At 45.4% G+C, this 120685-nt stretch overlaps 1 protein-coding gene across 1 annotated transcript; it reads left to right on the top strand.

Annotated features, from left to right (window-relative positions):
* Positions 1-247: 247 nt before the first annotated feature.
* Positions 248-51949, top strand: wdr11 (WD repeat domain 11). The gene is made up of 29 exons (XM_076019046.1): positions 248-439; positions 1459-1570; positions 2477-2630; positions 2852-3025; positions 3493-3694; positions 9931-10096; positions 13197-13299; positions 14006-14204; positions 15099-15199; positions 18098-18274; positions 25171-25255; positions 27893-27999; positions 33144-33219; positions 34836-34944; positions 35542-35663; positions 36624-36771; positions 38425-38531; positions 38685-38799; positions 39832-40003; positions 40167-40275; positions 41473-41535; positions 41817-41882; positions 43469-43661; positions 46220-46315; positions 47806-47971; positions 48807-48904; positions 49514-49659; positions 50286-50368; positions 50930-51949. Exons 1-29 carry the CDS (start codon positions 348-350, stop codon positions 51130-51132), a joined length of 3744 nt encoding a protein of 1247 aa, XP_075875161.1. The 5' UTR covers positions 248-347; the 3' UTR covers positions 51133-51949.
* Positions 51950-120685: the final 68736 nt, after the last annotated feature.

Genomic DNA, 120685 nt, shown 5'->3' with positions numbered 1-120685 from the left:
GACAAGTGTTTACATATCCCCCCTTGTGTGTAATTTCCCAGGCCATCAAATCAAACTACATTACCAATACATTTGTAAGTGTTAATAATCTAATCCACACCAGCTAAACACTATTTTTATTCGTTTACTTCTGTTTTATTTTTTTTTAAATCCATTACCGCTATCGAAAAACATCTGTCACAGTGAATCCCCCCTCCCCGCCTCCCCCCACCGAGGCGGAACCTTGTTGCGCTGGAACTTGTTTCTACACGGCGACACTTCCTGTTCTCAAGACAGCCAAACATCGAAGCTAATCAAGGGTCGAAGCTGTCGTTCAACAAATGTCCATCTATCACTAATATTGATCCATGACAATGATTCCGTACACTGTCAACATCAAACTCGCGGCTCGGACGTTGACTGGCACCCTCCATTTGCAGAATAAAGCCGCTGTAGATTGGTAAGTACGGCATCTTCGCCGCTAGCATTATTATTTTTTTCGTTTGACAGGATCATTTGGCCGAGATTAGCTATATACAAGTTATGTTTTTCCCAGCTGTCGGATACATATTTAATTTCCCCCCCGATTGAAATCGTTGTTGCTGTATAATAGCGCATCGTTAAACAGCCGACATAATGGATACAGTGATAATGAGCTAGGTTGTTGTCAAACAGAAGGACGTGGAACGGATCTTGTATCATGTGATCTAATGTGAGGTGATTTCTTTCTTGAGCCAGATGTGTTTTCATCTTATTTTCCTATTAAGTACGATATTATTGCACACACTGTGATTGCAGCATTATTTTTGCCCGAGTGGTTTTAATGATTTGTGTTGACATTGAAGTTTGATGTTGTATCAGCAAAAATGTCATTGATTCTAGCCTAACACGTAGAAACTAAGTATTGCCTGGAGAACTTATCACTGAGAACTCCTTTTTGATATTCACACAAATGCCTTTAGGCACTGAATGAATTTAGTATGACATTGTCACATTAATAATCCTTAGAAAAGGATAATAATGTCACTGATGGTGGCTGCTATTATTTCTATATTGATATTTCTCAGTTCATATTTCAATTCTGACAGTGTCTCAGATGTGACCAGCATGTCACACCAGCACCCGAGAGTTTATCTTAAATTGTTGGCTCAAACTTTGTTCTGAGTATTGATCGAGGTGGCGTCTGGTGGCCACAACTGCCTATGCATGCAGACATTGTTTTCACCCTGGTAGGTGAATACCAAATAGGTATGGAGTTAAAACCCAGGCAATTGCAATGCTTTCCAAATAAATCTGTACTCGTAATAGAATTTATTAAACTTGTACAAGTTTCAGCCAAAACTAACTGTGTAGTAGTCTTTCAGAATCTCTCAGTTTTCAGTGCCTCTTATTTTGACGAGGATGAGAATTTCAGATGCCATTCACGTTTTTACTCATGTCTTATTCTCCCCTTTCTGTCATCCTATCTGTTTACCGAAGGGGTTGGCAGGGCCTGATAGCTCAGGGATGTCACTCCAGTATCCTCATCATCGATCCAAAGACGTCACAGACCATCCAGGTGCTGGAGAAGCACAAAGCTAATGTGGTCAAGGTGAGTTGGTCCCAACAAACTTTTTGAAAGACGTCTTTCATGTCAATGGCATTGTTAACTTTGCACAGAACCTGAGTCTACTTCCTGTTTAATTTTTTTTTTATTTAACCATAATAATAATCTATGATCTGCTTTGGCGACCCTCTGGCGATTCCAGAAATGAGGTGCATAAAAAAAGACGATATTAAATGAAAAAAACACTACTTACTACATGCTAATTATGTGGCTATGTGGAAGAGAGATGTTTTTCGTTGTTACTCATCAAACAAATTGCTATGCACAAATTAGGGTTTGAAATATATTGATGAAAAGCCGTATGGTGTGATTGTGTGATTGTGTGTGTGTGTGTGTGTGTGTGTGTGTGTGTGTGTGTGTGTGTGTGTGTGTGTGTGTGTGTGTGTGTGTTTGAAGGTTAAAGAATGGATGATAAATTCTGCTCTGATTATTCATGATGGGTCCCCATCCGAGGCCTTTATTTCTCACTTTGTACAAAATTTTAATCTTGGAAAGCATCGCATCCATAATCATCGGGAGGTTTTTCCAGCAGGGATCGACTGATGTGAGGTCGTTAATGAAAATGAAAGCCAGGTTGCAGCCACTGCGAATGCCTCCTTAGAGTGACAAGATCAATTATTAAAACATCGAGTTGCTCCAAAAAACCATTTTTCATTTAATCGCACAGCTTTTATTACTCTCGTTCTTTTTTTCCCTCTGACAGTCTGTGCCCCTTTTTTCAAGTATTTTGGTTCCAGTCTAAATTTAAATGGACACGTTTGAATTAAAAAGTTCGAAGTCCAATTTTAGCAAGAGTTATTCCTGATTTTTCAGTTGTTGTTTTCACTTCTTGTCCATGTTCCCTCACTTTTTAGGCTGTAAGTGTGCACACCTGTGTTCTGTTTTTGGTAGGTGAAATGGTCCAAAGAAAACTATTACCACAACTTGAGCTCTCCCTACTGCCTGCGCCTGGCGTCTGGCGATGCGTCAGGGAAGATCATCGTGTGGGATGTGGTCAGTGGCACCGCCCACTGTGAGATCCAGGAGCACTCCAAACCAATCCAAGGTAAGGGATGCTTTAAAAAGCCCCGCTGGCTCTCATTGCTGAACTGGATTGATTGGTCGTCCACAAAGGCTGTGCAGAAAATGGATATTTATATGCACACTGAAGTGTTGCTGGCCATTTGTTTTCATTTAGACACACTTGCCATCAGTCTTTGTCCTTCCCTTGGCGGCCCCCACGACTCTGTCCTGCTCATTCCCACATTCTCCCTCTGTCTCTGCCAGATTTGGAGTGGCTGTGGAATCAGGATGCCTCGCGTGACCTGCTGCTGGCCGTCCACCCTCCCAACTACATTGTCCTGTGGAATGGAGACACGGGCACCAAGCTGTGGAAGAAGAGCTATGCTGAGAACATCCTCTCCTTTTCCTTTGACCCCTTCGACTCCTCCAACATGGCGTGTGGGTGTTCAGCAGATGACCTTTCACCTGGATCCATATCTCAGCCTGTAGTTTGGTGTTGATGTCACTCTGCTCTCAAAAGTACAACTTTATACTGTGGTCCATATGCTCACAACTTGGCGTTTTACTTGAGAGGCGTTTTGTCAGACATTCATGCTCAGTTGGTCAGAAGTCAGTTAGTTTTTAGTTTTTCCATTATTTTTCTTCCTATAAGTGGGTGGCAGTAAAAGCCTTATAGGAAATGTATAATGTCTGAATTGCCTCTTCAGACGATGAAAAAGCATTCGCAGCTTGGCAAAAACAGCCTTTGTGCTGACAAATTTCTGTTTGTACCCTGTGAAATGCAATGCCTGCAAAAACGAATCTAAACACCCTGTAACCAGAAATCTTTCTGTGCGGCTCTTTGTGTAACACATTTTTTTATTGCCTCATGTCTTTCTTTTTTTTTTAACCATCTTTCTCTGCAGTACTGACAAGCGAAGGGATAGTCTTCATCACAGACTTTACCCACTCCAAGCCTCCTGGCAGTGCTGGGAAAAAGGTCTACATCGCCAGTCCCCATGCAAGCCCTGCCCACACAAAGCCTGCCCCCGCTTCTGCCCCAGCTCCCACCGGTGCCAAGAAAGCCCTCAACAAGGTCAAAGTGCTAATCACCAACGAAAAACCAACGTAAGTTACGCAGACTGAAACTCGATTCGTTAATGCATTTGCCAATCTTTTGTTGGCGTTCAGGTTTTTTTTGGATGCACGGACGTCTGTTTAGTTTTTTCTTTTCTTTTTCTACAAATGGATCTTGGAATTGATTTGAACAAAACGCTGTGATGCCAGTCACTCCCCAGAGGCTGCTGTGCCAGATGTTACTGTGATTGTGACTTTTGAGCCAATGAGAAAGTACATTCGGTGCTAATGCAGCTCAATATTGCTGCAGTGCAGAAGCATGAAAAGAGGACCCTTTGCTCTCAGCAGGCTGATAACCTCGTTTGCTATGAATTTCATTTTTTTTCAAGATGATGGAGCAAATCGAGGGAAGCCTGATTGAACAACTACTTAAACAAATACAGCTGCATGCCTCTTGCCATAAATCTTTGCTGACCTCTGCTATTATAGAAGACACCGCTTGATAGGGATGTCCCGATCCAAAAATGATTGGATCGGCTGATCTGCGTTGAAAATCCCCGATCCCATCTTGAAATATATCAATAACGTTATGCATTTATAGTTCGCAATGTATAGATAAGAGGCTCATTTCTGCCCTCTACTAGTCATCACTGCCATGCTCCGAACGGATGTGACGTATTGAGATTGAAGGTTTTCGTCCGGTCGCAGGTCTCCATATTTGTATGAACAACAAAACAACTATGTCGGCCGTGTGGCGATTCTACGACCCGGAAGACGAATGCAGACCCGCAGCGAGTCTGCAAGCGAATGGTTTCACATGGTGGCAGCAACAGAGCTTCCTATAGCACAACTAGTTTATTTTGGCATCTCAAGAAACACAAAGCAGAATATAAGGAGTACAGCGCTGTGACTGAATCAAGCTGGTTTGAAGCAGCACATGCTGCTCGCTAGTTTAAGAAAAGAGAAGTTAGCCGCGTTAGCTGTGAGCTGCTACACTGAGCTGCTACACTGATTTAAGTTTATTTTGCTTTGGTGGTTTACTGAAACTGAAGTTACTGATCAATTTTATTTACTGAGCAAAGAGTTCAGTCATCACCAAGTTCTGAAGACCCTTGATAAGTTACATTTACATAATGATTATTTTTTATTTTATTTATATGTTTTATATAGTATGCTCACATTGTTCTTCAATTTGTAAAATAAACAAAACGGTGAGGAAAAGCAACGCATATATTGATCATTGAAGCAAACAATGCAATTTATTTTGCAATACACCAAGAGAAAAGTCAGAATCCAATGGGTTCAGTTTATTCAAGATAAGAACAAAGATTGGATTGGGAAAAAAATCGGGACCCGCAATTACTCATCATTATTAAAAAAAAGATTGGGACATCCCTACTGCTTGATTCTAGCTTTTTGCTGCTAATTCAACCTGTGGGAAGTTATACCCTGCCACCAACCCCGCATAACTTAAATTTGCAGGATGGTAAGAATTTTGAATTCAGGTCAGTGTGCGCACAGCATGAACAAATGTGTACACTGTTCAGTGTGGGAAGACTGAAGCTGTAGGATACTGACCAAACTCGGCAACGTCAACAACAACACGCCTCTCGTGCTTCTAATTGTAGTACAATATGTCTGTCAGCAGCTGGACTATCATGTCAAAACCAGTGGGAAACTAAAAATGCTCACTACTGCCGGCGTTATTCATGTAATCTTGGGCCTTGGGCTCTGTGTAGATTGTATGCAAAAATCAGCCTCAACTCTGCTGCTGTGTACAGGAAGAGACACCGAGTACTTTCAGTTTCTCCTTTCGCACCGTAACTACTGCTCCTTTTTTCTTTTTCTTTTTTCAACAATTCCTAGCCGTTGTGTTTTTTGGTGTGCCGTTGTGTTCCTTTGCCGTTTCTGACACCGCTTTGTGGTTTGACATTGACTGAAATTGCGGCAGTCAAGTCGAAGCTCTCGAGGAATTAAAGGTGTCATTTCAATTGTGTGACAGAAACGACTTGTCACAGCGTCTCAGAAATGGAGGGTCGTCGTTTGCCTTGAGAACACAGAGAGATCTGATCACTTGCCAGTTTCAACGCCGAGGAGGTGCCCAACCTAATAAATGTAGAACTTGTACGATTGGGTTTTTGCGCTTTCTTGAGTGGAGAGAGAGAGAAAAAAAAAAAAATACAAATCAGAAGCCAAAGTGTTGTGTGATGCCGTTGCTGCTTCCTGTTGGGGCGGCTGTGACCGTCAAACTGTCTTATTTATAGCTGCAGCTCCCCAGCAATGTGGTCCACCCACCCTGCTGGCGGTAATGACAAACACTCATTAATCTTACTCCTCTTTATTCTATATCTCACCTCCCTTGCCTCTCCAGGCTCGCTTCTTTTATTCGTAATTGCCACCTTTTCCCCCCTTCAGCTCTCACGCCGGTTGTAAGTACAGGATTCCCCCCCGTCTGCCGGGTCTGTGTAGCGTTTTGGAGTATTTACCTCGGCTGGTCTCACAGTGCCCTTTCTCTGCTTCGATGTCTGCCTCTGAGTGATAGATTGGAGTTGGAAAAGTAGTCTTTTTTCTCAGAATGTAATCAGGAGATACTTAAATACTCAACGGTATAACATAGATTGCCATATAACAAATCAGTCCACAAAGCCTCCTCCTGATTTATTTGATCTTTGCTCACATACTGGCATGTTTCACAACTTGTTGAGAATTTAGACATTTTATTTATTACCTCTCAACAACAACAAAAACAAAACCCAACAAGATTTAAATTCCTGACATCACTGTTTGCAGACATCATGTCCTGAATGTTTTTAGGATTACCTGATAATAACCAGTAATATTTTTTGTGAGTGTAGAACCTCCACTGACCAAACAAAAGTAATAAAAATGCAATGCAACCATCACCATGCGGGTGAGAATGTGTACATGCAAGAGTGGAAAAAAAGTTTTCGGACACCCTTAGAATTTTACTTATTTCCAATTCTTGTCATTAAATGTTTGCCGTAGGATTTCTTTGTGTGTTTCAAAATGTTTGGCTGCCTCAGCGACACACAAACAAATTGAAATCATTTTGTTGTTATTGTGAAAAAGACGAAATAAGAAAACCAAATTCTTGTACTCTTGTGCACTGGGTGTGTCGCGAGGGATCTTCGCTGCTCATCTCTGCTGAAACATCCAGTTCTGAGCTGGAGGAAACAGTGCACATGCAGCATGTGGATAAATGTTGTTGATGCGCAATACATTGTATTACAAGTGCAGGAGGTTTCCAAAAACCTTTTTCCACTGCTGTACTTGCATAATGTTGCTATTCAGAGGAAGTCCCTCTTGTTATTTCCTTGGTGCTGTTTTATATTCCTGTCATTACAGGTTGGGCTACTATTTATAGTAGGCTGTGTACTACCAGTGGCATCAAGCCGTGTGCATTTGCTGCTATTTGTATTTCACTGACACAGTGGCGAGAGAGTGGAGACCTACACAGTGCACATGTCAGCAGCTGGAATGTGCTGCTGCCTTGTCTGTAAAGGTGGAGCTGGAGAGCAAAAATGATGAGCGTGATGGTAATTTCCACTGTCGACGGCACTGCCAGCTTTGCACATACAGTAGCACAGTGTACTTTTCCTGAAGCCGAACAAGCTGAATATTGCATGAAGCTCATTTAAACATATGAAATTCACAGAGGTCACCTAATTGAGCCATAAGTAGGTCTGCTTTGCCCTGTAGTATAAATACGGTCCCTCCAGTGCTAAGCTAAGCTCTTCCCCAGGACTGCTTTTGAATTAAGCCTTCCTGCTGCTTTTAATATGGAGAAGCTGCAGGACTTCCTGTTTGCATCCACGGTGTTTATATAGCTCTAACTTCAGGTACAAAAAAAAAAAAAAAAAAAAAAACGACAAATAAGTTTCATTAAATCAACTTGTTTGCCAGCAGATCCTTTTGCAGTTTCAGTTCAGTGTAATGCTCTTGGCCTCTCCTTCTAGTAAACAGATATTTTAAATGCTGTGTTAACAGGACACCAAGGGGACGCAGAGATGTTAAAGTAATCAAGGATGAGCTATTTAAAGTTCAAGCACACCAGCCGCAGCGGGCCCGATGCATCATGGAGAAGCATCTTTTGTTGTTGCTTGTCAGGTGGTTTAAAATTTAATTGTTTTTTGGTTTTGTTTTTTTACCGGCCTCATTTTCCAGGCTGCTGGTTGGAAAATCTGGCCAAGATGCCCATACAGAGAGAATCCTACACACACACACACACACACACACACACACACACACACACACACACACAAACACACACATATTAATGCAATAATTTGTGTGCAAATCAAAGCCAAAGCTCAGGTTTTTTTTGCACATTATGTCGTCTGTATTTAGCTGCATCTGAGGTCGAGAGACTTTATTGCACAACGGCCCGACCTCGGAGGCTCTTTAGTGACAACACAATGCATAATTAATGGTGCTAAACGGCGCTTTGTAGCTTTAATATCCTCGGGGATATTCGTGTTTATTGGGGATGATCACAAGAGAGTGAGAGAGTTTGTTTGACATTTGATTTTTTCATAAGTTGCACTCCGTCGTGTGTGTGCATGCACGTGCTGTCCGTGTGCGCGTCTCGGTAGCATGTGGGTGCAGCTGCTGCGGCCTTCGTTCACATGCGCAGATAAAAGAGGCAGAGAGACGTAAATGATTTTCTTTTGTTTTTGTTGTTTGTTGTGGAAGCTTTGACATTGCAGCCTCCATTTCTGCCTCGGCCTTTGATACGCTTCTCCCAGTGCGACGCCTCAGAGTTCTCCCTGTTGAACCCGTGATGATAATGATCCGGATGGGGATATGGAGCTTGTCTCGCCTTAATTTCACCCTGTGGCGACCGCAAGGAGCAAAAACACAGGCACGAGTTAGGGCCACTAACCTGTTCGCACTCCTTTCGAGTATTGTCATCTGATCTGATTTAGCCCCGCCTCTGTCATGACAACGCTATTTATTAATCATTTAAACCAGCATGGAAACGCCCGAGAGGTGCCGACTTTTTCAGGGTTTTTAGTGCTTGATTTTCTTTTTCCTCAGCCTGCAATCGTTAAAGAAAATGTAAATCCTCCCTCATTTATCTGCGTTATCGCAGCCGTAGAGGCTGAGCCCCCTGAATGGGAACTCGTGGATAAAGATCAAGTTGATTCTTAGAAATAAAACTTTCTCATTAAACTTCTTTTTATAGCCTCTGGCAACTCAAATCCAGTACTCAAGAGGCATTGCCATCAGGGTTCTTATGTGCTTTATATGAACGATCACGACGGATTAGGACTTTTCCCAATTCTAAATAGTCTTGTCATTTCATTTTTAAAGTCTTTTTAACTGGGTTGGAGTTTGGCTATGTGGTGATAATTGTCACATGATTAATTCCTTGAGCCAGTCGCGTACATGCATCCATCATCACAGTTGCTAAGTTATTTTACGTTCCGCTGCACAGATCGGTCCGGCGGCGGCGAGTAAGAAAGTACGGCAAAGGTAATTAGAATAAAAACAATAATATGACGCTAGCTGTGGCTACCGAGCCATCAACAAACACAGCACAGCACAACACAGCACAGCACAGCACTGGCACATTAACGTGCGCCGTGCGCACTGGGACGAGAGCCTTGCACTTTCGTGGCACGAGCAATTCCTCTTAGGAGCGACCTGAATAACAAGTCTCTCACAATTCTGTTGGAGGCTGAGGAATCTCCAGGCGCACCACTTCTTTGTTTCCTGCTCTGGAAGGCAGCTCGCGCTAGTATTCCTCCACTGTGCCATTGTTGTCTTCTCGGTCAGGAATGATTGGCAGCCAGGGAATACGTCAGTCAAAGTGTGATCCGCCATGCCCACACAGTCTTGGGAGGTGGTTGAAAACATAAAACTGGCTCTTTGAATAACTTTTTTTGTATACAGTAAAGAGTGTGTACTTTCCATATGGTTATTGTGGGTGCTTTTAAAAGGCACTCGTCTTTGATATCGGGTATATTTTCTGAAATTCTCTTTTTTTCCATTAGATTCCAAGCTGCCACAGATTCACATACTGTCTGCAGGCTGATGTGCTTTTACATATTGCATATGCATGGGTTGCTCGATGTAATTCAGATTTGGAGTGGCAGCAAATCCTGTTACCCACGGCTCAGTTTAAAACCTGCTTCTGAGTGCGCAGAGTTTAAAACGAGTGGCAAAATTCAGGAAGAAAATTTTAATTGCCAACAAAAAAATAAAAAAGTGTATTTGTTTTAGCCATGATACCAACATTGCCTCATCTCTGTTGCTGCCTGCAGTGCCGAGGCGGTGACGCTGAACGACTGCCTCCAGCTGTCGTACCTGCCGTCTAAGAGGAACCACATGCTGCTGCTGTATCCTCGGGAGATCCTCATCCTGGACCTGGAGCTCAGCCAGACGGTGGGCGTGGTGGCCATCGAGCGCTCAGGGGTGCCCTTCACCCAGGTAAAGTGGCGGCGCAGCTCGGTGCGTGCCGGGGCCCAAGGCGAAGCCCGCTGAAATCGAGTCATTTAGAAACTCATTTGCTTATTGTTTTAATTATTTTCAAGGTCAAAAAGCTGTCGGGCTCTTGCCGTCGGTGATCTAATCAGTCGAGTCTGGCCGAGAGGCCTTTGTCGCCGCACTTTCACAAAGTTAAATGCAAAGACAGCCGGTGCGATGTGAAACCCTGACATGTCTATCGATAAAAGTGCCGAGAAGGTCCCGTCTGGCTTAGAGAACCTTCCTGCATCCCCACCTTTCCCTCCGCTGAAAGGAAATGGCAGCACATTTTCTATTTGTTCCATTACCAGAAAGCCTCGACCAAAATTGTCTCTCTTTTTAATGGACGATTCTCCCAGGAAGCCAATTTCCCCTGCCATGGCTGATAAAATTTCCCACTTTTCTCACTCTGTCAGCGCTCACCTCATCAAGGTTCGATGACTGCGCAGCAGGGCAGCTCAGTCCTATGGCGCCAACTGAAAAAAATCCTCACCAAATATCCACTGTCCCACTCTTTGCTGTGTCTGTGTACCGAGTTCTGCTGCACCGTTGACCTTTTGGTGTCAGTTGCCTTCTTGGGAGTTTGGATTCCTAATGGAAAAATGCTGAAAGTTGTGGTGGTGCAGAGTATTGGTGGTGCCACGGTCCACGGAGCCTGTAATTGAAGAAAAACTGATTCTTAATGTCACTTTCATTCATTGCCAACACTGTCTGTCTGTCTGTGAAGGCGCTCCCTTTTCATGGTGACTTTACTTCACCTGGTAAATCTCACAAGTCAAACCGTGACAGCTATGATGTTGCTGTTTCAAAAGTCAAAGTGAAAAGTAAAAAAATATATATTTGTTTCTATTTGTGTATATATATATATATATATATATATATATATATATATACATATATATATACATATATATGTATACGTATACATACATATATGTGTATATATATATGTATATATATATATCTATATATGTATGTATGCATACATATACATACATATATGTGTATATATATGTATGTATACATATACATACATATATATATGTATACATATACATATATATGTATATATATATATATATATATATATATATATATATGTATATATATATATATATATATATACATATACATATATATATGTATACGTATACATACATATATAAATCAATGTAGTGTTGATCTTTTAATCCCTTTGCTGATTTAATGTTCTTTTTTGTTCTGGTTTTGTGCGACATGTAGTCAAGTATTTATTGCACTGACTTTAAACGAGCACAGCTTTAACGATAACCAAATTCTGAAACAACCTTTAGCAAACTTTCCCTCCCATGACAATATATTGTTTTGATAGCCTCTGTTTTAAAAGCGTCATTGTTTATCGTTCACTGTTAAAAAAGAAAAAAAAAAAGAAAATCAAATCCAGCTATCGATTTGTATCCAGCAGCACAATTTAAATAAACTACAAATCACAGTTAGCTAAATACCGTCTGCTGTTGGCCGAAAGAGCAAAAACATTTAACATGGTGAATACCAACTGACAGACATTTAGGCGATACATTGGTGGGTCTTAAGTGCTTCTTCTTGAGCTGCATGCTCGTTCTTTGTCCGCTCTCACTGGATTATTCTTTTTCCTCTTTCTCGAGTTAGAATCGTGCTTCGCTCTACATTTCATTGTGCTCACATAAATCACACTTCCACGGTCTTGTCACTAATCTCGCCTCGATAAATGTGTCTGCAGTTAAGCGGCACAAAGGTGAAGAGGGAGAAGAAGCCCGTGCAGTCGGGGAGTAAGTCGTAAGCGGCGTCGCGGGGGCCGAGGAGAATCACTCAGCTGTCCGGCCTCTGTCCGGCCAGCGCCTTCCCTCTCTAAGTGTTATTAAGTGCTCGTCTCTCGGACAATTTGCATGACTGATGACGGCGCTACGGTACAAATCTAGATTCGGGTGTGAGAAAGCACAAAGGGGGAACATGGAGCGCGTCACATCCACGCTGCACTCCGTCGGTGTTCAGTTCATGCAAATGCTCGTGCAGATTTTAAGGTGCATTTACTTTTGAAATCTGTCACATCTATCTGGCACAAGCGGCGGGCATGCAAAAATGTAATGATAGAAAAAAAAAAGCTATACATTTAAACAGATACCTTTATAATGAAAATGCAATATTATCACTAAAAGATCCCACAATGTCAAACCACCCTCTAAAATTATGGGCCGAAGGTTTTCCTAATGTTGCTTTGTATAATCACCTTTTCAAGTCTTGCTCCTATTTTTTTTCTTCACATCGTGTTTGAGCTCTTTGCAAATGTGCGTAAAAATCATCCACTCTGACTGCAGCGTGGCACTATGTCATTGTCAAAGATGGAAAAACAAGCAGTTGTGGAGTCGTTTCAACCTTATCATAAAGGATTTTACACAACGGCGACTATCGATCGGGCCCCTTTCTCCAAAGGTTGTCTGTGTTCTTTTCCCCCTCGCTGCAAAACAGAGACAGAGCCGACACTTAAGGATGCACTGACACATAAACATAAACCACAGGGCACCAGGGCTCGGTTGCTGCCGCAACGGGTCTCCCATTGTCAGAATGACATTTGCACTGACACCTACGTTTCTGCAGCAACCTACTGGTATTTTCCAACAAATAACATGCGTCTCTGGCCTGTCAGTCAAATCCTCAGAAAGCTCATCCATCAGCTAGGAATTTTCTATCACTGCCCCCGGAGGCGCAGGGGTTGCTGCACTCCTACTCAGTCCTACGGCCAACTCGCAGCTCCCAGTTCGCTTCACGTGCATTTACTTGTTACGTAAAATCCGCTCATCATGTAATTGCATTCGAGGGATTTAATTACTGAAAGGTCGATGAACTTTATTTCTGCCTGGTCAGAAATCCCCTTTTCTGACCTTTCCTTAGATTTACTTTCCATTGCGTTGCGCTCGCCCCGACGCTAAGCAAAACCAACTCTTATCCGCTTCCTGAAAGCCAATTAGCGCAGAGGTTGACGCACTCTCGTTCCAAAGTCGTTGCAGCACTTCACTGACGCACTTGTCCCGTTGACCCCCCCACTCAGGTGATCCCCTGCGCCCAGAGGGACGCCCTCTACTGCCTCCACGAGAACGGCTGCATCACTCTGCGAGTGTGCCGCTCCACCACCACCCCGGAGGAGGGAGCAGGTACAGAGCCACTCGGCGGAGACGCATAAATAGAAAGCAAACTGTTGGAGGCGTGCTGCAGGAGCACTCCAGCTCCCAGGCCACTGTCGGGGCCCGCAGTCTCTCCCTCTCTCTCTCCCTCTCCCTCCCTCTCGTTCTCTCCCTCTCTCCATGCTCCAGTGGGCATTTAGCCTCTCACCATCTCATTTATCTCTGGCTTTGTGTTATCGGCCAGTGGGAGTCTATTGTCGCCCCTGATCTCCTTCACTTACGCTTCCAGCTATCGGTTCCATTGTAATCACTTCTCTCTTATTTCACCCCCCCCCTCGACTTTTTCCCTTTGTGACTCTCGCGCGCTGATTTATTATTCTAGAATTTCCATCACATTTTCTTAGATGCCTCCTCGTATCTCTAGTTGCTCCTCTCTCCTCTCACACCTCGAGAAACTTCTCTCCGCCGGCCAAACTCAAACTCCCATCCACTTCTATTTTGTCTCAGTTTCATATATTATTAACCCGCTCATTATCCAATCTCTGGCTGTTTCCCTCCCTTTGTTTATGTCTTCTCCGTTCATGCCTTTCATGGTGAGCGTCCCAGATCCATCCAATTCATTTTCTCCAATCATTCCCACACCCTTTACTGCAGTTTTGCGCTTGCCTTTTTTTGCCACTCCTGTCAATCCTGTATCTTTTTTTCTCCCCTCTCCATGCCTCCTCACTTCCCTCAGACCCCGATCAGAACAGCCACGAGCTCGTGTACGACCTGCGTTCTCAGTGCGACGCCATCCGGGTCACCAAGACGGTCCGTCCGTACCGGATGGTCATCTGCCCCGTCAACGAAAACAACGCAGCGCTGACGGTCAGCGACGGCCGAGTCATGCTGTGGGAGCTCAAATCCCACCCTGGCAAGGCCACCACCAATCCGAGGTACGGTTCCACACACACCGGCATAAAGAAAGGGAAAAGGGGAAAAAAGCGTCAGAGGTGCAATGCAGTTTTGTAACAAGTAAACTCATTGAGATGCAGCGATTTGCCGCCGTTCTGAGCTGAGGTAAACTGACATCGTGCTTCTTAATCCTCGGAGCTAAATTTAGTCTTTGTAGTGACTAGTTGAGGGGGCGCGGTGTAGTGTAGCTATCGCTGATGAGCCCTGCTTCCCTTTGATGGAGAGCTCCCCTGGTGCGGTTGAGGAGACAGCTTTGTGTTTCACTCTAAAGTTGGATTCCTTTGTGCGGCAGAGTGAAGTTTGTCTGCCTGTGGGCAAACTGAGGAAACTGTTTTGGATGAATCTGACGGCACCGAATTGGAATCGAGGCAACCGTGCAGCCGCTTTCCAATGACGCGTCTGTTTTTGGTGCTACGGCATGTTTGGACATGTAAAATCTCTCAATTTTTGGTTGGAGTTAATTGGTGTTAATTCTGTTTTTTTTGTTATATATATGGATATATATATACATATATATAACAAATATACATATATATATTCTGTTTCTGTTTCATAATTCAAGATGACACATTTTGTCAGGATAACTTATTCCACCTCACTTGTACAACTTCAAGGTCCAACCTTGATCCTGCATGTTCACTGCGGTTGTGAAAATATTTCCTGGCAGAATCGTCCCTGTTTCTGTAGCAGCAGCCGATCAATAGAGCAATACGAGGGGACTGCACACTTGTCATTTTATGCAATTGCCGCGTGGTTATGTCATTTTTCCATAAAGCGAATCGTATTATTTGAATCGTCTTCCACCGTCTTTGAATAATTGATATTGGTCATGCTTTCACATGCTATTCATTGGTTTCCCTTCTTGTTTCTATCAGTTCGGGCTTGTCGCCTCTCTACTCCCCCGTGTCATTTTGTGGGGCTCCGCTGGGTCCGAACCAGAAAAGGATTCAGGATCTCTCTCTCAACAGCATGATTGGTACATGCACACACACACACACACACACACACACACACACACACACACACACACACACACACACGCATGCGCATTGTCCATGTGATTTAACATACTCAAGACCCACTGGTTTCTCCAGCTTCAGCTTTAGTCTTTCCAAGGCAAAAGAAAAGATTATTAGATTAGACTTTAATATTGAGAGATCATACAGTTGTGGGTCTGTATTTGCAAAGACTTGCTATTATATAAACATCTCAAGCATATTAATTTTACTTTGGAGAAAAGACAGTGCTATATTTGATGAGGCATGAGGAGTAAAGATGAGAACACTCTTGAATACTGATCTGACTTTTTGCAGCTGTCGTACCTAAATAGAAAAATACAGAAGGCTGCCTTGTCAAATTGTGCAGCTTAAATGTAAACTCAATGTGGGATTTTCCCAAAGGATGCACTAGCAAGACATTTTTTCATATTTTGTCATCCATCATGCCATGAAATATTGTGATGGTCACAAAGCCCCAACACTCTCAGGTCAATAAATTTTCAGCACGCCCTCAGGATAGTGGTCATGGAATGGACCGAGGACCTTGGTAAGATCAGCGATGACTTTTAAATTCCTCTAAGGGACTGTCTCCTCTCTGCACAATGTCATTGGCACGTTTTAGGTATTGATCGGTTTTGGGTTTAAAATGAGCTATCAATGCCAGAACATGATTAAACAATACAGGCGGCTGGTTCCTTAAATAAACACCAGAGTAAGATGTACCCTGGCCCCAGCCTGAAAATGCAGCTCACAATCGGCCATGACGGTGGCACAGTGCCCTTTTTTTTTTTTTATTAATATACACAGGGAATAAATCCAAAGTTAATTTTATGACATTGTGCAAACACAGCAAGAGTATGCAGTGCCATCCTGTGTTTAAATTATACTTCTGAAAGAGATCAGTTATCAGTTCGAACTGCTGCAAAAAGAAAATCTAACATTGATCATTGCTACAGTAGATATTGTTTTTGGCATATGGTTAATGTCAGATTAAGAGAGTCATGCAAGTAATTGTTAAACTGGTGTGATTCTTCCTTCTCTTATTATTCTGATTTGTGAAAATCATCTGCAGCTTTTGTCTGATCATGCCGTCGTTTTCTCCGAGCTCTTTTATGACGATCCATAGCAGAGCAAGCCGGCAATATGGTTATAGAAAGATAATAAAACTGCCGCCGCTTTGTTCTTGACATGCCCCACATGCTCATGGCCATGTGCTACAGCCGTAGCTGACGGTACTTCAGCCTTCAGCGCAGTCCTTTTTCCTGGGAGATTTCCTAGCCTGAGGGCTACTGTTATTCCTGCACATCCCTGCATTCTTGAAATCAAATCATAATTGACTGACATAAGAAACACATCAGATAAATGTACGCCAATCATTGTCCCAGAAACCACTTTGGCTTCGGGTTGCCATATTTAATTTTGATTGGCATGGAAATCAGAAGCAATCGTGGTTTGTTCTTTTATTGACATATTACTTTGCTTGGAATTATGTCCTCATCTCATTTTATTGTAGCCCCGGTGTCCCCCGTTCTTCTGGAGAGAGACACTGCATTTCCAATGCAAAAGAAGGTTATTATGGGGCATGAAATGAAAACCAAATGGATGTTTGGAACCGCGGCAATTACAACCGCGAAGGTTGCTACACCCTCGGCAGATGTCCTCGAGTGTCGTAGCAAAACACACAAAGCGCAAATGATTGGCCATTACGCTATTAAAATGCTGCTTTTATGCGCCATTACTGTCAGAATCCATGCTGAGGTGAGAGCAGGCTGCCTGGACTGTATGTGCGTCCTCGAAAGTGAAATGTTAATGAAGACTGACAGCTATCAGAGCAGTTAATGAAATCAGCAAATGGGATTTAATTAGAGCAGCGGCTTCATGACTCAGATCTCCTCTTCATGCTTTAAGATCATTAAATTTTTGCCACTAAGATAACCGAGGCAACCACCAGCACGGGTTTGTTGCACGGTGTTTTTATAAAATAAATAAATATGTAAAGATTTTCTGTTGTACAACTGTGAAATAAATTTGCCAAAAAAACAAAAACTCTGACACATTAAAGAACAACATCTCCTCACGCTGAAAAATATTGAACTTCTCTGTCAATCCCATTACTTCATGAAGTTAACTTTGAGTGTGAGGTGCCACACATCGCCACTTGCATGAAATTAGGACACCGTGGCAGTCTCATGCATATGCAACCTCATCAGTGTTTATGTCAGCAGCTGATTATGGTTGCCACATTAATCGTTCATACTGTTTCCATGCTAATGTTAACAACACTCTGCTTTTGTCTCCACTTTCACTCCATTTAATTATGTTTTGCTACTCTGGTCGAGATACTTCAAGCACACGGAGAGAGAGTTGCCAGAAACGTCAGATCATAAAATATGACCGCTCACATTTATTAGGTTTTGTTGTGGCCAAGAGCCAGGTCATGACCCTCATCAGTCCAGTCATTGAATTAAAATACTATTTATTAGGTCATTACAAAAAAAAACAACTTTTCTTTCTATGCAAGCAAGTATTTTTCCCTCGTACTGCTGAATTTCTTTTATCAGCTGCCTGAAAATAATCTAATTAGACCAGTGTGACTATTTTTGATGGCTGTTGGATCAGGGACAAACAACTTGTCAGAACATTTTTAATTGCTGCTTCAGTCATATTGATGGATTCTAGTTGATTTATTTAAAAGATGTAAACATTTTTATGCACGTCGTAAACCATTCCGTCAAGATGGCAGAATTGATATCACCGGAGGATTAAATTGGCACTTATTTTGTTTAAACGGTGCTTTACTTCCCCCTTTTTCATTGTGTAAAGCACATAAAATTGCTCAATTAATTGACTGAAAATTGCTGTATTTGCACCTTCAGGTCAGACCTTGATCGCCGGAGAAGCTCCTCTTCCATCGTCGAACCAGCAGGAGATCCAGCTGAAGTTCCTGCTGACCGGCCTGCTGTCGGGTTTGCCGCTCCCACCGTTCGCCATTCGCATGTGCCCACCTCTGACCACCAAAAACATTGGCCACTACCAACCACTGCTGGCTGCCGGTATGTAACATTTACGGATGTTAACAACAAACACAGTAGTTAATATCTTTATAACAGTGTAGTGGCAGGAAACAGCAATTTGCCTGTAGATACTGTGATTGTCATAATAAACCTAGAACAAGTTACTTGTAAAGTTACTTTTCAACAACTTTTTAGAATAAATGTTGAAATGTGACCCATTAGAAGTCAACTTAAAGTCACAGTATAAATGTTTAGGGTTTTTTACTGTTCTCTAATGTAAAAATGGGTCACATTGGACCCTTAACATTATTTAAGGGTTAAATGATGTGTTCCTTACACAGTTTTCATTGTCAAATTTAGGTTCTCAGGAAAAATCGCCACTTATCAATTAATCGTTAATACATCGATAAGGTCAGTCAACTAACAATTAATAAATTAATCGATAATTTGCATCTTGTAGCAATGCATTATGCTGATACAGGCAAACTAAGCTCTCATGACGTTCCGGAAAACAATGTCGGTGTCCAGCACTCTAAAACATATAACATATCTGTCATAACCCAATACAGTGTTCAGCTGTAGAAGAAATTACATACAATCAAAATGCATCAAAGTGTGAGGCCTTATTTGTGGGGATTCATCTGTTATGTCAGTATTGGTGGCTTTGGTAAAGCTATCAGAATTTCTACTTGGATAAAAGTCACAATATGTAACTTTTTGTCCTTTCCACAGTTTTATAGTCAGGAAGGTTAGTACACACTTGAATGTTAGCCAATGTAACAAATATATGATTCTTTAGATTTTTACAGAATTGCAGAAAAAGAGAAATCTCTCCACAATATTTTGGAGGTTTTTTGTTTTTTTTTTTTTTGATGGAAGTGCCGTTTGTATTGCTGAGTTTTGTAAGATATTTAGATTTGCGCCCAATTTGTTGAGATATACCCTCGGGAGTTTCCAGTTGCCAACACATTTGGTCATTAGAAAAGAGCTTCTCTGGTTCGATCAATACAAAATATAGCTGTCCAGCCGTGCGAGCACAACACGTTCAGTGAGAAAGAGAGCTAGATGCATGCAGTTGCACATTTTAATCAACTGCACGTCGGCCCCCTTAGCAATATGAGTTCCTGAGTGGGTCCAAAAAACATAATTCATTATAATAAGCACCAGTAATGAATCGCAGCAGAGCAAGACCTCAAACATTGTCAAACAGGAAATTAACATCTACTGATATGAAAGAAGGCATTTAATATCTACCTCAAAACATCAGCAATCCATTACTATTTATTTTAGCGCAGCTACCAACATTTACCCACATGTTGCACGTGTGCTGTTCTGTTCAGCGCAGAAATGGCGAGATAACGTACGTCGCAACACATCCAGAATACAAGAGTACATTTTGTCTTCTTAACAATAAATAACTCAATAATTTCCATTTGTTTGTGTGATAATGATGCAGCCCAAACTTTTGAAACACCACAAAAAAAATGTCTTTGGCAAACATTAAGTGACGATAATTGGTATTGTTGTCATTGATTGTCTGAAAACTTTTTTCCACTAATGTCATCTTAGCCATATCCAGATTGCATGTGCAATGGTTAGATAGAGTGGTTTATAAATTAAGGTACAACTCAGTTGTCAGATAAGTCTGACAATCATATTTAAATTTTATTTATATGCATCCAGCAAGCAGAATGAGGAACGCTGAGAAATTCATTCATCCATCCTCCTATTTTTCTCCACTTGCTTTCTTCACTCTCGCATACCTACAGATAGTTTAGAGTTGCCAATTAGCCCACTGTCTAGTGTGGGTGGAAGCAGGACTGGCAGGAGACACGAGAAGAACATGCAAATGCACACAGTGACACCCCAGAAGCCTGTAATGCCAGTGGTGATCAAAACATCACCGTTTGAACTCTAAACCGAGCACAGTTAACCAAGCTGTACTAAATGACATAAACAGAAAATAACCTTAAGAAAAAGAACTCGCTTATTAAAATTTATGGACGGAAAGTCGAGGGAAAATGTAAATACGAACAGCTACTGTTTGGCAAGAAAGGGCAGTAATGTGCAGCTTCTCAGACGGCGTCAAAGGCCTCAGGAAAGAGGTGGATTTACGCAGTGATTTAAACACAGACAGCGTCCAAAGGTCTTAAGGCAACTCGATTCTTAGTCTCACAGCCTGATCCCTTCTGACCCTCAGTCTCGTTTTTTGGCACAGCTGGGAGCTGCTGACCAACAGAACTGGGAGATCAGAGAGGTTAACACAGATTGGGGTGGGACGGCATGGCAGAGCGGAGAGAAAACATGCAGAGAGTCATGTGTGAAGAGTGAAGTTTTGAAGTTGATTCTGAGATGCATTTTGGAAACCATCGTCGCCATTGTTAACTGACACTCTACTCTAGACATTAGCTTACATTTTATGCTGTAGTGCTAATAGCGCTTTTGTGAGCTACAGTGTGACAAACCCATCAGATTCAGGCGCGTCATTTTAAAACTCATAGTTCTATTTCATATTCAAAACCTTTTACCACATTTTCACTTGTAAATGTTTATTATGGTTAAACCAAACATGTGGTCCGCTTAATTCTCAGGAAGCTTGACTATGTTTAGTTTTTTTCTGTGAAATTATTGTGAACTTCTGAGGCTATTTTATTAACATTTTTGTTTTGTGTGGGTGTGTGTGAGTGTATTGCACTTTGTTAACTCCCTCGACATAGTGAAAATCCTTACTTCCTTAAGGAGCCTGTAATTTTGCAAATGAAAAGGCGCAGTCTCAGAAGATGGTGCAAAGTGTGCTGGTCAATGTGAAATATTAGCATTAGTTGGGATTCCAAAGAAATTCCATGCAAAGCGAGGGAGAGAGATTCTGTGCGAATTTTTCATTGTTTCAGATCACATGTGTGTTTTGAGGGAAATAAATGCAAAATAATTATAGCGTTTTCCTATAACCGTCTGTAGCTGCGCGTGTGTCATGTGCACCAAATTTCATTTCGCTATTTTGGTGCGCAGCTGCTCTCTTTCTAATACGGCAAGCCTTCGGTTTAGTTGTCAAAGTGAAAAATAGGCTGCCCTCAGTCCCCTGACATAGCTGCCATAATTTAATCACACCTGAAAGATGCATTGACTCCCTCAGATGAACAGACAAGTGGATGAATAATCACACGTGAACCTGTTGGCTGTCTCTGTCACCAACATGTGAGCGACGGTCACAGTGCAGGAGCTCGAAGATGTCTTAAGTTCACCATGTTCAGCTGCTCAATACGTGCAGTCATTTATAAAAGGCTGTAAGGGATGAACGCAGTATGTTGTCCATCTGTTGTTTAAAGGATTTTTTTTTTTCTGTCCTTAAATTCTACTCATCTCCATATAATAACCAACAAATAAATATTCCAAACACTGACCTTTTGCTTTTTTACAACATCTTTTACAAATTCTGAAGCAGTTGTTAACCGCGGAAGCCCGTAGCACCACAGATGCCGTGAGGTTGTCTCTGCACATCTGGCCCCCTAAAGCGTTCTGAATTTCAAACTAGAGTAAGGCAATTGAGTTTTCTGTGCACACCATTTGTCCAGTCCCCACGGTCATCCAGTAGAGTCAAGTAGCTCAGCAGTCTGTCGCTGCATTATTGAAATGTGCCCTTAGTTCCGCCTCCAATGAACAGGCCTGATTAGGGAACTAACATTTAGGGGATTGGGTGCTGATGAATGCTAGAGGTGATCTGTGATTGATTTCAAAACTGCTTGCGGTTGTTGGATTTCTTTTTAAATCATGTATATTTCATATACAGAAGACACACCAAATGGAACAGAATTGAAGGTTCTGCGACCCAAATCTTTTGGATGTATTCCACACATCCAGCTGGCCGTCCCAATGAATGATAACAAGAAATGAAACATTCTAAAAAGTTCACTGGCTGAATCCCATCCCTTCTGGTCCAGTCAATTTTTGTTTTTTTGTTTTTTTTTTCTTTTTACTGCCAGTGTGGCTAGTTAGCAACACCCTAATGGCTTCTATTGGTGTTTGGGGAAGCACGTAGCGCGTGCCACCGCCCTGACTTAGGCCAAAGTTGTCTGCAATGCACAGTGGTGGACAAATAGTTTTTGGACAGCCCATGCATTTTGCATTACGAATCACTTTTATGTCCCCAAGTGGAATTTGTTTCAGGACAGTCGGACACAACCCGCGTGCTGCCTTCTGCATGTGCGAGTCAAAACTGGGTGCTTCAGCGAGTGAATGTCACATTAAAAAAAGTCACATTTGAGCTGAGTTGAGTGGTCTCCATTTGATGCTGCCACACCTTGAAACACAAAAAGATTGACCTGACCGTATTTGTAAAATTAAAATATGAAATTAAACCTTAAATTCAAATTTGCCACTTTAAACGCAATGTAGCTTCGAATAAGGCGAAAACTTGAAAAATGCCATTACTGCAGCATTTACACTCGTGTAAGCAGCTGATGCACTTGCTTCTGTAGTTCCAAAGGGATCTTACATGTCACTTCCTGCTTTCGTGCAACTAAATGGACACTGATTGGTAACAATGCTGCAACATCTTTGACTAGATCTCGGTAGGACCCCTCTCCAATCCACCCAAATTCCAAGGTTGTCCTCCTCAGATGTCATTTCTTAAATCAGTTTCAAATGTCGGAGTTCCTGGGGTAGCAAGGCAGGAAATAAGGTTGCTTTACTACAGAATGTGCTGTCCAGACTGCACCTGCAGTTGCCGCTTCTGCAGTCGTACCCACATTGGTGATATGACAGGTTCTCTGGCAAGGTTGACACCTCATACCCTACCAAAACTCCAGAAATACACCTGATCGCTGCGTGCTTGGCTGACTCATCTCAGTAGTGTACTTGGGGTTTGTCCTAACCTCTTACAGAATATACTCCTTGTAACATCAGTTGATTGATAAAGGAACATTGTATTTTCTCCATTAGGTTCAAATGCAGCACCATAGATGAGCTCTTTCTCATGACACTGATGAACGGGATATGGCTTATTGTGCTATCTGTGGATTAATCACCTTTGAAAAGAAGGCAGAAATCTTCTCCCCGGCCCCCCCACAGCCTCTCTTACACTTTGCCTCGGAAGGGCAGATTAAGCTGTGCAGCCAACCAAGCACCCCAGGAGCAACGCGTCTTGGGCTGCTGTCTCCAACAGTGTAATCTGTGTGAGAATGACAGCTTCATAACAGACAGGAAGCAGCCTCGGTATTATCCTTTTCGGCGACACAGACATAAAAAAAAAAAACCGCCGACAAGTTGACATCGGTTCCCGTTCGCAATCACTTTGCGACGGCGTGTCTGAATTATTTATCTGCACTCTCCCCACTCCCCGCTAGTTTTTTGCTGCATTCTGGAGAGCCTCAAACAAAACAAGCATTAAGGGCTGAATCAAGTGGAAACAAAAGAATGGCGTAGATTTTAGATGACAGTATTATCATAGAGTCTGACATGTTTTGTTTTGATCACAGGAAACATTTTGAGAAGGAAAACAACAAATGCCCACACTTTGTTTTCAAAGCAACAATGACACAAAACTTCAATAGTCTATGAGTGTCAAACACTACGCTGCATCAGTGAGGATGTTTACTGTGATTCTTGGTGATTCTCATGTTCTTTCATGTGCCTTAATGGGTGATTTTTTTTTTTTTTTTTACATATAGTCATCATACCCAATAATAATCATAAACAAACGTACCTGTAATACAACTCATGTTGATATCTAATCAACTGATATTAATACTAATAAACACAATTAGCAACTTAACCTTCTTTTATACTTCATTTCACAGGTTGCACAGTTGCTAAAGCAGTCATTGTGCGTCAGTTACTTATGATCATCATCTAGTTCAGTTCATCATTCATTCATTCATTAATCATCTGTTATTTCTATCATGAGCGCTCGGAACAGGACCTACAAGTGTGCGTATCCCACTTTAAAACCCGCCATTGTGTTTTGCTCTAAACAAGATGGAAGGGAGAAGGTTTCTTTGTTTTGGCAGGTGTCTCAGCCCTCAAGTCTTTCTTCAAGGCCCGAACTGGTAGTGTCATCGTATAATCCTGTTGTGTGAGCTATACTTGTCACACAGTCACCTCGGGCACATCGACTTGTCACCGCTGTGACTCTTCTTATGGTTTCAGGGGTGCAGCGCTTGTAATAAGCGCAGCTGGTGAACACACAAATTTCCCACGGCACCTCCCCGTTCACATCCTCGCCACCTGCGCACATAAATTGTCTCGAGTCCTGAGGTGAACCGCGGTCCCCACGCCGCCATTAAAATCTCCGTCCCTGTGGCCCTTGTCCCCGACCGTGCAGGCCTGAGGATGAGAGGATGATCCACGTCTGCACTTTTCCAAGAGGATTCAAGGATTTTTCTTAAAAAAGGAAATTGTTGCGCTGTTCTCTGCTTCTCTGCCGTTCAGTACTTTTTTCCTTTTGCACACATCAGCTCTTGTGCACGCTTCGACTTCACAGCTTGGAGAAGGCGCGGCGTCTTATTAAACAGACACCATGGAGCTGAAAGGCAACTTTTAGTGAGAGGGTTTTGGGTGTAAAAAAAAAACAACTTTGCAAAACTGCCACAGAATCCCTGATCACAGTGTGAAATGTCACCTGCAGTATTTAATGAGGCAAAGTTTTAGGGGCAGGGGAGGGTGCCGCTGCGTCACCTCACCCCAGTGCCTCCGTGTGTTTCAGCGCTGTCGGCTTAGTGAGGGCGCCTTTTGATGCGCGGCCTCTGTCACACTTAGCACAGTGACAGGGCACACACAGGGCTGTCACCCTGACGCCTTCACTCTGATCCCGCTGGACGGCGGATGTTGCTGAGTTAAGGAACTCCCTGCCCTGCAACCTCTCGACGCAACCTCCTCCCCCACGTTGGTTTTTGTTCTCATGTATTTATTTTTTTTTTCTCTCTGTCTCGTGTCCTCAGGCACCGGCAACGGCTCTATCCTGGTCTACAACCTGACCAGCGGCCTCCTGCACAAAGAACTCAGCGTCCATTCCTGCGAAGTCCGGTAAGGTTCCCCTCTGCCCCTGCTCGAACACTTCCAAAGTCAGCAGCCGGTGGGCGGTGGGCGCGAGGGGAATTGATTTACCATTGATTGTTTTCAGGCTCATTGGACTTTGTCGCATGATTGGAATGCAACGTCAGCCCCTGTTTGCGTGAATCTATTTCTCGGGTTCCCTGTTAGCGATTGTTTGGGCCACTCGATGGAATTCTCTTTACTGTATGGGCGAGCAAGCGAAATTGCTGCCACAAGACCAGGGGTACGGATGTTTTGAGGGCCTTACCCATAATCAATGAGGAGATAGAGATGGTTTGAGCCAGTGTGTACTTGACCATCATGGTGTAAAAACACCTGAGCTGCAGGGAAAGAACGCTCTTGAGCTGCCCATGAATGGAAATTACAGAAAGGATAAGGTTGCAGATACAAGACACTAGAAATGAGGGTTGAGGTACTCAGATGTCCAGATGGAGCTCGTAGCTGCTTGACTTTTAAAAGCACGTCCATCTGGGCAACTCCAAGACTTCTTGGAAGGATTAAATATCTAGCTGGAGGGGGAACACGTTGGGGGTCCCCCAGGAGAAGCTGAAAAGCACTGCTGGTGGGAAGGAGGCCTGGAACACCCCGATAAGCCTGCTGCCGCTGTATTCACATCCTGGATAAGCAGCAAAATGAATGAGTTGATGTGAATATATGAAGGGTGTTTTAGTACAGCCCGACGTGCTTAAGGAATTTAACACCGCAGCAAACCAAGTAAGGAATCTAAAGGAGACTTGAGAGTAAGAGTGTTGCAAAACGAGCCACAGAATCGTCTGTTTCATTGCTGCTGTTTGCAAATAAAATCCATGTGGATTTCTTATATGACCATATGGTTCTCTCAGCCAGCGACACTCTTTAGAAACGAAATGCAAGCAAACAGATATTTTCCCAGTCTCAAGAGAAAATATCACACCCTGTGCAAGCAAGTGATTTTGTCTTTGTTTCCTGTGACGGTGAGCACAGAGGAAGCTGCATGACACGTGAAGAATTGCTGACTCAGTCCTTCACAACGCCCAAATAAACAGCAACTCAATCCCAATTTCTCGACGTGATGAAAAGAGATTATAATAATTAGACCTAATTCACACGGCTGCTGTTTTGGCTGTTTTTGCTATAGTGTTGTAGATCAGTTGTTTATGAAATAAACTTCCAATGCATATTACTGTTAAAAACATTAATGTTAGTTATGTGGGGTCTTTAATGCGGTTAGATACCACAAATCAACCTGTTCAGACACCACAAGTTCTGTTTAAGAAATCTTTGAAGCGTCACCTTGGAATAAATTTCCTTATTTAATCATTTCCTTTTTTTAAAAAATTCATGCCCTGGTTTCTGGTGTCCCTTCTTGATGTCATTAGAAAATGCACTCAGGAAGATATTGAAGCCTCATGAGTTTTCCAGCAGAACTTTGAGACCCACACTTTATGATTAGTTATCACACCGTGAGCGACACATTTTAGGCAGAACTACTAAATTCTGAAGCATTAATTTGAAAAGGTTATTTTAGTTGTTTTTTTTAAAATTGTAATTGCTCCCATGTCAAGACTAATGATGTCGGTGCCTTTAAAGCTGTGTTGAGTTTATTTTGGTCTTTTTTTGGAACTCTGCCATCCTGCCGTGCTCGCTGTTTTTGATGCGGGGCGCATTTAAACTTTTTTTTTTTTTTTCTGTTTTCCATTTTCAGAGAAAAGCTCTGAAATGTCACTGCGCCACACTGCACGACGGCTAAACGTCAACAGAGAGCGGGCTGCACTTCATTAGTTACTATTCCCTAATGAGTGCCAAAACTATTTCACCAGGATTAATTAAGCACGAGATTGAATCAATTAATGCCGTTCAGAGATTGATTGGGAGCAAGCGCCATCCGTTGGAGCGCGGCTCTCTAATGAGAGAAGTTAGCGCGCAAAGATGCCAAACTCTGGGAAACTTTAATGAGCTGTGCACCGTGAGCTTACATTTAAGGAAATCTCTGCAGTGACCCTCCCCATTTTGCGTGTGCAGATGGGGATGGAGGGTGGCTGCGGTGGCTCTTGTCTGACTGTTTTGCGATGTCAGTTTGAGTTTCCTCTCCGCTCGGCAGCTGTCTCGTTACGCACTCGTCATCTGTCGCTCGCACGCTAATCTACCTGCGCGCTCACTCGCGGCGCACTGCCTCTGCGCTTTGCGAGGATTTACGCGCCCTTTCGCCGCTGCGGTGTCAACGGCTCTTCAGCTTTAGCAAAAGGAACACAAAAGTCGTCGTAGAGAGACGTTCAGAAATGAGAAACTGCGTCTGGTTGACTTCGGCAAATGATGGCCTTATAAAAGAGTCCCCAGGGTTGACGGGGGGGACTGATGTGTGGAGCATCGGGAACATGAAGCTGGATGTTTTCTGCGCTGGTGTGAGGAGAAGTGCGTCATGCAAATGAGCCGGCAGCCTTCACCCCACCGCAGCCATGCCAGTGGAGGCCCGGCTGATTAGCATGTCATTTACATTTACTGGAGGGAAATGACTAATTAATCATGTGGCTATTTACCATCTTATTACAGTGGACTCTGGGACTTGTCTACGCGTCTTCACCCCACATCTGTGTTCATGTGCGTTAATTTTTTTTTTTTTTTTCACAGAGGGATTGAATGGGTGAGCCTCACCAGCTTCCTGTCTTTTGCCACGTCTGCCCCCAACAACATGGGTCTGGTGCGAAATGAGCTGCAGCACGTCGACTTGCCCACTGGTAAGAGGCCTTTAAAGTCACACTACAGTGTTATTAATGCTATTCTGACCAGAATAACCAGTGTCCTAACTGCCCCTAAACCCCACAGTAGAGTTCGTTCTCATGGTCTCTGTGTTGGCCAGGTTTCGGTGCAGACTTTGCAATAAAGAAAACAGGCTGTGTTTCAAAATAATGATTTTTGGGCCTGAGGTAGTGGAATTATTGCATCTGTATATTTCTAAAGCCTTCATAAAGGGACAGTGTTTTCACTGTCTGTTTATGAGAATTGTGTCATACGCCTCAAACGCATGTTTTCGGACTGTGGGAGGAAATCGGAATAGCTGTAGAGAATCCATGCAGACACAGGGAGAACATGCAAACTTTGCACAGAAAGGCCCCAGGCCTTGGGATCGAACTCCCCAACCTTCTTAGTGTAAGGTGCTAGAAATACATTTATAAAAAGCTTATATTTAAATATTCTTATCTTTATGTATTATATAATATTATATAATATAATATAATATTATATTATAGTGTTTTCAATGTTACCACTCATACTTAAAAAATATTTGATTTAATGACATTAAACTTAATGTTTAGAATGGCTTGAATGAAAGAAATCTGCAAGGGGGACTCAAGTTGGTGAGGCACAAATCTTAATGAGTACGCCTGCAGTGAGAATTTTTAAAGTTAACTGTCCATGCAAGTTCTAGTTCTAACTGGAAACCACGATGCACTGAGCTAATTGTTTTTACCAGTCATTTCAGGTGACGCAGATCCTTTAAAGTATCTTTGATTAGAATGCGGCAGGAAAGACATACAAAAATGTGTTGTGTGGTTTGTTTGTTTTTTAGCATAGAGAAAAAATGTGTTTGTATTTGTTTTTTTCTGTCTGATGCTACCATATCGTTTCAAATTCAAAAGAGATATTGATGATAATATAATTAAAGAGTAACATTTGAGGTTCTATGATGAAAGCACAGGTAAGGGCTAACTGCAGGGCGTTTCCGCCTGACGCACCTCCAATGGTGCCAATGGGGTAGTTGCAGGGTCATTAGTCGGGAGCAACGGCAGGTTGAGCTGCTGATCCAGGTTCACTCTTAAGTTCCAGTCACCTCCAGGTGTTAACGGTGATCTTCTTTGACTCTGGGTGATGTTCTGAGCCCCTGCCCCTTGTCCAACAACATGGATCAGCTTCATCGCTGTTGAAGGATGGTCTTTGGTGGAGGCCTTCGTGCCTCTAGGACCTTCGCCTTTTCAATCCAAAATTGGTGGTCATGTTGTTTTCTGAAATTTGCAAAATAAGGAAGACCAGTTGTTCCCAATCATGCCCCATTCATCAAGCTTTCGTGCAAATACATTGTTCTGTACCTGCCACCAGGTGAGCTGTTTCTCATCACATGGTCCATTCTGACTGAAATCTGGTGTGGCTGTTATACTTGAAATTACCTTCTTACTCACAAGCACCTTGTAGAACCCTGCTTCAACTGCACTAATATTCACATAAGCACCAATGCTAACTAACATACTTAAAGTATTGCCCTCTCCTCCACAGTTAGCCCACAAATTTATTAAATTAAAAAAGAAAAGTCCACAGCAGTGTATAGGCTAAGTGTTGCTGGGTAACGATACTAAAAGATAATTTCCCCATAGAGCACTGCATTAATATGTCTCAAGTAGGGTTGTGCATCTCTGGTCTGTGGCCGATACGATACATATCTCGATACACTACCAACGATTCGATACATTAAAGATGCAATACGATTCGTATATTATATTTCCGATACGATACAATTCGTATATTTAAGATACGATACGATACGATTCCCCCAACACGATGCAGTGCGATTCAGCACAGTTTGATCCAACACAATGTGATTTGATTTGAGACTCCGATGCAAAGGAATGATGCTATGCAATTCAATGAGTTTGATTATTTATTCACCAAAATACAAACAGTCTGTATTTGTCAATTTAAATTTAAAGGTATTTTGTGAACAACGGGTTCACAATTAACAATAACAAGGCAAGTGCAATGAAAAATAAATAAACCTTTCCTTATTGCTTACAAATGGAATAAATGTAAACTCTTCTTGCTGTTGCTGTAAACAGACACCAGCCTAACTGTCATAATAAAACAGTCACGACAGTGAAATAGCTTGGCAGTAATGAGAAATTGAAGACAGAAAAAGATTCAAATACTAAAAAAAAAAAAAAAGTAATCCCAGATAGCCATTACATCTGGCCCGGATCTGTTTTAAGGTCCTTGCCTCCGTTTCTAGCTCCGATATGTTTTCTGACTGTGGACCGGATCCGTGCCAGATAGAGGTTTCAGCTTCTAGAGTCAGTGTCATTTTTATATCGTTTTACAGATCTGGCCCAGATCACTTTTCCAGGAGGTAACCTAAAGACATTTGGCTTGTCTGACACTTATTCGGTCCAGATCCGCAATACTGATCAGAGCCGACACTACTTGCGTGAGCCGGAGCTGGGCCAGCTCTGGCTTTGCCGTACTGCGGATGCGGGCCAGTTCCGTTCCAGTGTATGTTGGCTATCTGGGATGTCATGGTTCCTTGAACTCAATCAAAATTAGTACGCAATGCAACTACTCATTGGTGTGTGACTTTCAGTCCATACTGTATTATTCAACCGACATGTTACACTCTAAGGTTTTTCTTTCGGGATATCAGTTGATCCACATGATTGGGGTGAAGCAAACTGCGCTGTGCACTGCGCTGTGCTGTAACTTGGAGTCCGGCGGTGACCAGTGTTCTTTGTTGTTGGGCACTTGGCTGTAGAATCGTTCCACGAATAGCCGCCGAACCATGGTGTCGTTCACGCCAGACTTGAAGCGGCACGTGTCCGGCTCGCGCAGCGATCGTTTCGGCGTTTTGTTTTTTTTAACTGCGCTGTGCTATAAGTTCCAGCACTGCGCTGTGCATCGCTGTATCGGTCTGTGACAGACGTAAAAACCGATGTATCTAGATTTAATCCCAAAATTGCATCGATTCACGGCTGCTCTACCGATGCACTCGCATTGTGCCCGCGCCTGTCCGTGTATCGATACGTATCGGTTAATCTTCCCATCCCTAGTCTCAAGGCTATTGCTCTTTCTTCTCATTGTGGTAATTGTCATTGGTAAAGTTTTACTGCTGGAGGTGAACAGAAATTGTTTTTCTTTTACGTTGTCACTGTTTCCAAGCAACCCCAAACCATGTCCTCACAACACAGATTGTTTTGTTCTCCCATCATCTAATTTGATTGGGCAGTAGATAAAACAGACCATGGGCACATCGTGCATTAGCAGTTTTAACAAACATTTTTTTTTTAGAAAATAAGAAAAAAAAAAAAACCTTCTGCAGAGAATAAAGCCTGATCAGGGCTTATTGTGCGTGTGTTTGTGTGGCTTTGTCTCCTCCTAGATAAGGTTTATATCGATAAATGGATCTTTGTGTCCTTGGTATAAAGATACAATGGCTTTTCTGAGAGGTGTTCAGCAGAATGTTCCATCAAGGCAGAAAGGAAGCAATTAGAAACTGGTTTGCGCACCTTTCCGCAATCAGGTTTTGAGTTTGAAAGGACAAGTGAGATCTGTTTTTTTGTCTTGATATCGGGCTCCGGTGAGGCCTGCCTTGGTAGTCGTTTAGAAAAAGCTTGTATCCTTGCAGGATGGGTGAATAATGCCGCTGCGATTTCACAGCGTGGCACGCCGTCATCCTCAAAATCATACTGACAAGGCTTTTGGATTTATATTGAAGAAAATTTGTGAGAACATTTGGGTCAAAACCCTGATCACGGCGCCAAATAAAAGGTAGAGGAGAAAATTGCAACTGAAAAGACAAATGGATTGGAACTGTCGCAGTTTACTTTTAATTTATAGTGCAGTGAAAAGGGAATCAGATAGGGAATATCATTATTATTATTAGAAAACAATATATGAAACAAGCAATTTCCTTCGATTGTTACCTAGTGATTCTCTAGTGAGCCAAAAACCTCTTGGCAAGTTCAAGACAGAAGGAATAACCTTTAAACAACTTAATGACCTTGTTCAATATACTATAATGAAGTAAATATATAATCTTCACTAGCAACACCTCCCATCCCCTGCCTAATTATTCCAACCAAAGTTTAAATTGGAGAAACATGGATGATTTGGACCATATCCAGTTAGACAGCTGGCAGATTTGCACAAATTAGTTTTTTGGCTACGTCATTCATATCTGCTCAGGAAATGTGAGCTTGCTTTTTGCCCAAACAGAAGAAAAAAATAAATGAATACTTAAAAGCAGATGTGCGAGTTCTCTATGTGTTGAGTCACTGATAGACACTTTGTCCGCCTCTGCTGCTTTCTGAAAGGGCCTGCGAATCTCTTCTCTCTGCTTACTCACTTGGTGTAAAACCCGGTTTCTATGGCAGTTGCTCTGAATGGAAGCATCCTTTATCTGGGATTTTTTTTTTTTTTTTGCTTGTGCAAGTGCGGCAGCGACTGAACACTGAACTTGCTTTGCTTTTCTTCACAGACAACCCCCTCATAATTATGTATCCCATGAAAAAAACAAAAAAAACAACTAATATTGTGATTGCATGATCATACATACATGCGGAATCTTGGCAGGTGTCATCTGCTCATTTCTTAAAGGCATTTTCCCAACGCTCAACAGCACTGGTTTGTCTCGGTAAATGCGCGTTTAACATCCATCATCAGAGGCTGCGGGCTGTCAATGTGCAGCTCGAGGCACTGACGCTTTGCCCTGCCGCGCCGCTTGATTTCACCAAAGCACATTTTTTTCAGCAGCATTTTGTCCGCCTGGGCGCCTCCTCTTTTCGCCGCAGAACAACGCAGGCTTCTCATTTTGAAACAGCCGACCTCCCTGAATGCCCTCCGCAGAATCAGATTAACATGTCCCTGAAGCGGCTGTGATCATGTGCACCCGAAGGGCATTCTTGTTTATACTTGAAGGGTTGATGGAAAGTGGATCCTATATTTTCTTGTTTCTTCCTCCGTTTCGTCGGTCTCTCGCCGGCAGAGCGGACGGAAGCAGGGCACCCCGGCCCCAACGTGGAAATGAGATGAATCACTCTCCCCGCATCCTGTTGTCTGCCTTCTTCCTCCGTGGCCTCCTCTCACTCTCCCTCCTCCTCCTCCCTCTGCTTTTGTCTTGCAGGCAGGTGCTTTGCATTCAGGGGCGAGCGGGGGAACGACGAGCCGCCCATCGAGATGATTAAAGTGTCGCATCTCAAGTGAGTTTTCAGCGCGGGCAGACGAAATCCTCAGTGCTGGCGTCATTAGCACACGTGAACGCCAGCTATGCACATACCGTTAACACAAACACAAACGCATACATGGCACTCGACCTTGTCTGCCTCGAGTCTGCATCCCTAAGACTCTGCTTTGAAACTTCATCTATGTTTTTAATATTTAATAACATCTTTCTACAAGCGATACAACACTTCTTCTTTCTATAGCCAAGGTCTTGCAGCACCCAGACTTAATTCCAAAGGATTCAGAAAACATCTTGCCCGTTGCTCTCTAATTTTTCGACCCTGGGAAAGAAAAAAAACGGTAACGTTCCCGTGTGGACAGGGCCTAAAACTTTTGAGAAACGTCACATTTTGCTCAAGACTTTCCTGAAGTTTAGATTTTTCTTAGTTTCTGCATCTTTTTGTGTTATGGATAGAGGTTAAAAATGGGTTAGGGTTAAAACAATTTTTTTTTAATGTATGTACCCAAGGTGGAAACTGTCTGTTTTATTCTCCAAGGTGAATAACTGTAGGTTACCGGAGGCAGTAAATAGAGAACATAGAATAGAGTGCAGCGCAATAATTAAAGGTCAGTGTTCAAGTCGTCGTCATGAAAACATGCTGGATGGAAACACAAAGAAAGCTGCTGAAAGCCTTGCAGATAATAAACGTATCGGCCGGATCGCTGGAATAGTTGCACCTGAGCTGTTTTCAATTTCAATTTCACACTAAATTAAATTCTTCTCGACTTTTTACTGCTTTCCCTGCTTCTCACATGTGAAGCGGTACGGCTCGAAATGCATCAGCATGCAGGGTTTTTTTTTCTTACGGCTGACATTTCGTTATCTCTCTGCTTTATTATGAAAATATTATACTTGTGTAAAACCTCAACAGAAAGCGGAATTCAAAAGTGTGGTCCATCTTGAAACATAGCAATTAACATAACAGTTTTAAGTCATAAAGCCACAGCTCAAATGACTTTAAAATTGCTTCTGGCATTGAATTGAATATTCTATTAATACTGCTGCTCTTCTACAGTTTAAAAGGGGACAAAAATATCCCCCCCAATTTGTAATTGCGTGGACACAGATGTTTACATGCTTTCTGTTTTCAAGAAAAGCTTCCAGAGGAGTTGTCAATTGCTGCAGTGTTTCCACTGCAGTGCTTCCAAAAGGATTTCTTTATACTGTTGTGTGTGGCCCCGGAGCTTCTCGGAGCAGCTTGCTTAACAGCTTTCTTTACACTGAGTGCACATATGGCTGCATCAACATTCGTCCGCATCACAACCTCTTGAGCGGTGTTGCCGTAACAACTTGACTGGTTTGACACATTTGGCAGTATGGCCTGAAACGTTTTTATTTCTTCTTTTTTCATTTGTGATTACCCGGTGTCTATTTTTTCCTCCAGTTTCCTCGTTGGAAAAAAAAAAAGTAGCGATAGTTATTGCTTCTAATTTACCTCGTTGGAAAAAAAAAAGTAGCGATAGTTATTGCTTCTAATTTAGTGTTTTACTGCTATTCACATCATTCCCCACATTCTGTATAATGAACCTCATGGTCACGAAGTAGATTGTTTTTGTGAGCGGCTAAGTGTGTCCTTGTCATGTTCGTCCTCAGACAGTACCTTGTGGTGGTGTTCAGAGACAAACCCCTGGAGCTGTGGGACGTCAGGACGGGAACCCTTCTCCGGGAGATGGCGAGAAACTTTCCCACTGTCACTGCACTGGTAAACGCCAAACTTTTCCCAAAAGAACAGTGTGTTAACCAATCACCATTGCTCAAATTTTGCTCCTATAAACAGCAAGTAACAAGGCTGCGCTGTAACATGTGGTTTAAAACACACATGCTAATGTATTACATGTGTAAACCTCTCAATTTTATATTCTGTAAACACACACACACACGCACACGGCCTGCTGTTGACTCCTCCACTATTTTGTCCTACTCTCCAACTGTGTTTCTCTTCTTTTTTTTTTTTATGAGCCACTTTTTCCAGAAATTAGAATATTTTACACATGACTCAGCAAAGAATGTCAACCTTTGTCAGGCCAGAGGAATCCTCATAAATGAGGAGTTATGCTGGATAAACTTTACAGGTCATAAAATCTTCCACTGTGCGAATAAAAAGCTTAATAGCACATTCCGGCCCTTCAAGCCCCAACCTGCTGTTAAATTTCCATATTGATTACAATCCTAGAGCAGGACCACACTGTGCTGTTGCTGATGCTGCTGCTGATGCTACTGCAGGCAGACTCGATGTCTGCTGTAATGTTCTGGAGGTGTAGGTTTGCTCATATATATGCATATGTTTGTGTTCAACCAGGAGTGGTCACCATCGCACAACCTGAAGAGCCTGAAGAAGAAGCAGATTGCAGCGAGGGAGGCCATTGCTCGGCAGACGGTGTCAGACGCTGAGCAGAGCAGCGTGGAATCCTCAGTCATCAGGTCCGAGCCATAAAGTTCCCAATGCTGTTCTTGGAGGCCTTTTTACTCAGATGTAAAAACGTTTGGGTTTTTTTTTCCCCCTTCAGAACATGATGGGTGCAACTCTGATGCATACAATGCATTTTTTTGGTTTGTTTGGATCTAACTTCTGTATTATGTATGAACACATTGTTATTATGTCATGTTTATAAATTAGAAATGTCTCATGCAAAATACTTTTCAACTGTGTTTACTTGTAATAACATACTCACAACATATTAACATTTTTTTTACCTTACAAATGACACTTTTTACAAAGTGTGTCTTTCTAGAAATGCTGCCTGTGCTAACACCTTTCTAAAGAGGGCTATGCAATTACAGCAAAAAAGATGTTAAGATATTAACTATATTAGGATAAATGTTAAAACATCCTTAACATTTTTTACAATATTAAATACTAACATGTTGCAGCAAAAAAATTGTGTTTCCAATAGTATGGCTGAATCTGACATACATACAAACGATCACATTTTTTTATTTTCTGTAGAAAGAAAAACAAAATGTACTTTAACTCGTCCCAAGTGCGTGTCCAGCGGAATTCACTTACTGAAACATCCAATTTTGATCTGGACAGACGGGTGTACAAGCAGAAGAGAACTTTTGAGCTGTGGGTGACTGTACTAAAAGAACTTGGAGACTACATAGTGATTCTTAAATGCACTATGTCACAAGTGCATTGAGTGTTCAAAATCTTTTTCCCACTACTGTATTTGCCCTTTTCTCAAGATTTATGAGTTTTTATATTATTTGTAGGAGTGTTATAGTTATTTTTTGCATGATTAACTGTGAAAGCCCACACGACTGGAGTCTGGCATGAAAAGATCTGAAAATGCTAATAATATGGGGCTTTTAATTTTGCATAATTTCTACACTGAGTGACCTGGTTGCACCCAGACGTTAACCCTCTTTCCGCCTCCGCAGTCTCCTGCAGGATGCAGAAAGCAGGTCAGAGACGAGCCAGGCCATCTCAGCCAGGGAGCATTTTGTTTTCACCGACACAGACGGACAGGTCTACCACATCACCGTCGAGGGCAACACGGTCAAAGACGGCGCTCGGATCCCCCCCGATGTGAGTGCGCAACAAGGTCGTCCGCGCCAAACTGTACACGCAGCTTTTTTCCCCTGCACGACTCCCATCTCTCCCTCTGTATTAACATGCACGCTGTGCTAATCCACTCTGCACACAGAGATCTTAATCTTTTGTTTCCCTGTTTGCTTTTTTGCTGACTGCGCTTGTCATGTATCTCATCATCATATTTCCACCTCTCCTCGTGTCCTCTCCCGTCTTTGGAAACATACCAATCTGTGCCATCTGCCGAACGTGTTCAACGATACTTTTCTGTTAGTGCTCAAACAAGATTACAGGATATACTAGAAGTACGATTGCGGGGCGGGGTTGTTGTTTTTTTTTTACGAGATGTAGTAAAACTTTCGTCTGGAATGACTTGCTGCCGGCCTGCACACTGAACACAGGATTATTGGTGAGAAGCGAAATCCATCTGTCCATCCTTTCCGTCTTTTGTCCTTCAAACATTTGCAGTTCTTATTTAAGAGGAAATGGAAATGTTAGCTTGGTAACAAAAGCTGGTAGACTAAAGCACATCTATCCATCTATCCATCTATATCTATCTATCTATCTATCTAAAAAGTTAAGCTAATTTTAATTTGGTTTGGTAACACGATGCACAACGGTAAGAAGCTCTTGGAATTTTCTTATTCCATTTATCCGCGTGAAACAGTCCTGATATTCACTGTGCTTTTGGTTTGTTTTGTAGTTTATCTTTGTGTCTTAAGTGGGGAAAAAAATGCTTGTCCTTATTAACAACACATTCTCAGGTCCATTCCTGGGCAGCAGGTTGAATCTTAAGACAGTCTGTGTTTGGCTTGCTCACCGACTGCCTGTTTACACAGTGTACAGACAGACAGCTGAGCTTTACCTGGGGATTAAGTCAGATTTTCTTTTTTTTATGCCTGCACATTCTCACAGATTGCAAATTCCAAAAGGTTCTTTCACCCTGAAGAGTCTCCTTGCCAAGATGAGAGAAGTTCTCTGTGTTCCTTTGAACCGAGTGACAGTTTTATCCAATCATCCCCCGACTGCATCCTCAAGGAGAACCGATGCTGACTGCAATGCTTCTTAAAAAATGTTTACCTCAAGGACAGAGCTGAAACAAGTAGACACAGTTTGATTTGAACCTGCACCCAGATCCTCCTTTCGATTCGATTGAACTTCACCCAGGACCAAAAGTCTTCCAGTATTTGATTTCCTTGATGGGTAAATATTGTCTTTCGCCATCAGGGATGCTTAAATGTGTTCAAACAGTAATAAGTTCCTCTACTCTGTGATCTGTGTCAACGTTACTGCTAGGGCAAAAAGTTCTATAAATCAGACTTGGTGATGGCACAAACTGGCACTGGTAGTCATGAAAATACCCACTACCAGGAGTTTGTTACTCTCTCTGTGATAGCTGCCATTTTAATCACGAGGAAAGTCCAACAAGCATCATTAGCATGAAGCTAATACTTCTTACCTTACACAGCTGTGCTCTGGAGATCTATAGAATTTTTTGGGGACATTTTTTCATGCACTGTTACCAGACTTTACGAAAACGTGTTTGCCTGGCTCTCTAAACACTCTTTTTACACTTTTGTAGACATTATTATAATAAGTTTTCCAGTTTGTACAACTAACTCTGTGTGGGTATCTTCTTCTGTCACACAGGGCAGCATGGGTAGTATTGCATGCATCGCCTGGAAAGGCGACACCCTCGTCCTCGGGGACGTGGACGGCAACCTCAACTTCTGGGACCTTAAAGCACGTTTGTCCAGGTAACAGGTTAATTCAGGTTAACAGTCAGTCATGGGCTGCACACTTTAGGCCCTTTCTAATCATTCTAATTGTATATCATCTACATATGACATACATTTTTTTCCTGTGGGAAAGAATGAATCCAGAGAGACCATCCTTTGTGGTGCTTTCAGGGGAATCCCGACACATCGTGGCTGGGTGAAAAAAATCCGCTTTGCTCCAGGGAAGGGCAACCAAAAGCTTCTGGTCATGTACACAGATGGAGCCGAAGTCTGGGACACCAAAGAAGTGAGTAATCTATAGGACATGTCATTGTAAGAAATATTACTCTATCGGGGTGCTGCAGAATTAACGTGTTGGCGTTGCAGAGTTATCACAGGGGCACAGAGATATTGCGGTGTGGTGTTTTTGTTCACCCCTGTATTATCTATCATCTGTCAGACTAATGCACCAGTTAAAGCTTATATGCTGTCATCATCCAGTTTTTGTTTGGTTTTTATCTCAAAGTATTACACAGTTTAAATACAAAAAAACAGTCATTACAGCCTCAACTGTTGCACGATGGATTTACCCAATTTCTTGCGTCTCCCTGTTCTCCACTTACTTGAACCAGTTTGTCCAAATCATAATCATTTACGTAGCCCCCCAGCCCTCCTTCACAGTCTGTATTCCACCTCCTCTGCGGTCCCTCCCGCTTCATTGGTGCTTCACTTAATCGTTTTATCTAATGTTTGTTGTCTGTGTCCACGCTGCGGTGTCGCCTGGCTTGCCCAGGAGCGCTGTGTTTAAAAAGGAAAAAAAAAAATAACGCTGATAAATGTGGACACAGAGCGATGTTCTGGTGTGTTGAGCAGCTAGAGGGCGAGTTGAGGAAGAGGGTCCCGCCGGAGCGCCATTGTCTGGGTGTGTTTTCTTGGGGCGAGACAAGATAAGACGACGTTCCCGGCGCTCAGTCACAAAATCCAGGCGGCCTCCGCGGATCAAGGCTGCAGGAGGGCAAACAAACGAGCGACAGCTATGTGTGTTTGTGTGAAACGGGGAGTAAGGAGGAGAGTGAGAAAAGCCATTTCGCAGGGGGGGGGGGAACTCCACAATTCCATGCAAGCAGCGTAAAATCGAGACGATAAGATTTTTGGATAACACCTACATCAGAAGTTTGCCTTCTAATTCTTCTGCAAAGTTGCCCCCTCGTGCTCATTGTAAATGCATTGCATTGACCACCAGGGTGGCTTTGGACGCCTTTTAACAAAACTTTCCTCGACTTCCGTTGACAGTTTAAGCTCAGCGACCTTGGTCTCTCTCCCGCCATTCCTCCCTCAGGTCCAGATGGTCAGCAGCATGCGCATCGGCCGCAACGTGAATTACCGCATTCTCGACATCGACTGGTGCACGTCAGACAAGGTCGTGCTGGCGTCCGACGACGGCTGCGTCAGGGTGCTGGAGATGGCCATGAAGTCGGCCAGTTACCGCATGGATGAGCAGGACCTGACCGGTGAGACGGGGAATCAAAAAGTGGGGGAGCGGTGTGATTGGACGAGGGCTTGGTTCTCAGACGGACTCGGCTCATTTTGAAAACACCTCTGAGGCTGTGCGATGATGTTAACAGGCGTGGCCTCGTCATTTATTCTCTCTGATGTGCGCGCTTGCACCCTTAGATCCTGTGTGGTGTCCGTACCTGCTGGTGCCCAGAGCTGCCCTCACTCTCAAGGCCTTCCTCCTGCTGCAGCCCTGGTCCGGGACCTTCACCATGGACATCACTCAAGTGTGAGTCTGATTGTGTTGCAGCATGTGTTGTCAGGGGGCTTAGCTTGTCAGAATTCAGTCGGCATGAATGAAAATGAAAACTCCAGCGACTTGAATTCTAAGATCAATCCACACGCAGGTGTATTTCAGTTCTGGTGTTTTTTTTCCTGTTTTTTTTCCTGTTTTTTTCTTTTTAACCGGTGTTGAGGGGATGTCACAGGGCTTTTTATTTATTCCCTTGGAAAAAGAAACTTGTTTGAAAGTCATGTGTATTGGGTATTGGGTGGCGCACCTCATTTGCCATTTTGTCACGCAGGCATTATGCTCGGTTCCTTTTTTTTTTTTTTTTTAGCTGAAAAGGAACAAATGCTACGTGCCTGGTGCCAAGCTACTGCAAGCAAGTCAGCTCAGCAGCACATTGATAGCGGCCAAGACCGTCAATTATTAATGAGCTAACAGCTAGCATTTTGGATGAAGTAGAGCGCCTCTGGGTTAAAGTGTGTTTGAACTTGTGCACCGCACGGTGCTGAGCTGGAGAAGGTAGACAGACTCCCGATGGCCGTTAAAGTTGCAAAAGCCAGTCTGAAAGTCTGCTAAAACCACATCATTTCCTTTTGTTTAAGTACCCGATTCATAAGTAATGGAATCTACTCCTCACAACGGCCCTACATTTATTCATGAATATATATATATATTTTTTATTTAATTAAATTTCACATTTTAAAGTTTAGCCCGGTAAATGCTGATGCAAATGAGACTGCGTGTTTGGAATGTTGATTTGTTCACGGGTCCACCGCGATCGGCCGACATCAACGCATGATTACCTGACCGCCACCTGCAGCTGCAAATTAACGTCCTTGGATAAATACAGCATTTAAAAGTAACAAACCTGTTTTGGGAAGCGGCTTCCCCAAGAGGCATTTGCGGATTTACTGTGACTAGCCGCATTGGTTTTTGCGACGTAATTAGACCTCAAACGGCGTGAGCCCTCAGCGCCACATGGCTCTCCTAAACCCGCGCAGCTGCCTTATCATAAAAGCCAGGCGGCTATATTAACAGCGCTCTGGGAGAAGCTTCCTGACCTCAGCGTTTATCTTACGCGCCTCGCGCCCGCCGACTGTCTGGCCCGAGTTTTCCCTTTCGACATCCAGTCCAGTTGTTTTACACGAGCGAGACTTGAGCGGCGCTGTCTGACAGGATGTAATCCCTCTGTTGCAGAGACTACAGCGAGAAGGATGAGATTAAAGGGCTGATCCAGGAGCAGCTCAACTCCTTGTCAAAGTGAGTTCTCACCCTTGATAATCACACGCTGTGGTGATGCTTTTTTTTTTTTTTCCTTTTTTGGCTGACACAGCATGCCAGGTGTCCGTTTATGCTATTTCTCTTGAGGCACCTAAGTCCTCGGGTCCTCTGCGACGGGACAGCGGGACTGTGAAGTCTGCCGCTTGGCAGATAAGAGGAACCTCCCCCTTGACGGCGGCGCAAGGGGCCCGCCGCTGCTTTCGCAGTAGTGTATTGGTCTGCTGTGATGTGATTGTGTGTATCTCTGATTGGCTCCCCAGCGACACGAAGAGCGTGCTGCAAGACCCAGAGCTGAGCCTGCTGCAGCGCTGCCTCCTGGTCACACGGTGAGGTCAAACCCGGGACAAATGCAAGCACTCACCGTCCACACTGGCACTTTTCTAACGTCGTGGAGGGTTTAGCGGCACGACGGAAAGATTATTTCGTTTACATGCAAACGGTACACATACTGTATGTCACTCTAGGGCCTGTTAAACAAAGCAGAGCTTGTATGACAAGGTGCGCGGCAGGTGCGCGGCGTCACCAGCCCGACGCTAGCTAATTATGCAATGATTGAGCGGCATGATTATACATATAACGGGCTTCTTGTTTTGCTTGCCATCAACTTAGTGCGTCTCCCCCTCACCCTTCTCTGAAACTTATGCAGTTGATAAACAGGCAGCAACACCTGCTGTTTTTTTTACAATTACCTTGAGCAAAAGTAGAGCGACAATCAGGCTAGCTGTTAGCTCGTTATTACTGACTGATTGCTCAGGATGTAATTCAGGCAAACGGGATGTGATGCTAATGGATCAGAACTCTTCATTTAATAGACGTTAGTGGAGTTTTGGTAGTTATATTATGGAAGTGTTTCAGTGCTGCAACATCGGAATGAAAATCATCAATAGACAAAGTGCCTCATATTATGCTTTACCCTGACACAAGGGGTATATATATATATGTCAGAACTTAACATGCTACACTGTCACGCTGCAACGTGTTTCATTTGGGATGCAGCTTTTATCCGCAAAGCCTTCAGACGCCCCGCAGCTGATCAATGGGAACCGAGGGTTCCCTCAGAGGTCCGGACTCATTCTCCCATTCCATCTCATGCGTTTTAATGGTCTGTCTCACTACATGCACGCTGCGGATCATATCCCCCACTGTGTTTAATTACTGCAGAATCTCGCCACGTCTCTACCCGACCACGAAGTAGAACCTAATGAAGCCGTGGAAATGCACCGTATGATCACACTTTTCAACTGTATTCAAACTCGAGCGCTGTCACGTTTTTAATTTCTGCGCTGTGGCAGCGATACGTCTCTAGTCAGCGCTACGTTTCACTTAAACTAGTTCTTCAATCAGTCCCTCTGTCTGCTGCCTGAGCTGCTGCGTTGTGCCTCCGCGTTCGGCAAACAGCAGAGGCGTGACACCGGCGCTGGTGTCAGCAACTCTTGATTTTTGTCTCTGCCCCACTTCTCATTTCCCTCGAGCGACTGACTGGAATCTGGAACAGCCAGTCGGTGTGCGAAATGCAATATTTCTCAACACCTCCCCGTCTTCGTTCCACGCTCGCTTATTAAAAAGCGCAATTTGCCGGGAGAGTCCCGGCGACTGCGGGGTGCGGGGGTGCCAAATCTTGCGGCCTTGCGCTCTCGCAAAAGGGAGCCGGTGTGTCCGAGTTTTTCATACAGTTGACGACGTGGAAGGGGTAACCTAGCAACAGCTATATGCCTCGGCCGACTTGTGAAGAGAAGGCAAAGAGGATGCAGAGAGGATAAAGCAGAGCCGAGTGTGGGCTGAAAGATGCGGGAGATCAGGCCATCAGTCAGCCAACAGCTGCGCTGGAACAGTAATGCGGGCCCAGAGGGAATGTCATCCTCTCGGGCAGGGGGGGGCCCCCAACTGACCGGTCGCTGTGCTCAACCCGCAGGCTGTTCGGCGACGAGTCCGACCTCCACTTCTGGACGGTGGCGTCCCACTACCTTCAGTCGTTCGCCCAGGCCCGCCAGCTGAGCGCGTCCACGGCGGATGGGCAGGCCCAGGGTGAAGCCGCCCAGCCGTCGGCAGCTCACAACCACCTGGACATCTGCAACGACGTCCTGTGTGAGAGCTCCTACTTCCAGGTCGGTGGATGGAGATGGTGGCCCAATTCTGTTTGTCTCTTTACCTCTTCTTACCTTCACCTCCTTTATCTGACAGCACAAGGTGGATAATGCGGCTTAAAACTGGTTTGTCATATGCAAATCTGTTTTAGAACTGGTTGCAACGTCACCTTTCAAGCATCAACGTTACTTGTGTTGTTTTGGAAGACTTTTAATATGAAAATGTCCATTTAAAGTCATTTTAAACTACATTCAAAGGTAATAATACAAAGATTTGTGTCATTTTGGAAGTGACTGTTTTAGAAAAAGTTACAATTACAGTTTGTTGAGCTTTATTTAAAAGCAAGACTGTACCAAATGAAGGGTGGCAGAACTTGGGGGTGAAATATAGGACCAACTTGTATTTTCTGTGTTCAAAGGTGAGGTTCAGATTTGGTTTCTCCCCCCCCCCGAACACCACAAACACCACAAAAGGTCTCTGCTCTGTGTTATGCACATTTTTAGATCCTTGTTTTTTTCAACCCAGATTCCAGTGGCGCGGCTTTAAACAATTAACCGTCCCTGTAAAAACAATGTGGGTCTCCTGAAAACAGGTTGTTCACCCGTCTGTTTACAACCTCCTGCAGACCTGCTCAGCACTGCGCTGTTAAACTTTGATTGAGAGTTGGGTAAGAGACGAAAAGCAGAAAAAAGTTTGAGCAGGGGATGTTCGAAAATGGTGTCAGTACTTTGTGACATCACAAAAGGGCAGATTCCCCGAACTTGGCGTTTTAGCACGCACTTTCTGAAAAGTGAAGCAAGCAGAAGTTGTAAATGGTGAACTTTCGTCATATCTGCAAAGTTCACTGACAACCTGGAGGGTCAATTTACCGGTCCAAAATGTTGGTAATGGTATTGGAACCCCCTGATTGTGGAGAATTGACTTCGCCAAGGTTTAACAAGGAGCTGAATCTGCTGTTTTGCGGAGATCTATGGAGTTGCTGAATAATTGATGGAACGCGACTGCTCACCTGGAGCCCAGCACGGCCGGCAAATGGTCACGCACTCCATTCCGCCGTTATTAAAACCATCTTCTCTGAGTCCCAGCCTCCTCAGTGTCACATGCTGCCTCCAGTCGTTTGGGACAAACCAAAATGTCTTTGCGCCTTAATTGTATTGAATTCCCCCAACATTTCCTCGCGGCAATTCTCCGCCGCGCCTTGATTGCCAAACCAATCCCCCTCTTGTTTACGCCACGTCGCAATCAATGCGCCTCAGTGGGTAATGCCGTTAAGTCAGCGCGCAAGGTCCAGACTCTCCCATATTCCTTACCTTTAATTATCGGCCCGGTTCGCTCCTCAGAGTCTGGGGAAAGTCACTGCAGACCAGGGTTGATTGGCGCTGCTCTGCCGCGTGTGTCCCTGCTGGGAGGACCTGCAGCCGCACGGCCTATTGAACAACAGACGCCCACCTTTGTTGCCTGTCGCCTTTAATGGGGGCTGCTTTGTTATAGGTGCCTCCGTTTATTTTATCTTTTTTTTTCTGTCTGGCTTTGTAGCTGTTATGTGCCGCTGAGTCCACGGCCGCAGAAAAATGCTTTTCGAAATGTCAACCAGATCGTAGATAGAAACAGCTCAGCCCGTAGAGATTCTGCTGCCGAAAACACATTTTTTTTTCCTTCTGTTCCCCGTCTCTTATTTATTCCGATTTATCTTGGATCCATCCTGCGATAATCTGTTTTTGTTTGAAAAATTCATTAATTAAAAAATATCCCTGCTGCTTCTTATCGAGGGTTCACGGCGTGATCACCAAGTGATATGAAGCCTTTCCAACACTTTCTGCAGACTGTCGGTAGCTGCATTTGGCTCTCATCGCCATAAAACAGCTCCAGTGGCACCGGGTCTGAGTGTAATTGCGAATTTCCCTGCCGCCGGTGCTGAGCGTGCACTTGCTAAACTCATTCGGTATCTCTTGCGAGGACCGTTGCCCGCGGCCGCGAGTCGCCGAAAGATTCATCACAATAAAGTGCGCGACGAGTAAATCTTTGCAACGAATGCGCAGCCGCAGCCGAGCAACTAATTGTTTCATCGCGCCGTTGTGTGTTTTTCATTCTGACGTTGTACCCTGCTCTCTCTCTGTCTCTCTCTCTCACTCTCTTTCTCTCTCTCTCTTTCTCTCTCACTCTCTCTCTCTCTCTCTCTGTCACTCTCTCTCTGCTAGAAAGAAATAAAAAAATAATCGTCAAAAAAATAAATAATCTATGGAAAAACCCACAAGTGATGAAAGGCATTATGGGAGGCGCTGGCCCTCGACTTCTTTAAAAAAAAAAAAAAAGGCTCGGAATATTTTAACAGCATTATTATTCCATTCTCAGCACCCTGCAATCTGAATTTCAGTCTTTTATTGCTTTTTGACGCATTCTTGCTTATTATTCTTCTTTTGCTGTCCCCAGTGTGCAATACCCGTGCATCCACTTGTTTTTGTCTTTCCGCCCTACACACACACACACACATACGCGCTGCAGGACTTAATGTAGCGGTGTAAGAAATAAAAGCATGTGAAACGCTTCCTCGTGTCTCACTTGTTCCTTCGCTCTGCAGAAGTTCCAGCTGGACCGGGTTCACCTGCAGGAGGTGAAGCGCTCCAGTTATGATCACACCAAGAAATGCGCAGACCAGCTCCTCCTTCTGGGTCAGGTGAGTATTACAACCCTGTGCTCCGCTCACAAACTGACGTAGCTGCGTAGATGTAGTAGGTGTTGCTTTGTAATGAGTTGGGAAGCGTTAATAATTGTCCATCCTGGCCTCACCACACAACACAAACGTTTCAAAGGTCTTCACATTATTAACACATGTAATGTAATGTGTATATCCATATATCAGTTGAGCGCATTTAGACAATTAATTGTCAAAAAAAACAACACACACTATAGCTCCATAAAAACACACTATATTTTGCCCTTTATGAAGCCTCCCTCTGCAGAATGTTTAACTTTTTCTCTTTCTTAAAACTGAGCTTTTTTCCACCTTTGAAAGGAGGCAAAAACAAGACAACTGCATGGCGGTTTGACAGGACAGAACTCCTCAGTAGGGGTGTTACAGTTTTTATACTTGGAGAATACAAAAAACTATACAATATTCATATACACAATATATGAACTTATACGCCGTGGTGAAAAAGTTTGGACATCGCATGCATTTTTGATGTACTGTATTGCACTATGAATCAGCCTTAAGTCTCCAAGCGCAGTTTTCCCGAAGTGGAGTGAGTGAGATGTCGTCACTGAAACACATCCACAGTACAAGAATACGAGTATAATACAAGTATGAGAACTGCAAAAATGAAGTTTTCTTATTTTGTCTTATCAACAACAAAATAATTTTAATTTGTTTGTGTGCTTCTGATGAAGCTAAACCCCAAAAATGAGTCTGGTAAATATTTACTGACAATAATTAGAGATTTTATTCAGCTACAAGCTGCGTTGTAAGGACTGAGCAAACCCCCCCGCCAACACCTGCCGACGTAGTTTTTGAATTTCGACAAACAGGAAGTGACTTATTTCCACTTGTTTGAACACTTGTCAAAATCAACGTTTGGGGACTACTGGGTCTTTCCTTGCTGCTTATGAAAACACAGTGGTTCTGACTTCTTACAAAAGACATTTTCAACAACCTCAGAACCTCAGCACGCCAACAATTTGAGATTTTATTCAAAATTCAAAATTTAAGGGTGTCTGAAAAAAATTTTCCCTACTGAACATTAAATCCATCTTTTTCTCACTCACCCGTACGATGCCCCACATCTCTGCCTCACACACAAACGCACTCGCACAGCCGGGCGGATAAAACGCCTGCATGGCAAAATGGGTCACACCGGCGCCTAATCAAGCAAGATGGACCACAAGTGGCTCCTGTGTGTGTGAGGTTGTGGGCCTCAGCCGGCCAAGACTGGCGTGACCTCCCTCCCTCAAAGTCACAGCTCTCGGCAATCATGGTCTCCAATCAGCGGCTTGTTTGCTGGAGGTGCACTCGTCCCGCCAAACAGCCCCGAGCTGACCGCCGTCCCCGAACCCTCTTTGGCGTATGAGGTTGAAAGCCAGATAATGAAGATAATTCCACCCCAGCTGCCCCGTCGCTCTGCTTTGTCGCGCTCCGCTCTGTCATGACGCTCTGCCTGCCTCCTGCAGACGGACAGGGCGGTGCAGCTGCTGCTGGAGACGAGCGCCGACAACCCCAGCTACTACTGCGACTCGCTCAAGGCCTGCCTGGTGACCACCATCACCTCCTCGGGACCCTCGCAGTCCACAATCAAGCTGGTGGCCACCAACATGATCGCCAACGGCAAGCTGGCAGGTACGCGTGGCATCGCGGTCGGCCAATTTCTCTGCCGCAGCAGTTCATCGTCTGCAGGCTTGGAAGTCCAGAGGATTGAACCACTGATATCAGGCTCCAGTGTGTAAAATGTGGCCTGATTGATAGAATAGAATAGAATAGAAGTTTATTAATCTCCAGGGGGAAATTCTAATTGTTACAGCAGCATGATTAGAGGAAAAAAATAAAAATAAAACATCCAACAATAAATACATAAATAGTACTGAGGGAATTTCTGAAGTACTAGGACAAGTGTAGGACAAGTGTGTGCTTTGTGTGTGTACTTGGGGATTCTCAGGCACTATTGTATTATAAATACATTAATAAGAGTGTATACTCACAGTACAATAAAAGTAATTTCGTTTTCCTACCTTTAGAACAATTTTCATATACTGTATATAAGAATATACATGAAAAAAGGGTCTTGCTGATAGTTGCACTACTAGATGCACTGTCAGGCAGGCTTCCTTCAAGATTTCGCACACTGGACCTTTAAATAATGAATGTGCTTCAAGGCCTTTAAATGAACAAGCCTTTAGTGGCAGTGCTTCACTGCTCCTAAAATGTTGACGCGCAGAGATGATCTTGACTCTTAAGTAACCGCTCAGATATATTTAAACCCACCAGGTCCAAAACTTTGCTGACTTTTTATTTGTAATTTCTGATTCTGAATTTTGGAGATTTTTTGCTTCGGTCTGAACTCGTGCACTCTGAGGAGTGAATTATTCTCGGAGCGTTTTTGAGAAGAGTGAGTCCAGCGCGGTTCAGCCGACTCCTCGTCTGACCTGCCGGTACAAATTCTCTTCTTGTTCTTCAGAGGGAGTCCAGCTGCTGTGTTTGATTGACAAGGCAGCGGATGCCTGTCGCTACCTGCAGACCTACGGGGAGTGGAACCGCGCCGCATGGCTGGCCAAGGTAACCCGGCGTGGCGCCATCCGTCAATGGGAGGCGGCCAAAAAGTGCCTCACGTTGGGATAGCTTGTGGTTGTGTCGTCGCTGGGAGTCGTGCACGCCATGTGTATCTCTTGGTTTGATGTGGGAACGTGACCTGGAAATCCAATGATGTCATTTTTGAGGGCGATCCCATTTTATACAATAATTAGAGTAAAACAATCAGCTAATAAAACAGGAAAAATTATACTTTAGAAAACTTATAGTGTCTGAAGACAAAGTTTAACCAGAAAGATTATCATAAAAATGATTTTATGTTAAACCTAAAAACAAACAAAAAAAAAAGTTCACAGCTTCTTGAAGTGATCATATTGTAAAATACAGAACTACAGAGATTGATTATTTTTGATAAATATGCACACAAGAGGTTTTTTTTGCTTTCTCTCCTACAGGTGTCCAATTTCAAGTTTTCTAGTTAGTTTCCCCATTAGTGGTATTGACGAAAGACATATTTAAGCATTTGAAGAATTTTAACAACCGTAAACTTTTTCTCATTTTTATGATGTCTTTCCAAAGGTCCACTAGAGACTTTGTGCTTTCACATCCTTGCACATCACATGCATCTTTCCCCAGGTGCGGCTGAGCCCGGCAGAGGGCTCCGATGTGCTGAAGCGCTGGGCCGAGCACCTCTGCTCCCCGCAGGTCAACCAAAAGTCCAAAGCCATTCTGGTGCTGCTTTCCCTCGGCTGCTTCTACAAAGTGGGAGAGATGCTCCACAGGTACAGTGAAAACACATCCGGCTGTGTCGCAGGCTGGTTTATTTATCCAGGTGTTAGGATTGAAAAGAGCATCAGCAGGTCAGCTCATGGCAGGGCCACATACAGAGACTAATGACCGTTTGAGAATCCAAACATCTTCCTGTGAGGCGGCTTACTACTCCACCACCATATGGGCCACTGTAACCTTGAGTTTTATCTAAAAAACAAAAAAACGTTTGTTTTAACAACAATATGCTATAAAGAATATTCCATATTCCGGATATTAGCTTGTGCGACCCATCTTCACAGTGAACCCTGTGACTTTAAAAGGCTTGACCTTCCGTCTCTCATCTGCACTCATCAATCCTTCTCCCCGCTGAAGTGTCCTTCAGCTCACGTCTGATTGGCGCGGCCGGGTGGTGATCAAGGAGTGAGGGGAGGGTTAGAGGGAAGGAATGGCGGGGGGGGCAGGGGGCGCCCGCTCATCATCGGCAGCCTGGGTTCAGACGGAAGTTATGTGCGGCGCAGAATTAGAGCAGCATCAGGACAGCGGAGCTGATTTGTGCTTCGGGCTTGCCGACGTCAGACAAAAGTGCTCGTTCCTCATCCCCCGAGTCATCTTCTCCCAACTTCTATCTCCCGAACAGCATGAGGCAGTTTGACCGCACCGCCCTCTTCATCGAAGCCTGCCTCAAATATGGAGTTATGGAAGCCAACGACAGCTCCAATATCCTTTTTGTGGGAATTGTGCTCTGTTCCCTCGCAGCCACCCTCACCCAAACACTAGAGGTACAAACTCAGCAGGAGGGTGTCTTTTCTTTTTTTAAAGCTGATCCAGGTGCTGTGCGGAGAGAGTCCCCCGCTGCGGCCGCCTCACACTGCATCCTTAGTGTACCTTCATAACCTCCTTGTCTGTCATACAACGCACTGCGCTCATTGGTGGAATCTTTCAAACTATTTTGCTGGAATAAGCAGCGCAGGTCTGCTCCTCTTCCCCTGAGTGAAGCTATTAAGATTTTATATTCTTTTACATTCTGCCGCTCATTGCATTGTGAGAGAGACAGCAAGTTAGCCCTGTAAGGTGAGCAAGCCCAGCAAGTGAAGGCCAAAATGGAAATATTCTGTCTAAAAACATTGAAATGAGTTGGCTATGCCTCCTTTTATACATTTCATACAAAATACATTTATGGTAATTTAATACGACTCACTCTGCAACAAGCAGTGATCGTCCTTTTCAGACGGTGCACGTTCCCCTCGCCCTCGAGTTCTCCTTGACCCACGTTCGCACATAAACTCATCGAGGCCGCCTTCCTGGACTACGCGCGGCTGCTGCGCACGCTGGGGCTGAGGGAAGGCGCCGCCCTGTGGGCGTCCAGGGCCGGCACCGCCGGGGAGCAGCTGATGGAGGAGCTCTTCCAGGGAGAGGGAGGCGGCGGCACCGAGAACATCTTGGGAAAAGATGAGGAGGAGCCGAGCCTGAAGAGCACAGAGTGACCTCGGCGCGCGCCGAAAAGGGCGCCCGCCTGCTGCGCAAAAAATCAAGGCCTCGTCACCGCAGTCGGTCGGTAACGAGGACGTTCATTGTGAATCGAATCTGCACATCGGGGAAGCTTGTGCGTGCGTGCGTGCGTGCGTGCGTGCGTGCGTGCGTGCGTGCGTGCGTGCGTGCGTGCGTGTCATTCATCTTCATGTCGAGAGGGGAAGACGAGACGCGGGGCGTTTATTTCTGTTGTAAAGTTGTGAGTCTGTCACTGGAGTCTGTGGTCGTGATGACATTTCTTGATGTGTTACGCTATGATCACTGTGTGCTTGTGCGCATGTGCGCATGCATGTAAAAGCCCCAAAAGAAACATATTTTTGTCGTAATTCCCCAAATAAGTGAGGTAATAGACTTTGGTGGTATTGCTCTATCATTTTTTTTTGTTTGTTTGTTTGTTTATATGTGAATTAAGTCGATTTTTTTTTTATTGTTATAATTGCTCATCAAGCTTTATTTTTGTGTGCCTCTATGATTAACAAACATAAGTAGTGCAGTGCTGCTGCGGCTCTGCACATTTAATTTGCCTTTTTTTTTTGTTGTGGCCGAGATCACATGCGGCAGATTTCATTTACAGTCGCGCTCTTCATTTCTTTTTGTCCCGTTTAGACTGACTCCTTGATTGTGTTGTTTGCACTTTTATTTTTATTCAACCAAAAACACTTTTATTATTTGAACGATTCCATTGAAGCAGAAATGCGGCTGCGCTGGCGCCCCATGTCTCCAGCAGGGGGCGCCAGTGACGTCGGGCGGCAATAAAATCATCCAGCCGAACCACTTCGCGCATATTATACTGTCATCATTATCTCGTCAATAATGCTGTAACTGCACTCAGAGAGGGGGGAGACGGCACTGACCGCAGCTTCCTTGAGAGATAATACTCTCTTAAGCTTGTGTGTCACAGTTTAGGCCCCGTTTGATCCACTTTAATTCCATTCCGCAAGATCTTAAAATTTCAGAATCTCTTCTCCCGCGAAGTCCTCGAGAGGAAACGTGGCTCTCCGTTCTCTGTCCTTTTTGGTGTTTGCCTTGTAAATCTCAGATTCGTGTGCGGGCAAGAAGAGCTGTCGAAGTGAGTCACTTGTGATCGGACGACCGACGGATCATTTTACATTCAATAATCTGCTGCCGCTTCCCGCTGCTGCTCTTCAACACCACGCATCTTGACGAGAGAGACCTTGAGGGATTTCATCGATGATGACCTCCCCGCTTCGTCTTTACATAACAAATATGTACTGGTTAAATGCTTGGAGCAATGTAAAGACTTCAGTGATTTGGGCACCGTCCGCAGTCTGCAACTTCTTCAGTGACTTTTCCACGAGCACGTCAGTCAGCGTTCTTCCGCGTGGCGCTTCAGGCAGCGTCACCATCGCAACCCGGGCTTGTTTGGGATGGCTCCACCTAGCGGCCATACTCTCCCTGGACTTTGCTTCCCTCGCCGTTTCTGCACCTAGAAGTCCACACACCTCGCAGACAATCAGTTGTGTGTTTCACCTGTTCTCCCGCGTGCCACTTGTGTCGTGAAGCAACATTGTCGTGTGTGTTGCCTCATTGTTGTGGTGATCCGGACACCACCTTTCCTTTGTACTGACCAAACAAAGTTGATCCTTTTTTTTTCATTGTTCATTGTTTACAAAGTAACCAGACGGCTCCAGATTAGAAGAATATGTATAACTAGATGAGTAAATTATATGTATGTATGAGTGGCAATAAAATAAATAAAAAAAAACACTGTTACTAACTTAACTTTTTGAATGTCCTGTTGTTTGACGCAAGAGGGCGCCCTCGTCCCTCTGGAAGTGAGGCATAGTGCCGTGCTTTTACCCTAGTTTAATTTCAGTCCAGGTAAATCGACTTTGAATGTGCGTCCATTTGTCAAACTGTCCTGAAGGCAAAGTGATCCCAGCGTGAGTCGCTTCCGCAAATTAATTGCTTCTTTCTCAAGTCACGCCGAGGGCCAGCAGCTGGACGCCGCTCCGTGCCCAAGATTCTCTCCTTTTTTCACTCTCTCTTTTTGTTCCACTCGTTGATTCACTGATGTGCATTGTGTTTCTTGACTGTGGTGCAAAGAAGAAAAAAAAAAAGGGGGGGGGGGGACCAGAAAGAGTCCGTAACAGGCCCACACACAAATGACTTGATTGTGTCCCTTCAATGGCTCCATGAGTAACTGCCAGGGGGACTGATCAGGCCGTTACAGCCACGCCATCAGTATGCTGGGCCTCCCCACTGCAGTTCCACTCTGTCCCATAACTTTTGCTTACTGCTTCCAAGCAGCTCGCCAAATGGCTCAGATCATTCCCATCCAACTCCTACTTGTGATTTACCCCCTTTTCATCCCATTTTCTTCCTCCCTTTTATCGCGCTCCTATTTCTCCCCCTCTCCGAGGGAACCCTGAGAGATCAGAAGCTGCTTCAGAAATACGAGATTAGGTGGGGACCCACACCCGTGAGGTGCACATATGGTGAGAATAAAGGGTCGGCTCGAACTGGTTGTAAACCAAGTTGCGGTGTCTTCTCTTTATGTTTTCTCATCTGTTTAAATAGCCATTGGAGCGGAGCCCCAGAGCTATGTGTGTAAAGATAGTGAAAGAATTAATGGCAGGCATTTTAAATAGCCTTATTTGGCATGTTATTCAACTTCTTTTAATGATTCTGGAGTATTCACATCCAAAAATGTGCCAAAATGATATTGTTTTCAGCTTTAGACTGGAATGTGCTGAACTGTTGATTGAAAACCACCAAGGGAACCATTCGTTCGGCATTTTCATACTTTTGCTGTTACAGCAGCATCCTATATTTCTAGGATTTAGTGAGACTAACCTTATATTCAGTAATATGCAATGTAACATTACGCTTTTCCATAAGGACTAAGCTGCAGTAGCTGTAGTTCAGACTGGGCATTGTTGTCTCGCCAAGTGTTACACGCTGGCTTTTTGTTGGAAGCTACATTCTGCTAAATGTAAAATGATATCGTCATGTCAGGAATAGGAACATGACATTTGAATGATTGTTGTGATTAAGGCCAAACAATGATGTCACATCTTCAGCCTCATTTACCTTTGTAGCTGATGGGTCCCTGGCCCATCAGTCCTGTCCTGCTCTTTGGAGTTACTGCTCATTCTTCCAATGGTTCACTTATCATCTCGCCTTCTTTTGTTTACTCAATTCTCTCCCCAGACATATCAGGACATCCTTTAGTCAGCTCATAAGCAAGGTAGCAGAATTACCTCTGTGAAGTGGAGGCCTGACTTTATGAGGGTAATAATTTATCCCGGTGATCATGTCCACTTTAAATTGAAATCCCCTGGCTGGGGTGAATGCAGATAGCCTGAACCTGAGAGAGCCTTCAGTTAATTCAATGGCAAGAAGAGGAATAGCCTGAAATCCTAAGACACGTTGATAACAACCTACTTCTGGGTGCATGTAAAAGGTCCTATATGATACAAAAATCACCTCAGCAATGTGTTTCTAAAAAATATTGCTGCTTTTTAGCCTGTCAATGAAATGCCTAGAAAATAGAAAGTTTGGCTTTTGTCTAATCTGATTTAATCTGAGTTTTTCAGAAATGCGTAATGACTAATGTAGTTGTGGAAATCTGCTCTTTGTGATGTCATAAAAGGGTGCTTACAATCTCACATTTGTTATAGCACAGCCTGCATTTTTTTTTTTTTACCCTTGGCCAATGCAGCACCAGTAAAACAAACACATACAAAGTACAAATACAACAAAGCAGCAGTATTAACCGGAGGCAAAAACAGATCCTTTTTTGTGTGCGACTGTAAACAGAGGGCTAAATATGTTGTTTCGTATAGATCTGTTGAGTTTTTGGATCTTGCAAGCTTGTCGTCAAGGATTAAAAAAACAACAACAATTAAACTGGATATGCAGCTGCATAGGATCTTCTTGTGACATTCAGGTGAGGGAAAGGTCGGTCCAAGGCAGACTTTTGACCGCTTATTTAGTTGCTGACAGTAGATGAAGTTTGGCGCTGGAGCACAGGACTGAAGCCAGGTGAGGAGCAAAAGCAGGTCAACTTGCCTGGCTGAGTTCAATGAAATTCCCTCACCAATCCATGGCCTACAATGAAGGAGCGTGGGATCCAGGAACGCTCCTCGGGGCCATAACCTTCCCAATCCACCAGGTGCTGGAGCCCCTGCCCCCGGCGGCGCACATCCAGGAGCCGTCACACTGTGATAGTAGAATGACCATGCACAAGTCGGGGTGGGTGGAGGGGGATTGGCCAGAGGGCACAAAGCACTGTGCCTGACCGGCTTCAACTGTGAGACATGGAAAACTAGGTGCACTTTGAGAGAACCAGGGAGTTTGACAGCTGCAGGGTGAATGATGGCAGTAACCTCAAGAGGGCCCAATAATCGGGGAGAAAGTTTCCTGGAGTTAGTTTTCAGAGGAATATTTTTGGCTAGTAAGCAGACCTTCTGACCAGGACTGTGAGGGGAGCAGGGGTGCGATGACGGTCAGCCAGGCGACGGTTCCTTGCAGCAGAACGGAGCAGGACAGAACGTTCACGTCTTTAGACCCCGCGGCAGCGGTGGAGATGATGTTGCACCGAAGGAACTGCGATCTCATCCTCTTGTGCCGGAAACAAAGGGGGAAGGCGTCCCAGAGCACACTCAAAAGGTGTCATACTTGTGGCTGAACTGGAGGGGGAATCGTGTGCATACTCTATCCATCTATTTTTAAGGCAAAGAATTGGAATGTCAGGCAATGGCCAAGTCAGTCACGTGACCTGAATAAGATTGAGCATGCATTTCACTTGCTGAAGACAAAACTGAGCGGGAAATGCCCCAAGAACAAGCAGGAAGTGAAGACAGTTGCAGTCGAGGCCTGGCAGAGCATCACCAGGGATGAAACTCAGCGTCTGGTGATGTCTATGTGTTCCAGACTGTAATTGATTGCAAAGTATTTGCAACCCCGTATGAAAAGTTGAAAGTTTGATTTATGATTGTTCATTTGTCCCATTACTTTTGGTCCCTTAAAAAATGGGAGGCACATATACAAACTGTTGTAATTCCTCCACCGTTCACCTGATTTGGATGTCAATACGCTCAACGTCTGCAGTTGAAGCACAACTTATTTGTTTCATTTCAAATCCATTGATGTGGTGTTTAGAGCCAAAAAGATGAGAATTTTGTCGACGTCCCAATATTTATGGGCCTGACTGTATATGATTGAAAGCATGGCACTTTGCTACCACAGGAAATCCTGGTCAGACCCACTTAGGAAAGAGATAAAAACATACCTCTGGAAAAAAGAAAAGTCAAAGATAAAAGCAACTTGCAACTTGAGACCTGCATGGCCGTTTGCGCTGTATTGGGAGACATTAAGGTGGGTGTAGCTTCAAAACTACCTTCAGATGTAACAGTGGGCTCTTTTTCTCCGTGCCTACCTCCCTAATTTACACCTCTTTATATTTCCTCCAGCGGGGCCTTCGCCCCCCCACGTGCACTCTGCAGGGAACCCGATCTACACGTGTAGAGGTCACATCCGTTCCTCTGACCCGCTCACTCTCCCACCTCGTCCACATCTGGAGGTATCAGCGCTCTCATCTCATCTGATATGTGAAGTCAGCCCCTCCCCCTGGATTGGTCGGAGACGAATCTCCTCCCTCCTCTCCTCATTCCCCCCTCCTGCTGTCTTTTTTGTTTCCTTTTTCAGACAGACAGGGCTGGGGTTGGCTCACCAGCAGCGCCAGGAGGCCCCCGTCTGAGGCCCCCAGGTGATGTTTACGTTAAAGGCATTCGGGCCCCCGGCTTTATCTGATTCCATTTAGATGAATGTCACAGTGTTCGGCAGACCGTGTCCTCACCTCCCTGCGACGCCACACTGCTCCCATTTAGTCAGGCGTATATGCGAGAAGGAGTAAAGTGTGCGTGCGTCTGGGCGTGTGCGTGTGTGGGTTGCACGAGGTGCCAGTCAGGGCCAGCGTGGAACAGCAGGATCTCTGGAACATTACCGCATAATGACAAACTGTTATCGAGCCCCGGTAATGACTTTGCGGACAGCATAATCCCTTTAAAAGGCTCCTGCTATCTCGGTAACAGCTCTTTTGTGGCTTCCACGTGTGCATGTTGCGGTCGGGGCCTGTTGCATACACACATGAGGAGCAAAGGGGGATGAATGAAGGCATTGTGTCGGCAGGGTGAGGGGTTGGGGGGGGGGTTAGGCCTCTGCTAGCGGCGCGGCGCAGTCTCAGGCTCCGACTTGACTCCTAATTGCTTCTCCTCGGAGGACGATCAGGGTTATTTGTGCGAGCGGGAGGCAGGTGGGGGCGGGGGGGGGACTCCGCTAACAAAGTTAAAGGCTTGTCGAGTCGGGGTTTAATTCGATTGACACGTCTGCTTTGCTAACTTGGCGTGAGAGCTTCATCTGATGGTTATTATTCGTCGCACAACAGGAAATCCTCGCGGTTGTGTCAACAACACGTCTAAAAAGGCGCGGCAGAGAGATCTCTTCCCCGACCGTCGTTGACGAAGCTTGAATTTGGCGTCCAGACTTGGTGGGATTTGATGTGTAAACCAAGCGCGCTGAGCAAATACTCTGAGCTGAGAAGCGCGCATGCTAGCATGTTAGAGCGGAGCCGCAGTTATTACGCACGGACAAAGTGGAAGTCGCGAGGACGGATTCCGCTTGATCCCGAAAATGTGTGAGTGTGTGGGTGTGTGTGTGTGTGTGTGTATGTGTGTGAGTGAGTGAGTGTTTCAATGGCAGGTAGTGAGCGAATGGTACGGAGATGCCCCAGAAGCCCACCACCACCACCACCACAATTGCGAGGCCCTCTCCTGGCTAATTGCTACTGGGAAATTAGAGCAGTGGGAAAGCGGGGACGATTATGAAGGAAATGGCCTCTTATAAGCTGCTGTCCGTTCAGCCCGCAAGGCCCCCAGGGCTATAAGGACAGGGGGAGGTATTGACTTTCATCGGGGGGGGGGGGGACAGTAGGAGCCAGTGGAGGATGTAAAGTATACCTGCACCACAGCTGACCCACTTCCTGTATTGACGGTCGGGAATAAGTGCGCGTATGTGCGTTTCTCCCGGGCTGGAAGCTGCGCTCGGTGTCTGAGAGTGCAGAGCGATCCTGGTGCGGGAGCCCCGGCCCCTTTTCCTGTGAACGCGCGGAGACTGTCCCGCTGTGTTCGGGCCTCTCCTTCGAAGAAAAAAAAAGACGTGTTTTTGTTTCTAGTGGAGCGGAGAACGTGTGTTTCCTCTCTGAGTAGTCTGACCGGACACAGTGGGCCTGTGTGTGTGTGTGTGTGTGAGAGAGAGAGAGAGAGAGAGAGAGAGCAGCCGGTGGGGGCCCAGGAGCAGTGGACTGTTTTGCCACGGCCCCGTGCAGGCCTTCACTCATGGGGATAAGCACGTGCTACGCTGCCAAGAGCGAAGCGGTTCCAGGCCGACTCGTTCTGCTGTTGTTTTCACAAAGACATCTGCTAAATTGTGAGATCCGATGGCGATTAATCACTGCAAAGCGGTTTCTTTTACAAGGGCTATGGGATACCCCATTGCCACTTTTCTTCACGCACTGTGCATCAAGACTGCTAACAATGCTGGATAAAAGAGAAGAGAACTTGAAGTGACTTTATACAGTGCAACATCGTCTTCTTCTGGGCCGTTCCCTTCAGGTGGGGCCACAGCCAATCATCTGCCTCTATCTAACCCAAACCTCAGGATTTACTAACTTGAGGTCCTCTCAGCTGCCATTTTTCTCCAGGGCATCTAACACCTGCAGTGCCTCTGATCACTGAACGTCGTCGATAGGTTCGCATATTCAAATTGGGTTTCATGGATTTTACCGCAGACGTCCTTCCAGACACGACACCGCATTTATCTGTGCACATTGAAGACGTTGGTTTTCGCCCCCGTCAATGCTGTAGCACCACACAGGTTAATAATCATTTTTAGGAATTGCAGGAAGCGGTTATGAGAAGACACAAAACGAATTGGGCCAAACATTCTCATGAAAAGACAGTTCTCTCACATTGTCACTCCAAGGTTTGTCACATCTGTGACATTGTCAGTGAAAAAAAATCCCGGATAAGAGGTAAGTACAAATCACCCGCCCGCAGTCAACGCCGGGGCGTCGTTGAAATAATGTTGTTCTAAGCCTATGCCACTAGGGGGAGGCAGAGGCCTGGGAAGAAAATGTTTGGAGCTGAGTTGTGGTCTCCTGAATCCCGGTTCTTCATTTTGAAGTTGAAAATCAAATCATTTTTCCATGATTCGAACTAAAAGATGACAGATGTACTGTAAATGAAAATACCTTTTTTCAGTCATCGCTGTCGATGGTGGAAATAAACCAGTAATTACATTCCAAGTAGTTCAGTGTCCCAGTTTATTGCTCGAAAGTGCAACTGAATAACTTTGACTCAAATCTCAACGTTTCTTCTCACTTTGGCAGAGGTGTACTGCCAGCCCTCACGGCCCACGTCTCTGAATGCTTTCAAAACCTGTTTCTTTCCAGCCTGCGGGCTGCGCGCTGCTCCGCCGCCTCCAGTGTGTGTTAGTGTGTCACGGCAGGAAAGGCGGCCGAGCCAGAGTCGCGGGGCCGTTTCATAACAGGCCGCTGTGTTTGTGCATGACGGCGCCACGTTGGAACTCAGACTATCTCAGAGACAATCTGACACCGGCGCTACTGCGTGTCGCCTAATCTGAGGGAATCAGCTGCACGCGGCAGCTCCTCCTTCGAGGCCCCGACTCGCGGCATCTGCTCAGTTGTGTCGAGCAAGCGTCTTTCAAAGGGGGGGGGGGGGTTTCACAAAAAGGTCAGCTTTCACGAGCGCCGATCTGTATTTGATGCAACACAGCTGGAAGCGGGGATGCTTGCACGTTGGGACGAAGCGAGATCGCGCTGGAGATGGAGGCGGGCGGACAAGGAGCCCTGGAAGTGATGAGCAGCCAGAGTTGGGACGAAGCGGGGTGGGGAAAAAGCTGGCCGGCTGGCCGGCTGAGGGCCGCTCGGAGTGTTTGCCGGGATTTATGTAGATGTAATCCCTGCGGCGGGCTGGACAAGCTGTCTCCCCGACGCCGAGCGTGAGCGGGAACATGCAGATGCACATTAACACACACCACACACACACACACACACACACACACACACACGGGGATATGTGCGCTTTTCTGTGAGCAAGCTGTTGTGCATTGAGACCCTTGTTGCAGGGATCTGGCAGGCCTCATGAAAAGGGTTCACAAAGGGTAGATTTTCCCTTTCTTGAAGCGGCGAGGGCCGGCCAGCGGAGGAAAGAGAGATGGATCTTCTCCAAATGCCACCGTGGGTGCACTAATGCCACCTTTGTCCGCCGCCGTAATTCCATTATGGTAATGGAGAATGAATTCCTGCTTTCTTCCCCCCTGATGCTCCAAACAGGTCCTAACACACACACACACACACACACACACACACACACACACACACACACACACACACTTCCGGCACAAGAGCATAACAGTTAAATTACTCCTTAGGCCTCTGAGTGATTTGATGCAAAGTCTGAGCCCTGTGTTGCATCAATGTGATTGCAATTTTTTAATCTCCAACAGTTGCTTACAATCTCAATGTGTAAAAGTATTGCATAACTCAATTTCAACCCAATTTCTACGCATTTCTTCCACCAGTGTAGCGGCTTCACACGTTTAATTATCCAAACAAACTACAGTTTTCCAGATGCATGGTCTTCGCTCAACATTGGAAATCAAGCAGTTTTGAAGGTCTCACGTTATCCACACCCAAATTTTTCATCTGGTTGAGCAGGATACACAGTTCATTTGTGAGGGGACAAAAACAAATGTGTCAATATCTGTGAAACAATCAACTTAGCCCTCTTTTTTTTTTTTTTTTTTTAAATCTCCCTGCATTGTTTTTCAGCCTCTCTTGTTAAACTGATGCTTCTGCTCCATGATGATAGATGTCAGTGTCCTTTGTGAGGTCACAAAGGGTGGATTTCCAGAATTGTATACTCATGCACACACTTGAGAAATGAGTAAAAGGAAGTAAGGGTTGGACTTTTCACATTTTGGGGGGAAGCGCACTGACAGGATGAAGACAGTTTTTACTGTCGGGGAAACATTTTTATGTTAAACGTTTGCAGAATATTGGAGCATCGGAGCCTTGTAAACTGGGCTTTTACTCCGGCAATTAATGGACCACAGCAGACGAGATGATAAACAGTTTCAGCAAAAAAGAGATTTTGAATTTTTCAAATGGCCATTTTCCGGCATTTCTGGGACGCACGCGGTGGATTCGTGTGCCTGCGCACTGGCTTGGTAAATGTCCAGTAATGTTCCACCCTCTGGGATTGGTCCGTCTCTCTGCCGGACAACACTTCACCACTTTACCCAGCGGGCCCCGAGAGAGCCCCTAATCCCTCCAGCCTGGGAACTGCTCCAACTTGCAGCCTCCTTAATAGGTCTTTTTTTTTTTTTTTTGGGGGGGGGGGGGATTTTTTTTTTCTTTGCATTATTAGATGCTGTGACTTACACTTGTGAGCATATGGAGGGAATAGATGGTAACTGGCAAACATGACAGTGATAAATCTTAAATAATGAAAGAGGGGCTTTAAGTGAAACCAGGAGGTCCTTGCTGTCCAGAGTCGGGGGCGAGGGTGCGGGGTGGTGGTGGGGGGGGTAACTCGATAGGCCTGCAGAGCTCCTGGAGGCGGGGCCGCCTGTAAAGCCCAGCTGGACCTGCGGTACCTAAACCATCGGTGCAGCGCCGAGATCATTGGAGCCGTGGGAGTTCCGAGGTGGGTCACATTCCTGACCTGCGGGCCGACCCCGCGGAGACGGACCATCGGTTGTAAGGCAAGACAAGGTGTTGCTGAAAGCAAAAGTTCTGGCACGATTCTTCGCTCGCCGTCGACCTATCGGGACGCCGCGCAAAACCCCGGGGTGTAGAAATTGCGACCGGACTTCATAAGTTATGATTCTGTGATGGATAAATCACCCAGGTGTCCGGACGCCACATTTCCCACGTCAGACTTTTAACTGATTCATGACAAACAAACAGAAAGCTCCTGTTTTTCGGGGACCTAAATCAGAGCTGCGCCGTGTTCCGTGCCTTTAAATGGATCCCGGAAGCCGGTCTATATACGAGGGGCCCCCACTACTGTGCAGCCATTATGGCCAGCCTGTGCACATGAGTGATGATGCCCTCTCTCCCAGTCTGAGGCAGAGTTGCTTTTTCACTCTGAAGGCGATATAAATTCCTGGCCAGCAATAACATGTATGAGTCAGTTGCTGTGTGTGTGCGTGCCTGTGTGTGTAAGTGCAGCCGCATATAAAGGAGAAAAGAGGGCATATGCTGTGTGTGTGTGTGTGTGTGTGTGTGTGTGTGTGTGTGTGTGTGTGTGTGTGTGTGTGTGTGTGTGTCAGAGAGAAAGTCTGGAACAGGGGCAGAAAATGAGAAGTAGTTGCACAGACAGGGCAGCTAATAAAGTGGCTGGTCGAGAGGAGGCGGGTCTAAAAAAGAATGAGCCTCTTTTTTTTTTCCACAGCCAGTTGTCATCGAGGCTGAAATTAGTCTTAGGCCTCAGCTGAATGCAAAAAAAGAAAGAAAAAAAAAAAGCCATACATCGACCCACCCCCAACTCCCAAACAAACCACCTCCTTCACCTCCTCGCCCGCCCGGCCGGACGCTGGAAATCACATTGGCTCCGCTTGGAGGACACATGCGGCTCCAGTTTCGTGGCCTTTTGAAAATTTTCATCGTCGATAAATTGCCAGATCGGACGGATTAGCGAAGTGTATTTTGGCTTCTTTTCACAGCCGGTCAGCTTTGAGCGCAGAGTGTGCCCGTATCGCTAGCGTGTTTGTGCATGTGCGAGCGATGGTTCTTGGACTTGGGGCTGTCGGATTTTTCTCGGCGCGGCCGTGACCCTCGAGGCCTCCCAGACTGAACACGGCGAACGGCGCTGAGACGCAGGTCGAACGTGCGTTTCATTTCTTTTTTCTCCCTCCATAACGCTCCTCATTGCGTGTACGGGGGGAGGGGGGGGGGGGGGGAGGTGGGACGTCAGGGGCTCCCTCACGTGTTTCGTCTCCCCGAACGTCACATTTGCCGCCGTCCGAAGACGTACCTGTCATCAGGTGGATGAGCGCGGGCGTCGGGGCTACTGTTAAAAACCCACTAATGTCATATTTAATGAGCGCAATCCATCACCTTTAAAACAACCTCCTGTGACGGATCCGGACAGCTCGGCCTTGTTTCGCTGTGACAACTTTGACGGACTGCAAAACGCGGCTGGGGCTTTATTCAAACCAGGCCTCCTGCAGCCTCCTTCACCGCTTTCCCAGAGACCTCTCGCTGGAGGAGGGCGGGGGGCGGGGGGGAGGAAGAGGAAGAGGAAGAGGAGGAGAAAAGGAAAGTGTTCAGGGTCGCTCACTGCTCTCCGTCATCCTGACTCTGCTAACAGTGTCAGTGCGGGGTGTCTGGACAGCGCTCGGTCAGCGGCCCCTCCCTCCCTCCTCCTCCTCCTCCCGGCGAAGGGCGACCGAGAGAAGGGCAACGGGGGGGGTTCAGCGGGGGTGATAAAGAGTGAATGAGCCTCGGGCGTTATCTCCCGCGGCTCTCTCCGTCTCTGAAAAAATCGTTCCCCCCTCGCCGGGCGATATCAGCTGTGCCTCGGCGCCGACGCCTTATCAGGCTCCGCAGAGGCCAAATAGGCCTTTAGCACATTCGGGTTATCATAAATGTACATTACAACATACCTGCTGCATGAGTCCACAGATAAGGCAGCGCCGAGCGCCAACGATTCGATCGTGGGTCTTCCCACCCGCAGTTTTTGACAGATCGGACTTTTGAATTCCTGCTCAGCCCAAAGGAATCTGGGTCGCTGTAGCTGCAGACGCACACACGCGGAGCTGCTCCTATACACATATACATTTCTCGAAGGGGCGCTAACAGGCGAGGCCTCCCGTCGAGGCTCCGCCGCCACGCAAATAAACACCAGGCCGGATCGGCAGACGTGGGGAGAAACACCATCTGTCACCGCGGCTGCAGACGTGGAGGAGTGAGGACGCCGAGAGAGGGAGCGATGGAGGGAAGTGTGAGCTTTAATAGAATCCAGGCACAGCCACATGACAGATAAGGGCTTTCACAATGGGACTGAGGCCATTCCGTCGAGCGAGAGGGGTGGGTTTAGCGTTCCACAGGGTCGCCGCCACCGCCGCCGGATCCGGAGTGATGACCGGAGTTCTTCAGTGCGTCCCGCCCCCTTCCGCAGCGTGCTGGGGCAGGCCACGCCCCTCCCGTGAAGCGACGCCGCACCTGGAGGTTCATTCTTTTACCCTATGGTAACGCGTGGTGTGTCAGCAGAAATGTTTTATAGCAATGCCGAAGTGATCTAAGAGTGTCTGTGCTGAGGCAGGTGAGCTCAGCCCCGATGGCGAAACACCAGTGTGGGAATCCTGAGGGTTCCCATGCTGGGATTGAGCAAGCAGAGAGGTCTGTTTGTTGTGCCAATGTCAATGAAATCACTTTTTACAGATGTCTGTCTGGTCTGTTTTTGAGGATTCGCGGGGAAAAAAAGTATGGAAAAGAACTGCACAATAAAAATAGTCGTAAATATCCCCTGGCCTGGTTTTATATGATTACTAGTTCGTTTTATTTTTATTGCTGCGACAAATCACTGTTGTGTTAATTTCGGGGGAACGTGTCAAAATGACAGTGTGTCCCTTCTTGTGGAAAAAAATAAATAAAATGTGTGTGGTTAGCATGTTTTCATGTTAGCTTTGACAAATGGAGAAACGCCAGGTTTTTAAACGTCCAGTGTTCTGTGTCGTACAAAGTCTGTTGGATCTGTTGCTCCCAGCATTCCAGATGGGAGGAATCCATCAAGAAAAGAGCCCGTATCAAGCATTCAAAGCTTCAGCGGTGAATGGACAATCATTCAGTCACATTCAGGCACAACTGTTAGATATCTTTTCTTTTTTTGTGGCAACAGCTTGAGGCTTTCTGTCGGTGCACCGCTTACACAACTGGGCACGTTGTTGCATCACAGCGAGCAGTGTTTGACTAAATTTGCCAAAGTCGGTCAGGAGTAAAGTTGAAACTCGTTATCCGCGAAGGGCTGTTATTTATCCTTTCGTTTTTTAACAACTTCATCCTGTGCGGAGAAACCAGCCGGTACTGCAGCATCCACTGCAGCATATTCAGCAGCTGTTCGGCACAAACATCTTCCCTTTATTTCATCAAATTATTTAGGTACATCTGGGACTTTTCACGGTGGCTTGCAGTCGTTATTTCCTCGTTAAGTTAGCCAAAAGAAATCTGATTGACGACGGAATCCAAGGCGATCCTGTGACCCCCTGAAAAATGTTTTGCCAAGATGGATGAGCCAGAGTTGAAAATAGATTCCCCCCCCCCGCCCCGCCTGTGCGTACCAAATTCATTTCATTCACTCGCCCCATGTGCATTATTTTGTTATATCCGAAATGAAAGTAAAAGAAGGACTATAAAAGGCCTTTAAAAACAGCGGGGCCCTAAACACTGCGCGGTAAATCAGCTCTTCTGATGGCGGCTGCACACAGGCTACAGCGGAGCGGTGAAGGCTCCGTCTCCATATCTCAATCAATGTGTGGCTCCCATTACGAACGCGCCCCGGCTATTAATCAGAGGGAACGTAAATAGTTTGTGACGGCGGAACTGTAATGGCTTGCTGGCACTGCTTCTGAGAGTCCGATATAAACAAGATAAGGGGAGGCCGACCAGACGGGGGCCGCCCCAGACGTGGCTGCTTCTCAGGGATGCAGAACCGCCAAACGTCTCCTGCCTGAACCCTGCTCACGCTTTCTTTTTTCTTTTTTTTCTTTCCACAGGGCCGGTTAGCACTCCGTGCCATTTGAAATCCCCATCGTGCCAAGGCGGCGCAGACACACAAAGATTGATGGGCTCTTACGTTTGCCACCCCCCTCTCCGACGCCCTTGAAAGCGTTTTTGTTAGAAGTCGGCCAGTCGGCGTGTGTGTTTTTGAAAACCCACACCAGTGAGAACTGACTGAGCGATGTGGTCCAGGGATTGGATAAATATTTGATATTCCGGCACCAGACGGCATTAAAAAGCACGGTTGGAGGATGGCAGCGAAACAGTAAATTGCACACACAGAGTCCAAATGAAGGTAACACGTCGGAGATTATTTTGTCGAGGCTCCCCCCAGTTTATTTCTTCTGCCTGCGCTCGGCCCCCTTTGTCAGCTTCAAAGTTTTGGCCTCCGGGGGGGAAAGGAGCCTGCAGGCGCTAGGGATGAGATTAAGCCATGCGCTCTGGCCTTTTCACACACTTTTGGCTATTTAACTTAAAGGCGTTGCATTGGGTTGGGTTAGGACTCGAGTCTTTTAAGTCCCGGACACTTGTTAGCTCTTGCCCCATCGTTTGCCTTTCTTCTCGCTGGCTTCACTTCCTGGAGGTTTGAAGCCAGCGACGCCCTGACGGAGGGAACAAAAACACACCTTTCGCTCTTTAGAACCCTCGTCTCGACCCTAAAGCCAGTGCGAATGTCATTGATTACCATTCATGATATTGAACTGTTTGTATTGTGAACTGGTGTTTTGTGCTCCCACCCCCCACTTGCGCGCACATGACCTCCAAATGTGCTTTCTGTGCTATTGTGTAATGTGCATCCTGCCAGACGCGAGCATCTATCAGCAGGCACATGTTTAATCTGGAGGCCTTCACAGATTTGTTCATGTGTTTTTTTTTTATTTGCTTTTCTTGATGTGAGTGTGTCTGTGTGTGCCTGCTGCAGCCTGTCTGTCTGTCTGTCTGTCTGTCTGTCTGTCCGTCACAGCTTGGGAATCAGCACATGCTTCCAATCAGGACATCTCTGCTGCTGCCAGAGACGCTGCTCCCTCTCCCTCCTCCTCTTTTCCCCGCTGGTCCTCCCCTCCTGCTTCTCTGCCACATGCCGATGCAGGGAAAAAAAAACGTCTCACTGGCTCCGCACAGTGGTGGAGTTGCAGACTCATGCAAGCCCTGGTGACAAAAAAAGGTGTTTTTGTAAATGTCTTGTTTATAAAAAAGGACCGTACAAATCCACGATTGCTCTGTTTTCTCACTCAACATATTTTAATGACTGTAATCACTGCTCAGATCCCCCAAATAAATTATACTGCTGTTCCTAATGAATTCTTGCCTGAGACACTCTGTGTTTGATTTGTTATTGCATCATTGTTGTTATTTGTGGCACAAGGAGGCATGACTTCAGTTTGCTCGTAGGCTACATCTTGGAAAACAGAAACCATTTTCACACAGAATTTGCCATTTAGAATTTCCCACTCTTCCAACCTAACAATACATACATACTTATATGTATATTGTATATACATGTATACATTAGTCTGAAAATGGGACAACAGCATTGAAATGCAATATCCGTTCTTATTTATGAAAATCACACTTAATCACAGATAAATGCAATTGTAGAAATATTTGACAAATTTGAGTTATTCACTCACTCACACTAAGCAATATAGTAGTATTTGAACCATCTATCTAATTGTATCATTTTGTGACTGGGCTCACTTTGATACCGACACACGCCACTGGCAGTGAGTGAGAGAGCACGACTCTCTCACTCAGTCCAGGTTCGAACAGTGGCCGTTTGATAAACTGTAATGTTAGCCAGGAGGAACAAAATGTCAAGTTGCTAACGCCTTGCCAGCAACACAAAGAGTCACCTGTGATTCCGTGCAGCAAAAATAACTGTTGGTGTGTTTGGCAGAAGGAAAGAAATTTTTTTTGCATACATACAATGCATGCGTGTGCGTGCGTGTGCGTGCGTGTGCCCGTGTGCTGACCTTTCTTAAAAGTGGGAACATTTTTCCTCACCTGCTTTTCACACAACTTTTTTTTTTTTTTTTTACATTTTAAGGTGAAAGCTGAGTTTGGAGGCAGGTACGGACTGAGGTGAAGTTCAGGTGAGAGTTTGGTTCAGTTTCGGGTTGCGGTAAGTGTTCGGGGTAATGCTGTAGATGAATGGAAGTCGATGCGAAGTCCTCACAAAGATAAGTTTACAAATGTGCATGTTTTTGACTTGACAATAATTTGTTTAAAAACATAAAAATGATTTTCTTATCACTGCAAATTCCACCTGGGTGCTCTTCCCTGGATCTCTGCCCTGCTCCTCCTCATCATCGCCTCTTCGCTTTAATTCGCACTTCTCCCCCGACGACGGGCCTTTATTTTTCTCCCTTTCAGTTCCTGGCGGCTTCGCCTCCTCGTTCCTCGCCTGCCGCCGTGTCTCTCAGGTGCGGCTAAGTGACAGTCGGAGTGACAGCCTCATTAGAGCGTCATTACATGGCTGCTTGGACAGGGGGAGGGGGAGAGAGAGAGAAAGAGAGGGGAGCCATAAAGCAGGACGGGCCGGCTGGACGAACCCGGCGGGCCGCGCGCGCGCTTCAGGTTCACTGTCGGCCCACCTGGGGCCGAGTGTTGCGACAGGCAGAGCCGCGGGTTTGCGTTTGCTAAGAGAGCGTGGGCGGATTCCTCACATTCAGCCCAGGAGGAAACCCTGAGGCATGTCTTAATACACACACACACACACACACACACACACACACACACACACACACACACTCTGTCTGCCACGGGTGTGACAAGTGTAGACTTCCACGAGTCTAGTCGACCAAAAGAAAACAGGGCAAACAATGAAACTGCTCTCGCCCCACCACCTCCACCCCCAGCTGGATTAATGAGAATTAGCACAGACGCAAGTCAGGACAGGAGTTTGTCTCATTAGACCCATCGGGCTGCTCCTCATTGAACCGAACCGCGCTGTCAATCGTCAAGACTGGGGGCCGGCTGTTGCGGATTGGATCCAAGTTTAGAATTCCTGGCAGCCAATATCAGCAGCTTTGTTTTCTGTAGCACTGGAAATAAGCGTTCAAGGCGCCGAGGAGCCATTAAGCTGTTCAATTAAGCGACGGAATGGAAGCCAGATTTCAAAGGGTTCAGCGGCGCGACTCCGAGTACTTTGTCAAATTGCGTTTACACGTGATGTAAAATGTTTGGAGTTTTAGATGGAGGGAAGGAAGTACAGCAGCATGATAGCTAGAACTGTTTTCCACTCCTTTTCTTTCCTCGTCGTACTCAAACAAAGGTTCCTGTAAACACGCTTTAGCTAGCAGCCGTATCAGAATCAGCGTCCAAAGTAAAGGGAGACGTCTGCAGTGGGTTTGAGGCCCTCGGTCGACTTCTTCCACTTCCTTAATGGGTAGAAGTGAGCCGTTTCGAGTCGGTTGGGGTCCCTTATTGAAACAGGCTGCACTCAGAAGTCTGCGCCAGGGAAATACATCTTAATGAAGGAAATGTGGCTTCAGCGAGAGCTGTGGCCGCCACATGGATGCAAGGGCGCCCTGTTTCATGTCACTTGACTGCGTGGAAGAGTTTGAAGTAGGGAGGGGAGGGCGTCAGATGTTGCGTCAGCGACGTGTCTGTGCTGCGTGGAATGAATGCAGTTGTAGATCACAACAAGGGCACACAACACAACTGTGTACACCACAAAGCAGCCTGGCAATTGTTACAGGCAAATGTTGATTGATTGATTTTGGTTTTGCTTCATACACACACAGCATCCCAGTGGGTTTTACTAGTCACTACAGCTCCTGATGTGTGTGACTAATAACTGATGACATTTGCATCTATTACAAAAAAAATTTACAGATTGTGGCGTAGCTCATTTTCAACAACAACAACAACAGTAAGAAAATCTTCCCTCGATTCAAGTGAGGAAATTCCCTCCAAAGGAACTCTCCTTGCTGAAGCAACACTCAGGCTTTTCATGCTCATTCAACTAAAAACAGGAGCTTTGATGATTGAAATGTAAGTAAAGTACTTACCACAGGACTTTACAGACAGTACAACAAAGCAGACAGGAACCTGTTTTTTTTTCTATTACCTTCTGTAGGTCACACAACCAAAAAGACTTTGCTAAGAAACTCATGATGCGCCTCAGCAAAGAAAAACAAATACAGAACAGGATAAAGTAGAAGAAACATTCATTATTCACCTGACCAGGAGTTATTTAGCTGCACAAATCAGGATGTGAAATTAAATAAAGGAACTGAAAATATGAAAAGTCTTACTGCTCTGATTTGTTGCATTTATTCCGTTTGTGGTACCATTTTGTAAAAAAAAATACAACCGACGCGCTCCACAACCCCAGAACACTGCACATTAAAGACAGACGGAGAGGTTTTTCTACCTCTGCCATCTGCTTCAAGTTGAGGCTCATCTTTTCTATAGAAGACCTTATGTAAATACCCCCATATCAAATCATCAGAGAAAACATTCTTACAGCAAATGGTAAAAGTTAGAAAAGAGTTTATATCCTGTCCTTTAAAACTCAGACCCAAACTAGACCCACGGAGGTGCGTGACTTTGTGAAGGTCCGCCTTAATGAATCCTATTAGGCTGTTTCCTCCTCATAATCTGTATATCTTGAGTAAGAAATCTTTTATTTCCTTGAGTAATGCTATTTCAACCTGCCATTGTGCAAAAACAATTTTGTTCTATTATTATAACGCAATAACTAACTCTTGCACGAACACTGTGGACCGTACCAAAAAATGAGGGTGCAGATGCTATCTAATAACCAGGTGATGTGAGAATTGATTTCTAACCTTCCACAGGTGCTGGATTAGATTTCAGAATCGGAAATATCCTTTTCTTGCCAGCGTCTGTAGTTATCAGTCAGTGTTTGGACACTGTACCCAGTCAGTATTGGCTGCTCGCTGCCCTTAAAAATCACCGAAGAAGATGGAAACGAAATACAGGAAGTGACTGTGAGCCTAGCTGCTATCAAATAAATTAGTATGGATGCTGCAGTAATGGTAATGTTATCTCCCCTGAATGGCATTTTTACATTAAAAAAAAAAAAAAAAAGGGAAAGAAAATGCTGTACTGGCTTGATTGCAAGCAAATTTCTGTTTTACTCCCAACTGGTTGTGTGAAGAATTTAGTTAAACACCGCAGAGCCTCGCTTTTATTTGCACCAATCCTTCAGCTGTTGCTACGTGATTCAACTGGTAGTACAAAATATGACAGCTCTGCTTGAATGTGATCGATAGGAAGTTCACCCCAACGAAATTCCAAATGAAGCTTGTTTTCCCTTTTTACCAGATTCACAAACAATTGAAGAAATGGTCCTTCTCGTCGACTAGTTTTGATGAAGGGCGTGAAAGATGGCGGTTGCTTGATGCGAATTCATATTCTCCAACAAGGGTTCTGCTTTGAACCCGGCAACTATGCCTGGGTTTGCACATTCTCAGTTGAATCTCAATCTGAGGTCTCTGAATAAATGTTTGAACTGGAAGGTCAGTTGTTTTAAAGAATTTAGCGTCACTTTGCTCAGATTACTGGCCAAACACAGGAGTGAAATAACATCTTATTCAGCGTCTAACCTTAAACTTCCATTCCCTTCCCTTCTAACCGCTGTTTTGTTCTGCCTGTGAACTTGACCGACCTCAGTCTGTTTGTCTCCATCTCCCTGACTGACTGTGGTGGGCTCCTGACCTTCACTGTGCACCAACATGAGCTCTCACTCGCACCAGCTTTCGCCAGGGCCGCAGAGTCGGGAGGCCGATCTGTCCACCTTTAGGTTAAGAACCCACATCCCCGACAATCACCGCGGCCGAGGGAGCGAGACCGACTGGATGGAGATGAAGGAGTGAGTCTGAACGCTGCCTTGGCAGGACAAAAACTTTCAGCGACTCCTCTTTCTCCCTTCCTTGGGAGACCGACAGACGCCTCATGTCTTCCCTCTCATCTCTCTCGCTCTTTCCTTCATTCATCTTGGGTTCCCCCCCACCCCTCCCGCTCCCTTTTTATTGGCTGGCTGCGGTCACGCAGCCAGTGACATGCACTTTTTTTTTTCCCTGCATCCAGAATGAAACAAAAATCAAAAGCAGACTCCCAAAGCAGGATTGAATTGAGGCTCTCGGCCAGGCATTCGATACCGCAGCCGCCGCATCAGTACACATTATTGATCTCTTTGGCGAAATGATAATTATTATAATTGTAAAATGAGCTGGCGGTGTGGGGTTGAAATAATCCCCCTCCCCACAACAGGAACTACTGGGATCTCTGCGCCAGTTGGCCAAAACCACAGAGCTTACGCAGCCCTGGAGATGACAAGACGCGCAGAAAGGAGGGAAGAAAAGAAAGAAAGCAAAAAAAAAAAAAAGAGAGAGAGAAAGAATGAGGCACACTATAGGGTCCGGTAAAGACTTTCATATGTATCCCTTCCCTGCTTGTTTGATTTCCAGTGACTGTGGCGTGGTTTGGCTGCTTTTCAAGGCAATCCAAGAATAAATTCCGAGAGCCCAGGAATGTATCTGTGACTCCACAGAAGTCATATGTGTCTCATTGATTCAGTGTTCCAGTGAAAGGCTCAGCACAATGGCTGTGATCAATACAGCATGCCATCAAGCGAAACCATTCTGCCCACAAAACATCTGAGCATTTTTTTTTTTTTTTTTTTTGCTATGAAATGCAAAGAACAAAGTCTGAGTTATTTGCAAGGAAAATGCTCAGATTTTTCTTTCTTTTCCACCAAAAGTTTGGTACTACTCTCTAGATTTTAGATTGATTTTCTTTATCATGCAGAAAGCTGTCTTGAAGCAGATTTACCTCACTTGGCCAATATTTTGTTCCCGAAAGAAAATATTTAATTATAATGACGACGTCTTGTTTTATCTCTGCAACATCATGGAACTTCTCACGATAACCACGTCTATTGTCATGTTCTCCTTGCAAAGTCATAGATCCATGCTCTTAATGACCTGTCAATCATCGTCCTCTCGAGTCCTGGTTTAGCTTTTAATTAGCGCTTCATTAGAAGGTGTGATAATGAGGACACTTTGCCCAAACGTCTGCCTCCAATAAAACACTGGTAGCGTTGTCTTCGTTTCCTGCCTTTATGCATCTCTATTTTATTCCACTCAGGTCTGAATTTCCTCAACACATGTTTTGAAGCTTTTGCTGGCACACAGCTGTGCCCTTGTTATAGTGAAAGGATGAGTTTTGTGCTAATGCTTCCAAGACTATGTTAGCCAGATCCGGCATACATTTGCTTAGAATTGGGTTGCAGATACAGCTCAAGTCAGACTGAAATCCTGCCTTTCAATCTGAGAATTTATGATGTGTCCAAAATAACATATTAGCGTTAGCACGCAAACGTCTGCTTCACTGAGGATAAAAATGCACATTGCAAAAGACTGCATTAGTTTGCAAGGCACATATATGATGCAACTGCATCTGCTAACATTATTACTTTACAAACAATTGTGTTGTTAAATGATCTTTAAAGGTTAGGAATATTTCAAGTATATCAATCTAAAGGTCAATTAGTTTACATATAAATATGGGCTATGACCAAATGTTGTGTAACTGCTCATCTTTGATTCAAAGATCAGATTTACTGACCTTATAATGGGTTTACCTTTGCAGTTGGTGCCTCAATTTTGAATTGTGAATAAAGATGACCATCACGTGTTCAGGTCTGACACTCTCAGGTGAGAAGTACACTTGTCTGTCACTGGACAAGCAACAGTTTCCTCAGCAGTCAATTCTGAAAAATCTCTTTCTCTCTCTTCTCCAATTTTCGTGAAATACTAGTCAGCATAGCCCAATGCTGACTAGTATTTCACGAGTATGTGTGTGTGTGTGTGTGTGTGTGTACAGGGTTCTCAGGCACTGAAGCTGGAGTGCAACATATAGCTTTAACGGGAAAAAACTTGTTCACTGGAAAAGAGAAAAATCTGGAAGTTCAACAGTTTATCCATCCAGCCAGCATTTTCAGCCACAGCATTAAGGTGCCAGATTCCGTCTTTAACCGCATGTCCTCATACAGCACAGTGATACTATGCAAGCTGTTACATGAGCCACTTTGAGAATTAACTTTACAAATGGTTTCCTGGCAGCCATTTCTTCGACTGTAAGACTGCTCTTTCCCTTCCGTTCAGGATTAGCGCGAATTCAGCCAGCCGTCCTCAACCGAAAACTAGTCCAAGGCACCATTTACCTTTTTACGTTGCGAGATTCGAGTGCTCTGAATATTGTGACCGGGGGAATATATTCCAGTCTCTCGAACGTGTTCTAGCGCACATCCCTCGCGCACACGTGGACACACTGTTGCATAATGTTCCGTCTCCTCCGTGCCCCTCGTCGTGTCCAGCGTCCCGGACGTGTTCCTGGCAATCGTCCCGTGTTTCCAGAGCTGTCCGTTAGCGCCGCGAGCTGTCACGGGTGCGACGCTGCGCAGCTCTGCAACAGCGGCGGCGAAGAAAGCTTGAAGTGAGACGAATCTCCCTCTCTTTTTCTCGTCATCGTCCTCTCTGGGATATGTGATGTGATGTGTGATGACACGTATTGCCTCTACGTGCAGACAGTTCTGCTTGACTTCGTGCACCTCAGGTATCCAGTTTATTGTCGCATCTGGTTAGTTCGCTAACGCATTGGTTGTGTCAGCAGACTGCAGTGTGAAACATTCCATATTTTGCCCTTGACTTATTTTTTCATTAAGGGCTTTTAATCCAAACAGAGAACAGCATTTAGGCACCGTGTTTACAAAAATGTTTCCTGCTTAAAATGTTGCTTTGTTGTACCTTTCACTTGTTTGGGTGGAACCAAAAACAAAACAAAAAAGAAGAAGAAAAAAAACACCTGACTGGTGGTATTGTCGCAACATTTGTCGCATCACAAAGGGCTGATTTCTAGCCCTGCCCGTTGTGGCGCACGCTTTCTTTAATGCAAGGACAGAAAAGGTTGCAAAGGATGGACTTGTTATTATGCACTTATTTACTGAGGTACAGAGGTATGAAATCTCTGGTGAAGTACCTTTCCAAAACACGGTGTCTGCAAAGGTTAAACATTTATTCTAACAAAGCAACAACAGCCCCCATTCCACCAACCGGTGCCACTTACTTTCACAGGTTTGCCTCAGCAGCACATTCTCACGTCAGGACGAGGCACCGTGACGGCTTGACAGAGGCTCCAGGCCCGCCGGCTTCAAAAGATTGATTTCTGTTTTCCGCGTCTAATTTTGGGTTTCAGGCGGCCTCTGCGTGGACAGTGTGCGCATGTTGCCAGGTTTGTGTCAACATTTCCAGTGCTGCTGCGGCGTTAATGGCTGGCCTGTGAATTGTCTCCACAGTAATGGTCAAACATGGCCAGGCGAGTGACGTCCGCCCCTGGATCTGTCCAAAAGAAACAGCAAATGCGCTTGCGATCGGGTGCGTGCGTGTGTGTGTGTGTGTTCTGAGGTGTGTTTAAAGTCCTCTTTCCCCTCAGCTTTCTGGTTTTCTGACGAGCCAGGCAGCCATGTGAATGGATGGCGAGTGCCAGATTCTGCTTTCTTCATCTACGTCGGCGGTCTCGCGGTGGTTCGGGCCTTGGCACGAGAGCAGCTCAGGATCCTGCTTTCTGTCAGTCTCACTGGCACGGCCCTGTTTAACGGGGCTGACCCTCCCCCCCCTCCCCCCCCCCGAGGGCCACGGGAGACCTTAATTCAATGACTGTGTGACTGGTGGCGTCACAGTCGGTGTAATGTTGTCGAGGCAGGGTGGCCTGCCGCACGGTCCGGTCCAAGCTGGAGTCACTTTACTTCTCTCTCTTTTTCTTTTTTCTTTTTTTTTTGCCTTTGTCACCAAGCTTTGCAGCAAATTAAAACCAACCATCCATGAATAAGTCCCGTCCCATCGGCATTTGCTCTATTTTTGTCAAAACGCTGTCGCCTAAGATTTGCTCTGTCACAGAACCTCCTCCTCTTCTTTCCCCCCCAAAAAAAAGACACATGTGGGAATTGACATCCTGTGGTGTTTGCAGAAAAAGGAACATAACAAAGTACAAATACTTTGTTACTGTACTGTACTTTTTACTCTCTACTTCTTACATTGAACTATTACTGATTGCATTTTGGTTGTGCTGAAAAAGACCTGATCTGATCAAGATCTGACCTCAGGTCAGTTTGGTCCAGATTATTCTGTCACAGCTTTGTTTTTTGTTTTTTGTTTGTTTTTGTTTTGTTTTTTTTTGTTTTTGCAAAATGATCAACCAACGTATCCTCTCATTAATGCCAAGAAATGTCACTTTTTACTTCAGCGTATTTCAGAACCTGTACTTTCTTACTTTTACTTAAGTAAAGTAGTTTAATCAGTACTTTTGCTTTAATCAGATTATTCTTTTCTGTTGACACAAGTGTCTGTACTTTTACTTCAGTACAAAATGTGAATACCCCTGACACCTCTGGATGTTTTGCCAGTAACTCTGATTCCCCCTCGCGGGCCTCGCCAGACGGGTGCTTGAAGGCAGGAACCAGCTGAACAGCAGGGAGAGCTCTTAATTGGCCTGAATGGCCGCAATCAGGGCCAATAAGAGATAAGCGCTCTCCAGATTCGGGCGGCGATGGCGTTGTTGTGCGGTGTGAGCGGCCGGTGTTGACCAAACAGAGAACAGGTGTTAGAGCTCTCGGCCGCCGAGGTGGCCTTCCCAGAAAGCTCTCTCGCACACCCTGGGCAAACACGCTCAACGCTCGGGTGGCTCTGATCCGTCGGCCTTATTGCTCCGAGGGAGGGAAATACATCCATCTCGTTGTGACGGGGCGGTTCCAGCGCTACAGCTGCGTAATCCGCAGTGTGGTGGAATTCTTTCGTAAATATATCGCCGGCCTGCATTCCTTGCGCTTAATTAAGCCGCATTGACTTTGACATGGCTCAGTCTTTTTCCTCCCCGTGCGCTTTTTACGCATGCTCATTTTAAGACGCAGCCGGTCGATGATTTATCCCTCTAACCACAAGGAATACTAATTGCAAATCCTGCCCCCCCCCCCTCTGGAGCCGGTCATCATATTTCACAAACAACGTATACCAACGGCAATTTTCTGGCTCACATGGCCGGGGCGTGTTATGATTATGTTCAGCAGTGTGTCAATAAAACTATGACCGTCTCCGGCGTTAATGGCCTGCAGATGGCAAAGGACCAATAAAGGAACGTTATCGACCTCTGTAAACAGTTGAAGGCAAAAAGAGAAAAGAAGAATATATGGAGGGCCAATTTTGAAACAACAACAAAGTCGCCCAGCACGGCTGGCACATGATTCAAGGGTTCCATTTCTTTCTATTAGTTATAATACACATATTCTCAGAAGCAAGTAGATGAGACGGATTGTGATCAATACATCTCTCTTTTTTATTTGTTTTGGGTTTTTTTTTAGCCCATTTTAGGCAAAGTTTAGAGCATTTGCTTTTCATGTCACTGCCAACATATAGGAAGACAATGGACTGGAATGCCTGCTCAGTTGGCTAAAATCTCCAGTGGACCCAATATGAACGGACAGTAGAGGATTTGGCCAGTACAATGTGTTCTCACCTAAAACCTGCTAACGGGAACGTCTGAAGGTCTAATTGTTAGCGCAGCAGCTGGAGAAACGCTTACGGTCAGCCACAGTGTGCATGCACTGTTTACACGCGAGTTTGACTAAGTGAGTGCAACCTTTTCAATAACAGGGGAAGGGGGTCTTTAGTGGGTGTAGGGGTCGAGGGGGGGGGGGGGGGGGCACATCCTGCGGCCTGCGCTCTGTTTCCAAAGCCCTGCAGAAGTGATGGGCGTGCAGGGGATAATGAGGGTGGGTCAGTATCAGGCGGTGAAAGCATTTGGGGATAAGCCACGGCTAATGACGAGGAAGTCCGTGGTGGCTTTGATCTGCACAGGTCCTTTGGCACATCGAAGGAAAGCTGTGAGCTACACCAAGGAGACCCCTAATCTGCTTAGGAATATGCTTAACATTCCTCCACTTTTGGGGGGTTTGGGGGGGAACCAAAAACAGTGCTCCATCCCTTTGGTTTTCCTTTCAAAAACCAACCTCAGGCCTGCATACCATTTTTTTTTTTTTGTTGTTGGTCTTGAGGGAAAACCCCCAACTTGAGGGGAAAGAGTGGGGTTTTTGGTCTGGCTGCTCGTTGGAAGAAGATCTCCTTTGGTCACAGTGTAAGAAAGTTTCTGCTAAACTGGAGCCCGTTATTATGGGAGCTTGGGAAATCACTCCACATCATTCGCCTTGTGGATTGCATTGCTTGTTTTGAAGAGGAAATTTGATTTTGTTTTGGAAGTGGAAGTGGGTTCCTCGTCCTCTACAGTGGCACCGTCACCACCTCGGAAGATTGATTCCTCCCGGCGTTGCTGCTGGGATCGCTGTCTTGAAACAACATCTCTTTCTATCTGCTGCGGTTGGAAGGTATTTAAAAACGCGATCGCTGCAATTACGGCGAATTAACCGCGAGTGACATTAAACGCTACACTCGGAGGCGTTTTGGGAGAGGACGGAGATGGAAATTGCCGCGGCCCTGCCAGCCTGCGCGCTCCTGCCAATACGGCAGGAAGGCCCGGAAAGCTGCGCTGACGATGGAAAATGTGGAAAGTCTCCCCTGCTGGACTGGCACTGACTCACCCAAACGGCTGCAGAGAGTTGAGCTCAGCTTGCAGCGGGAAGCGTTTTTTTTTTCCCCCCCGCGTGGTTGTTTTCTTGCATTCGCGGCAGCAGCACCTTTCATTCTCAGAGCGAAGATGGGCTCTCTTGAGGAGAACATCCATTTAAAATGAGGGAGACAAACCGGAGCGGCTGCCAATCTTTTTTATGTTGCTGGAGCCTCTGTCATCCTCGCCTGTCAAAGCCAAGAAAGCATTAGCCTGCCGAGGCCTGTGTGTCCGCAGGGGCTCAGACCCTCTCTTCATTCGCCGTTGCACAGCCAAAGTCGACACCCCTCCAAGGCATGAAGACAGAGGAATGCACCCCGACCCTCCACCCTCTTTCCCCTTTCCCTACGGAGGCGAAGCGGCGGAGGCCCCTTTATGGAAGGCAACCAAGACCCCAGGCATTACATCGCTCTGTTTTTCATCCCCCCGTCTTTACCTTCTCACCCTTTGCTCTTTTTCTTTCCTCCCTCCCTCTCGTCTTTGTGCACCGGCCTGTGTGCAGCGCTAGAATACACAATGCGGTCTAGCCGCAGCCTTCCAGAGGGCCGTGGCGGGGCAGGCCGGGGCCTCTGATAAGGTCTGCACTCGGCTGCTGTGAGAGGGCCATGAGAGTACAAACATTACACCACTAAGTAAACGGACTCTGGGGCCCCCGCTGCTGAACGCTTTTGTTATTGTGGCTCACATGCAGACGGGTTGGAGCAGAAAGAGAATGCGCTTCATATAGATGGATTATCACTAAATCCAATCCAGGACCTTGTGGCAAAGCCTATTCGTGGAAGGGAGAGTCGAGTCCGGTCGATGTTTTCTACCTTTCAGGGCCTCTCAAAGCTATTTATAAGCGCACCTCTGAAACAGGACCCTGTTTATTATGCTTGATGTTTTTGCACGCCTTAAATCAAATCAGTCGTTTTAAAGATTTGCCCGAAAATGAACTGTGTGTTTTAATCCAAACGGAAGTAGATCCCCTCGCAGCTCGGCTAATCTCCCTGGGCCTAATGTTATTCTGAAGTTCTGTGGGAAGAAAAACACACCCCTGCCTCAGATGTCCCCCCGACTTACTGCAGGCTTTTCTCCAACAAAGTGCAGGAAGTGACGGACGACTTTCCCATTCATCAACAACAACATTTTTCACCTCCGCTCGCCAGCGCGTCCACTGGAAGCGGCTCCGAAAACCTCTTTCGTTTGAACCTGCGTCGCCGTTCTGCTTCTCTCAGAATCTCTCCGCCAATGTTGATGGAGGCGCTGGATAGAGGGGAAAAGTGGAGGCAGGATGAATAAGAGGGGAAAAGGGACTTTAGCGGTTGTCCAAACACTGTCAGAAGTGCATCCCGAGCTGGGGAGACAGATCTCTTCAGGTCGCTGTGGGTTTTATCTGAAGTGGAGGAACTGGTTCCTGTTCTACAACCACTTGCACAGCACGGGCAGTGAGGCTGCCTGCGCTTCCTTTTCTTTTTACCTCAAAAAAGGCCTCATTTAAAGAGGAAAGAGTAGTTCCTTAACTTTCATTTTTTTCCTCGCGACAGTTTGCCCTGCTATAGGTGAACATGCATCACTAGTAACTGCCAAGCCTGCAGGTGCGTAGCGTTTGACTTGGGCCTGAAAAACACCTTTGTAGACTACCAGACAATTTATCAAGCACATCATTTTTTTCTGCCAAAATAATGACTTTACTGGAATTTCCCTGGAAAGACGCAGAGCCAGCGACCCAAATCGCAGGCCGTGCACGCACATGCCAAGCGCACAACCAGTTTCTCGCTCCCCCGATCTTTTATTGGCAGAATGGGTCACTCGACGGTTTCTATGAGTTCCTTCACGAAACTCACAGTTTGGCATCTCAATCCAGGGTGCACAGAAAGAACGCTCTCACCTTGGTTAACTCAGGGCATCTAATGAAAAGCGATGACAGATTGGTCATTAGAGCCACACAGAGCAGTCACTTGTTCTCCCACTGTGTGACAAGGAAGGATCTTGGAACGTCCCGCTGTGTTTTTAGCGTTGATGTACATTTATATTCCTGTTATTCTATTATTTTGTCAGTTGATTAGTTTTAATGCCTAAATGAAAAGTCATTCCATCAAGATTTCCGCAGACCATGTACAGCTTTCATTTTAGATGTAATAATGTCTTCATGCTTTCTTTAGCCCAAAAAAACATTCAGGCTCAGGCCAGATTTTCCAAAAATCCCTCATGGTCAAAGAAAATGAGCAGCAGTGAAAGCGAAATCCCAGAGACTGCCAACTGTCACTGGAGTTAGTGTGATATGTATGTGTGATTTTTAGCATGTCGCCTGTGGATCGTGTCTGAGCTCCAATTATTTCACAGTATGGACAGGACAGACAGTGACAGAACTAACTGCTTTTGTTCTTCAGAATAACAGGCTGTCAGGAAGATGGGCGTTCAGTCCACGTAAGCCTGTTTTCCAGACTTTATGGTTTTTAGAGCGGGCCACCAGGACAGTGTGATGGCGCCACACTAATAAACCAGTGCAGTGACTCTTTCAATGTTTTGTCTAATGCCAAACAGCGTACTTATATATATAAACTGGCTGAAGTAGGAAGTGGAAAATTAATCAAGTAAAGTGCCAAATAATCTTTGCTGCAGGGAAAATACAAGCTAAGTGGAATTATCGTGTTTACTTATTTAGGCTGCAAGACAAATATAAAACTGAAAGGCTGTTGTTGCAGACTAAATGTGTTCTTTAGAAATTGTGTTGTAATGGCCTTGTTTAAAGATAATAGATAATAATTTAAAATTAAATCTCCACATATTTCTGCACAGCTAAAAAAAAAAAAAAAAAGGCTTGAAAGCTTCTTCATAGATTTTCTAAAGTCTACAGTCATTTTTTTTTTTTTTTTTTTTGGGGGGGGGGTTACAATCACGAGGTACAGAACCCTTAGAAACACTTCCAAAAAAAAAAAAAAAGAAAGCACTTCCAAGAAAGAAAGCAGATATATCTTGCTGCTGGCCGCTGCAGTGTGAACTCTTGTCAAATACAGTTAAAAATAAAAATAAATAAACACGTTCTCCTTTAGTGCTTATTTTGTATTTCCTAGAATGTGAAAAGTTGTTGCTTCTTTCTGGTCTGGCCTTCTTCATTGGTATTTGGTCAATTTAGGCCCTTTTATTACCTAGGAAAGTGGAAGCCAATGCCAGTCTTAGACAGGCCAAAGAGACCACCTTTTTGAGCTTGGTCAGATAGATGACCCATATTTTAAAGTCAGAAGCTCAGCAACCCAGTCGCCACGTTAGGTTAATAGACTAGTCGAACAACATTGAAAAGAGGTGAAGCAGTGTGTGCGAGCAGGTTGGAACAGGCACGGTGGTGTGCGGATACCAGTTAGAAAAAAAAAAGGTGGTGCACCTAGAGGGAAAGCAAAGAGGAGCTTTATAGATGCAGTGAAAGAGGACTTGGTGTTAGTTGGTGTGAGAGGATGCAGGGAAGAGTTTGAGAGAGGAGGATGATTGGCCGTGGTGACTCCTGAAGGAAACAGCACTCGTCTCTCTTTTTTTGGGGGGGGACAGTCTTTTGCTAACACATCATTATCAACCACGTGCAGACATGAATGGTAAACGTGACGCTGCAGAAGCTAACTGGAGGGAAAATACACGCGCAAAGCCGCCCTGGTTGGTATTGGTGGTGTTTTATATCAGCTTTAGAAGCAAGACTGCAAGAACTGACCCTCTTGCCAGTCATTGTTTCTGTCATTTTTGTTCTTTTGCCTTCAGTTACTAGTTCATCCAAAAGGATCATTTTGTAAAGTACTAATCAAGAACACACACACACACACACACACACACACACACACACACACATAAAATCCAAAGATAGGATTGTCACCTTAGGCTACATGCATGTCATGTATTTGAGGACTAGCTCATGTCGCGCCCATTGCCCAATAAGCAATAAAGACAAGCTTTAAATGCAGTTCAACATCTGGAAGGTTGAAGAAACTTCCACTAAATCATTTCATAGAAGGCATTCAAATTGGGAAGTCGTGCAAATGTTTTATATAGGCAGCTTTCAAACAACTGCCAACATAAAGTTTCCAGTGTCAACATGATAGAGATGCAGTCTACGAGATAGACTTGTCGCTGCACCCTGCGTGAAGCGGAGCGGGAAATAATCCAGCGCCACTTTATTACCCGCACCGGCATTTACAAAGAAAAACAAAACAAACAACAATGTCTCATTCATGTCTAGTTTTGGCCACTGACTTCTCCAGGCTCATTAGCATGATTAATGGATTTGTGAGACGCTAATGGAAATAGAGTTGTATCCAAGCATAGCATTGGATTTCCACAGCTTTTTAATTTCCCATCATTTACAGGGCAGAGAGAGAGAGAGAGAGAGAGAGAGAGAGAGAGAGAGAGAGATTCTGATCTCTCGGTGAGGCTAATGGCTTTGACTCAAGGAGGAGAACACATTGCGGCATTTCCTAATGAACATTATTTTTTCCCCCTTTCTCAGTCATCAAGCATATTTACCATGGATTTTTTTTTTCCATTCCTTTGCAAGAATAGCGGCGTAAACCTAATATTTCTTTGCACCACCAGACATTATTTCTGGGAACAGAGTGTCTCTGGGCATGCCAAGTACCCACTTGTCTCGTACCGCCGGCACTATTACTAGGTTTATCTTCCGCTTCTTGTTGCTCTTCCTAATGGGGAATTTCATTTACTGGTGAAGTGATCCGTTTTGTTCGGAGCCTAAATTACGGATAATTGCGGCCCTCGGACGGTGGACGGCGGTCCGGGCTCGGCGGAGGAACAGTCGGGAGGCCGGGACCAGAGTGGATTTCCTGGGAGTTCTTCGGTTAGCTGCGGCCAAATGCAAAGACTGCACGTGCCCACCCGTGCATGTGGTGTGTCCTGTGGGTGTGTGAGAGTGAGAGGGAGCGCCTCCCAGTGTTTGCTCTTCTATTCACAGCGGGCTTTTTAACAGGCCCGGCGCTGGCCGCCGCTTGTGTTTTCTGACTATACCTAATTGTGCTCTACAAAAACAGCCGCCATGTTTGCTCTGGCAGCAGACAGCGTACGTTGGGAGGGTGGGGAGGGGGCGGGGGCAGCTAGCGGTCCAGCACAGCCAGGCCTGCCTTTTATTTTTCTTTCAGTATCTGACTTCGGCCTGGACACTGCCAAGTTCTATCAGGGCAGTTGGAGTGCCAGCAGAGATATCTGCGAGACGTTGCTCGATCCCAGAACTTTTCCACTCTGACATCCAGCCGCGTCTTTAAAAATCATGAAGGGCCATAAAAACGCTAATTCAGCTTTCCCCTTGATTTCCTCTCTTTGTTTTTGAAACAATTGCTGGCACTTGTGGCTGCCCGTTAAAGGTAGGTAAACTTAGCTAACTTTTGTGGACTCAAGGGCTCCTCGATGATTCACTGAACCGACCCAGAAGGGATCTGAGTCAGTAACGGCAAACATAAAACTCCTGTCAGTGAAATGGAAGCCTGCTGTCCCCGACAGAGCGAACGCAGAAACATCCGAGCCGTCGCCATTTGTCAGTTTGAAAGGAGTGATTGTACGCTCGTCCGCAAGTCGAACCCAAGCAGCAAGAATCAAGCAGCAGCGATGATGATGATTCTAGTTTACCATTTCCACTTAATGGTCAGGCAACACCAGTAGTGCTGAAGAAGCCACTCGATCTTAACCCCTGGAATTTCCACACACTCCTCAGAGATTCTAGACTAATGGCTCTGTGAATGGGAATCAGTGTAAAGCGTTGTGAGTGGTGGAAGACACTATGCAAGTACAGTCCATTTCTTTACTTCAACTTCATTTGAGCACAGTGTTGTTCTTTCTGTTATTTGCTGCAGTTATGTACTATTGTTAACAACTGGGCTGAACATTTGGCCTCCCCCACCTTTTTGTGTCTTCCCTGTTCTTTAGGCTAATTCCAATGTGTCATCGTCGCCTCCTGATTGGTGCCCCTGGTTGCCGCTCTTCATCTCTGACTGGTGCAGGTGGGTTCAGCCCACCCACCCCTTGGAAGTGCGTGGCTGACTATCACTCAGTGCCCAGTTTCCACCTTCCAAAGGAGTGAAACTCCTTGTGAAGAAGCCCGGTGGTTGTAAATACCAATCTATTTCTGTTTTCACTCACAATTTCACACTCATTTTGTTTAGATCCACACGTTAGACACACTAGGATATGGCCATGCTGTTTTGTTTTGGAATGAGACTCAAATTATTTGTAGACTCCTCTTTTAGGTTATATTTATTTCTTGGATTTAACAGCACCTTATAGGTCATTTTACACTGTGGTTTTACCTGGACTCCTTTGGTTTGAAATATGGATTAATGATCTTTTTTTCTTTTTTTATCACATGCCATTTTCTAAGTCTCCTCCCTTCCCAACAATGACCGTGGATGTAACATAATGTAGGTTAAACTGTTTTGACTGCCTTTCTTTGTAATCGCACATTGCTTTGTGTTTTGTGCATTTTATTTCCTGTTTGAAGCGAACAGACTTTACGCAGACTGCCCCGAGCTGAGAAAATAGACCCGGCTTGTGTCTCGAATGCAGAGCGACCTGATGCTTTGGGTAAAGGCCCCAGAGACGCCCCAGAGTCAGGACATTCTATCCAATGTGGAAATTGAAGGAAGGATGTTAGGCGTTGTCCAGTGTGTTGCCCCAGTGAACCGCTGTGTCTCTGTTTCACTTCTTCACTTGGCACCAGACCAGGTGAACAAGCAGACTTGGCTTGGTCATTTGTATTCGCGGAGTAGAAAGACAGCGCCGTGTGGACGCTACCGACTGTTCTCATTTGTCGGCTGACGCAGCTCACCCAGACAAGCAGTGAGCGGCAGGGTGACGTCGCAGCACTTAGCTCACTAAGCGCACTCAGGTGCAGTCGCCAGCAGGGGAGTTTAGCGATGCCTGCAGCTAACGCGGCAGCTTAATTTTGACTGACAGCTATTTAAAGTGCAGGCCTCACGGCTGTTGCAGGTGTGCGGGGGAGCGAGATTGAGCTCTGGCACACTGAGACTGATCAGGACGTCATTCTTCAAGCAACGCAGTCTGTCTCGTTGAGATGACTTACGGCATGACATAGACGTCTGCAGATAGACAGGATGAGCTAGCAGGAAGTTCCCAACAAACATCAGTGCAATCAGTGGCTCAGGGACAGGACAGAATCTTCAGAGCACAGGGAGAAAATCAGAAGAAATAATGAAATTAATTGCAGTTAAAATAGGACAATTGGTGTGTCCGTCAGCATTTACAGCACAAATGTGTGGCTGCCTAGGTTAAGACTATTCTACCCAAATATTGAAAGTGACAATACCGGAGGTGTAATCAGACAAACAAACAAAAACATCAGGAGGAGACAGTTTTATCTTCTTGAATGTTGAAGTATTATTATCAATTCAAATGCGCATGACAGGGCTAAAATAAAAGGCTCTGAACTTCACCGTTCTCTGACCTGTAGCTAAACTTTGCTCAGTGTTTTTTCAGTTGTGGTGGATCGTTTCATCTAATTTCATGCAGCTGTGTGAATATTCGGACTACAGCAAACTTTCATGTGTTTTCTCTCGCGCTGCTTCTCGTTGCAACTCTTTTCCAACTTGTGCACAAGAACTTTTTCTGTTGTGGCCTTATTCACGAGAACGTTTATGCCACCGCAGACCTCAAAGAGGTTTTTTGATGCGGACGCACAGAAGGAACCGGTGGGAGAAAGTGGCTCTGAGATGGGATTCGGTGATGGAGAGCAAACTTGACTCAAATGTCCTGCAGGAAAACTGTGTGTGACGCTGGCGAGAACAAAGCATCCTCAAGCAGAGAAGTGGAAATGACTCTGTCACAAAACTGCTGTAAAACCTCAGTTTTCTTATTGCGCCACAGAGAACCAGACTGATAAAGTCATGTCCCACGGAGCGCCATCTTGAAGGGGGGTTTGAAAGACCAGAGTCAAATTGGTACCGCTGTAGTTACTGGAAATTTGGAGAATAATAGTAGAATAAACACTACTGCGGGTGTTCAGACATGCTGTTCTGCAGGCCTTGACTGTCACCAGTGGCTATTTGAGTTACAGTTGGACTGTTGTCCGCTCTCCAACCAGTCTGCCTATTCTGACCTCTGACCTCAAGGTGGCATTTTCTCCCACACAACTGGATATTTTCTCTTTTTGGGACCATTCTCTGCAACAGCAACCCCATTCCCCTCATTCGGTCAGCTCAATCCCACCGTACTTCCCCGTTCTGATGCTCACTTTGAACTTCAGCAAGTTGTCTTCACTGCGTCCCCGCGGCCCAAATGCGTTGAGCCGCGACCGTGTGACTGACTGATCAGCTCGTATTCAGCAGTATCAAATGTTTCATGAAGCGCATTGCATTTTGCTGCGTTCAAAATGTGTTGAACCACCTTTGCACGACATGCCAAAGCCATCCACGCCTTCTTTTTTTTTTTTAATTGCATTACCTAATCGCGTCCCGTTGATGCCAGCTCTGGAAATTCAGTCCAGGCACTGGAGGCATGCACCGGGTCAGCAGCACATCTGCTTATCACTGCAGCTGAATGTACTCTGGCCTGCTCGGGGGATGGGGGGGGGGGGGGGGGGGGCTTGGAGAAACACACCCCAAGAGGCAAACGAAATACCCCCTGTCTCCTCCGCTCACGTCAAAATCCAACAGACCTCCTGTGGATGTGACACTGATTCATAGCCATATCAGATTTTTTTATTTTTTCATGCCACGTTTCAGCTCCCCCCACCACCACTACCCCCCCCCCCCCTCCCTCTTTGCCACCGACCCGTTACGGGGGCGAGGCTCTGAGCTCCGCATGCTCCAGCGGTTCCTGCCTTGAGTCTTCTGAGTGCAGCCATTGTAGGGGAACATGTGAGGCAGCATCTTAGGGGGGAGGTCAAAGGTCACTCTTCAATTAAGACTTCAATAAGGCAATTTGCCCCTTTGGCCCTGGAGAGAGACATGCCCAGCAAGACTGAGATGTATTCATCCAGAAAGCCAACTTATTAAAGCAATGCTGCGAGCACGTCCTCACCTGCAGGACTCGTGTCCACTCAGGAATTTACACCTGCCTCTACTTTGGTTCCTGGGGCGAAAAAAAAAAAAATCTAATTTGAACAGTCTGTTGAAATACTTTTCCCCTAAGTTGAATTATCAATATTTCATTGGGTTTTTGCTGGCAGAATGTTGTTGTTGTCCTCTGGCACTGGCCTTTTAATTGTTCCAAGTGAATCGGACCAAAACCCACAGGGAGGCTGCATTCAGCCACTACGGTCCGAGGGTTTGGACCAACGGGTTCATCAGGACTGCAGAGACTGTTGATATTTTTAGAAGGAGGCTCAAGACTCACCTTTTTAGCTTGGCCTTTTACTGGTTTCTTTTCTTTTCTTTTACTTGTCTTGTTTTTAGCATTAAAGCCTATTGTCCTTGGCCTTTTAGGTTGTGTAATGTTTTATTTTATTGATTATCCTCCTTCTTATATATCTTTTTACTCCACTGTCTTATAGGGTTGAGATTTTTTTTATTCATTTATCTTACTTATTTATTATTATTATTATTATTATTATTATTATTATTATTATTATTAATAATAATAATAATATTAATCATATTAATGTTATTATTGATTGTTTTTAACTGAGTTACTTAGTTTTTAGCTCCAGTGCTTCCTCCCAGGTGGTTGTTTCCTGTTACGGTCCCTCAATTATGGTCCCTGCCATTTTTTCACATTTATTTTATTTTAATTACTGACTGTTTCTACTGTGTGTGTGTCTGTGTTTGTGTGTGTGTGTCTGTGGGGTGATAACCTGTGTATGTTTGGGAGGAGGGGGTGGATTTTAATTGACTGCAGCACTTCAGTTAAATGCTATTTGTTATCTTTTTTCTTATTTTTAATTTTAATTGTTGTCGTGCACCTTGGGTTGCATTTTATGTATGAAAAGTGTCATACAAATAAAATTTGATTTGATTTTTGTTTGATTTTGTTGTTTTCATTTTCTTAAACATATTGATTCTCCACAAATATTGACATGCCGCTCTCTCTGAACGGAGGCTGTGTTATATCGGAAGGGGGGAGAGAATGAGGCGAAGTTAGGTGAGGGTGGGGGGAGCTTGGGGGGGGGGGGCGTCAGGCGGAAGAGGAACCCCACCTACCTCCGTCGCTGCACTATAAGTTGCAGTCTCTCTCTCGCATAATGCTCCGTTAATCTTCACTCTCGTGTGTGTTTTCCATCAGCAGTCCCCTCCGCCCGGGCTGTCATGAGAGCATCACACAGTTAATCTTTATGGGTTGGAGGAGCCCCCATATGGAAAACTGTGTGGCAGAGCCTGAAGACCCGTCTCTGTCCGCTGCTGACAGCGGAGCTCATAGACATCGACCCCCCCCCCCCCCCCCCCCAATCCCCCCTCCCCTGTTTACTGTTTGTTTAGTCAGGGGTCAATACTGCTTCCTGGATGCTTGACTGTAGCCACACTGTTTACATGCGGAGGCCCGTTTTGGTGTGGGTTGTTTGTTTGTTTTTTTGGCCGAGAGCCTTGCCAACGTAAAATTTGGGGGTTTGACATTTCAGAATACAACAAGAAACTAGTGATGGATTATCTTTATTTCCCTCCAATTTTGCTTTGCTCTATGTGAAAAAATAAAAATCCCTTTTTCAGTTCAGGTTCTAATTAAGTGCCTCTGTGGGTTGCACGGTTGACAGAACGAACGTGGCATCGGGCGGCGAGCAGCTTGTCGAGGGGGTAGGGTTGGGGCGTGGGTGGGGGGGGGGGGTGCACAGTTTCTCGAGCGAACCATTAGAACTCCTCTGGGAGGCAGAGAAAGTCTATAAACACACCGGCGGCCTCTGCAGCCCAGCAGAGCCACAACAGTCTCTGTTTAGGGTGGATGTCATAAGCGTCCCGCTCGATGAAGAGAAAAATCATTCTTTTATTTATGTATGTAGGCACCACTGTTACCACACGGGGATGTTTTCAAGTGTGTGTGTGTGTGTGTGTGGGAGGGGGGGTGGGGGGTCATGAATGGGACTCATACATTCTGTAATTCCAGCGGTTTCTCGCGCTCAAACGCACTCAACCGCCCGTCGGACAAAGAGACTTTGTCGCTGGAGAGGCAGCAGAGACCCTCGCCGGAGCTCCTTGTTTCCCTCTTTCACTCTCGCGTCTCTCTCTTCCCCCCCTTTTTTTTCCGCCCCCTTCCATTCACTTTTTCCTTATTTGTCTTGCTATTTATATGAGCTCACTTGCTCGCGCTGAGTGCGGCGGCCTCGGAATGGAAAGATCCCCCAGGGAGAGGCGGCGACGGCAGGTCGAGGCGCGCTGCGTGTGTGTGCGTGCGCGAGAGCGTGCACGTGTGTGTCTGACCCGGCAGCCACCCCTGCACACTGGACCCATTGTGCCACGTTACCCACGTTATAACACCTTCATTCTTCGTGCCATTCACTTTTCTTTCGCTGCCCACTCCCACTCTCACGCGGCGCGCGACACATCAAACTGATCCCCACTTTTATTATTATTATGGGCAAAGATCACTCATTCTTTCCACAGACGGAAAACAACCAGTGAACTCAGCAGCTCTGAGCTGTGGGCTCCAGCGGTGGCGGACTGAGATGCAGCCGTAAATTCGAAACCGGGTCCCCACGGTCTGGTACATCCTGCTGTTGTGTCTCCTGCTTAAATGGAAATCGCACCCAGATGTCTGCATGTATTAAAAAAAACAAAAAAGAAGAAGAAGAAAAAAAAAAGCTTTGGTGTTCTTGCAAATCATGGTATCCATTTTCTTCCCTCTTCTTCCGCTGATGTATTCGTCTGCGAAAGGCACCCAAATGCACCTCGGGCACCGGCCCATCACATCGCATGCTGCATTTCCTGCTACCGCTCTAACACTTCTGGCACTGCTTTTCACTTCACCACAATCCAAAGCTTCTTCATTGCTTTCAGTTGTTTCTGTTCAAAGAGGGTTTAGATCATGCTAATGCGATTCACATCCAACCGAAAGAGCTTTGCACACAATCAGGAGGAATAAAAGAAAAATGTTCAGCTGTTGGCTGTCTGAGGCTGCATCACTGAGTCACCGTTATTCCATGTGAGTAAACAAGAAGTTGGGGAAGGAAGGTAAACATGCACATTTTTAAGCAGTGCGCACAGAAAAGGACAAGCATGAACCTGGCAGATTTAGTTTCTTTGAAGCCCAAAGGCTCCGTTTTTGTCAGTTTGGGATGTTCATAAAGAGTTTGGGGGCACCTGAGAGAAAGCTGCATGTCCTGCAGCAAAAACACAAACAAGTACTTTAATGAACAGAGATGTGAAAAGTGTTGCTCAGAAAACGCTCCAGGGGCTTAAAGTTTAGGGGGAAATGTGGTGGGAAATAAATGCAAGTGTGAGCTGCACAGATCCCTCAGGGCAAACAGACTATATTACAATTTTATTATGATTTTATTATTAAAAGAAAGAGTTTTATGTTGTGTTTTTCCACCATTTATTTAACTTTAAAGTGGCCATAAGCAATACCGCTAGGGAGCGCAGCAGAAACCAAAACAAAGAGGCCCCGCCTCCTCTCGTCTCCATCGCTTTCACCTCTTATATTTGTACTTGAACATTATTAAACCATCTATCGTTCTGCTCACTGTTGCTCACATTTAGCTTCCTGACAGATTTTGACCCAATAGGAGGCTCCTTGGTGGACACGGGAGACTGTGGAGCAAAATATATACGTACATGGGCATGTGAGTGTGTGTGTACCGGACCTTCATTATACATCCACTTAACAAATATTTCATATGTTAATATTTCAAGTTAATACAAAGTTGTTTGCCAACAACAATTGCATTCACACCCTTTTTCCACACCAGAAAAATCCCATTTGTTCCTCATTATTTTGTTGGTAATTTTTTGAATTTCAAAAATACCTTAACCGGTATTAGGTTTTTAAATGCAACACGGCTCGCTTCTATTGCCTCAGAAAGCACATTTTCTCGCTGTGGCCCCTTGTGAGATCTGACTACTCTCTCTCGGATGCGCCTTTTAATTTCGCAGCTGAATCGGTGTTTGCTCTCGCTCCTTTGCGGCACATTACACCTCCTGTCTTTATGGCAGAGAAAACATTTTACAGCGGCTGAGGTCCAAACTCTTATTTTGCAATAACATCTCTGCGGGCTGCGAGTGTAGGAATGCTGACGAGCGAAGGAAGGAGAGGAGCAAAAAGATTTATGAAACTCCCCCTCAAAGTCAATATGGGGCTCAGGTTACATCCGTGGCACTGTGAAGATTTACGTTTAATAAGCTTCAGGTGTTGGCTGGCTTCAGCTTTTAGACTATGGGCTGCGAGCGCACACACATATGCACTCATGAGCCCCTTCTGCTCTCACTCCATTTTTCAGATGTCACTGTTTACTGAGGCTTCGTCTGGCCTTGTGTCGGTTGAAAAAAACAGAGCTGCCTTTGTGCCCACCTCTAAAAACAACTCTTTCTGCCTGCGACAGCCATACGATAACACGCAGACAAATGGAAAAGCTAATATACGACTAATAAGCAAAAAAGAAAGGGGGGAGGAATGTGCGGGAGAGGTCAGGGGGGAGATTTACCTCAGGTATTAACGCTGCCCCCTGCTACTCCCTGCGTCTTCTCTTCTGCTGGCTGTTGCTTTGAGTGACAGGCAACTTGAGCAGGTTTGGAGAGCGAAACAAAGGTCAGTCTGTGTGCCGACGCCTCGTCCTCTCCGCCCAACCCTGCCTGCAAGCCACCGTAGGTGCTGTGGGCAGGCGGGTGGTTGGCCAGTCGGGTGGACAGCGACATCGGATCCCACGATGCATCGCAGCGTCGGGTCTTAAAGCTTTGACACCTACACAAAGATGGAATTTTCCCGAGATCTCTTTCCCGCCGTCCACCCACATCTGCCTGTTCATGCACACGCCGTGCGCTCTGCGTGAACCCGCGCCCATAAATCCTACCTGTCGTTCGCAAAGGGCTCGCTAAATCACCGGAGTGAAGCTTTCCCCTTTGACGTCTCAAAGTGTCTCAGCAAGATGGGCCCCACCCAAAAAAAGGAGTGCATCCTGAGAGTGCGTGAATGTGGAAGTATAAGATGTGAAACTCTATAGCGCGAAATGCCTTTTGGCCATGCAAGCCCCCAAAGAGAAGCAGCTGGTAACATTTCTCCACCTTCACTTCATCTCACGTTCTTGTGAGAATGTAACAGACAGTTTAATCAAAGCCTTCAGTACCAAGAGGGACAGCTGACAGGATGACTGTACTTCTATGTACTCCGTCTGCAGTGTTTACTGTGTCAATGGAAGCATCATTAACGTCCCTGGTGAAATGAATATTGGCGACAACAACTGCTTGGGTCTTAACGAGGGCCAACAGTCTCGCGTGTCGCCCCCGTTTTGCGTTGTTTTGTCAGCGTCAGCAAGCGACAGTCGCAGGTGCACGGGGTCACGGTGGGGAGGTGGAATGATGCCTGAATGGCCTTTTTAATCCCACTGGTTTCGTCCCGCGGCGGTGTTATTGTACCTGGTGTAAAACGGTACAAGTGGCTCTTATTCAGCGGGCACACGCTGCAGGGCCCCGGACTTTATCAGCGCCACAATGGCCCGCAATTCCCTGGGCGGTTCTCAGGTGGATCTCCTTACCCGCGCTTGGCCCCGGTGGCTCACCTGAGCACCGGACCGGCGGCTTTCTCCGGTCGCAGAGCGGTGGTTACAGTTACACGTAAAGACCCAGATTCATGGCTCGCATTCAATAGACGGACGACGAGCTATCGTCGCCTAAACTCCCGGCGCTGGTAAATAGATGTTTAAGCCGCTGAAACGAGTGGAACCCCCCCCCCGCCCCCCGATCCTGGTTGCAGGCGTTACACATGCTGGTAATTATGGATTATGGGACATTAACGAAACGCAGTCGGCGTGAGGAAGCGGAGCGTTTAGGAGAAGCGTACACCGTCACCTGAGACGCTGCTCTAGAGTTGCTTTTCGCTCCGAGCTAGTTGCAGGATTTCCCTCTCGGCTAACCCGTCCACGTGCTCGCCGTGCACAGCTCCAAAATTCCCCCCCCCCTCCCCCCCCACCGTAGAAGAGGACTGAAACCCGACGCTCGTCCAAGACAACGGGGCGACCCGACACCACACGCCTCAGCTGTTTACTCACTGTCATGTTACGCCACCGGCCTCTGCTATTGGTTGCTCCAACCAACCAAAACACTCATATTGGATCGCGTCGACCTGAGTGTACACAAAGGGACATTGTGTTTCTCACAATTAGCAGCACGGTATGTGGTCCCCGCCGGCCCCAGGGTAGCATAAGCGCATATTTGATACATGAAGCTCTGCTTTTTATCACTGTAACCCCGCAGATAAGCAATTAGCCGTGTGTGCTGACAGCTAGCACGCCAATTTAACAATGCAGCCTGCATTACATTTCAACTTAGTTGGTTTAACGTGAGATCCACTAAAATATTAGGTTCGACTCCCTGCATTGTAATTCAGCCTCTATTATTTCACTTCTGTGCAGATTAGAGAGGTCTGGTTTATGTAACACAGATATTATCTGTAGATCCTCATGAACAGAAGAACAGAAGTGTCTCCTCCACAATGCCTTTCTCCACATTCTCTCATAAACCTTGTACATGCTGGGACTAAAACTTGTCACTTTAAATCTTTGCAGTAAACACAGCATCATGCCAACTATATGTTTGACCACACACAATCCCTGAGCTCACTTTTGTATATATGCCAGACCTGTAAGTGGTGCTGTAACGCTGCACACACACACACACACACACACACACACACACACACACACCCAAAAACAGAGAAAAAGACAGGGATGACGCGCTTAAAACTATTGTGATGTACACAGTGGAAGCAGGCCTATGGTTGTGAACATAAGTGTGCTAGTGCAGACCGAGGGCGAGCTAGAACTTTGAACCACTCCACATTGTAATCCACTGTTGTTGGTAGGGTTAACATATGCCAGAAGAAGAGGCAATGGGCGTCATTGTATTAGAAAAGATGCAATAAGGATTGTCAACACAGAAATCAAAGGGTGGATCCAAGGGTCCAATTTTAAAAATTGGCGTACTTGGGTTCGAAAAGTGGTGGCTCCGTGTGGGAGCTGTTTCCAAAAATCTTCATACGATAAAACAATAAAACAAATCTCTTTCAGGTGCTCCTAAACTTGCCTCTGTGTGGACCCAGCCTTTAACTTCATTTGTGTAGCTCATGTCTTGGTGTGGGTGTAAACCTTTGTTTGATGAAAACCCAGCAAAACAATAGGACATTCAGAATTCTATTTGTATTTACTGTGCGTCATAGTACTTCCTGTTATCTTATTGTCCAGTTTTAAGTGCAAGAATCACAGTTTCAGAGATGCCTTGAGGAACATTTGGATCAGATCATGTACAACACACTCTTATTAATGCCCCATGTGACCAAAAGGGTTCAGCAGTTTATTAATTGTCCTCAGGCGCACTGAACACTCCCCACTCATTGATGTTCTCTTGAAAAAAAAAATAATGCCATTACAGGGAGATTTACAGCCACTTTCTCTGGCTATAGCAACACAAGAAGGAAATGAAAGCAATAAGAGCAAATAAGTATCATATCTGGATATTATTAAGGCATAATTTGATTTTGCTGTATTCAAGTTTGCCCATTATTTTATGTTTTGTTTTAAATTTGGCCCACTGAGAAAAAATCTATTTCATTTGATCAAAAGGGAAATGGCAGATTGACCCAGTAAATACAACCAAAACACTCGGATGCTTGTAAACCCAGACTAACTGTATGTAAGACATTGGTCCATCCTTCGAGCCTTTACACCAAGCCCCTCCAATTTGCTCTTGGCTACGGCCTCCTATTGACCATCTTGATCTTATAGTATAAAATCAAACTGCCCAAGATTTTCTTTTTCTCTGTAAATGACACATGGTTCTAGTTTGACTATCTTAACTTCCTCAGGCACTCCTCTCTATCACAGATTCTGCTTTTGCAGTGGTCTCTCAACGTGCACTCACCACCCACTTCACTCAGCTAAAATGTACAACTCATTGCAAGCAGGCATGTAGACGTGGTGAAGAGGACCTGCTGAAGTTCAAAGTGAGCATCAGAATGTGGAAGAAGCGGGTTTTAGTGACTTAAAGTGTGGCTCGGTTCTTGCTGCCAAGACAGACTGATAATACTCCATTGAAACAAGTTGGTATGTACCAGAGTAAAGTCACCCTGCAGTAGCAGATATATGCATTCATTTAGGAACTGATGTAATCAAAAACCTTCACCCTCATGTGATATGTAAAATATAAGCAAACGTGTTTTAAGAAAAATGTTTGGCAACTAAAACTGGAAAGTAAAAAGGCATCAGGGAAAGACATAAAGTGAGGGAGTGTGTCCTGGTATGAATCCATGTGTACCGCTTGCAAGGTTTATTTTCAAGGTTCTGCCTAAATTTTACGGTGCTGATTTACTGCGGTCCGAACTGACGCAACAACTGGAAAACACAAGCAAGCGGAATCACATTTCTGCTGATACCTGTGTTCCTGCTTCAAATGCTCGGAAGACATGACTCGAGCTTTCAAAATAACAACTTTTTGGCCATGAGTAAAGTTGGTTAATGTAGACTTGTACTAAAGGTTCATTTACAGATTTGTGCTGAAATATGTGTATAATGAATTACGTATTACAGAGGCAGATTTCGTCGAGAGATCAACCATATTGCAGAGTAAACAAGAGAAAGACGATTGGAGAGATGGAGCATTTTTAAATGTTTCGTCCATCTCCAGACACGTCTGACTTGATAGATTTTAACAAGCAGGGATTTAGACTGATAGCCGAGTCTGTCTGGACTCGGCCTCGGCACTCCCGTTCACCTCATCACTCTATCCCACAGTGTCAAGATCCGTGCACCTTTGCACTCGGGAGAAACTCCCTGGAGCCTTGGCTGTGGACTCAGTGCCAACCAGGGTCAAGCGTCACTTAATTCAGCCTGCGAGCGAGCAAGCGCTCCCAAAGCGTCTCCGTTAACTCGACCTCGGCAGGTAAACAGAGACGGAGAGGGAAGGAGCGCAGGAATGAGATAATTTGCAGGCAGTGATCCAGGCAAGAAGGAGATTAAATGGGCAGGAAAATAGATGAGCCAAGGGAGGAAGTAGAATAAATAAATAAATAAGGTTTGGGGAAGGTGTAGGAAAGGAGAGGGACAGTGCATTCGTCACAAGGTAACTTTAGCCTCCTTTGTGTCTGACGGGGGACAGATTTCTCCTCACTAATTTGGCTGCTGCAGACTGCAGAAACCTTAGACAGGCCAGACACGCTCATTTGTCCATCTCCCTGCCTGCATGCCTGTGTTTTTCTATAAGCAGTCTGCACCCAGACTGCGTCCCACATATATTTCTTTATACTTATTTATCTCTCTCTCTCTGTCTCTCTCTCTCTCTCTGTCTCTCTCTCTTCTCTCTCCACCAACTGGTCATAAGCAGATGACGGCCCTCTGGAGTCTGGATCTGCTCAAGGTTTCTGCCCACAAGGTTTTTCCTGGCCACTGTCGCACCTTGCTTGCTCTGGGTAGAAAAAAAAGAAAAGTTGATTGATTGATTGATTGATTGATTGATTGATTGATATATTTATACCTACAATTTAAAGGGTACATTAATGTTGTCTTAATATGTGAACTCACAGATTTAAGGCCCCATTTTGACAGTTTCTGATAGATTATCTTCCATCAGAACAATTAATGTGCAATTAAAATGTGCAAAAAGTGCAAAAAGAGATACATCCATGTGTGTTAGCAGAGGGTGAGAACAGGGTCTGTTTTTATCACTGGCAGATATATTTAACATCTCACAAATCCCTCCAAACCGAATGAGTTTTATTGTAAGATTTGTAATGAAACCCCCCCGACCCCCCATAATGTTGGTGTGTTCAAGGAAAAACTTTGCAGTAGATGGAATGGGATGAAATAAGTGGTCAGTCTGCTGCGATTAGAGTTCTACTGGTGAGCTGAGTACTTAATCATGTCAGTCTGTTAAAGATATAATAATACAGCTGTATCCTAAGACTAATCCTGCTTACTGTCCTCATTTTTTTTCCTGTTTCTCCAGTGAGAGGCTGCATGCTTGGACGTTTTGGAGGTGTTTGTCATCTGTACTTGATTACATTGGGTGTGACCCCATTAATTAAAGGATTTTGAAAATCAAAGAGTCCGACTCCTCCGACTGGTTCTCACAATCTGGGGTGATAGATTGGTGTGAGACGCGTTTGAGCGCTTCGCAGAATTACTCTTGCCCTGTTGAGTCTCCCTCCCCCAGACTCAACAGACTCGACTGCGCTCTCCAAAATAACTGTCATCACCAGGCCATAAAACGACGCCTGTTGCCCCCATGTGACCAAAACAGACCCACAGAGCCGACTCAGTGAGAACACCCTTTTTCTGTTGTTGTTACATAACTGCTGCAATTTCATCACATATCACGTTAATTTTGAATTAAGGAATAAGTGTGGTGATAACAGTGTTAGCCATTGATTTAATTCATAGAAGATGATTTCTTCCAGTTGCTTTGAGCTTTCATGGACTGTAGATTTGAAAACCTGCACAATGTTTTTTTCTTTTTCTTTTTTTAATGATTTGGTCCATCACTCCATGTTCACTCCATACAGCCGCAGTCACACCATGTTCCTGGACCCTTTTTAAGACATGTCATTTTAATCAAGTGTCAGCTGCAGAAGCAAAGTTTAGGTACATCGAAGAGCACAATAAAAAAACCTCTGACCTGTGACAGGTTTCCAGTGGTGAGGTTATAATTGAAACTATACCACAGTTACATTAATGTGTGGCCAATAAAATCACTGGACAAGTTGCAGGAATGGCCATGGTTTTTGTTTTGTATCGTTTGTGTTTTAATGCTTCTCATCACTCACTCGAAACATCTCACCACCTCAGTGCGTCTATGTTGCTCTTGACTCTTCTTTGGACTGCACAGTTCTGAGTTTCTAGCTTGGCTTTATGCACCTTTGTCATTGTTTGTTCAATGTAGATGAATATTGATGGCGCAGTGAGACCCGATACTCTGCAATTAACACAGAGCAACCTGGTTGCAGGTTTTTTTTCCATGGTTCATACTTTGTCTAAAATGAATCGGCGGGAAGATTTTGTTGCCAGCCATCTAAAGTGACAATTCTTTCAAACTGCCCTCCTCTCCCGAGAGCGTTTTTAATTAGCAGCGAGGGAGAAAGTACTGCTCATCTCTTGGGTTTGCTGGGGTGGCTGCATGTGTCAGCTTGTATGGATGACTAAAAGCCATTGGGCGTTCACATTAAGACCATGTGCTGGTGAACCCGATGGCCTTTTTTCCTTTTTAAAATTCTCTCTGCTTGAAGGCCTTTCTGCAAATCAAACAACGGACAGATGGAGCTTCTGTCAGGGGGAGAGGCGTTGCTGCGGGGCAGAGCGAAGACATTAAATGGGCCACTTGGAGGAGCTTCACTCAAGCTATTCTTTAGTTAGCAGCCGCCACGCCTGCAGTGAATTTTGCAGCAAGCGTTTAAACTTAATCTTTACCTCTTAGTCCTGCTTACAAGTCAGCAGTCCTGCTCGGCGTGTGCGCTGGATGCTGACATTGCGAGGCTGGTCCAAGATGTGAGCTCCGCCCCAGACGCGCCAGGTGCGGTGTTGACGAATGCTTCAAACACACCTTGTATAATCCTTTTCTCTTCTGCAGTCTGGAAGGAGTGTGCTCATTGCAACAATCAAATCCTGTAATTTCGCTGACTCATCCAAACTCGGCATGGCACGATTAGTCACATGGGCATTGCCGGAAAAGAAGGAGTGTTTTATAAGGTCGGTTTACAAAGCATACCTAAATGACTTTTTTTTCTGAGATGTCAAATTGCTGACACACAGCCATTTGTCTCGTTAAAATCTGCTTTCCGATTGTGCCAGGGAGGCCTTCGGGGACAGTAACTCTGGCCCGACTGTGGCTACTACAAGCGAGAGGATGATCCTTCGTCCCCTCTGCTGCATTCACAGCCAGCTGCCATGAAAGCAGTCAATAAAAGAGCCCAGCCTCCCCTAACTACACCCCTGGGTGAGAGTGATCTACTGTGTAGGCTAGTAAAAATGTTTTTTTTTTCTGTCCTTCTCACTCTCGACTTTTCTTCCCTTCCATCCCTCTCCATTCTCCCGCCTGTTATTATGATCAACCAGGTACCAGTGACTCATGCAAAAGGACATGTTTTTCATCAAGAGCGCTTGGCAGGAGTGCGTGAGTTAAACGCAGTGCATTGTGCTCCGATGTCTGGTGTCAGCGAAGCCACCTTCTGGCTACTGTTGTGCACAAAGAATCTTAAGGAGTTTTTTTGTTTTTTTGTTTTTTTTTGTTGTTGTTGTTTTTTTTTCAGGATCCTGCCGCATTTCAGATAAGCCCGACCACTCGCAGGACTTTGCATTAATGAAGCACGAGCACAGCTGAGCCAAGAAATTCAGCGAAAAACCCAAAAAAGAATGGGGCCCCAAATAATTCTTTGTGAAAAACATGGATCAAGTTGTTACAGTGGAATTTTCTGTTGAGAAACCCTGGAATCTGACATTCAGCTGGACCCACTGTGCTGTCATAGCATGAAAACTGCTCAGGAACAGCCAAAGAGCAAGGAACTGAATCTACCTGGCCTCCAAATGCCCCGAATACTAGTCTGACCGAGCAGAACTTGGAAATTGATTAGACGCATTAGATATCACATTTTAGCGGACAAAATTAGTTTTTCCCGAACACTTGCCACAGCCTGAGGCCTAGAAACCTGCCTTGATGCCCTGAAGAGTTTAATGATTACAACTCTTTTCATAGCCTGTTGCTTGCAAAGCAGATTAAATCAACAAAAAGTTTTCAATGTTGTCTTTGTTCCTATTTTAATGTAAAATTCTGCCCAGTTCTGATAAAACCACCAATACTGAGGGAGGTATCAAATAGTGTATTTTTTGGTCTTCATCTGAGGATGCTTAATGCTTCCAGCACAGTTTAAAGGAAACAGATTGGTTGTAATATGTTAGGACCAACTAAAATGCTCTCTTCTGAGCTGGGGGCAATACATGAGAAAATCTTTGCAATATAGCTGCCCTTCAAAGTTGACGCCCTGTCATCTGATTCCCTCCCTAAGTGGTAGCCAATTTAGCGTGAGCATCAGCCCTCACAGGGATTGGAAAGTTGTCAAGGTTCTTTTGTTTTTAAGTTAACCAAAAAAAACAAAAAAAAACAGTGTTTCAAGTAAGACAGAGAAAGGATCAAAAGAAAATGACATATTCCAAAATTATACACCACGAAAACACCAATATAAAGCATTTTCAAATGTTACCCTCACACCGACAGTGTAAATCATGAGCAACAGTTTCGGTTATCAATCACAGCAGCTTGTTTCAGCGCATCTTTAAATGTTTGTGCTCTGCGGGATCAGTAAAAGTTCCGCGCTGCAGAATCAGCTTTCATGTGGATTTGCTCTTGTCTCGTGCAAAAAGCTCCTGGAGGAAAGCTGCCGTTTGCCAAAATGAGGGACTTCCACCAGTGACTAAGTGGAAACATCGGGACTCTGGTCAGAGGAACAGAAAGGCTAAGAGATGTTTCCCTTCTGGGAAAACAAAACATGCACAGGGAGCGAGCGGGTATTAGACCGCATGGGAGGGAAACGAACAAATTTCGGAGAAAGCATCAGAGGACGACGAAGACGTGGAGGGGAATAAAGCTTCCTGATGCCGGCCTGTTGTTGCTTTCGCTTAACTCGGCCCAGCCACGAGCACTTTATCAGGATTAAAGTCTGAGTCTGCATGTTCGCAAGGCGGCTCCAGCACTTTGTCTTCATCTACCCGCTTTTCACTTCTCACGCCTCCCTAAAGGGTCGGCCGCCAAGTTTCCATCTTATTATCGCACGAGGGCACTAAATTTCAAGTTTAAAAAAAAAGAAAGAAAGAACGCACACGCACGAATACGGCCACTCGCGAATGTGTTGTTGGGCTTTTGTGAGTTATCACGCATGGAGATGTTTCACCTCAGGCATGAAGAGATATAATACAAAGGAATGCAAAGTGAGGCCACACCATGACATGCACATTGTCCGCTAGCCAGCCCAGGGCGGTTTGCACACAAACACCCTGCCAACACCTTGCAGTGAAACCAGTGACAGAGCTCCTTGCTGATCCAAACGTAACAGAGAACTCGGTATGAATTATATACATATAATTTTTTCCCCCCTCATAAGGCGCAGAAACCAATTTTTTGCAGTGGATGGGTGGCAGCGGTTACGGTGCAGGTGTTAGCGTTTATGTGGCAGACGCTTTGTATAGTGTTTGTGCGACAGGCATTATGTCAGTGCATGAGGTAATGTTCACAGAGAGGTCAGTCGAAAGTCGCAAATGGAAACGCAAAGAAGTGGAGTAGGTGAGCGACTGCGAGGCATGTGCAGCGGACGCACCAGTGGAAACTGCAACGACACTGACAACAAAACTGGACTGATGTCTTCAAATGGACTTTTTTTATCTTAAAAAAAACAAAACTTTTTTACTATTCTGTTGGAACTCTGCACTATCATATTTCAGGGATTTATAGTCAAGCCGATGAGTCATGGAAATATCACAACACTTTGGAAAAGGCTGCAGAAATGCTTTGGCTTCTAAAATAAACCTTTCAGATGGATCATATACATTTTGAGGATAATTCATAATGATTTTTCTTCTTATTTCCGTTCCCGTGAGGGGGTTTGACATTTTTGTGCGACTTATTCATTTAAAGATCGTTTTTTGGGGTTGTTTGGCACTGGATTTTTCTTCCGTTCATTTATCACCAATCTCACGCTAAAGCTGGTTCGAACCCTAACCCGTTAGGTCAAAAGCCAATTTTATAAGAAGTTTTTCCAAAGCTCTATACTGATGACCAAAAACCTGCAAAAGTGACTGACACATTGGGACTGATTCAGAATCTGGTGCCTTGAAACCTGAGTGTCACACACACAAGACACAGACAAAACTGCACCTGTACACAGCTTAATTAGCAATCAATTGGCCGGACAGATTCTTAGCTTCAGTTCACTAGGACTGCCCGCTGACCACAAACTCACTTGTAAATCCCATTCATTTCCAACATGGCTGGGAAAGGTGAGATTTAGTTTTGCATTGAAACTTTACTCCCATGAATGCCCTCACTGACCACTTTATTAAGTCCAATTGCTTGCGCGTCGTGGGGAGAGAGTGAGACCCTGTGAGTCATTGAGATCGCCTGCATAAATAAAGATTAAGGCTAACTTCAAATTACAAAACTCTAAAAAAAATATTTGAATCAACCTGTTATACAAGAGTCCATTCCACCATCTATTTTCTGTACTGTCTGCATCATCTTCACGTGTGTGATCCTTCCTCTCTGAATGTGATTTTGCCTCGGTGGAATGTATATGAATTTGAATGTATTCATCCTGGCGCATGCACTGTTGTTGCGCTGTGTTCTTTCTGCGTCCACACATCAATCTTCGTCACACAGAGACAACAGGCCCTGAGCAGGTGTTTCCTCTCACTCTTCTGAGATCATGGCTTTCCAGCGAGATGTTACTGAGATATTGCTAAGAAAATCGTGTCTCTCCTCCGCACTCCCCCTCCTGCTCATCCTTCATCCTTTGCTCCCTCCATCTGGAAGTCCCATCTTCCAACCATTACCACGTCAACCATCTGCGATAATGGCAAGCGCTTTCTTCTCTCATCAACCTTAAGTGAATGCTGCAGCTCAGACATCTCTGCTACATGGGGGAAACACAAGGACTGACTTCAAAAACTGCCCCTAGATCCATCAACCTACTTATTCCTGTGTCGGCATCAGATGCTTTATTGGAGCCACTCCCCCTCCTGAGCCAGAGCCAAGCCGCCCCTGCCTTGAAAAGCTCTTATTGTTGGGTGGCTCCTGGTAACCCTAAGACACCATTGTTTACCCCCAATTCCCGAGAAGGGATCCAACCAGCCACCCAGTCAGGCACTTATCTGATGCAATGGACCATTGATCACCGTTTACCCCTTCAATGAATTGCCTCAGTGTGAGCCGAGTGGACAGTCATCCGCTGGGTAACCTGAGACTGGTCTCATAAGTTGCTGCTTCAGGTTGGCTGCACCTCCGCTCGGCCAACGTGCTCTCGTTTCATCCCTGCATTGTGCGAGCATTTGAGGTGGATCAGACTAAACACTGAAGGAAGTGGGACGTCGCATTCCATTGCAGCTACGTTGCACCAGCGTTGACTCAAGAAGCAGCTTGCAGCGTGAGCGAGGACACGATGACGTCGCCTGAAAATAAACAGGATGATGTTTACAAAATCCCACCAACTATTCTTATTCTCGCCATCATAAATCTGAACAATTGCTCTCTTTTTTATTTTGGCCACAAATGTTTATCCATTGCACAAATCCCGATTCCATTAGCGAAAGTAAACATAAATATATTTCTTTCTGGAGCGAAAGCTATATTAAATTAAACAATGCAACGCTGACAAAGAGTTCGTCTAAGTGCCACCATATGGTCAACGGTGGTTTTGAGAGCGACGCTGGTGCGCGGGGCTGCTCTCGGTGTTGGCTCTGCTCCCCTCGAGGCCTCCGTCTAGTAAAACACAGCGTGAGGCACCCGTGCCACGGAACCGCACACAGAAACCGTTTGTAATTCATCAGGACCGAGTCCAAAATGAAGTGATATGTTTACTAAGAGGGAGACGTGATGAAGGGGACCGGCTTGATGCGGGCGTGAGTGATGCGGCACAGCTCACACGCTCTCAATGTATGTCTGGGTCTCTTTTGTCTCCAAGTTTTATATTTGCGCGCAGTTCACAGACTGGACTTGGGGGGTCGGGGTGGGGGTGCGGCAAGAGGTCGAGTTGAGTCTTCCCACGATGCTCGACATTTGCATGTATTTGTTGACACGTTTGTATGTAAATAAAGACTGCAACACAGCTGCAGTTGAAGATAAATCCCCCACTCATAAAAACTTTGACATTGTCCATATCAATATTTAGAGTGTCGTCTTGTGCGCAGGAGACGGCTAACGTTTGTTTTCTTGCAACAAAAGGAAATCGTGGACTGCTGCGAATATTCGACTGTATTTCTTTCCATTCCTTTTTCATTTCCCTGACACAGTTCTGCACTGTGCTGCTATAGCGGCCACTTGGTGATGCAACCACCTCCCTGGTTGCCCAACTGTCTGCAAGTCTGGCAAGAAAAAAAAAAAGGAGAAGAACTTGAACCACGGCACTGTTGGACCACAAAACCTACTTTTTGTTTTGAGGTACGCTTGATTTTGCATGTTTGCGCCATCAATTCTTGCGCCATCTAAACCCAGACTGGTCTCCAGCAATCTGTTTGTGAGTGCACCTTGGTGAACTGCTGCAGAGAGAGCGAGGGGGATGTGGCCGACGCCGCACAACTCCATCTGTGCGTTAGGAGGGCCATTACCCGCAAAAACTGGGTCCATTACTGGTTCCGGACCTCTTGGCACCAAACTGTCTGCACTTATTCCGTCTCTGAGGGGTGGAGGGTTATGGGCTAGACATTGGTTCCTGCTGCTCTCCAGAGCCTGCCTGAGCAGATAGCATCGCGGCAACAGCAGCGGTCGTTGGACCCTGAAACCTAACCACAAGACCCCCTCCTCCTACTCCCCTCCCCCGACTTAATTAGGCCATAATTTTACTGTACACCACAGAGCTAAAGATATCAGCCATGCAGAGAGAGTTACCAGCGGTTCCAAAAGTACCATTAAAGGATCTCCAAAGCTTTTCTTGGGATCACAATGTCACTCACTTGGCCACAAGTGTTGTTTTTCAGAGCGGGTCAGCATTTCGCAGTATCGCTTTTAAGATCAATAATTGTCGAATGGTTGGAGAAAATGCTTTAATGGCTTCGCCCCACGGCGTCGCGGCGAGGTGAGCTCCGCCGCCTCAGGAATGTGAAAATGAGTCAATAGATTACCATCATGTCCTCCATTCTGTTTTCGCTGGAGCCCGGCCAGTTGGCTTATTAGCGAAAGAAACAATGCGTTGAGAGTGAAAGCAGCACTACCTCGTCAAAACGTCCAGCAGGCTGATAATCACTCACACACACACACACACACACACACAGACTTTTCACGATCTTTCACTTCGTGAAAACCAATCTGTTCTCGGTTTGCTTGCCACAATCGAGAGCAAAACCATCTTTTTTTATTATTTCATTGTATTGTTGTACCTTTTGTCAACGTTACCCGGCAATTTCCTCACACCAACTGTTCCCTAAGCCCAGATGATCAACCAGAAGAACCCACACCTAAAACTGGGATTGGTTTCAGACCAACAGGGCCGAGGCTATTATACATTTATATGTATCTGTCAGACATAGCTAAAAACCCACACTTTGTCCCGCTAGTCACATTGTCGGTTGAATTTGGTTAAATTTAATGCAACCAGACAATTAAGACAGCTGTAAATTATAAATGGGCTCTGCTGTTTTTTTGGTTTTGGGTTTTTTTTTTTTTTTTTTTTTCGAGCCCTCAGCGTTTAATAGCTCTTATTACTGTGCATTCTTTCACGGAAAGAATGTAGCAGAGTCCGTTCAGTGCCAAGAATTACACCAGCTCAATCAACCCAGTGCTGCCACTCTCGCCCACTCCGCACTGTACGCTTTTATTTCACTCTCACCGTGCGTCTGAGTCGGCCCGCGTTCCCAACTTTGTGTGTGTGTGTCGCCGTTTGCGTCATTTAAACATAACCGGGTCTCTTTTTGTTGCAAACGCATATTTCACAACTTTTCCTGCCCCGCGGCGAAGGGAAGACCAAACATCCTTTCGTCGTAAATTTTCTCTGTGTGCAGAACCTGGAGAGAGCGCCACACAGGAAATCGCGCGCGGCACACACACACACACACACACACACACACACGCACACACACACACACACACACACACACACTGGGTGGGTGGGTTTGAAAAGGAGGGAAAAGACAGCACTATATATCATGCGAACAAATGAAGACTGTCTTTTCAACAGATATTTACCACACACTGGGAAGAGAAAAGATTCCAATTGCTTGAAAAAAAAAGATGCTTGCCAAAGCCTTTGAGTCTGTGATTTTTCACATTAATAATAAATCCACTTACAATGGGCGGCGTGGTGTGCGTGCTCCTCCTCACTTCAGCAGGCTAATGGGAAATCAAATGGAGGGAACGTCTGTAGCTCATTGCTCATCTTAAGGACGCCTGCCCAATTAAATGGATTCAATTTATCAGTGTGATTCACGTCCAACACAAACTCATATTTACCTCGGACGTGATGGATGGCGGTCATTATGGCGATTAAATTTGGACTAAATGTGTTGCGCACGGCAGCGAGCCTTTGTCTTCACAAGCGGCGTCTCCACCTCCCCACCCCCAACCCCCCCGACCCCACCCACCGTCTCCCCTCCAGCCGCCTCCCCTGTAAACTAATTTATCTCGCCTAATGTGTGGATGAGACAAAAAGCTGGAGTCACCAGCTCTTATTATTGCATTTTCTGTGGTCTCGCTTGTTATATAGTCGGGGGGCGGGGGGGGGGGGGGGTTTGGATCTGTGACGGTGACCGGCAACTGTACAGCCCTTTGGTATTTGTGGTCAGTGCCTTTTGTTACAGTGCAAGGTTTACAGAGCACTCTCACACCAGGGCACTGGTGAGCAGCCAGAGCAGCGTGTTTGTATTTTAACAAGCATTTATTTGCTTTCCGAGCGTGGATGTAGATAGCCGTGATTATAATGGTAGGGTCGGGATGTGGGAGCGGGGGAGGGGGGGGGGGGGGCAGATTTCAATCCAAGTTCACATAACACACTATTTACTTTTCTGACGACATCCATCTGAGTGAAGGCCGTTTAGGCAGCGGAGTCATTGCTCCGCTGTTCATTATGTTCGTTCTAGCGGGTTTATTTGTTCTGGGAAAAGACATAAAACTGCTCAGACTGACGCCTGAGACAAGAGACGGGGAGGCGGAGGAAAGAGGGTGGGGGCGGTGAACAAAAGAGAATGTTAGGGCGCAACTGGAGCTGAGGAGGCACAGAAACACAACTGTACATAAACTATACTTACTGCCCCTGTTATACGTTAATACCTTATATCTCCCGAACCCTTTGAGGAGATCGAAAAGGCAGCCGTGTTTTATGATTGCCTGCAATTTTGAGATTATCCAGTCGCTCGCTCAAGACTTGGGTAATGTTCTGAAGAGAAGCATGGCATTCTTCAGTCGGAACATAAAAGTGACAAAAATGCACGGGCTCTTATTTTGGAAATACAGACGTAAATGAGGTTCTTATGCACACCTTGTGTACAACTGAATGAAGAGATTTGTTTGAAGGAGCTTGCGAGCGTGAAAAGTGGACCTTCGGATTGTTTTTAGTGTTGCATACCTTTTATATGGCCCTTCTCCTCGTGGCCATATAAAAGCTAAAGGAGTGCTGTTACTAGAAAATATAAACCCCTGGCTGACCACTAATTGCACAATTTAAAGTGTAGCTGGTGAGCACCTCGGAGAGGCCCCGTGTTGGGTCAGCGTGGAAATTATGCAGGCGGGCCAGCAGACAGACCACAGGGTAGAGACGGACATGTGTGTAGTTCATCGACCGCTAGCAAACAAAGCCGCCATCTACCTGCCGAAGCACACATACCTGGACCAACTGTCCAGCACCGGGAGGGTTATGTTTTTCTTACTTGTCCAGTGCGTTCGAAACCTTCAGGCTGCCTGGATTTTGTGAGGAGACTGAAAACACCCAATGAGACGGTGGTTTCTAGGGTCATGCCAACCAACGAACCAGACAGACAGCCTGTGTTGTTGGGGCGAAGTCGAAAGGACGTTCCTGTACAACACCTCTCACCTCACCTCCCATCAAGGCCTGGTCCATTGTTGTACCAAACTGGCTAGAGGCTGAAGTTTTATATTGCACTACTACATCTGAGGCTACTGCTCTACCTTGGTTTAAGTTGCTAGTGTGAAGAAAATAACCTGCTTTTTAATGTGTTTTCTTCTCTATTGTTTTAATTTAAATTTTGCCAATTAAGTCTATTGGTACTTTGCACTCAGTCCTAATTCTGTGATTTACCCAGAGGGATTAATAAAGTATTGTGACCGACACGTTTTGTGTCCGATTACAGTTGTTGATGTGAGGCCAGCGTTAATGTGTAACACCTACCTGATAATATTAACATATGCCCAAAGCACCGTCTACCCTTTTCCCTTCTTTCTGCCATGTGGATTTCTCATTCAGTCCCTCTTGTCTATTTTTGTTAACAGCATGGCCTGCCAGAGATGTACACACCAACTGTGTACTGTGGGAAACTACTGCAATAAGAACTGCCTACACTTAGAGGAAATGGTGGAAGCTAGTACTTGTTGCTGTTTGTCAAGCAAGAATCTCACTGTATATGTCGTACGTAATTTTATGCATTACTAATCTACATGAGAGAGAGAGAGAGAGAGAGAGCGAGAGAGAGAGAGGAGGCTGTTCCTGTGCACTATTATGACAAATGTCAAGGTTTTCATTTATTTCACAGAAGTTTTTTTTTCCATGCTTTAAACACACTTACACACTTGGGTATGAAAGTATTCAATTTGGAAAACCCTAAATGTAACTGGACGACTTTATATGTTTGCCCTTCCTGCTATGAGTTGAACTCTTTCGTAAGCCTGAGACAGTCTCAGAGAATTTGGAGGGAGGACAACCGGGTCAGGTCACAACTGGGATTTGAGAGGAAGCCAGGTGAAGGAGTTCTCCGCAGCTCTGGAGATGCTCTCTTATCACTCGCACTAAGTGCAAGCCATGGAGGAGTTCTAAAGCTCCCACAATCCACCCCACGGCACTCACAGCCATGAGGCCTGGAAAGGCCATAAAGGCTTTTTTTTACAAGGTGACATGACATAAAAGTGCAAGGGGAACAGAGACCAAGGGAGGCAATATCCCGGGAAAAAAAGAGGAAAACCTCTCTCATTTGTTCTTTTTCTGCGCTATTGTTTGCCAGAGTGTGTGTCTGTGGCTGTGTGGCCCCTCTTTGTGTGTGTCTGAGGCAACGCGGCGGGCTTGGTGGGCCGTTCCTCGTCTGCCATCGCCCATGTCCACTTACACACTTCCCCGGCCTCAGTGGGAATGAAGAGGGGATTATGGCTGCCACTGATCCTGGAGGGGCACGCACTTAACACTACTGTAAACAACGAGGCCGTTTGAGTGCTTCACACCAAGCTAAAGTTCAGGGGTGAAAGGTGGCACAATTTGAATGCATGGTGGTCCTGAAATTATGAGTAAAAAGACTGTCTGAAAATTCTGGGACACAAAGCATCTATTTATAAAGAGTCTTTTTGACTAACAGCTTAGAAGTGGCTTGTTTTGATGTCCGTTTTTTTTTTTTTTTTTTTTGCTGGCACATAAAAAGCCATTTCTACAATCTGGAAAAACAATGACTTTGCTGCAGCAGTGGGAAAGCCCCCTAAAACACCAGCGTGAAAATGAGGGAAAGGAGGAAATATGGATAGAACGACCGCCTTCGAACACTAACACTAAGTTACACATTCTCCCCATCAAAGGCACGTTGGTCATGGTTAATCATTCCTTGCGAGTATTTCTCCCCTCACTGTTGCAGGAACCACAAGGGGGTGGTGAAGCTTTATCAAGACGTGCCATGTTGACCCCCAGCTTCATGGATGCTGCAGCCACACCACAACTTAATTTCGCCGCGCAGAGTTCCCGGAAAACAGCCCTCTGTCATTCCTCTCCCTCACCATCCTAATCCCACATTCTAAACTTCTCCAATCGTTCAGCCATTCCAAATATAATAGTGCGGTCTTTCGGATTTTTTTTTTTTTTTTTTTTTTTTTTAGGGGGTTTACGATCGCTCCAGCAGGGATTGCAAAAAAAAGGTTGGGATGTAACTCAAATAAGCAGCGCTTGAAGAGTGGAGATGCTGGTTTTGTTGATATATTGATCAGTCACCGAGCGACGCTATCCAGGCCTCTTGATGTGTTTTTGTTTTCCATCGCCCTCTCTGAAGTGGTCTCTGCGAGGCCAGCACTTTTGCTCTCTTGTTTGCTTTCTCTGCCCTTATGATTGGAAAGGCCTCAAGGATTCGGCGCAGTCTAATTGCCTCGTTCAGAGCAACGAAGTAAAGCGGCGTTTAGCGCTAAAGATGCGGCTTTGAGATGTTTTTCTTTTTTCTTTTCTTTTTTTTGCGTGACAGAGGTTTATACAAAAGAGATTTTGTTCCATAACTCGATCGACTTTGGCCAGCTCCAGAAAAGAATTTCATTTTGCAGCAGGACTTTGGGTGAGGGGCGGGGTGAAGCTCAGCAAACCTGCTCTGCTAAAACGCCCGGCACAATATGGTTCACATTTTTCTCCTTCGTACTAAATGCACCATGAAGTGTCCCGCTTTCCACTTGAAAGGTGAAAGGTGGAAACTTTGATTTCATCTCACATGTTGCAGTGTGGCTGAAATGCTGCACTAAACACTGCAGCGCATGTAACACACTTCACATGCAAGACCTGAGCCTCAACGGCAATCACTGCCACTCTGCACTGCATCAGTCCCACTTCTCAATGTACTGCACAGGTCTGACACAGACCCTATGGAAGACTGAGTGAGTCAGGAGCCTGCGTGTCTCGGCCACTCTACCTAATGGTGTCTGCAGCGGTGTGGAAGAACGCCGATCGGTCCCGCTGCCTCTATTGATGACAGGCGAGGGCACAGAGGCTCCGGGAACAAAATCAATCATTTCAGATGATAGTGATTAATCTCACACAACCGTTAGCTCTTTCTTTTCAAACACGGCCAGCCAAATGCAACCCGACCTGTGCAGTTCAAAGGCCGGGCGTGTGAGATTTAGTAGTAGTTAATGACAAGAGAACATGTAGCAAATCACACTGATGCTGATCCATGTTTTCTGATGTGCCGCTGGATGTCACATCTCTCTTACTGCGTTACCATTCACCAGTTGCAGTTGGTATCTTTTAAGATAACTGTGCTGTTTGTGTTATTTGTGCTGGGCAAGCCAACAATAAAAATATCAGCTGTCAGCCTGAGAGAAAATATTTTCTAGAAGGATTACTTTATAGTGGAGATTGTTTTCATACATTTTTGTGCTTATAGGCCGCTTTGTGATATTTAACAGCATCTGGTGAGAGAGCCTATCGCAAACAATGTTAATGTTTTCTAGATCTGACTTGATCTCATGTATTTATTTTACCAGCTATGATGTCAGATTAAAATCCTTAGGTCACCTCCATAGAAGTGGAACCTTACAGTTACTTAAATAAAATATTTGTTTTATTTTTAATGACTTTATCTGCTTAAAATGTACAACTGGATTCTTTTCATTCCATTTCACCTCAGCAGATCCCTCTGAATGTTCCACACTGGGCCTTCAAACACCACCACCATCGTCGTCCCAGGCGTTTTATAGTCACAAACAAGATAAATCTGTGTTTTGTTTGCCACTCCACAGTTCTGAGGTTTCCGAAGCACTTCTACCCGCTCGCTTCTCGGTGTGAGGTCAGTGCTCCGACTCTCCCGTGAGAATCGTCCACAGGGTTCTAGCGGCACAGCGGAGGAATTCCAGCGAAGCACCAGCGGTTTGTTTTTGCAGCTCTCTGCGGTGCGTCCCGGCCCAGTCTAACCAGCTCAGGCCAGCCTGCGCTCTGTGAACCCCTCTGAGCACTCCAGGAAGGGCCCCGTCACTCCAGATGGTTCAGTTCCTGCCAGCGAGAGGGTCCGAGGGTTCTGGCTGCTGGCCTAGATCCACAACCCCCTGACAGGCTAAAGCCCCTTCCCGTTCAAAAAAGCCAGCACAAAGCGTCTTTTCAGGGCCCCTTCTCTCCTCGGCTCCAACTTCCCTCTTTTAGCGCTCGGCCAGTTCATGCAGACTCGGAAGGAGAGCATTCACAGCAGAAAGAGGGTGACGATCAAGCCAGAAGATCGCTGTTTTCCCAACTGGGACATCCTGGCAGCGCAAGACAGAAAACTGAATCGTGCTCAAAAAGATTTCAGGACTCTGCTTTACGCTGATGTTTTTTGGGGGTGCAAAAAATTAAAAATCCGTCTCTGAAATAACACATAGGAATCACTGTTCTCTGATAGTTTAGCATGAAAAAGAGTGATAGAGTGCAAAATCAAGAACTCAACATGTAAAAAAATTGAGTAAAAAAAGTCTAAATAACTAGCAAAAAATAATAATAATACTTTAATCCAAGCCCAACATGCAATGAAACCACCGTCCTGTCATAGTTTAGCATGAGACGGACCTGAACAATGCAAAATCTCAACATGTCAGACAATCACAACAAACATGCCCTACTATTGTGGCAGGGTGAAGAGGGCCTGGGTGGGCTTCAAACCCCAGACTCCCAGGTAATAGTCATGCGCACTTAACCAGTCAGCCAAAGGGATATCCCATTGGTCAAGCAGCCAGGGCGCATGATCAATTCGAGGCATAATGACAGGACCATCAACTGTCACATCTCGCCCCCCTCTTCTCACAAGCACGTCCTCGTGCTCTGCTCAGGTGGTCACACATGAGGAATCCATGGACCCACTCCCAGTGCAACATGGATCCCGCCGACGACGCCAGAATGTGGCATGGTGAAGAGGGGCCGGCCGGGCTTTGAACCCCAGACCCCCGGGTAATAGTCATGCATGCTTAACCAGCGGACATAGTGACAATAAAAATTCTGTTTTGTTTATTTTTCCAGGACAAAAGAAGCTCACTTTAATCATTTCCAAATGCAGAGTAGCTAAGCATGAGACCGTCTTGTTCCAAGCAAAATCTCAACGTGTGAAAATCTGAAGACATTTTTGTTAAGTCTTTATTCAGCCTGAAACTCACAGAAATGACCCTCCTTTCATAGTTTAGCACAAGATGGAGTGGTACAATGCAAAGTCTCACCATACTATATACTAAATATATATACTATATTATATATACTATAGTATGAAGAAAAACACTTGACAATGAGTCTGAGACTCACTGACATGAGCAGGTTAAAAGAAATTACAACTCTGGGATCAGCCCAAAACATACAGGGAAGACTGTTCTTTGATAGTTTAGTATGAAAAAAAGAACAAAATCTCCATGTCCAAAAAATGGGGGAAAAGTCATTCCCCCTTGACTTTTGGACGTCTTTTTTTTCATCTTTTTTTTGGGTGCCAAAAAAATGAGAGGCTCGCAAGAGTTCCAAACACACATGAACTCTCCTTGAACAGGAATCAAACCTGGGTCTGTCATGCAACGGTCATGGGTGGGAATAAAATTTGGGGGGATTTTCAGGAATTGAACCCAGGTCTCCTGCATCACAGTGAGCTGTCTAACCCGATGAGCCATGCTGCCCAGTTCAATGTGATGAGTTTACATGTACCTCTGGAAAAAAAAAAGAAAACTTGAAAAATTTCCCAACCCCAACACTTAGAATAAACCCCAAACCTAGCCCTAAGCTCAACCCTTACAAACCATCTCAAAGTAAGGCATTTGCAAAATATGTGCAGGGTAATCATATTGAACGGTTTATTATTGATCCACAGCTGTGAGTCCTTGAGACTTACTGCATCCGGCCTAATTCACTCTGAAGAGCTCAAACACACTTGCAGAAAATGTGAGAAATGGACAAACGTGTTGAGCCAAGACAAGATGGATGTTAACCTGAGAGTGAACCCAAAACTCAGTGTGTGTTGTGTGTGTGTTATGTGTCTGAGGCCTGCAAGCACACCTTGAACTGTTTGCCCCTCCTGTGCATGTACGAACCGCCTCCGCCGCGGCGCTCTCCCTCCCTCTCCTCCCTCCATCCCCGCCCGTCATTGTCTCCACGAATGAAGGAAAGCAACAACCCCGGGATGTCGCAAACACTTGGCTGTTGGCAGGTGGCGGCAAACCTGCAGAGTGAGAGAGAGAGAGAGAGAGAGAGAGAGAGAGAGAGAGAGAGAGAGGCGAGGAGGCAAGGCGCTGTCGACTAAAGGCCTCAGAGCTAAGTGATTAAGTCTGGAGCTATAATTATCCCGTCTTGCCCGGGCAGGACAGAGCAGGTCTTGTTGCTCCTCAGCAGACAGGCAGCTATAGTGGAACATCACTCACTACTACACTTATTTAATGATCGCCTTACTGTAAAGAAGGAAAACTTTCCGTTTTGCCCTCCCCCTCCCCAGGTTTAGGCGGCGCGCCGTCCCTCCAGCCTTCCATTTAGGTGAATGCAATTGGGTGGGGGCAGGGAGAGCATGATGAGTTCAGGTGGAACCAACAAAAACGTTTGTTCAAAGGTATTTCTGAAAATGACAAATGTTGAAAGGGGGTGAAGGAAAAAAAAGAGCGGCAATGCTATCCAAAGGAACAGTAGGCTCGCTGTGAAGCTGGCAGCAGTGATGCAGGTGAGAGGGGGGACGAGGATTCCCGTGGTGATTTACGACGGGCGTGATTTATTGCTCCATCTGTCACCAGTGCATTGTTGTGGTGATCAATTGCCCGCTGAGAAAACAAGCCCTCCCCGGCAAAGGCAGGCGCTAACATTTGCAGCTGAGTACGTAAAAACCTCGCTGGTGGGAAAACTGTCCTCAGTGCGCGGGACTCTCAGATCCCAACTTTGAGCGTTCCGAAGCATCGTCTCTTCTATCGCGGAAGTTGAAAATCAGAGTTCCAGTGCACCCCAGCGCCTCCTACGGAAGACATTTTGGCTCTGCAACACGCATTTGGCGATTCTCTCATTTCAGCAGATGAACCATCCATCATAGCTTCCCTTGATCCACTTCCTGCGTCTTGTTCCCCTTCCCTTCTTGTTCTTCTTCCTGTTACTCCTCCTACGTTGCAACATTTTGCGTGTGTGTGCACTCACATGCGAGTGTGTGTGTGTTTGCGTGCGCCCCTGGGAGCCGTTGCTCTGACGAACTGCCCTCCTGCACAGTTTCAATTAAACATCATTTATGAGCGCTTTATTTTTTTTTTTACAAGCTTTTTTTTTTTTTTCTGGGCTTCGGTCCTGGAGTGGTTAATTGTCCTACATGAACATAACCATATATCTCCATCCTGGCTGACACAGAGGCCAGAGGAGGCAACAGACTCTCGACTGTCAAAAGTCTGCTCTCAGCTCTCTGTCAGTTTCCAAGCTAAACAGCTAAACAGCAATTTTGTCTGTAAACTTGGCTTGCGTTGTTTGCCCTTGGTGACTTTTCCCGAAAAGCATTTTTAATACGGCAACACCGGGTGAGTCAACAAAGTCATGAAAGCGCGACCTTCTGCAGGAAAGAAACAGTTCACGCTGCATGCCAACGTGAGCCGCACATCTTAATTTTAATGCAAGCCAATGGGAATTATCAAGGCGCAAAACTCAAAAAACAAAAGAAGTATTTGACTTCAAGTGAATTTGCAAGATTAGTTTGACCGTTTTAGGTGCTTTGAATTCAGTGTTGAGAAGGTTGAATGCATAAATCTTAAGTCTTAGCTGCAAAAGGGTGCCAAAATAGAGTGGGGGGGAGGGCGGGCTGTCTTCCATGATTTAAGACTTTTTCAGAAAATGTCTGGCCCATAATGAATAATGATATTGAAGTGGCGAGCAGGCAATGAGACACCTCTCCCTATTACGAAAAAAAGAAAAGCACTCATATCGAACGCTTGTGTGTGTCTTAACTCTTTTCTTTCTTTCTTTCTTTTTGCCCAGATTAACCTTAAGCTGTGTGAGTCACGGTTTATTTGCGGTGAGAATGAAAAAAAAACCCTGCGCCGTTGGAAATCCCACGTTTGGCAACGCTGGCAGAGCACGTTGAGCGTGCGTCAGGGTTCACAGCTTCTGATGCCAATGACATCACCGCTCGCGGAGACAAGACGCAGGGGGAATGAGGCTGACCGGCGGAGTGAGTGCCGTAACTGGCATCGGCAGGCAGGGAACATTATGACTAAGCCCGCTAGCGGAACACACCCATTAGAAGGCGCGCACCACGTTCGCCGGGCCTAACGGAGCTCGCCGCTCCGAACAAGATGGGGCAAAGTGAGCCTCGGTGTCTGCGCTGGATCAGCGGAAGCAAAGGTATCCGGTGCGGGCCACCGAATTAAACCTGACGCTGGTGAAGCCATTCCCTCGGACTGCTGCTCGTGCTAATTCTGGCAGCGTCTTCTGTCTCTTCTAAACAGTTTATCCCGCTGCTCTCCGTTTCAAGAGCTCTTACCTCACGCCCCCTCGCGAACGCAATGTCAGCGATTTCATTTTATTCTTTCGTACGGTCGCACTCGTCCAGATGCGATGGCGCCACGGCCAAATGTTTAGAAGATCCTGAGGGGCAGCAAAAAGGGCGCACATCCACTCTCAGCAGTCCCACACCCGACTTGTTTATCCTTCCATGCAGAACCAGACCATGGTGCCGCGCATGCCCCTTCATCAAACACGAGTGGACCCCTCCCCTCTCGCGGAGTGCTGACCTGGCGATGAACCATTCATTATCAGCTCCTCAGCGTAAATGTTAGACTGAGAAGGGCGGCCCTGACAGGAAAGAAAAAAAAAAAAAGAGTGTTTTTTTGGGGGGGAGAAAAACACTTAAAAATGCAGGAAATAAAATGACAACATTGTCATTTGTGTGTGGAAAACGTGAGGGAAGCCGTCAAACCTGGATGAGCCATTTTGCTCCACTTGTGACGGCCTCGCCTGGTGAGCAGGGCCGAACTCCGGGGGGGGGTAGAAAGCGGGATTAATCTGCGGGCAGAGCAGTCCCTTGGCAGCTTTGTTAAACTTTAAGTCACCCTCACGCCTGCGGCCCGCAGCCTCCTCCTCCTCCTCCTCCTCCGCTGCCGGGGTTGGAGGGGTCTTATCTCCAGTGAATATGGGCTCCTCTGGCTTCACACAAAGCCCCGTGTTGACATTCCAGAGGGCCGAGCCTTGTGCAAACACACCAGGCCCCACCAGATGGCGAGGCGAGCGAGGACGGGACCAGGACGAAGGACACAGAGGAGGAGGAGGAGGAGGAGGAGGAGGAGGAAGAGGAGGAAGGACAGGAAGAAACAGCCGGATCATCATGGAAATCACTTACACCACCCAAAATGTCAGGCACCCACCACCCACCCGCCCCCTACCCCCAGCGTCCCGCGGCCGGCAGTCCATCAGTCTGTCAGACTGCCAGATGCCTTTTAGGTCCGAGTTCCGCGATGAGTCTTTGACACTCTGGGTCGAGCAACAAGCTGAAATTTGAGACGTACACAAACTGCTGAAGAAGTGGCCTTTGTGTCCTCCACCGCCCCGTCTCCCCGGCCACATTCAGAGCTAATATTTGAAGGTCAGTGGGTTAATCTGGGGGGCATTAGGAGCGAGTGGAGTGAAAAGCCCTCAAAATGAAAAACTCATTTAGAGCTTTGACTGGGCCAAGCAGGTCATGTTTATCAATGGTCGGCAGGAATGGATGGTGGCTCCGAGAGTCCCGGGGGGGGGTTCTCTGGTACCACGAGAAGAAAAAATTAACTAATGAAAAAAATGGAAATGCGTTTGCTTTACAAATGGGTGCTGCAAACCAGCAGCACTAATGGTTCCAACAAAACTACACTACATGGTTCCTACTTAAGCTACACTTTCATTTTAATGGAGCTGCACTGCGTATAACGCGATGGATGAACTATGTGCAACATCATCATCACACACGGCGATGGTTTAAACTTTTATGATGCATACTTGTAGATCATAACATTACTGGCAGGGCAGGTTCTTTTGTCACGTAAAATTACTGTAGCACACAGGTCAGGCCTGTGAGTGGCGCGGTGAAGATACATTACCCCTTAAACAGACGGAATTCCCAGAAGTTTGATGGTAAGCATATTAAAAAAGGCCATATTATACCCATATTCACACCTGTTTTTTTATTCCACGCTCCTGCTTGCATTGTTGATTATAGATTATTTAAACTATCTCTGCATGTGTTGGCCAAACCCTACTATACAAAAATGTGTGTTTCTGGCATCCAGCTTAGACATCCACATGTTTGGAAGTGGGAAAAGACGCGGCAGCTTTGAGGTGGTCTCAGAGGGCAGAACGCACACTTGGCCTGATGTGTTGACGATCTCTCGGGATAGATATCAGTGCCTTTTGTGACATCACAAAAGGCTTTCCCCCCCCCTAAAGCTGCATGTGTTAGTATACATTTTGTAACAATGTGAATTAAGTGAAAGAAGTAAAGGACAGACTTTACTCAATTTTGGGAAGTTACGAAGACAAACAGACATTGTACCATGTTAATGTTAGTTGATATAAAAGTAATTTATTTACCCAAAGTACAACATTGGGAGTGACACTAACTGCACACAGATTCAATTTGTTCCAGTCTTTTGTGACCTTAGCTCCAGACTGGGCTTAGTTTTAGCAAGTTTTTAGTAAATGGATCATTACTGAGGAACCGTGTTCCTGGCTGCTACCTAAAACCTGACAAAAACGGCCGCACGTGGAAAAATTGCCTTCAATACAAAGTGTTGTATTTACACACAGGAAATGCTTGAACGCTGGGCTTCAGGGGCCTCCGTCAACAAACGTGTTTTCCTCTACGACTCCGGCTATTGATGTAACAGCGAGGCCCTTGCAGCGCTGTCTGTTTCCAATCAGCGCTTGCCTCCGCATGATCACTGGATAATGACTGAAGTGAGGTCATACGTAACCCATTGTTTATTCACCCATTGCATCATTATCAATACGCTAACAGGACCAGTGGTGTGTCCCTTGAAATAGCTCAGGCTGTTGCGTCACACTGCTGATGTCAGACAAAACTTTAATCTCGCAAAACTGCAACAGCGGCTCAAAGCACATCTCGTCAATATTAATGAATCTGAATCCTCTGTCTGTTGTTTCTCTTGTTGCCTGCCTTTACCCCATCCTGCAACCTCCGCGTCTGCATGTGTCACTGGCAGCGCGATAGGGTAAACCCTGTGACAAAAGTCTGCATATAGCAATAGTCTGCACGGATATCCGGCTGCCTTTCCATTCACCTTCCCCCTTCCCGCCCCTAATGAGGGTGTACGCCGCTGTGGTTTTTCGCTGCCACTCTTTTCTTTCCAATCCCCCTCCAGTCTTACGAGGCTCTAGTTGCTCTCTTCCCCCCTGATTCTGTGAAAAAACAGGAATGTTTTCGACTGACTTTTCCCTCCAATCCAGGTTCCGGAAGACATGAGGGAACTTGTCCAATGGAGAAAAACCTGGAACGTGTGTGTGTGTGTGCGTGTGTGTGTGTGTGTGTAAGTGTGTACGTGTGTTTATTTAGAGCAAGTACAAACTTGATAAGAGAGGAGATCCAGATTTGTATTAAGGCTTGGTTGTTTACAGAGAAAAACCATACCGTGGCTCTCCTATTATTGTTGACAGCGTATCAGTAAATGGTAGATTTGTCGGTTTGCCCACGCACCACTTTGATCCAATATTATTTACAGGATGGAGCCATTTTAACGTCTCCAGTGGACGGACCCTTATCTGATGAGCCCGACTTCAATCAAACATTGTGATTGTTGTGTTGTTTATGATCTCTCATTCAGGACCCGAGGAAATGTTGTTGATGAAAGCAGAAGCTCTTAAGGTGTTATCAAAAAGCATTCAGTGATCATAACGGCTTTCGATTAATAACGCGTTCTTGTCGTTCTCATCGCTCGAGATTCTATAATCATCCTCCTGATTCACGGCAAAACATCCTGAGCTGTGTATTCTAAAGGCCCGCCATCCTCATTCCTGAGGCTACACTCTGTCCTGCACCTAAAGAACCAAGTTGGCGGCTTTCCATCACCCTGAGATATTGGTCCCAACGAAGCTCTGGTAGAATGAATAGAATGAAACTATAGGGTTTTTACTACAAGCTTGTATACTTAGATGCGCGCGCACACACACACACACACCTATTGCTTTACTTAAGTAAATACTCCCCGGTTCACTGTGTAGTTTCAGAGAGTGACAGTGGCCGGTAATTAATACAAGATATTTGAGTCCATGAATTTGATATTAGAATATTATATTTGATATTTTTCTTTTAATTTTTAGAATTTCAGTATTAAGTTTATATTGAATAACTGTAGTGATATAGAACCAAAATTAAAAACAGCCCTAAATGTGGCTGA

The sequence above is a fragment of the Nelusetta ayraudi genome, unplaced genomic scaffold (assembly GCF_046127955.1).
Source record: "Nelusetta ayraudi isolate G7.1 ecotype Tasmania unplaced genomic scaffold, CSIRO-AGI_Nayr_v1 ptg000008l, whole genome shotgun sequence".
NCBI lineage: Eukaryota > Metazoa > Chordata > Actinopteri > Tetraodontiformes > Monacanthidae > Nelusetta > Nelusetta ayraudi.
Note: the sequence above shows the minus strand (reverse complement) of the source record. Positions and strands in the feature narration are given on the sequence as shown.

Excerpts from the sequence above, each read along its gene's own strand:
- wdr11 (XM_076019046.1), top strand. The coding sequence starts at position 348 with ATGACAATGATTCCGTACACTGTCAACATCAAACTCGCGGCTCGGACG. Across the intron at positions 40,276-41,472 it reads ACCATGGACATCACTCAAGT|AGACTACAGCGAGAAGGATG; the intron begins GTGAGTCTGATT and ends CCTCTGTTGCAG. Across the intron at positions 47,972-48,806 it reads CGCCAACGGCAAGCTGGCAG|AGGGAGTCCAGCTGCTGTGT; the intron begins GTACGCGTGGCA and ends CTTGTTCTTCAG.